The sequence below is a fragment of the Uloborus diversus genome, chromosome 2, assembly GCF_026930045.1.
Source record: "Uloborus diversus isolate 005 chromosome 2, Udiv.v.3.1, whole genome shotgun sequence".
Lineage (NCBI taxonomy): Eukaryota > Metazoa > Arthropoda > Arachnida > Araneae > Uloboridae > Uloborus > Uloborus diversus.
The window spans coordinates 97,655,200-97,774,814 of NC_072732.1; the positions used below are offsets into that span (position 1 = coordinate 97,655,200).

Genomic DNA, 119,615 nt, shown 5'->3' on the forward strand with positions numbered 1-119,615 from the left:
TTTTATACAGTTAAAAGTTACCACAAGATTCAACTGATGTCGCTGGAGTCTGACCGGGTTTTTTGTTTGAATGATTGATTTCACACTACAACTTTTATTGAAATGACAGAGCCTGATATAAACACGTATCAAGTGAAGTCTTACTTTTACACTCAAATTAGTATTATTTTCTTTTTTGAAGTAGACAAAATTTCCTTTTTTCTTAATACGTGCACTATCTGGATTAAACAGTGTATATCATTAGGAGGTTTGTCCTGGGGATTGTTGATATTTATAAGGCACTTTTGATACTAGAATTAAGATGAAATTTACGGGCTCGTTTTATGCTTCACGTGTAAAAGCGAAAAATTTCAAAATAAGCGAAAAGAGTCAAAAAGTTCTGTTTTTTGAAATTTGAAAATAAAAATTAAACAAAACGGATTTCACTCTGTAAGTATATTTTTTTCAAAAGAAATAATTATTTTTCATGAAATTACGAACTGCAATGATCGGAAAACTTGAAAAGTTCGTCAGATTCGTCTTTCGTCTTAAATTCAGGACTCATCATGGAATTCTGCTTCATTTTTACCTTCATAATTAGCATTTTTCTGGTTCATGAATTGACAATAATCCTCTGTAGTTAATTTCTACTGGGCTGAAAACAGTAAATATATCACCTAGAACTATATAAAAAAGAAACGGATATTGTAGTTGATTGGTGAACAGCACACTACACACCAGAATTAACAAAATTCCCAGCATTGGAAATATGGTAGTAAAAGCAAATCCTCCTCGGCGTGACAGGCGGGGATACTGACCACTATTCTACCGAGGACCTGTTAGACATTCTGAATAGTACAATGAAATAATTGATAAAGCTTTCATACGCTTAAAATTGCAGTTGTACCCATATTTGTGACTACTGACAGTAAAAAGGGTTTGTAAAAAATTAATTAATATGAAGTGCAGCATAATCACAAAAAAAAAAAAAAAAAAGTTGAAATTCAAATGATATTTAAAAGAAGCGATCAAATTAAACTTTTCGTGATTTTTTACCAGGAGCTAAGTCAAGCTAAGTCTACCTGCAATCGGCCTGCCCTTTCAAAAGCCATTTTAGAAAATCAAGGCTTCTTAACAGCTGAAATCTCAAAAAATTTAAAATACACTTGTTTTTGCTGAAGGTAGGGGAGTCAAAAAATTGCACTGCACTAAATAAAAGGACAACTTTTTTTCAAATTGATCACCGATTAAAAATTTAATATTAGCACCCACAAGAGATTTTTTCCCCTTCATTTATTCAAAATTAACACAAACCCCCATTTTTTTTTAATTACCAAAAATCAAGATAATCAGATTTCAAACATAAGTTTTCCGTTTTTGGGAGATTAGTATTATTATAAATAGGAACAGATTTCTCATCGGTAGACAACTTTGCCGAAGTGATTGATTGATGGGGTCAGGATCAGTATATTTGAAGGGATTTATTTTTCCCCGAAAAAAAAAATATATTAATTTGAATTTTTGGCATCTTGAATTCAAATTATGTTTTTCGCAATCACGAGCGTGTGTGTGTATGAATGCGCGTGTGTGTTTGTGTAGGCGCATGTGTGTGGGTGCGTGTGTGTGTATGTATGTGTGTGCGTGTTGTGTATGCAGTGCTGTGTGTGTACGCGTTCGTGTGTGTGTGTATGTAGGCCGCGGAGTAGGAAGAAGGAGATAAATGTCCTACGGGTTTTGCTAGTGTAAAAGTGGCAACGATTGTTCACTTTTCCCAGAGCGTGCTCTCGGCGAACTGCTCCCGTCAATCGCAGCAGATCAATGTAAATGATGCTAAGTTTCTCATTTTTTTAGAGGCAGCTATTAAAGCAAAAACAGAAACAAACTACTGGAAGTTGGTTGTAATAAGGGACAATATAGTGGACGATGTACGGCTTTCGTACACAGGAAGTTACGCAATATTTTGATGGAAAAATTTATTTTATTTTTCATCACCAACTTGCCGAATTCGTCTGCTATTAATATTGCGCTGTGCGATGTTTTATTTATTACGAGTTGGAATTTTTCTATTCCTGTAAATTATTGACAAAATGAGAATGTAGTACAATTATTTACGTAAATACATTTTTTTTAATTAGTTGTAAATTTCGTGACATGTTTCGAGAACTAATTAAAGCGAAATAATTTTTTGCTTTCACGGCCTTTAACAGATAAAAATAAATGTTAATGTTCTATTTATTTAACTTCAAACTGATATTGATTATAAAAATTTTATTCATGTATTTACTCACTGCTTAGACATAATTATTATCATTGCTTTTTATTATTATTGAATTTTTTTCTACAACCAAATCGAAAAAAAAATCAGAAAAACTTTTTCATTTAAAAAATGCCTGTACAATAAGAGTAAATTTTAATTTTTGAAAACTTGATTATTTTCAACAGAAAATTCCACAAATATCTCAAAAAAGCGTTCCAAGGTATAATTTTTTTAATGAATAAGGTTTCTCGATTTTTTTTCCATTTGGTTGTCGAAATAAATGCAATAATAATAAAAAGCAATGATAATAATTATGTCTAAGCAGTGAGTAAATGCATGAATAAAATTTTTATAATCAATATCAACTTGAAGTTAAGTAAATAGAACATTAACATTTATTTTTATCTGAAAGCAAAAAATTATTTCGCTTTAATTAGTTCTCGAAACATGACACGAAATTTACAACTAATTCAAAAAAATGTATTTACGTAAATAATTGTACTACATTCTCATTTTGTCAATTATTTACAGGAATAGAAAAATTCCAACTCGTAATAAATAAAACATCGCACAGCGCAATATTAATAGCAGACGAATTCGGCAAGTTGGTGATGAAAAATAAAATAAATTTTCCATCAAAATACTGCGCTAACTTCCTGTGAACGAAAGCCGTACATCGTCCACTATATTAGCCCCTTATTACAACCAATTTCCAGTAGTATTTTTCTTTTTTTGCTTTAATAGCTGCCTCTAAAGAAATGAGAAACTTAGCATCATTTACATTGATCTGCTGCGATTGACGGGAGCGGTTCGCCGACAGCGCCCTCTAAAAAAGTGAACAATCCTTGCCACTTCTAAATAGGAAAGATTTATTTATTTTGTGTCTGTGTGCAGGCATGAGTGTGTGTGTATGTGTGTGTAGGAGTGTGTGTTTGTGTCTGTGCGCAGGCATGAGTGTCTGTATGTGTGTAGGATATGGACGCAAACTGGAGACGGTTTTCGCAAGAGGAGCAGCATCGTGAGGCCGGTCGACGTGACGGTGGTGCTGGCAGAGGGCGCTGGTGGGAAAATAAAATCATAGGAATTCAAAACAGTCAAATGAGAACAATAAGCAATCGTGATTGCTCAAAAAAAAAAAAAAAAAAAAAAAAAACACACACACATTCTCTTTCAACATGAAAGATTTTCGTTTTTTACCTTTTTCAATGTGAAGTGGAACCACAAAAAGAGAAATATTTAAAAAGAAAAACTGCCTTTGTAGAGTACCCCATAAATTTTGGTACTATGATAAAAACCCAATAAAAAGGGTTTTCAGGGACGCCCGGATATGAGATCACTGTGACATTCAAAAAATTCCCTTTTCGACAAATTTTGTCTGACAATTTGCCAAATTTGGAGACATCATTTCAAAATATTTAAATGACCGAATCCGAATGGTCCTTTTCATTAGCAGTAGGGGAAGCTGCTGTACCAACGGACGGTTGTACCTACGGACGTTGGTCGGGAAATTCTGGGTATCGTCGAGAGAGAACCTAATTGGAGTTCAACGTGTGTGTCACAACCCTCTCCAATACCTCAGGAAGTTTCGACGCCACCAAACGAACATTTAAGATTCTATCATATTTTTTCGGTTTTAGTAGGATCTAAGTAAAAAAAAAAAACATGAGCAATTTCTTTTTTTTATATCCGTCGTGGATTGTATTATTCATTTTTGTTGTAGGTATCATGATTCCCTATATTTTGAAGGTTTTGTTTCTGATTTTTAATGTTGTAAAACTGTGATCCTGTCGATGTGACTGGCTTGAAAAACCAAAATGGCGTACCTTTGCACCCAAGGACACATAACCATGTGTTATCCACGGACGGCAATTTTTAGTCTCCTTGGGTCACGCCTCAGTCTTCTTACGAGTACCTCAAAATGGTGCCTTGTCATCAACGTCCGAAATTTGCTTTGAAAAATGATGAATTTTTGTTGGCTTAATCTAAACTGAGTTTTTCGCAATGGGTTAACTTCGTCAAAGGTTTCAATTTGCTTATAAATTGAAGTTAAGAGTCATACTATCACGAATCTAATTATTTTTGTTTAAAAACATATTAAATTTTCATGACATCATTAACTCTTTTAAGAACTTTTTTAAAGAGTTCACTAATGTTAAAAATTAAGGAAAATTTTTAAAAAAAGGGAAAAAACTTTCGATTAATTTTCAAAGTTTAATTTCTGTTGGATATTTTATTTAATGTTGTTTTCAATGGGTGTTTGTAGTATTTCAATAGAAAAAAACTTATGAAAATGTATTGAGTATAATTGAGTTCCTCAGACCTATTTTTATATATTTTTTTATATGTCCATGGGTTCAAAGGCACTTGTCCGCGAGGTGAACGGGGTGTTGTACCCACGGATAAAAAAGATGGTTTTTAAGAAATTGTTTTTGAAGTTGAAATCTTTGAGATTTTCACCTGACAAAAATAGCCAAATTAGTTGATAAGTTGTAGATTCTGCCAGAAAATTTTTCCGATCGATTATCCATTCCCAGAGAACAGCAAAAATTAATAAGTAAATTTTGTCCGTGGGTACAGCAGCTTCCTCTACTCATGCGTGCATATGCCATCAGAGCCCGATTCACCTCTGAAATTGGGAAGCTCGGTCTCATATTGAGGCCCACGGCTTTTTGTTTGAGGAAATTTTTCTAAACATTCTATGCACGATGCACATTTAATACAACACTAATGCTAAATGGCCCAGCAGAATTCAGATTTAAGTTTGTTCCACTTTACCGACTGACAAAAATTTTGTATATTACATATTTGCACTTGAATTCTCAGCAAATATAAGCACATTTGATACGTTACAAAGGAAATTAAATGTCATAAAAGTACATTGTAACAGAGTTGAATCAAATCCCACACTTGAAAATATAGCTTGTGGCCACATTTTTTAGTTACATTTTTGTTTTTATTGCAATTCAGTACTTCAATCTGTTTTTCTAACATTTAAACACATAAACAGAGGGAGAAAATGAAATAAAAATAGTTCTACTCATAAGTTTATAGATAGTACTTTTTATTAAATTACTTAAATTTATTTAAGGAGAATGCCTAACTAAGTTTGAGTTAGTTTGAGCCAGCTTTGAGAGGATGAAATTTGAAATGAATTATGAACTTAACATAGTTTTTACTTAAAAGGAACGAATTTATTGTGGGATCTTTTTTTGAAGTTTTAAAAGGATAGATCGCAAATTATTTTATTATAAGACAAGACAAAACGCTAAAACAGTCAAGTCCTGAACAAGACCAAGGTCTTGGTCCTGAACTTCTTGTTAATAGTGCTGCCATCTGACGTTTTTATCTTAAAAATCCGTATAACGGAGCAGCCACTTCGCAGCCTTATCTCAGAGCTTCCAAAGATTTTTTTTTCCCTAGCAAATCCCTTCAAAAACTGGTAGAAATTGGCGAATCATCTTTGCAGCAGTTTCGGAGAAGAAAACAAAATTTGAGAGAAATTTTTTTGTCTTTTGCTTCACAATAGTTTATTACAATTCTAAAACATATTCGCAGAACATTCGCATTAATAGAAACTAAAATGATAGCTACAAGAAAATGAATCAAAAACTAGTTCAGCAAACCAAATGATTCTTATAGATAGGCATAACCATAAGTTAGCTTTAAAAGTACCCTACAATTCAGTGGTACCCAACCAGGCCTGGTTCTATAAAATGTGTACCCGCTTACAAAAAAGCTGCAGGGCCCCGTACCGCCTACTGGATTGCTCCCCCCCCCACACCGAATAATAATTTCTTTAACGAGTGACTGTTGCTTTTTTTTACTGCTTTAGTATTTCTACCTACATTTTGAATTCATAGTTTAAAAATTCTTATTTATCAATTGCACTAGTAAACAAAAAAAAACTTTTTGTCTGGATCCTGGTTTTATATAGTAAATTCCTACTAATTTTGGGTCGAGAAAAGCGAATATGGGAGTGGATTGTTTTTATTAGCTCTTGTTTTCAAGATACATAAGAGCCAACTGGAGAAAGATTCAGAGCAACCACAGATTGATTTAAAGGTAATGTTAAAAAGGAAAAAAAAATCCTATGCAATAAATATTATTAAATAGGTCCTGTTTTAATAAACAATGTTTACTGTTCGGAAAGCGGTGGGTTCGTTTGGCTTATTGCTGTAAACGCTTCATTTTTGATTGCTTTTTGTACGTCAAAGAAGGATCATCTCTTGCAATAATTCAGCAGCATTTGGTGAGAATTAACTCAGTTCAATGACCCTGATACCTGCGTCCTATTGTAAAAATATCTTGGGCAAACCTTTCCCTCAGGCTCACGGCTCATAGCTTTAGTTTTTAAACAAAGTATCCTGGAAGAAGTAAACAAAATAGAGTTTCAGGGACACATCATTCATCAATTGTCACAGAACTTCCGTAGGTAACAATAAATAATAGCCAATCGAGTAACCCGCGAGTTTCAACAATGAAACTCGCGCCGCGACATGATAATTTGATAATGTGTTTTAGTTTTGTTTGACATGTTTTATTTTTTTGAGGACTGAACTGGATCCAGTAACTTAACTGTTTTATTGGTAAGACTGTGTCATTTCAGGGGAAGGAAGAAACGAAAAAGGGGTCAACAATGAACGCTATCTACTGGAGTTTAGGATTAATTCACTGGAGTTTGGGTTACAATTTCAACTATCAAACTATCACCAAACAGGCAACTGCTTCGTTCATATGTAGAAGCAGTTTTCACCCGTCATATCTTGACTGGCGATTTTCTAGTATAAAAAGAATATTCATTCCCCTTGGTATAAAAATGCTCAAGAAAATGTGCGAAGCATTAAAAGAAGAAGATTAAAATTAAATTATGAAAATCGCTGTCAAATTCGTCGCAAAATTAACGTAATCAAAAGTGGATGCAAGGTGGCACCAGGTAAGGGAAACGGCCTACTAATAAATGTCGAAAAATAAGCAGAAGCAGCTGTGTTTCAAATGTCTCGAACTTGACAAGCTTCGAAATATTAGTAGTTTAAGCATGTGAAGAATATTAGTTCTCTAACAACATGCTTTAAACTTGAATATTTTGCAATGGAAACCTTTTTCGCCCGACACTTTCAGCATCTGCAACAAGAGGGCAATGGTTAAATAATGTAGAGCAGAATCCGTTTATACGGCTCCCATTCAACCGGATCTGCAGGTAATTCGGATAAAATTTGAAGTCATTATGAAAATCTTAAGTTTTTATGCATAATTTTTTGTTTTGAAGACAAGAAAGCAAGTTCAATAATCTTTCACTTTCCAGTTAGATATTAAGCGATACCGTAAAGTGGGACTGCTTGAACCTCCAGGGGTTGCTTGAACCCATGAGAAAAAAGTGTTTAAAATCCGTCCTAGTCCTATGTAACTCAATGTATAGACTTAAAAAACTTTCTCCCTGACAGGTAGCAGTACTAGGTAGAGGTTGGAGCCTGAAACAAAGTTTCTGCTATTCCCGCCTTTTTCTGATTGATGTTATGATTGCAAGTTGCCTAAACAGTTGTTTTTAGTGTACAAACTTTCACATGTAAGCTCATGGAAACATCTGATATCATCAAGGTCAAAATAGTTCTATGTTTGCATTCTATTTCTTAATAAATAACAGTGTTTTAAGGTTATAGCCATATAATTAACACAGTAACTAATACTAGTTATAAAAAGTGCGCTGGTTGCCTTAAAATGGGGCTACTTGTACCCAGCGTTCAAACAGCACCAAACCACATTTCATCACTAAATTATGTTAAGTAAGGTTTGTGATCTTTTAAAATAAAGGAGTTAGTTACTATTTATACCTGTTTTTTTGGCAGATCTGGGGATAAAAAGGGTCCAAAAGTAAAAGAGAACCCCTTGAAGTAGGAAATAATGCGGATTATTAAGAGGAAAAATTACAAGGGTGTACAGATTCAACTAGTTCCGGAGAAATGTCTTAGAGAGTGGCATCAACTCATTTTAACTTAAGTATATCAACTCTAAAAAGGAAATTAGATGATCGTTCACAAAACAAGCCTGGGCATCCTGTAGTATTTAGTTGCTAAGAAGAGCAGATATTAAATAATATCAGAAAAAAACGAATCCACCCAAGACATTAAATTGAGGGGTTTCATTCTTTTCTAATATTTAAATAATGAGCATTTCAAGTTAGATTATGTTTCTATTTGAGAAATTATGTTTGCCTAAAAATATGTTTTTATGTATACGTTGATTTTATAATAATTTATATAAATAATTTACAATTTATATAAATAGTTTGCTCACTAGAATGTAGGTTTTGAGTTTATTTTTCAAAATCATTGGTCCTTCTTGATGCCACCACCTGTTTTACAGCTTTCTTCTAATGGAATTGCTGAGTTGGACCAAGTAGTCAAAGCGCGGGGATATATGGACGCAATTTTTAACTAGTATGTTGTGGCCATTACGAAACTTTCTTCTATATTTTTCTTTTTTTATCTCATCCCTCCCCATGCTTGATGAGGGAGCAATATTCCAAAAAAAAAAAAAAATTACATATGCAAAAACTTGACGATCATCCCAATTCGGAACTCCAGCGCTCGAATACGCTACCCTGCGGTGATTTACAAAACTGCCGATGGAACTAAAACATTGCCACGTTTTAGTTCCATGTGTGTCTGTTGACATAAACACAGGCAGTTTGTTCTGAGTATTTATTAACGCAATCGATGTGTCTTAGTTTGCTTTCAGCTACAGAAATTAATTCGCCTCCTAAGAGTATTCTCGAGCTTCTCAAAATAATGTTAGTTTTCCTTATTTCTTTCAAAAAAGTATTAAATAGTGGACGCGTAAACAAGAAAACTCTGGATTAACAAAATTGGATAACGTTATACCAGGTAAAATTTTTTATTGTTTTGTATGAATTTGTAAGAATATGAGTTTTTTTTAAATCTTAAATTAATTTAACTAATCATATTTTACAGCAGCATTTAGTTGGAATGGACAGTATGCAAAATATTTTCTTGGATTTATTATCGTAGAACAAAATGAAAAATGTTTAACCTAGAAAGAATTTACTTTATTCCTTTTATTCTCAGCTGAAAGGTTTCGCCAAATTTGTTTAGGGTTATAATTTTGGTATTGTGCGAGCAAAGTAGCCTTGGCGAGATTTCGCGTTTTTAGTTAAACCATTTTTAATTTTTATCATGAGTGGAATAAAATGGTAGTAAGATTACGGAATTCGATAAGTGAAAAGAAATAATGGTCAATCAACTGAAAAGAAAACTACCACCATATATCCGTGAGAATTTTGTTGATGATTTGCATAACATGACACAATTAAATCGTAACTCAGAAATTAGAAAAATCGAAACAGAAAATTTTTAAATGAACCGATTCGGGAATTCGAGAGAAATAACTCAGCTACAAATGGAAAAAAAATAAGCGCTAGCCAAGCAAGGCAAAGAAGTATCATCTTCTTTCGATAATAATTTGTAATGTCATATTGAATTTTCTAGCATTAATTGTTGTTCTTGTCAGGCCACAATTATTATTTAGTTTTATCAAGAACTGATAAATATCGAATTCAACATCATGGAAATAGCTGCTTAGAACTACGAACTACGTAGTTTCCATTAATCTTTGACGTTTAGTAATGCTTCTTGAATTCTCATTTCTTTCTACGTGGGCCAGAATATCCACAAGACTTTGAAAATTAGTTTAAAAAGAATAAAGCGAAAAAATCATACGGAAAAAAAATCACAACACTTTTAGCATTTTCTTCGTTACCATGTGCGTTTGTTTTAGTTTTCAATTCCGCCATTAGACAGTGACTTCAGTGCCCCCTACAGTTCGTTGGAGTTGCGAATATCTGAATTATTGCAAAAGCAAAGCAAAGAGCGAAAATTGAAAGTTATTTTAAAAGCCTTGCTTGAATTAATTACAAATATTTCATTTGTTAACAAACATAAGATGGCAACAGTTAAAAATTTTAAATCATTGAGAAAATATTTCCGATCATTTCCATACAATTAAAATCACGAGAAATACGCAGACGACAATCTATTACGATTTATCTTTCTTATTGTTGCATTAATAAAGCTATTTTTATTCGCAAAAAAAAAAATTTAACATCTCTTGGAGCGATTGGCGTCAAAATTGAACCAAAGCCTGTTTACATATGGATTCACATATATTCCAAATTTCAACCAGAACGTAGCATTACTTTTTGAGATAGGGAACTCACAATGGGAAAAAAAGAACGGGTTATTGCGCTTCCCCCTTTTTAGCTGTTGACACCAAAATAAAATCAGCTCTTATACCCACTAAGGGCTACTTGCCGATAAATTTTTCTTTCATTCCGTTCATTATTTCTTGAGATACAGCAGTCACAATTGACGACAAAAAACGTTCTATAGCTCAACCCCCGTTTGAGTTATTGACACCAAAATTGAATCAGCACCTGTTCCTGTTAATGGCAACATATGGACCAAATTTTGTTTGATTCCGCCAGTTACTTCCTGAGGAATAGCAAGCACTCGTAACTCAAAAAACGTCCCATTGCTCCACCCCCCTTGGAGGAATTCGCGCCAAAAACCAATGGGCACAAGTTCACATAGCGGCACTTGCTACATATATATGTAGCAAATTTCGCTCGATTTCATGCGGTAGTTTTTGCTGTAGAGCGGCCACAAAAAACTGGTCACACACAGACGTGACACACACACAGACAGACAGACATTTTCCAAAAATAGTCGAAATGGACTCAGCACACCTCAAAACGTTCGAATCCGTCAAAATTCGAAATTCGAAAATTTGCACGAATCCAATACTTTCTTCTATATATTAGATATAGAAGAAAGTAAAAATAGAAAATATATATAAAGAGTTAAAATTGTTGTTTAAAAAAGGCTTTAGGTGGTAGCAGAACGTCTGAAAAGTGGTAAAAACAAGGTTATCAGTTCACATTACGGGTTTAACAAAGCATTCAGTGTAAAACTCGCAAAAAGTATGAAATTTCGGGTCCACGTAGCCTCACTTTTACGGTACTGTGACATTGCTTTACTTAAACGCCACGCGTGTTTGAAACAAAATGCAGTGAATCAATTTTTTGTTAACAAATGATGTGAAAATTTTAATTATTTTTTCTACTCTGGTAAACAATTCTATGTAATTTCGTTTACAAAACATGGTTTTTTTTTTGTTGTTGTTGTTGTTTTCTTTTACATACGGGGTTATATTAAGCACTGAAATCAATAATATATGCAATAATGTATAATGTGTTAAACGCTACAGTTTAATCTTCACTGCAGCATTATATTAGTGGGTTGGAGAGGTACGCTTGGAGTATAACGTCAAACGTTCGCGGCGCTTTTAGAGAGGCAAATAGACTGACTCTGGTAAAAAGATGCTTGGCTTTGGGTGGAATCATCTATATTTAGGCTGAAAGAGAAAAAATTCATAGATTGGAACAACACCAGTAATCGTTATCTAAAATTTTTAAAGTCGAAATTGAAGAAAGAAAAGCATCTTTCCTAACCCTTATTTTGACAAATGCAATTGTTAAAGCTTCAGCCAATAGGAAGTCAACTTATTGGAGCCAGACTATGTACACGTTAATCTATTAAAAAAAAACAGCATCAACATGAGGGATCACTGCTAAAAGATGTTTGAAAGTTAAGAGAAAAAATGAGAGATCTGTAGCAGTAATAATGTATTTTTATTTGTTGGTTGTATCGAACCCTTTATTGCTTGACATTTATAGTTGTTAAAATGTCTTTTGCAGATAAAAACTTTTATTTTCGGTGGCTAATTTTGCTGCGAGTGTTTACACGTTAAAAGTTACAGAGTTATTGCGCATAAAAACTTGCTTCATTCATTTTTTCTGGATTAAAGGAATATTTCCTATAGAATAGAAGACTCCCTAAAGAGAAGGATGACCCTTTATATTTCCTATCGTTTGTCGAAAATGCTTGTTAAGCGTCTACTATTCATGCGAAAACGAAGAACTTTCCTAAAATCTAAGTGATAAACATATTTCATGCACGAATTGCCGTGAACATTGATAAAAACATTTTGACTGATTTTTGAAATGGTATCGCAAACACCTGGCCAAATTCTCGTGAGAATCATCCAGCAGCAATTTAATTTGTTATAGGTGCTGAGTTCCTAATTCTTTTCTTCACTGAGAGTCAAGCATGAAGGTCGCAGCACTGATTTTTGCTTTTTGCGTCGCCCTACAATGTGAGTGGGAAATTTCACTATAATCTACTAAAAACTAATTTCCCCTATTTAACCTATTTTTAATTTATATGCATAAAATGAACTATTTTTAATACTTTATTTATTTGCAATATTGCGTAAAACAACAAGCTGAAAATACTTTCGGTTATAATTAACGTACATTCTTTCATAAAATTAATATTTAATGTTGTCTAAACGTGAGAGAAACTAGGAGAGTGGTGAAATCGTGCATTGAAACTCTTCGAATGACAGTTTTTTCCCGTTTCATTTATTTACTAGAAAATCGTCCGTCATGGTGTGAGGAGTGAAAATTGTTTCTACATTTGAACGAAGCGATTGCCTGTGATTGAAATTTTAACTCTTAACACCAGTGGATTAACCCTAAACTCCAGTAGATAGAGTTAATTGTTTTGGTTTCTTCGTTTTCTTAAAATGAAAGTCTTACCAGTAAAACAGTTAAGTTACCGGATCGAGTTCAGCCTTGTATTAATAAAGCCTTTCCCCGTATGTTAAACCTTACCAAAACATATGAAATTATCTTGCCGTGGCGCGAGTTTCATAGTTGAAACACTTGGGTTACTCGATCATCGGCTATTATTTATGTGAGGACTAGAAAGTCGCCCGTGAAGGGTATGACGGTGAAAATTGCTTTTACATTTGAATGAAGCCATTGCCTATTTGGTGATATTTTGATAGTTGAAATCTTAACTCTAACTCCAGTGGATTAACCCTAAACTCCAGAAGGTAGCGTTCATTGTTGACCATTTTTTCATTTCTTCATTCCACTGAAATGTCACAGTCTTACCAATAAAGCTGTTAAGTTGCCGAATTGAGTTCAGCAGCCTTGTCACAATAAAGCTTTTCGCTGCATGTTAAACATTACCAAAAAAAACTAGTATGTTGTGGCCATCACGAAACTTTCTTCTATATTTTTCTTTTTTTTTTCTGATCCCTCCCCATGCTTGACGAGGAAGCAATATTCCCAACAAAAACAAAATGACACATGCAAAAACTTGACGACTATCCCAATGTCTGAATTATTGCAAAAGCAAAGCAAAGAGCGAAAATTGAAAGTTATTTTAAAAGCCTTGCTTGAATGAATTACAAATATTTTATTTGTTAACAAACATAAGATGGCAACAGTTAAAAATTTTAAATCATTGGGATAATATTTCCTATCATTTCCATACAATTAAAATCACGAGAAATACGCAGACGACAATTCGCAACTCCAACGAACTATAGGGGGCACTGAAGTCACTGTCTAATGGCGGAATTGAAAACTACAACAAACGCACATGGTAACGAAGAAAATGCTAAAAGTGTTGTGATTTTTGTTCGTACGTATGATTTTTTCGCTTTATTCTTTTAAAATTAATTTTCAAAGTCTTGTGGATATTCTGGCCCACGTAGAAAGAAATGAGAATTCAAGAAGCATTACTAAACGTCAAAGATTCATGCAAACTACGTAGTTCGTAGTTCTAAGCAGCTATTTCCATGATGTTGAATTCGATATTTATCAATTCTTGATAAAACTAAATAATAATTGTGGCCTGACAAGAACAACAATTAATGCTAGAAAATTCAATGTGACATTACAAATTGTTATCGAAAGAAGATGATACTTTTTTGCCTTGCTTGGCTAGCGCTTATTTTTTTTTTCCATTTGTAGTTGAGTTATTTCTCTCGAATTCCCGAATCGGTTCATTTAAAAATTTTCTGTTTCGATTTCTCTAATTTCTGAGTTACAATTTAATTGTGTCATGTTATGCAAATCATCAACAAAATTCTCACGGATATATGGTGGTAGTTTTCTTTTCAGTTGATTGACCATTATTTCTTTTCACTTATCGAATTCTGTAATCTTACTACCATTTTATTCCACTCATGATAAAAATTAAAAATGGTTTAACTAAAAACGCGAAATCTCGCCAAGGCTACTTTGCTCGCACAATACTAAAAATTAATAACCCTAAACAAATTTGGCGAAACCTTTCAGCTGAGAATAAAAGGAATAAAGTAAATTCTTTCTCGGTTATTCATTTTGTTCTACGATAATATATTCAAGAAAATATTTTGCATACTGTCCATTCCAACTAAATGCTGCTGTAAAATATGGTAAGTTTAATTAATTTAAGATTAAAAAAACCCCCATATTCTTACAAATTCATACAAAACAATAAAAATTTTTACCTGGTATAACGTTATCCAATTTTGTTAATCCAGAGTTTTCTTGTTTACGCTTCCACCATTTAATACTTTTTTGAAAGAAATAAGGAAAACTAACATTATTTTGAGAAGCTCGAGAATACTACTAAGAGACGAATTAATTTCTGTTGTTGAAGGCGTTCTTAGACATGTTGAATGCGTTACTCAGAACAAACTGACCGCGTTTACGTCAACAGACACACGTGATGCGCAACGTGGCAATGTTTTAGGTGCAGACGCAGTTTTATAAATCACCGCAAGGTAGCGTATTCGAGCGCTGGAGTTCCGAATCTATTACGATTTATCTTTCTTATTGTTGCATTAATAAAAATATTTTTATTCGCAAAAAAAAAAAAAAAAAAAAAAAAAAAAATCGACACCTCTTGGAGCGATCGGCGTCAAAATAGAACCAAAGCCTGTTTACATATGGATTCACATATATTCCAAATTTCAACCAGAACGTAGCATTACTTCTTGAGATAGGGCACTCAAAATGGAAAAAAAGAACGGGTGATTGCGCTACCCCCCTTTTTAGCTGTTGACACAAAAATAAAATCAGTTCTTATACCCACTAAGGGCTACTTGCCGATAAATTTTTCTTTCATTCCGTTCATTATTTCTTGAGATACAGCAGTCACAATTGACGACAAAAAACGTTCTATAGCTCAACCCCCGTTTGAGTTATTGACACCAAAATTGAATCAGCACCTGTTCCTGTTAATACCAACATATGGACCAAATTTTGTTTGATTCCGCCAGTTACTTCCTGAGGAATAGCAAGCACGCGTAACTCGAAAAACGTCCCATTGCTCCACCCCCCTTGGAGGAATTCGCGCCAAAAACTAATGGGCACAAGTTCACATAGGGGCACATATGTGTACTAAATTTCGTTCGATTTCATGCGGTAGTTTTTGTTGTAGAGCGGCCACAAAAAACTGGTCACACACAGACGTGACACACATACATACACACACACATACATACATACACACACACACACACAGACAGACAGACATTTTCCAAAAATGGTCGAAATGGACTCAGCACACCTCAAAACGTTCGAATCCGTCAAAATTCGAAATTCGAAAATTTGCACGAATCCAATACTTTCTTCTATATATTAGATATAGAAGAAAGTAAAAACTATCAAATTATCATGCCGTGGCGCGAGTTTCATTGTTGAGGCACCTAGGTTACTCGATCATCGGCTATTATTTATATGAGGATTTACTTTCATTTTCATTTATTCATTATTATTATTATTTAATTAATCAATCAATTTATTTTTTGTGCTCATTTTTTGCGTTTGATGGAAAAAAATATACAACTTCGCCTAAAAAAGAGGAATTTAAAAAAATGAGGGAAAAATTTCAGATTTTCTTCGTATAGATTCATGAAAGCGCTATCGAGAAATATATATTAACTGATGTAAACCAATGTAATAAAATATTAGTAAAAGAAAGAAAATAACATTAGTTATGTAGCTGTTTCCAAGTTTCCTAGAATCGTTCCTGAACAAAATTGAAGCGTCTATTTTAGAAACCACTCAACCTCCAAATTCTACAATTTCGAAAGCATTTTAACCGTCAGATTATTTTTTTTTAGATAAGAATTACAATATTTTAAATGAGAGGGATACACATTTAGGTATATTTCTTTTAGCAAAAAGTGTCTAGCATCATCCCTGGAACGATTTATTATGATAATACAGCTTTTACCCTGAAATTAGAAGTTTTGGCGTTTGATTGGTTTTTAAAGTCAACGGTTTAATTCATATAAATAGTAGGGTTTTTTTTTATGGAAAGATAGGGAAGGGGGGATAATGCATCTTTTCCATTTCATGAACATTTGAATGTTTATCAGAAAGTCTTCTTGTGTGAATTTTGTGGATTAAAAGTTGTTTCAAAGTTTCAGACATAGAACATTGTTGGAGCAGCTGCACTTGTAGTTATTTGTTTATTATGTTTTGACTTGACCACTAGACAGTTTAAATGAGAATCAGTTGAGTACCTTTTAATTTATTTCTCTTATTGTGACATTTTAAATTAGAGATTAGTTTCGAGCTCATCACTGCTTGATATAGTTTTTTCTAAAAGCTTCACAAAAAAAAAAAAAAAAAAGAATACTAGGAACTGAATTGTTTTGTGGCTTAGAACTTTTCCAAAACTCAAACCATAGGTCAAACTACATGAAATACACCGCCAGCTCAGTCAATTCCAGCCGAGGACTGCAGTTTCGTGCTTATTAGCACTCATCAGCCCGGCATAGGGCTAACTGAGCTGGAGGTGGAAAACCTCTTAAGGAAGCCAAGAGTGCCAAACAAAGTGGTAGCTAACATAGAATTAGCACTGACCAGACGAGTGACCGAAACAATGGTTCGGTTCAACTCGAATATTGCAGGCAAGGCAGGAATATTCAGTAAGTTACTCGGTCAGTGCTAATTCTATGTTAGCTACCACTTTGTTTGGCACTCTTGGCTTCTTTAAGAGGTTTTCCACCTCCAGCTCAGTTAGTCCTATGCCGGGCTGATGAGTGCTTATAAGCACGAAACTGCAGTCTTCGGCTGGAATTGACTGAGCTGGCGGTGTATTTCATGTATTTCTGCCTTAGCCCTGGCTATAGGGCGGTAACTTACTGAACATAGGTCAAACTATTACTTTTTTAAGTAGTGACACTACATACATTCCTCATTTTTACATTACCTTTTCAGATACTTCTGCGGAAGAATGCAACTGCACGATGGAAGAAATGTGCAACAAAGTTGCAGGTGCCACTTTTAATGTGGTAAGAATTGTTTTTTCCTTACTTCCCTGAAACGTAAATAAGCAAGTATCATCATGTTTGGAGCTTCATTACGAGAAAATCTTCCCAATGATATGAATACTGTCCAATCACTGATTTTATGAAATTGGCAAACGTCCAGTTAAGACGAGTCTATCTGAAAGAAGAAAAGTAAAAAAATTGATGCACCCTTTTCGCTCATTTGAATGAGACTCTGCTTAATTTAGAAGCTAACATACATCTGCAAAAACTGACAGCCCTAAAAACTAATAGATGCACCCATTTCCGCCTGTAAACCGGCCTTTCCATACAATCTTCGGTCAAACAGTAGTATATATCCGAACAAAAAGTGGTTTAAGTCTATTTCTAGTATAATTTGTATTTCAGAAATTAGATTTAACCTCATTATGCTTCATGTCAAGTTGAGGAAAGTCTAGGTTCAACCATTTGCCGATTAACAAACAATTGTATAACAAGATAGCAGTAGTGTGCTGTGTAAAAGTAGCTCGTAAACCATTCAGTGACCCAAAATTATGCTTTGTTCATCTGCATCATTGTTGCGGACTCTCGCTGATGTGCTAAGTTTACTTTAGCTACCAGTTTGTTATCACTCTCAACTTTAATGAGATGGCATCTCCTTCCGATTCGGTTATTGTCCAATGTGCTAAGTTGAAAAATGGAAGTTATTTTAACTATTTCATTTTACCACATACTTCCCCGTATTTTGTTACTAGCGGTACCCGCACATTTTTGCCCGTAGTAGAAAAAATAAAAGGTCATTTAGTTCGCCTGTATATTTACAAATAATTGATGATGAATTTCTCACCAATTTGCTATGTTCATTTGCTCGCCCATGTTGCTGTTCCACGTTATGATAATTTGGTAATTTATTCTTCCAACTTACGAAAATTTGCTGGGTAAAATGTTCTTAAAATTGGAATACAAAAAGAACAAAATCGAATTTTCGAAAAATCGCTTCGAAGTGCACACCCCCATGCTACAAACTAATTTTGTGTCCAATTTCCTGAAAATCGGACGAACGGTTTAGGCTCTGTGCGCGTCACAGAGATCCAAACAGAGAGACTTTGAGCTTTATTATTAGTAATGATTGCATTACTGTCGAGTCTTGATCTAGTTTTTTATGAAAAAAGTCTATATTAATATTTTATGGACATAACGCATTTCCTTTTAAAATTGATTTTTTTCATCAGTATGAATTGTTTTCCAGGCATTTTTGAGGAAGTAAATCGTATCACAAAAACATAAGAGAGGAAAGAAACTTGAACTGAATTTCACGATTTTTTTTTCAGCGCGGTTGCTGGTATACGTGTAGGATTAAGGCTGAATTCGAAGTCTTCAGTGGAACAATGCTTAACGGATCCAGTTGCTCTTCCATTGTGGGTGGCGTTGCTGGGGTAAGTTTTTTTTTTTTTTTTTGAGTAGGGGAAGCTGCTGTACCCACGGACGGTTGTACCTACGGACGTTGGTTGGGAAATTCCGGGTATCGTCGAGAGGGATCCTAAATGGGGTTCAACGTGTGTGTCACAGCCCCCTTCAATACCCCAGAATGTTTCAACCCCATCAAACGAACATTTGAAATTCTATCACATTTTTTCGGTTTCAGTAGGATCTAAGTAAAAAATAACATGAGCAATTTCTTTCTTTTTTTTTTCGTCCGTCGTGTATTGTATTATTCATTTTTGTCGTAGGTATCATGATTCCCTTTTTTGAAGGTTTTATTTCTGATTTTTAATGTTGTAAAACTGTGGTCCTGTCGATGGGACTTTTTTAGTCTCCTTGGGTCACACTTGAGTCTTCGTACGATGTGAAGTACCTCAAAATGGTGCCTTGTCATCAACGTTCGAAATTTGCTTTTAATAATAATGATGAATTTGAAGTATGGCTTGAAGATCTAGTGTTGAAGTAACTCCCCATCTGTTGTAGGATCTTCAAACCGTCAATCCCACCTGTTTTCATATGAAGTCTACTTTTCTAAATTTTTGTTGATTTATCTAAACTGAGTTTTGTTGTGATGGGTTAATTTTAGTTAAAGGTTTCAATTTGCATATAAATTGAAGTTATTATGTAGTACATAGAGAGCCATACTATCATGAATTTAGTTATTTTTTTTCTTTAATTAAAAAAATAATTATTCATAACGTCGTTAACTCTCTCTTTATAACCTTTTGAAAGAGTTCACTGATGTTAATGATTAAGGAAAATAAAAAAAAAGAGAAAAAACTTTCGATTAATTTTCAAAGTTTAATTTCTGTTGCATATTTTATTTAAGGTTATTTTCAACGGATGTTTGAAGTATTTCAACATAAAATGGCTTATGAAAATGTATTGAGTATAATTGAGTTCCTCAGACCTAGTTATATATTATTTTTTTATATGTCCATGGGTACAAAGGCACCTGTCCGCGGGGTGAACGGGTTGTTGTACCCACGGACAAAAAAAAAAGATGGTTTTTAAGAAAAAAAATTTTGAGGTTGAAAGCTTTGAAATTTTCACCTGACAAAAGTTGCCAAATTAGATGATAAGCTGTAGATTCTGCCAGAAAATTTTCCGATCGATTATCCATTCCCAGAGACTAGCAAAAATTGAAAAGTAAATTTTGTCCGTGGGTACAGCAGCTTCCCCTAATCACGAATTGCTCATTACTCTCACTTAACATAGTTGACGTTCGTTTGGTTTTAATGTTCTCTGCTAATAATGCAAACGCTTCTGATCCACGAATTCCCGAGAGCATGTCTTGGGCGGTGGCGTCCATGTGCCACTTGGAATCAATACTGTTTGTACCCGAAATTCGACTCTACACAATCCTTTTGTAGCATCCAGTACAGTATCTAGCATCCAGGTCCCGGCTGAATTTTAACATCTTGAACTCAGACTATGGTTTGGCGAATAATGAATGTGATAGAAACGATTTGTAGAAACAAGAAACCCAACGAATAGGGTCCTATTGCAATTCGTGATTGCGAAAAACATAATTTGAATTCAAAACGTCAAAATTCAAATAAATGGCCAGAGGCTGGATGTTTTTTTTTTTTTTTTCATTTGTTTCACCGCAGAAACTGCAGTGAACAGACGGTGTTACCAGTTTTTTTCAAGGCGTGAAATACTCCTTACCATTTTTTAGAGGAGTCAAAATTTTTTTGAAGGAGTGAAACGTATGAAAACGGTAAAGATCCATAATAGCGATCAATTCCATCAAATAGGTCACTAACTTTTGAAGGGTGAGGTGAAGGATGGAAAGGAAAAAAGAGATTAGTACTATTTTGATTTTTTAACCTTAAAAAATTTGGATTTTTGAATTTGAAAAAAATAAAAAACATTCAAATGTTATGTTTCAAAATTTCTGATTACTTTTTTTTTCCGCATTTTCTACGATGCGATGCTACGATTTTTATTTATTTACGAGGAGAGAAAGTACACTCGACGCAACTAAATTTTTGAGGCACGTTTCCGATTTTCGATGCTTGGAATGCTTTTGCAGAGGCGTTGGAAATCTTTCTGGCCACGAAAGACCAGTAAATTTGGTCAACTCTAAAACGTAAAACTTGTTCAACTGATTTCTGATGCAAGGTAAGTCAAAATAATGTTCCCGATTTTGGGCATTACTGTGCAGCGCTGCGTCATCTTCTCAAGATTTTCATCTTTTTTTTTTTGAAATAGAAAACGTTTAACCAATAAAATTTTTCCTAACTTGCTCAACGAGTAAACCACGATTCGTATCAAGTCTATGGGAACGTTCCTACTAGTATGCCGTGCCGTAGGGTAACGGCAACAGTAAAAGACAAGGCTCCAGTCCCAGACAGTCGTAAGTTTGGATTTAAATAATAAGAATTTTAGGTGGGTAAAGCTGATGTTACTGCGATCCATTAATAAGGTGCAACCATCTAGTGTTTATTTAGAGTGAATTTTATGAGCCTGTTGGTATTTACAAGGCAGTGGTTGCATGGCCCAATTTCCCACTAGCCAGAGTAGGCTGCTGCCTTTGGCGGCAAAATTTTCAGGGGCGGCAATTTTTGCATCAACTACATGTTTTTTAAATTATTTTTTTATTCTTGAAAGTTGATAATGATTATTTTCGCACATCCTATGAAAATCAAACGATTTTCAATCATGGTAATAGATCAGCGTACAACAGTGAGTGAAGACGATAAGTAAGTACCAATTTCAGAAAGTGTCGTTGCGTTTGGCCAGAAGTCACAACAAGATTGGAGTTTTGACAAAGATTTATGTTGCTATACTACAGTTTATTCTGTACTAGTTTCATTGACGTTTATTTTCTTGTTTACATTATTAACATTTCAAAATTGTTTTCTGTTAATCTTAAGTCTCGGAGGCAAATGAAAATCAGTGACGAGGGAAAAGGGCTGAATGATTTTAAATAAAAGAAGCATGCTAAATTAAAAACCGAAGAACGAAAAAGAGTCTTGAAAAATTTTTTTAACGTGATATATTTTTTTCTTTTCAAATGGGCAGTTTTTAAAAGAGGAAACTGGATTATTTGCAATGTAATCGTTGATTTGTACATGAAAAAGAAAAAAAACAAACAAAACAGGATAACTATATTGTTGTAAATAAAGATAACAACTCATAAAATTGTTAACGCACAAGACATTAAAGTTCAGTGCTCATCAAAGATTCGGCCATATAGATATTAAATAACTAAGCTTAAGTTTCGATTTCAAAACATGGTTGTGATCAAAAGAGCAGTAACACTTTTTTAAGAAAAGTAACATAATTAATTCGAAATGGAATCTTCTTTTTTTCTAAAATCAATCTTTTTGAGCAAATCATGACAAATCATGAAACAACAAAGAAGTTAATTTATTCTGAAAATAAAGATGCTGTCATATGTGAAACTTACTAACATGCTTAGCATTCGAGATAAATCTCGGTTACTGTTTATCTCCCCATTTTCTATCATTATAGGTGTACCTTATAGGTCTAACTTATGTCTATATCATTTTTCAGTAATTCATCTGCTTTCCCGTTGTATCTAAAACTTCAAAGAATGAAAGATAACATGTTTTAAGAAACTATAGGGCCACGAAAAAATAATAACGATTCTCTATTAATTGATAAAATTGCAAATAAATATACATATTGTAAATATTATCTAAATTATATTTGGTCTTATGTGAATTGTTTAATTACCTGCCCAAGAGCAGAACTTGAGCCATGAACGATGTACAAAATTAAATAATGCGCATCGAACTAAAAGTTTTGGGAGGAGGAAAATCCTTTTTTCCGAATGTGATAAAACACGAGATTACACGCATATCATACATACGTACATAACGTCTAATGAGAAGGAACGTTATGATTCACTAAATAACAATTTTTTAAATTAAAAAAAAAGAATCTATATGTTGAAATTATTTCTCCTAACTCCAAATTTTCCTAATCGTCAGCAAAATTTGTCGAATAAGGAATTTTTCGGGAGATCACTGTGACCTTCCATCGGGGCGCCCCTGAATGTGAAACGTCATCATTTCTTCATGAGCTTGACAGTTTAAATTTCGGGAGCACTTTTTTGCGTGTTTTTGAGTCGAGGAAATTTTGCTTCTTTTAGGGGGAGGGGGCGGCAGATTTCAAATCTTCCTAGGAGCGACACGGAGCTAAATTTGGCCCTCAGTGGTGGAAGGTTATGAACAGCCTCTATGAGGTCTGCCGGTGTTTCATATTCATTTGAAATTAATAAGGTTTTAGATCTAAAAATAAAGAACTTCTGCATTTTTTGAAGAGAAAAGGATAATTCTGTCCATTACTCATCATTTCGTCTTCCTATCTGTTAATGGGTATCATCAGAATTGTCGTAGTCTGTTATTGGGGGTCGGACCTTTCTCCAAAATTGAGCAAATAAAAATAGAATTAACGAATTCAGAGGATCTAGAAGCAGCCAAACGTTAGATGAGATGAGAGAAAAAGTTTCAAAAGACTAAATACATTAAAAGGTTCAGAAGTTCAGTTAACCCGAGAGCAATGTTTTAAGCATGTCTGTTACTGGTGCCGTTATCCTACTGAGTATTCCGCCACCGCTTCCAACGATGGAATTTGAATCGTGTGTACAGTCTGGCTCTGATCAGATGACTTCTAACGGGCGAAGGAAAAGTTAAATTAAGGGTGAGGAAAGCCGATATATTTCACCAATAACGGTTATTGTAACTGCGCCATCGCCAGTGTAAGTACAGTAAAATTCCATTTATACGGCCCTCGATCATCCGGATATTCGGAATAAATTTGTGGCCTTAAAATAATTTTTGATTACATAGATAATTTAAAACTATGTTAGCAAGAACGTAACTTTGTATAAGTACTACTGCCGTGCTAAGCGCAAAAGTGGTATCTGCAGCTGAGTTCAAAATGAGAAATCCCCGTTTAAAATTGTGTGCCTCCCTGTATTTGATGCAGAAGAAACTTTTTCAGAATATTAAAAAATATATTTCCCATTCACAAATGACCATGAAACATTGAATTTAAGTAAAATATGTGACAAAGAACTCCCTGGTGACAATAACTCAATTTTGACTTAAAGTGCAGATACGACTTTTGTGCTTAGCACGACAATAAAAACTAAACATTGGCTTTTTGTTTTGGTCCACCAATGATGAAGCATTTGAGCAATCCAGCTTCATTCAACCATTACACGTGTTCAAAACAAAAGACAATAGATCCATTCTTTGCCATGAAATTACGTGAAAATTTAATTTTATATCTTTATACGTCTTGCAAACAATTTTATGTTTACAAAATTTATTCGGAACAAGATTTTTTTTTTAAATTGTAATGAACGCTAAATGATATTTTAGGGTTTGTTTTACTTATTACTCACACTCCACGGATTAACCGGATTTTCGATTGTCCGTATTCTGTTTGGTCCCAGTTAGTCCAGATATACGAGGTTGTACTGCTTTTCTTCTCCTTCAACCCAAACTTAAATGAACTCTACCAAGTCCAAGCTTCTTGCTATCAGAGCTGCCAGCAAAGGACGTGCCATGTTAGAATGAATTTGGCAGGAGTTTTCCTACTGTTTGCTGTGTGTAGTATTTCACGTATTTCACTCGTGTTTCGTTCGTTGAGCATTTGTAACATGCAGGGATTTTTTTGCCTAACTTTTATAATTTCAGAAAACAATCACTTAAAATCAGTAAATGTCATCTTTGTTGCACCAAATTTTATTACATCGCCCCGTTTCTATCATAAGAGGCCAAGGGGGCTGGCAAGCAGTGTATCCTGCCCCTAGTCGATGTATTAAAAATTGAATATCTTTAAATTATAATGAATAATAACATTTAAAAAGTTTTAATGAGCAACATAATGGCATAATTTAAATCTTTTACAAATAAATTCAGAGACTGAGTGAAATGTTAAGGGAAAAAAAGGCAGTGTTTTTTCGTTTAAAAAACGTGATTTTTTATTTGAAACGAGAACTTATTTATATGAAAAACTGTTTTATTTATCTATTTTCTTTTTTACAGGTTTGTAAACATGGACTTTGTTTTCCAAACCAATGAGGTGTGGTGACCCGAAAGACCTAAAATGTACGAAATAAAATTGCTTTTTGTTTCATTACTTATGTGTTCTTACATTGCTTACATATGCAGTAGTAGTTCAACATAAAGTTAACATGAGCTTAGCTCTATATGAGTTCTATAAACAAATCTCTGTACGCCAGCAATTCTCAACCTTTTACACTGCGGTACTCTTGACCCTGTTTTCAATTATAATTTTCATCACACAACCAGCTTTATCCTTCTCTTAAAACAACAACATAAATATAACAACTTATTTTGAGCGTTTGATGTTAAAGTTACACTGCGACCTTAACTACTAAGCTGCTCTTAAACTATAAAAAGTTGTTTTTTATTTTAAATAATAGATTCTCTCCCACCGCTTTCATTAAATGATCATGTAATGAAAATCAGAACACACAAATAGAGAGAATAGATTTTTTTTTTTTTTCAGTTTTAGACGGTTTTACAATCCTGAACCATGCTAATACCTTTCTCCCCCCCCCCCCGCCAAAAAAAAGAAAATATGTCTACTGAGATATAAAACATTGTTTTACGGAAAATTTAGCTTTAAGCCGCTATCATGACCAACTTTCATCAAACCGTTTTCTAATCATCCCCCTGCCAGACTATCTTCTGACCTCTCTCTCTCTCTCTCTCGCTTGACGATTGAATTCGAGATCCTCACGTGACCACCTCCTCCTCAACATTCGAAAGTTTCATCCCGACCGCCGAGGACACACTCCCGCCGTGATATCCGAACACATCAGGCAGCACCATGGGCTACCAGTGGATAGAAAAATGCCGAATCCGAAAGCCTGAAGTCCGGGAATTTTTGTCGGAATTTTTCGGGACTCTCATTCTTATTGTAAGTCGAAACGAGATTCTTTTTTCCTTTTTCAACTTATATTTCTAAAATAAATAAATAAATAAAAGTGAAAAAATAAAGGGGTTAACGGTTGGCATCGACCATAGGACGACTAAAAAAAATGCCGGTAAAAAATCAGGCGTCACTCAGTCGTTACCTCAAAAAACAAATTAATGACCTTAAAGTGTACAAAAGACATTGATATTAAAATCTTTTACATCAAAACAATAAGTCAGCTTTTTATGAATCAATTTATTCAAAATTTATTACTTTCCTTAGCTAATTCATTGAAGATTATTAACTTCATGCATTAAGAAAAATACTATATCATTTAGCAACTTGACTTTAAAAAAGTAGCTTTTAACAGTGGCGGATTCACAAAAATTGGGAGCCCCTATGTTTGTCACAGAACTATGTAAAACCATTTATCGTATGCATTTTTATATCCTCTTCGAGGGGGGCCCTCGTAATTGTGACATTAGTGACATGATAATTTCAGCACTGGCGACTAATGAAATTGTTACTACCGGCCACTAGCGACTAAGAATTTCCCCAGTTCTGATTTTTATTAAAAAAAGTGGGGGGGGGGGGGATAAAGGGTTATCCACTGCAGTTTAAGGCAAAAGTGTGCAGTAAAATTTGTGCAATTTAGTTTCTGAATTGCAACGAACTTCTTAGTTTTTAGGAACTCTCTTTTAATTAAACACTGCAAAATCACGCAATTTCGTGAGCTCGTCGCAATTGATAAAATTTAAGCCTCACAAAATGTTAGTTTTCTTCAACTTTCAGTTCTGTTAATATAAAATTCACGAAATTTTCAGCTTGCAAAATCAGTGATATTTTCATTTTCGCGAAAATAAGTGCTTTTACAGTAGAACAAGAAATTCATCCTGAGCAATTGAGATTTGAGGAATTTATATTGAAAATTTTAGTTATGAAACATTACACTGAAACAAAATCAATGGTAGGGCTCGACCGATGGCATTTTTGGCCGATGGGCCGATGGCCGATTGTTTTCCTCCAAATGGCCGTTTGCCGATGGCCTATGGCCGATGCCGTTGGCCGATGGCAAAAAAAAAAAAAAAAAAAGATCAAACAGAAATAAATTGATAAGATTGTCAGGGATTTAAAGGATCATTGATTCATTTCACTTTACTTCCTTTCTACGAATAAAGAATTGTAATCACAAAAAAAAAAATCAGATTTCGACCTAAATTTCTATTTTACTATCACCAAATTTATACTTCACAAGTTTTTTCGGCACATCTGCACATACATATGTACCTAAGAACATATAGATAACCAAATATCCATTTTGAACGCCTCCTCAATTAATTATCGCAAATTCTCTTGTGATGTCTTCATGCGCGTAAACTTGCGTCACTCAAAAACGTTATGAAATAGTAAATTGAAAACTCATACGTACGTATCTAAAAGTTCGAGGTCAAGTTGTATAAAACCTTGCCCTGAATTGTTCACATTACCGAAACATATATCTATCTACAAAATAGTCACCTTGAACGATTATGCACTTCTGCCAACGTTCGTATAGCTTTTAGAAGCACTCCTGGAAGACATTTTTCGCAAATTCCTGTAAAGCCTCTTGCGCTGCTGCTTAACTTCATCGTGGGGAAGAAGGCGACTTTCATGTTGAGGATGCACGGTTCGATTGGTCAATACTCTGATATGACAAACAAATAACATAACGTTTCGTTGGACTTAGCTCCGCGTGACTTTTACCTGTTCCCAGCAAAAAAACATTTGCATAGACGCCACTTTCTTCCGTCAGGAGAAGATGAAGCTGCATCATAGAAGGTAGCGATAAATGGCTTCCAGGAGTGTTTCCAAAAGTTATATTATGAACACTGGCAGAAGTACATAGTCCCTCAAGGCGACCTTTTGAAGGTGGATGTGCTTCGGTAATGTGAACTATTCTGGGTAAGATTTTATACAGCTTGTCCCCGAACTTTTGCATCGTACTACGTACAATCTGTATAGGGTGTAGTTATGCTTCTCCTTTTTTGACTGCTGTATGATGAAAGAGAAAGAACAATAGTCAAAAAAGGAAGGAAGAAAAACAAAGAGATTGTTTAATAACCAATTGATTTGTTTGTTTTTTTTTTAAATTGAGCATATAACTAAGATTTCAGTAATGTTGTAATAATGTATCGATTTAGGTACACTAAACATAGTTTAAAAAAATTAAATTACGTTGTTTAATCATTCAAAAAAAAAAAAAAAGAATAAAACTATGAAACCGTCAACAAATTACGCAATTAAAGTGGAAAGATTGCACGTAGACATTTTTTAGTCATCAAATTAAACAAAAAAGGTAACAGATAAATTACAATATTAAATCAAAATAGGAATATTTTTTATACTTATTTAAAACTTATGAATAGAAAAGTTTGCATTTTTCATAAAAGTTATAACAGTGACATACATTTTGCTGAAAAAAAAATAGCCATGAAAATAGCAAGGTTCTTAAAGCGCAGCCAAAATAAACAAACTCAATATTTACACCAAGTTAATAACTGAATACATATACTACTTGATCTGATGTTTGCACACATAGTATTGAACAATTTGATTGTTTAATCTTGTATGAAGCTTTACAAACAAGTTTAAATTAAATTTTTTAATTTAACAATAATTTTCTGAAATTTGAAAAATTGCATAAATGAAAATCCTTGAAACTTTTCTATAAAAAACGAAAATAACTTATTCATTGATTTTATATAAATACATAAAAATAGTTACTTACAACAGAAAAAAAAATCAATCGCTATTAATGATGCAAAAAAGATGGCAATTTACGAAATATAGGTGAAACAAGTATGAGAAATACGAAAAATGACATTTCTTGACCAAAATAAATAATCGCTAAATATTTAAGAAATGCTTGAAACGACGAGGTAGGGTTAGGGGGGGTCACCCTCTGATTTTGGAGTAAATCACACTTCGGCCCTAACCTCTGCCTCATTTTTTTAGTACAGAACAGCTACCACCAACGCCTCGGAAGAGTTTCTGAATCTACTTCAGCACTTCCGAAAAAAAAAAAAAAATCAAAAGTCCCTTTTATTTTCGAATTATGTCACCATTCAAAACGTCTTTAATCAATTTCTTACATTAATGCCCTAAATTCTTTCTCAACAATAGATAAAGTTTGAAAGAAAAAAAAAAACTCCAATTTTATGAATGGTGTTAGTTTTGAACAACTCAGAAGTACAACTAGAGTTTAATTTCAGAAATTGAGGGAGTGGGAGGAGGGGCACGCAAGTGTTCTCGGAAATTCAAAAAATAATCGTAAAAATAGAGTTCAAAATAATCATAAACATTGAGCAGAAAAACCTTTCAAAACTTGCACCCGTTTTTGTTTTGACGTGCAATGGCGGATTTAAAATATAGCAAATGTTGCAATTGCGCGAGAAGCCCCATAACCATAGGCAGGGCTGTGGAGTCGGAGTCGAAGACTCGGAGTCGGACTGATTTTTGGGGTAAAGGAGTCGGAGTCGGAGTCGTTAGAAAGCATGCCAACTCCGACTCTGGGCTTTTTTTTTTTCTTTCCTTTTCACTGACTCTCCTAGCATTTTTTAAAAACTGACTACCAATTGGTTCGATTACATGTATAAAAAGACACTAATGAGAAAATAAGTGCCATTATGGCAATCGGCTAGTTTGAGTGCTTACCGAACTTTCTGTAGCAGTCCCTCAGTTTGCTAGCTTTTTTTAATTAACTAATAGCAACTGTCAGCAAACGGTTTTGTTGTCTAACATTTTCAAGTAATCACTTTCAAATAAAAATAGAAATATAGTGTTTTGTTCGATCTCAGTTATAAAATAATAAAAGAAACGTAACAAATTAGTAAGTCGATTCCCGTAGCCAAGGTTGAAACGTTTAAGGGTGATCGGCAAATTCAAAGAAGTTCTGGCGCGAAAGCACGAATCCAAAAGAATCGATGAAATAATCTAATGTTTTTTTCTTTATTAAGACTATTTCTATAAGCTTGGTTCTCACTAAAAAGTATGGAACAAAATAAGTGTAAAAGATTTCTTGATATCAACACTCAATAATTGCAGTTAATCTTAAAATCTTCATATTAAGGTTAATTCTAAAGGAGCCAATAAAATTCAAATTAAAAATTAAGCGAAGAAGAATTATAGGTATAGTAAAAGCTATTCGTACAAATTTGTATACCGCCGCATTTTGTGTAAAATTAGCTTGTGACGTATATGTGCTCTATTTTCGTTGAAATTTTATTGATGATATATAATTTAAAATATATTCACGAAAATTTTCAGAATTTAAATATTTATATTTTTTAAAAACTCTGAAATTAACTTTGGGTGTCATCTACCAGCTGGGTGTCACCCGGGGCAAACCATCCCCTCTCAAGAACTTGGATTTAGAAAAAAAGCTTTTTTCTTCTCAAGTTACAGCTTTCAAAAATTGAAAGCACACAATTTGATCAATATATATTTGTTAAACATTAAAGGGGGACAAATTACAGATTACAATTACAGATAATCCTTTTCAAATTTTTTACAGGGGATTTTTAAGTCATCTCATTTTTTAACTCGTAACTATTGGAAAATTTGATTTTTAAATTAAATTTCCAACGCTGTATGCGTCTTGTGTTTACAATAAAAAACAAAATGCGAAATTTTCATAAAAAGGAATTAATATTTCAATCTCTGTTTAAGGTTTACCCCCTCCCTAAAGGAAGAGAGGGAATTAAAAAAATACAATTTAAAAAAAAAAAAAAAAAATCCGGAGTCGGAGTCGGAGTTGGAGTCAGAGTCAGGCATTTCAAAATCCAGGAGTTGGAGTCGGACATTTTCCTTCCGACTCCGCAGCCCTGACCATAGGGCCACCGAAGGAGTTACAAAAATGCGAATGATAAATGTTTTACAACTTCTGTGATCCCCAAAATGTATTTCAACGGGCCCCAAACTTGTAACTCCGCCGAAGCGATACAGAAAAGACTGCATTACTGTGATTCATATTACAAATATCGAAAAATTAAAAATTACCGTTGGTTCAACGGGAATCTAATAAAATGACACAAAAATCGGTTTCGCCATCTCATATTTGTTTCCATAGTCTCCAATTCGGCAATATATCACCAAATGATCGTCAGTCTAAGACGCTATATTAGTTTTGCATTGAAATAAGTAATTAATAGCCACAAAAAATGAGTAAACAGGCTTTTCAGAACACCCGATCGAAAAAAAGGGAAGTGCACAACTGGAACGTTCGCAGACCCCACATACGAAACTTTAACCTTCTACAGATTATCATTTTTGAGTTATGACTTATGACAGATATATACGTACATCCTGCTGCAAGAAACAACGCAATAATTAACTTGTTTGGTACCTGAATATAGTATTAAAAACTCTTCTAGGGATGACTAAAAATAGAAATTCATACTGAAATTTAAGTAAATAATTTTATATGAAAACAACAACTCCATTTACTTTGTATTAAAAAGTAAAACAGCAAAGATCCTTTTTTTTTTTCAAAAACATCGGCCAATTCCATCGGCTTTTCGATGTTTTTTAAGGCCGATGGGCCGATGTTTCAAGCAAGTTAGCATCGGCCGCCGATGCCGATGCCGATGGCTAAATTGTTGAACCATCGGCGCCGATGCATCGGTCGAGTCCTAATCAATGGCCAACTTAGAAATACTCTTATACCTTTCTGAAAGAAAACGAGCTGATGTGACTTCATTTTTCACCAATTTAATGTTATTTCCCTCCATGGCAAGTTTAATGTGATTCAATTGTCAACTCTCTAAATATCATCAACAATAGCCAAATTACAACCAGATTTTAAAAAAAATCGCCAAATTTGTCGCCAAGTTGGCGACAAAACTTGGTGACCAAAAGACTGGTGATTTATCGCCAAGTGTCCGCCAAATTATAACACCACTTGAGTTTGTATCGAAATTAACAATGATTTCCGTCACAAAAAGGTGCAAAAGACCCTTTTAGAAACACCCAAATGCAACCTAAAAAAGAGGTGCACAACTAGACTTCACTAGAAGTCTACGTAACAAATTTCAACTTTCTAGGACATATCGTTCTTGAGTTATGCGACATACATACGCACATACGTACATATGCACATACATACGTACATACAAACGTCACGAGAAAACTCGTTGTAATTAACTCGAGAATCATCAAATTGGATATTTCGGGCCTCTATACGTTCTTATGTTTTTATGTACGTGTGGTTGGGTCGAAAAAAAACTCATCATTCATTCGGGGGTGAGCAAAATGGAAATTAAGGTCGAGTTTTGAGTGAAAAATTTTTCTCGAATACAATACTTCCTTTTTTGTAAATGGAAATAAAAAAATGAAATGAGATATAATTATTTAAAAATTACGTTTTCCATTATTGCGAGGAATAACGTATGTAGTTACGACGTGACCTTAGAAACGAATGTTTCTATAAAGTACAAATTAGAAATATTCGTGCACTTAGTTCTTTTAGTACTTCTTGAGAATAAATAACAATGCACATGCACGTAATTCAAACAGTATTTTTCTGTGATTAAAATAAATAAACAATAAATGAATAATAATGAATAGTAATGATATTAGCGGTGGACATGATAATGATAATAAGTAGCAGTTAATGATGATGAAATATAGTGAAAAAAAATGATTAATAAATGAATAATAATAATAATAACGACAAAATGACAATAGTTACAATTTCTATATTTCAAACTTTCACCATAATATTTTAGCCTTTTTATTGTATTTTTGGATATAAAATGGAAGACAAACTCCTAAAGTGTTGTATATTTACCCAAAATTCAGAAATAATTATTTTTAAATCGATCTTAAATGAGTGATTAGCCTGGTTCAAAGTTATTCTACAATTTAGGATAACTTTGAGCAGGGCAACGGAGAGCCAAGGAGAGTTCCTTGTCAATTTGGTCCCTAGGCCCCCTTCTCCACACAAAACTTTCAACAATTATACTGCTCCAATTACGAGCCGGGTCCCGAAAAGGTTCGGGCCCCCAGTTTCCAACTTTGTTGACATGGCCTCTCGTCGGCATATATATACACACACACACACACACACACACACACACACACACATATATATATATATATATATATATATATATATATATATATATATATATATATATATATATATATTAACAATTTTAGATTGTCAGAAAAAAGATTCTCTATCTTGGCCATACATACTAATTAGATAATTTTGAACTGTGCAAAAAATTGCCTCAAACAAAAGGTTTTTCAATGGACAAATTCTACATAAAATTTGTCCGAAGTAAATCAGTCTGTTAAATCAGAAAATTTTCAAATAGGGTAACCAGACTTCCGGATTGCATCCGGACAGTCCGGGTTTCAAGCTTCCATCCAGACTGATATCCGGATTTGAAAAATGCTGAAGATGAAAATCCAAAAATATGATTCTTTTTTATCGAGCTAAGGAATTTTGCTCTGTGCGCTCCTTCTCCCTGCTCGCATCAGAGTTGCCAGATAAAACGCTTCGAAAGTGGCCCAAAATAGCCAACCTGTGTGATAAACGCGCTACTTTCTGGATATTTTTAATACCTCAAATTGTAACCAAGCTACGAATATTTATAGCACTTTCCTTGCATTTGCATCAGCAAAGATTTAATATTTGACTAACTGTTACTACTCGAATCTGGTTTTAATTTTCATCTCTAACACTCATAGGTGGCTAGAGCACCAAGAAAAGGAAAAGGCGGTGGAGGAGGTGGAGGGGGAGGAGTGTAAAAGAGGTGTTGGGTATAGGGGCGCTGCCCTTTTATTTTTGTAAAATTGGACTATATTATTGGGTTTTAACATTACTAATTACATGACCCTTAAAAAATGTGAAATATGGATAGAAAAAGAAAATTCCTCCAGAGAATTATCACTGTCTTAAAAACTTAAAATAAAATAATATTGACACTTAATAAATTTTAAAATTTTTAATCATAAACATCAGTGGCGCTCACAGGACTTTGTCAAAAAAAGGGAGAGGGGGGGGGGGAGAGTCCAGTATCGAAGGTCCCACTGTTTTCATATCATATTCCAACCAGCATCCAAACATATTCTTTTGATTTTTTGGCGGGGACATTAAACATGTTAAAAAAAATATTGAATAACATTACTTGATAAAATAAATTTATGAAAAACAAATGTTAATTAAAATACCAGAAAGCACAAGATTGAATTTATTTACTTTTCTCATAGGTTAAAATAAAAACAGTGAAGAATAATCATCAGTATAGAATAACTTGTGTTTCCATACAGTTGCAGGGGAAGAAAGGGAGCAAATAAAGTTTATTTATTTATTAATTTTTTTTGTTTATTAAATCTAAAATTGTTGTTACCTTTCCTTGAAGTTATTTTACGTACTACATACATAGCATTGCAATATTCAATCAAAATAACTCAAGGGCAATCAATGGGAGGTGTTCGGACCCTCTGGACTCTCCCCTTGTGAGTGTGCCACTGATTAACATTTTTTAATTTTGTTTCAGACCGAAGGATTATCAATGGGGACATGAATGTAAACCTATGTGAAAATTAAATGAGCTAGTAGTTTAAAATTTAATTTCGGATTTGAAGAGTTTAGTTAATTAGTCAAGATAATAAGTTCAGAAAGATCTCAATTTACAAGAGCGCTGAATAGTGTCTACACATGTTCATACAGTTGTAGTACATATATCTACACCTTTTAAAGCCTTCTAAACTGACCAGGGAATTTTTCTTCGAAGTTTTTAAATTAGTAATTATTATTAATTACTTTATTAATTATTATCAATTGCTAATTATTAATTAATATTAATTATTAACTATTAACTAATATTAATTACTAAATATTAATTACTAAAAATTATTGATTACTAAATATTACTGATTATTAATTATTAATTACTAACTATTGCTAATTATTAATTAATTTTTAATATTTTTTTATTCATTATTAATTATTATTTCTCAATACAGACGGCCACCGTAGATTCCCCTTCCAGTTCAGAATCCAATTCTTATGAAACAATCCGAGAAAAGCTCTCTCATTTGGAATTATTATTTCTTATTTTCGTGAAATAAATCAATCCACGCTGTCAAAAATAATTTTTCAATTGATCCTTAATTTTTAACTCTGAAAAGTGAGATGACAAGGTCCCTTTACTTTTGGAACTGAGGGGGGTAGTTGCCATTGCATCCGTAAGCTCCACCTGTGTTTGTTCTTTTAGTAAATTTGTTTTACATTACTTGGTATTAATATCATGCTTATGGTTTCTGTTTATTTCCATTTATCATGTAACAACTAAGTACAGGAGAATTCCAATTATCTGGTGCTCCGACTATCCGATTCACTGATTATCCGAATAGCTTTAGGCGTTTCAGAAAATAAAATTAAGACGCAAACGTTTAAGGATTCTCATGATGATGACATGCGTTGATGAAATAATGATTGTGTCAACGCCTGCTATTGTCGAATGCATCCCCCCGCGAAGTTAGTGTAGCCGCAGTGCGAACATAATCGCGGTGGCGAGTCTCTCACTGTCTCTTGGATTCTAATGTGCAGCACTTATAAGTAAGTACGCGTAACATGTAAAAGTATTGCTTTCCATTCAATTAATTAGAAGTTTTTTTTTTTCTTTAAAATCGTTTTTCCTTCCAATTTAAACACATATACTATAATTAAAATAGACCCCTTTTTTCGGAGAAAATTCAATTATCCGAATTTTGGATTATCCAAGTGGGATCTGGTCCCACTAAGGGTGTTCTTTTCAGTCAAAAAGTACTACTTTGAGTCACTGAAATTGATGTAATAAGCAAAAAGAAAAAAACATGGAACCAGAAAAATTGTTTATTTTCCCAACATTTCTTTTTATGTCCGATTTTGGAAATAAACCGTGGGATTTATGACGTCACAAGTCATGTATTTTGGCCCGCAACTCCATTGGCGGATTGAATGTTTACGCATTGTTAAAAAAAAGGTTGCCATCAAATAGTATTAACAACAGCAATCAAAATTAGAATTTTGCAAAACATGGAATTTATTACTGTCCCCCATTGTGCTATACTATTTTTATCTTTATCTAATGCCAAAATATTGCGCTCTGAGCTATTGGCGTCAGTGAAAGGCATTTTATCCCTTGTGATGTCAAGTGCAGAAGATTAAAAAATAAAACTGAATCTGCACACCGATCAAAATATTTTTTAAAAAATAATAATAACTGAGTCAATCAAAAAATAGTTAAATCCTATGTTTTTAAGCATGCTCTTTCAGAAAAAAAAAATGCTTTTGAAACTTCGGAAACAACCCAACTGATTTGAATAATAAGAGTTCTACTGCAGTCATAAATTAAGAGAAAACAATATTGTAAAGCTAATACGTTTCGAAATTATAAAGAACCCCTTTTCAATATGAAAAACATGTTGTCCTCATAAATTGTTTCTGCGTAAAGAAATAATCTGTTTCTTAAATGCTCACACTATAGCACAAAGAGTTGTTGATAAATTTGCATTAAAATATTCAATAGCTTTAAAATTTTTATTGGATTTCTGACATATTTTAAGTAAACCATAAGTGCGTTCTTTAAAAATTACATACAGCTCTATGAAAATTAAAAATTAGCCACACATTTGCTAGACAAGGTTCGATCGGTGAGAGATTTTCTGCACCAAGCCCCCCCCCCCCTCTTTCATCATGAAATGTGTCATGGCATGTGAATTTGGCCTATTTAAATTACGGTATCCCTTATTTATAAAGGGAAAAAATCTTCCCGGAATCTAACTAATTAGAACCACCATCAGGAAAAGTTTTATGTGTTCACAATTTATTGAATGTTCAAATTCAATATATTACGTTTTTACTAAAAGTTTTTAATTCATAAATATTACTTTAATAGATTTCCCCCCCCCCTTTTTTTTTTTTTGATATTTGCTCACAAAATACAATTTTACAAAAATATGGTTTCGTAAACTTTCGGACATTTTTTTTCGGACACAAGAGTTTTGGACCAAACGGTAATAAAATTTTAAAATAATTTTTACTTATTAATTTTAAAAATAAACTTTTTTTTCAGTGTAAGTTTAACTGTTCGAATTTCGTTTCAGTGAAGTAAATTCATTCAAATTAGAGCCATTCATAATCCTGTCATTTACTTCCAAACAACACCATTGAAGATAAACTTTGGACTTCCCGTCTAAATATTGTGACCAGATATCAAACTCTATCGTGAGAATTCAATTTTCCGTGATGAAAACTTCTTATTTGAGCGGTTACTTAACTTTCGATAAGAGTTAATCGATGAAACAGATTAGTTGATACTTCCTATAAGTCTAATCAGGAGGAAAAATCAGAGCAGTATTCCGCTGGTTTTTTGCAAGCGGGTCATTTTCAGGGTCCGACAAATTCTAGGTGCCAATCACCCAGGCAGATAAAAAAAAAAAAAAAAAAAGCCTTGAAGACTAGTTCTTAAAAAAAAAAGAAAATAAAAGAAATTCCAACGTGAATACAATTTTTGATCTATCGAAATTTTCTGTCTGTAGTCTACAAACTTTCAAATCAAGTGATTATTCACAAATAAAGTAATATTGACACTTAATAAATTTAGAATTTTTAGTTATTAACATTTCCATTTTTTTCTTCGGATCAACGTGTATATGCATTTTGATGTAAAAAAATTAAATAAGTTAGTAGTTTCAAATTTAATTCAGAATTGATGAGTTTTAGTTATTTAATCACCACATTAAGTTCAGAAAGTTCTCGAGTTACTAGTACGCAGAATAATGTGCCACTGTCATTAATTAAACTTGAGTTTCGGGGAGGGTTTTATCAAACGCATTTCTTGAAACCCTTATATCATCAATAAAATATGATTTCATTCGTAAATAATATATTGATTTTTCTTATAAGTAATAGATTATTTGAATAGGGGTTGAGGATACTGCTTTAAGGGCATTAAGAAGAGCAAAAGTTGACATTTGTATTTAATGGAAAAAAAATTTGATGTATACACTACATAGCTTCCATGTAAATCCTTAAAAATTCACATTTTAAAGAATTTTTCGACAAATAAAAGATCAATTACTCTAACTTTTGTCACATAAGATGCGTGATTCAGGTGTTATTTTCCAATAAAAATGAAATAACCCATGCATTTAAAGCACCAGCAAAAAATTGAGGAAAACAAAATTGTTTCTTGATCAACGTTCATCGTTATTAGCTGAGAATAAGCTGGCAAATTTCAGAAAAAAAAAATATTTTCTACAAAGATATAAGCATTTCTTCACAAATATAAATTTTGTTCGCATGTTTTTGATTCATAGCACGCAGAGTTTTCCGTGTTATTAGACAAAACTAAATATAACACTAAAATTTGAAATAAAAACACTAAAATTTTGAGGAAAAATGAACATTTAAATCAACTAATTTTTCACTGCGCTTGTGCGAAGGATCGCACAATTCATGCACCCATGCACCACCTTCATAACCCAAGTAGAAGTAGCAACTCAAAAAAAATTCCTGTTGAGAGTCTTAAAAATTTAGAAAAATATCAGCGATCTAATGAGCTGTATTTTAATGATCCTAGGAAGCGCAATGAATCATAATGCTGAATAAATGTAGAAAGTTGTTTAAGAATTTCTAAAAAAAAAAAAAAAACCAGAGAATTAATTAAAATAATGCATGTATTTAAGAAGCACTAATGTCCGACGCCCCCGTACATGGGCATAGTAGAACTTTCTGAATCCGAATTAATTGAGTCCGAAGACGGAGGCAGGGGGGGGGGGGGAGAGAGAGAGTTTGGGCTATCAAATCGTTTGTATTACGGTACATATTATGCTTTTCACATATCCTATACAAACCAACAACTTGGACGTGAAAAGAAAAAATGTTAAGTGCAACAGAAAAAAGAAAAAAGCTTTGAAATGTAAACTGTCGTTCACGAAATATAATAATAAAAATAGAATATAGACAGTATTCCAGTCGTAACAAATTATACCAATAAACATACAATGCAGTACAGTACTGAACGACTGTACATACTGTGATAATTAGCCAAAGTTTCAAAAATTACTGAAGGGTCTCATTTTTCTTCTGAATTCTCGAACGGGTTGCTTCCGCTCTCGCTGAGTAGTTAAATTAACTTTATTTACAGTACAGTAGACCCTCGTTACTGAACACACATAATTCAGAGCTCACTGGAGGAAGCGTTTTTAGAAATGACAAAGAAGGATGAAACCAATGAGAATACCGAGATCGATGACACACAAGTATCATCTCTTACATTGGAAATATTGAGCCAGTCTTTGACAATGGCAAAAGATCTTTCTGACTTTTTAGTGAAGGAATATCCCGTTATGGAAGAGACGCCAGTGATCATGGATGCGTTAATGCCACACTAAGAACTGCGGAGAAAGATAATTAATAACTGCCAAAAGACTATCATAATTAGCTTTTTTATGCAGGATGTTCCGTTTTAACCAGCAAGACCTTTATTTTCGCAACTGTTAGTCCAGATGTATACCAATTGCAAAAATGTTCAAAATCAGCTGCAGAGTTAAGATACTGAAAGTTTAAGGTGAAAATAAAAATAAGTCAAAAAATACAAAATTTAACTTTTTTGTACGGGCCCCAGGTCCCCTAACTTATATTTAGGGAAATAATTTTGATTGAAAAATAACTCCAACACAAAAAGTTAAAATTAGTACGACCGATATTCACTGAGATATGGAACGCAGCGTTTTGTGACTTAGACCACTTTTCACTCGTCGCCAATAACACCTTTTGGGGGAAAATATAGCGGTTAACAGATGTTTAAAATTATATAAAATTATATGTGTGTATAGAGTGTGGTGTTTCAAATTGTTCGAGGTTTTGTAGTGTGTTTTTGCGTATCACGGCATAACATTTGCATTTATTTTTAAATAGCAATGAAAAACATAAATACCTTGTTTTTCTCACTTTGACGACCTGTCATTCTTCTGAAAGGGCGATAAGTTCCAATCACATCTTCCGTATGGTCCCTTAAAACTTAAGAATGGAATATCTCCTTCAGTTTTAGTCGCACAAATGTCAAGTTTTATGTGTTGGTGATAGTTTTCAATTAGTTAGGGGACCTAGGGCCCGTATAAAAAGTTGAATTTCGTATTTTTTGACTCCTTTTTACTTTTGCCTCAAACGTTCAATTTCTTAACTGTGCATCTGATTTTGAACATTTTTGCAATTGGAAGTATACATCTAGGACTACCGGTTGCGAAAATAGAGGTCTTGCAGGTTAAAACGGATCACCCTGCATTAACACTAATTAATTCTTGTTTTCTTTATATTGTGCATGTATCGAATGTTTTATACAAATGTTTTCGTTGTGCATATGTATCGAAATAAGTATACATTAAACTTATATATTGGTCTATCACTAAAATAAAGTATTTTCTTTATCTATGGTACATTACCGCCATTTTAACGCTACTATTAAATCTAACTTACACGCCACTTTCGCAGAACGTAACCCCTGCGTAAAACGAGGATCTACTTTACAAGTGTATTCCATCTTGGCGATGTTCGGATTACTGGACGGATTGCTGGATATTCGGTTTACGAGGGTTGAGATTTAAAGAAGTTTCACTGGACGCGCACTCATTTTTTTAACTATTAAAAACATTGATCATTTAAAGGGGTATAAGGAAGTCATGTGGTGCCCACATAAGATTTTTTTAAAATTTTCATTTACTTTGTAGCTGTTTGTTAGTATTGAAGTTATTTATTTGATTTTTCGGGTTCTTTTACAGCTCTACGGAGATTTGGCTTTCGCTGGAACCATTTTAGAGGGTAAAGGAGTCCCAGATGTGTTTGGTGTCACGTGGGCTTGGGGTGTCGGTGTTATATTAGGTATCACAGCGTCTGGAAACATATCAGGTAAGAAAGAAAATATCGAGTATGTGTACCTGGCATACTGCACAGAAAGTTTAGGGCTGCTCTTTTAGCTACCAACATGAAACTGGTTTTTATCACTTGACGAACTCTCATCGAATTCAAATTCTGTGTTACGTGTTTTTCTTCTAAAGAGAGACGCTTTGATGTTTACATATTGTTGAACATTCTGGTGTTCAGAAAAATCAGACGAAAGAGGTCTGATGACGGTTCAATATTGACAAAAGATTTGCCCAGTGGATACTTCTTTAATCCAGTTGTTTCATTGTAGCTTAATTAGTGATTAGCAGGGGCGTGCACAGAAATTTTGGGGCCCGTCACAAATGACTTTTACGGGCCCCATTCATATTGCTAAACCTTACGCCCCTACATCCCTACATACATATCACCTTTCACCAGTCATTTTAAAAATCTCGGCAACCTTCAGGCTCGGGACCGCACCAGCAAAACCCTTCTCCTCCTCCCCCAACCCCCCTCCCTGTGCAAGCCCCTGACGATTAGTAATGAATTAGCTAAATTACTTAATTCAACTAGTGAATGGGGGTGGGGTGGAATAGGATGAGCCATTTATCTCAGAGCTCTTAGAAAAGGGTTTGTAAGTAATTTTAAACATTATTGAATTACTTTTACTGCAAAACTTTTTCGAAAAAAATCGAACATTGAAACTGTTACATAATTAGTTGGACTGGAATTAAATAATTATTTTGTGCAATGTTGTTTCAATTTTTATACTATGCAGAAAGTTTTACAATGTAGTAGATCAAATGCATGACGCCTAGTGAATAATGTTCAAAAAATATTAAACAACTTTTTAACCTTGTTTATCCAAATCTCCGGATAATCTGGATCGAACTTGAGGAATTTTTTTTCCTTTTAATTTTACTTTCACATAAATTTTTAGTAAAAGCAAGAACGCAATTATAAGTACGCCAAACATTCACTTTTTGTTAACTTTACGATGAAACAAAACCCACTTTAACGAATTAAATTTAATACACATCTGATTTGTTACGTAAAAGCGGCTGTCTTTTGCTAAAAATTACTTTATTGAAATTAATTTTAACATTTAATCATGACATGTGATAGATCACACATTGTTAATTTCTGATAAAAGGCCTTAACCTATATTGGAACATCAAAAAGCAATAACAAATTCTTTAGCGTATATTAACTATCAGTATGTGTAACTTCTGTGCCAATATTTTATTTACAACTAGTGGCACCCGCACGGCTTCGCCCGTAATAGAAAAATTAAAGGTCTTTTGGTTCGCTTGTATATTTACAAATAATGTATGGTGAATTTTCTCGCCAATTGGCTTGTACCGACGTTACAGTTCCACGTTATGATAATTTCGTATCTCGCCAATTGGCTTGTGCCCATGTTACGGTTCCACGTTATGATAATTTCGTAATTTATGATAGTTTTTTTCTTAAAATTGGAATAAAAAAAGAACCACATCGAATTTTCGAAAAATCGCTTCGAGGTGCACACCCCCATGCTACATACTAACTTCGTGCCAAATTTCATGAAAATCGGCCGAACGGTTTACGCGCTATGCGCGTCACAGACATCCTACAGACATCCTACAGATATCCTACAGACATCCAGACATCCTCCGGACAGAGAGACATTCAGCTTTATTATTAGTAAAGATACTGCTGCAGGCAGGTAAACGACAGTATCTGTAGAAATGAGTTTTCGAGACATTTTAAGAAACGTGTTTTGGATTCAATACTAACAATAGGGAAATGTTTGAATTAGATTTTTTTGTGCTTTTTTTCAGAGAAACCAAATATGCAAGCTTGTACAGTAACGCTAACGAACAACAGATAAAAAAGTGCAAAAAGAAAAAGAAAGAAAATCCACGGCAGAATATACTTGCATACATTACATAGAAAATACTTGCATACATTACATATGTATCCGTATCAAAAATGTGTGTTAATAATTTTAAAAAAATCAATGCCATCACAAATTTTCAAATATAAATCTTAAATCAACAAAATCTCATAACGTAATCAATATTCAGCTGGCAAATTCTTCCGTTATAAGAAAAACAAACAAATTTGGCTAAAATCTTCGAAAATGTGAATGCGATTTGTTATTATTCATACAGACGAAAGTTGGTTAACCAAAGTCCCAAGTTAAATATCTTAAGACTAAAATCATACAAATGATGAAAAAATAAAAGTTTTGCGAAAAACCAATTTTCAAGAGTAAGTCAAACTTGCAAGTCAGAAAGTAATACATACATTACTAAGCTTACCTGTGAAAAATAATTCCAGTGTTTTCATCGTCCATTGATTTATACACCCATAGGCAACGCTGATTGTCTTTTTTTACACCAAAAGTTAATGAAATAGGATTATTTTAAGTTTAAAATCTCAAAACAGAGCTGGGGAAGTTGACGAGTACAGGATACCGACCGCAAAATGTTTTCCTATTCCTATTCAGAGTCACAACTGACTAGAACTGTATTTATGTCGAGGACTGCATACTAAGTGCCTTGCCTCCATTATTTTATATACCGATGGATGGCAGCACCATCACCGGATCAAACTGTTAATGAGAATTTAGAACTAGTTCAGGATCCAATAGCTACCTGGTGCTAGAACCCCCAGAGGTATCGTTTCACTTGGAGGACATTGAGACCACGAGTATATTTAACGTCGCCCAGTCCCCTTTAATGACGACGGTGGGTCTTCGACCATCGAGGTTCGAACCCAGGACCCTCCGGCCCCGAATCCGACACTCTACCGATCGGACTACCACGGCCCGCACAATGTTTTGCAAACTTTAATATGGAGGATCGGTTACAGTTTACAGCTCTACGTTTGTCTCCTTAAGTTTATTCTTACCTTATGATACAGTCTTGAGGGGTGGGGGAAGAACTCTTAAAGATCCTCTCATTAGAATCTTAGGCCATTGATCAAAGATTAGAATTTGCATAGGTGTGTAGTGCACCAAAAACGTTTGGGGTCAGAAGAGATGCGGGAGGATTCGTGGTGGCGAGTTTCAGTGGCGGTGCCCTTAAAGTTGAATTTTTGGGAGGTGGAGTGGGCTAAATTATTGGATTTTAAAGTAATTATTGATGAAATTATATCTCCCAGACGACTAGAGTAAAACTATGTTCGAAAAATTTATATGAAAATAAAACCTGAGAAAAATATAAACACAATAATCAAGTCAATTCTTCTTTGTTTAAGCACGTGAGTTCATCAAAACTAGCAATTTTTGATTGATCGATAATTTTGAACTTAGAAAAGCGGAGGGGCAAGGATCTTTTGCTTTTGAAAGTGAGGAAGCAGTCGCCCCCCCCCCATTTAGTGCTAACTACAAAATTTGAACATACTTGAAAAAGTTTCAAATAACGGCTAAATTATAATGATAATCTTAAAGAGTTGAAAAAGGATCAAAGGAGCCTTGAAATAGCTATTATGCTGTATTTCCTTGAGAATTAGTGCTTATTTACTTTGGTTTTCCCTTTACTTATTTAATGATAATGCAATCTTAAAAAACAAGTAAAGATATTTATATACAATAGAAATCCATAAATAAATACTTTTTGTTACAGGTGGGCATATTAACCCTGCGGTGACCGTGGCTTTTGCTGCTGTGGGGAAAATGCCTTGGAGTAAGGTACCTTGGTATCTGGCGGGTCAACATTTGGCAGGATTTGTGGCTTCTGTCGCCGTTTTTATAACATACTACGGTACGACTTTTTAACCTTTTTTGTGTACGTGAAAGATTGTTTGGCATTATAATAGCAGAAAATGGATGTACTCATATAAATTACTAACGCTAACAGTTCCGCAACAAAATGTATGCAATGGATTTGCATGTGCCAAAATGTTGTTAATCGATTGTTCTTCTGATATCCTATTACTAATCACATGTTTTCAAGTACATGTTTGTAAGTTGCTTGCGGTGTAGTTCTTTAGTTGGGGGTTCAAAGAATCCCAAAGGACTCCGTGAACTGGCAAGCAACGTTTGCCCGCTTAATTTAAAATTCGTCAATTGTCCCGCGTTCATAAATGGCCAGAATCTCACAGTACGGAGTCGTGCGTTTAGTTTTACTACATCTCTGAATTTACGAATTGAAATTCTGCTTAAACTGCTCCCCCCCCCCCCTTTTTGAGCAACCACTTCGAGTAGAATGGATAGAATGCATTCTGATTCATCCGCCATCGTTTAATTTCACCGCACTTTCCGGATCCGTTGAGCGATCTAAAGTAACCTACTATGCATCTTTAATGCCTTATCAAAATCGTGTCAGATAAGCTGAACGGAGGGACAAGGCTCTGTCTTCCTGGAACTACGAGATAACCACAATGTTTATGGCTGAGACTGAGTACGAGAGCAAAACACGTCCATCAGCGAGGTGATCTAAGATTTGGCACTTGTGTCGTCAATCATTTAGTAATCCTCTACATTATATCTGTCGGGAGAATCTTTACTTTCTTATGTTTATGACGCCATTTAACTAATAATAATAATAGAAAACGAGTACATAAAGTTTTATGGAGCTTGAAATCGTCAATAACATGTGAACTAATATTTTATCTTTTTTTTTTTTAGTTCATGAGAATACGTAGCGGTGTGATTTAAGTGAAAACCCAACATAAAAAAGCACAAAATCTCAAGAAAATACAGCATGGGCATGCAGATATTTCAAAACGACTATGGAGCCTTTTCATTAGTGCAAAAAACTCAGCACATAAACTCGACCAAGAATAGGTTAATAAATATAACTTTGATATGACACTATAACATAGACATCATACTGGTATTTATTTATAAAAATCAATGCGATCTATCATACAAGATGAATTTCACCAGGAAAGCTCGAAAAATTCGATACGTTTTTTCGAAAGTGATTTTTTCCTATTTAGAAAAAGTAAGTTTTCATTTCATTCCAAGGTTGAAATGGGGAATTTTTTTACATCCCCTTCCCCGTATCAGAATCCTTGGCCTCAAACCATGCTCAGCAGTCCTAAAATTTATGTATATACATCAGACGGACAGATTGTTGTGACCGCCCCCCCTCCCCCCTCACACACACAAAAAAAACATATTTTGGTTGCTCCCTTGTACATTATTAAAATTTTTGTGGAATTTTATTTAATTTTTTTGCGAGTCCATTTTTTTAGTCTACGAGTTTTTAGTTAAACTAGTCACTACCGAATTTTCAGACTCGGATCTGCTCGCTGTAGGAACCAGCGCTTAATTTGCATATTCAGGGGTGCCTCCCCCTAAGAGCAAGGGCGCACCCCCCCCCCCCCCCCCCCCGCTAAATATCGCGAAGATCCCCCAAAAAAGCAAGAGAGCCCACCCTAAAAGTGAAAAATTCCCCTCAACCCCCCCCTCCTTAAAAATTTCATTGACGCAGTTTGCACCATAACCCCTTCTAGGTAGGCACCGCTGGCATATTAGCTCACAGGAGCTGAGCTCCTGTATTTCTTTTCGAATTTTTTGACATCATAGGCAAAACTCAGCCTATTTACGTGCAAAAATAAGATCTGAGGACTATACTGCTGTAAAGAGGTAAAAGGCAGTATCTGCAGAAATAAGTTTTAGAAACATTTGAAGAAATGCGTTTTGGATTCAATGCTAACAATAGGGAAATGTGGTAATTAGACGATTTTTTTTTTCGCGCTTTCTTTCAGTGGAAACCAAATAAGCAAGCTTGTACAGTAAAGCTATCGTACATTAGATGATAAAAATGCAAAATAAAAATAAAAAAAAGAGAAAAATTTGCAATTACTGCCCTTTACCTGCCTACGACAGTACAGGGCTACTGTACTTCTTTTGCGAGAAATTAAACCCAGTAATAACTATTTTCTTCTTATACATATTAAAAGAAGCTAATCAACAGAAAATCGCAAATCAAACCAGCTTGAATTATGAAAAACTATTCAAGTTGTAATGCAGAAAGTTGTGCTTTTCATTATTGATACACTTGCTTTTTTATCTCTAGATGCTTTCAATGCTTTCGATCCGGAACGAACAGTCGTCGGGGATACTCACACAGCTTGGGTATTCGCAACGTATCCAAGAGATACTATCTCGATTTGGAACTGCTTCATTGCGGAGGTAGGTTCTTCGTTCGAAAATTAATTACTTATCAAGAAATTGTTTCTTTCATTTTTGCAGAAGTGAGGTTTAAGGAATGCTTTCTACTAGAATTTGCTAAGATGTTTTCAAAATTTGGATCGGTAAAAAAAATACAAATCTGCAGTTATGCTTTAGTGGTAGTGTAAAATACACATTCACCATGAATAACCTTTGTCAGGTAGTTTAGTAAAGCTTGCGCACTAAACTACCAAAAAAGTGCTCAAAAGTAGGACAATTGTAAACTCTTCTTCTGTTGTTCCCATCAGGTTTGCGGAGTCAGAGTAAAAATGATAAACTACGACTAAAGAAATTTTTGAGCCTTTGACTCCGGCTCTGAATCCTTTGCCCCAAAATCAGTCCGACTCGGTCTTCGCAAGCTCTAGTTTTCATCACATTCACAAATAAATCTGTACAGAAAGAAGAATGACTGTTTAAAATTTATTTTCAAGATTTACAATATGACTTTATTGAGCAGAAAATAATATTTATGGAGACAGCTATCAGGTTATAGATTATTTCGGATTAATTTTAATGGTACATTAAAAGGTATTTTAACAATGAATACCATTTATGGAACATCAAAAAATTGTATAAGCAATGAATTTTGGAAATAAAATCGTATATCTTTCTAGTAAATAAAGCTGAAGTGAGGACCTATTCATAAGACATTTTACTCAAGGTACCTTTATCAAATATTATTATGAATTATATACCATATTAATATCAACCGTCTATAGTCTTCCTAGGTCTAATAGTGATCAAACAGAAATTGTCTTGATACTGCTCCATTTATACCGTTTATCACTCACGATGAATCCAAGACGATTTTTATTTTGTCTGAAGAGAATGAATTATGGGAAGCTATTGCGAACACTAATTTTTCATTACTTTTTTCTCATTTCATTGAAACAGATACAATTTTGACATTTATATGTCAGTTACCATCCAACGAAATTGATCACTGCAATTCGGATTGAAAAAAAAAAAAAATCTTTAAAATGAATGAACTTAATGTTACATTTTTCTCGATTTTTATTGCTTTAGTACAGGACCAAACCATAACCAGGACCATAATTCCCCATAACCAGAAAATTTCGAGGAGGGTATAAAAATAATAAGTGTCAAATAATAAATAATCTAAGTTTCAAATTAATGAATGTATTTTTCTATTATTAAATTATTTTCTGAAAAATCTTTTTCCGAAGGTTATAGCCGGAATTCTGGTCATGTTCACCGTGATGGCCATCGTGGATAAGAGAAATCTCAACATTCCCAAGTTCCTATACCCCATATTCATTGGCGTCATGATACAAGTCACTGCACAGACATTCGGCCTCAACTGCATGGCACCCATCAACCCAGCACGGGACTTCCCCACTCGAATCTTCACAGCTATAGCAGGATGGGGGAAAGAAACCTTCAGGTGAATGTTAAATACTATTATAATTATACAGATAAAAGCAATTTAACCCTCTCAGTGGTAAGTCCTATTGTACTCGGGACCGGGGTATGCTATGGAGTTTAGTGTTTGAGTGGGGGTGTTCCCGCTGCCAAGTGGTTTCTGTAAATGGCCATCCTTGTTCACCAGTCGATTTGAACTTCCGTCAGACACCCGAAGCGTCAAATGAATTCTGATTAATTAAAAAAGGCTTCTTTCGGCGGCTCATCAAGGTTCAACTCAGCTGGTGAATGTAGCCTTTACGATCATATTCAAGCCTCTTTCAAACACCCAAACCGCCCAATGAAACCTTCTAATTGACTGAAAAATGCTTCGACACATGGGCGGATTTATGGGGGGGGCAGAGGGGGGCAATGCCCCCCCAATTTTGGAAAGACTTAATGTAGTAACAACACATCTTCCAAAAAAAAAAAAAAAAATTACTATTATTTTTTCTTTTTGAATAGTTCAGAAGGGCACCATAGGGCACCATAGGTGCTCCCAAAACTGGGGGGCAATTCCCCCCAGTTTTGGGAGGACTTTATATAGTAACAACATATCTTCCAAAATCTTAATACAAAAAAAATCATGACTTTTTCTTTTTTGAATAGTTCAATGAAAATGAAGAGAAAAGCGAATGTCCTTTTCTGAAGGGAAAAAAGAAAAGGGGGAAAAACGAACATTGAATACAAATAGTACAGCTGTCACTGGGGTGCTGAAAATGTGTCTAAATTCACTATTTTGGACTGAAAACCATTTGGGCAAGTATATGAATGAAAATATAGGCTAAACGAGCTATACATTAAGCTGCAACACTTATAATAACTGACGATTATTTTAACAAATTAGAACCTAAAGCAAATGGGACCCCCCCCCCCCCATTCACGCTAACCGAACGATCTACTCGTTATGATGTGTCCACATTTCAAGTATATTTGCATAATATTTATGTTTTTAGTAAATTAATTGGTCGTTTGAGAAATTCTAAAAAATAGACTAAAAAAAATACATAGTCCCCCCCCCTTCTCTCTCTCTCTCTTTTTTTAAAGAGAGAGAGAGAGAGAAAATAAATACTACCGCAAACTGAATAAATTTTAGTTATCTGAGCTTTCTGATTAAATGATTCTTTTTACTTACTTTATGAATACTGTTTTAAAAATAAGATAAGTCATAATCATCTAAGTCTAAGTGAGTCAGTGCTTGTCATTATTGAAATCTAAATAATTGAGTCATCAAAATTTGTGCAAAAAATTGCTGAAATTTTATAGAAATCTATAAAAATCTAACAAAGATTGGTAAAATCGTAAAAATCCTTTAACCGTAAAAACTGACGAATTTTCGTAAAAATTACAAAAAATCAAGCAAAAATTTGCAGGTAAGAGTGAATTACAAACAGGGTCAAATTTGCCTATAAGATAAATAAGCTATTGCTTAGGGTCCTTGCTTTGAAGTGGGTCCCTAACTCCCAAAAAAAATTCATGATTCGTTTCTTAAAAAATGGAAATTGCTTGAAAAACTAATTTCATTTTTAAGTGCTTGAAAACCTCTAATATTTGGAAACGCGTGGCTACAAACCTTAAATTTTAAAATTTCTAACAAATGGTAGAGGAGGAGGAATGCCAAAATATGTCAAATTCAGCTCTTTGCCACATCCTGTATTAAAAATGTAAAAATCATAGTTCTCTCGTTTGTAACATATTATTTGAAATAAATTTTTGTGACTCACATGTTTCATATCTTGTTATTTATTCAATCCCGAATGCAGTATTTTGGAAATACTTTTGTATTTATTGCTTTTATCTTACTTCTTCTGCATATTGTCTTTCTGTTTAGCACGGAAAAAAATATACACTACTTCTATTTCTTTTCGTTTTCTGCCCCACTTGCAACTGAAGAAAAGTTGTTGTCATGAGAAACCTATGGTTTCTTTTTTCTTTTAAATTTAAAATAGCTATTTCTCACAAAGTTAGAACAGGACTGTAAAAGTTTACAATCAAGTACTAAAATGTCAGAGACTGGAAAGTACAAATGAAGTGCGTTAAATAATTTTATTTATTCTAGAGTTCTCGAAAATAATTAGATAAGTCTTTGAAAATCCTAAGCAAAGTGGGCTCCAATTACTTCTACTGCATATTGTTAATCTGTTTAGTCAGAGAAAAAAATGATACCCTACCTCTATTCCTTTTCGTTTTCTGCACTACTTATAATTTAAAAAAGTTTGTTGTAATGAGAAATCTATAGTTTATTTTTTCTTTCAAACTTAAAATAGCTGTTTCGTACAAAGTTAGAACAATACTGCACAACTGTATAATCTAGTTATCAATTTCTATCTCTATCCAATTAACCTTTATAAGGCTTCAAAGTACAGAATTTTATATCCATTTTACAAAATTTCCTCCGGGGGAGAAACCCCCAGCTCCCTAAAATTGGAGATATTCTATTTCCCACTTAAAAGGGAGCCCTGCGTCGCTCTCTTGATACCAGCTCCCTCTCTTAAAGTCAATTCAAAAAGGACAGCATGAAAACACACATTAATGAAAACGACACACAAAAAAGTAAACATGGATTTATGCATCACAGGAAACACACAAAAACATGGGAGTGGGGGGCAATAAAAATGTTGCTAAAAAAAAATCCTGCCCCCCCTCCCCCCCCAGGAACTCAGTCCTAAATCCGCCTATGCTTCGACAGGTTCGGAGGTAGGTTCAGCTCGGCCTCGAGGTCGGCCAATATGGCCTTTACGGCCTTATTCACTAGCAGATTCAAGCGTCTGTCAAACACCCTAACCACTAAATGAAGTCTTCTAATTGATCGAAGAAGGATTTGATCGACGGTTCGGGTGTCTCACTAAGGTATTATTCACACTTTAAGGTCATATTTTCCTTGCAGATTCAGGTCCCTGTCAAACACTATAAGGACAAAATAAAGCCTTCTAACTGATTGAAGAAAGCTCGACGGTTCGAGTGTTTGAGAGAGGTTCAAGTCGGCTGGTGAATATGGCCATTATGATCTTATTCACTAGTCGATTGATATTTCCATTAACTACTAGAACCGTAGCGTCGATTGAAGCCTTTTGATTGATTGAAAAAAGCTACTGACGGCTTTTAGGATGTTTGACTCAGGTTCGAATCAGTAGATGAATACCTTTGACATAAGCGAAGTTAAAAGGGGGCTAACCCCCCTTGAAAACTTATAAGCCCCGTCAAAGAAAGAAATACAAACGAAGTTTAAAGCCTTCTTTCTACATGCGTATCTCTAAAATCGTTATTTTCGTTTCTCCAAAAGTAATACGCACATCAATCAAGAAATATTTTTATACTAGCTGCGTGCCCGGCGTTGCACGGGCTACCTAAAAAATGTAAGAGCAGTCCAGTTGATGCTTTTGTAGTACACTGACACTAGTTTCTAACGCGTTAAGGAATAAATAAATGCGCGTAAAGCAAGGTTTGCAAAACACCAGTAAAACATATTTTTTCCAAAACACCTCATCAACGTTAATAATCGCTATCAATGATACAAGTTATGAGTACATTTTCAGTCAGCACAAAAGGGGAAAATATATGCATTATCAACTATAATCTTTACTCACGTTAAACTGAATTACATCTGATAAACTATATCGGAAATATTTATGCACAATAACAATCCGCTTTTTACATAAAATAGTCTACTACCCGGCGTTGCCCGGGTGTTTATTAATGCAACATACCACTCAGATAAATATTTGGATGGATTCTATCCACATGGTCGTACAAGAATTACATCAATCCGTTTTCCAGGTACAAACCCTCAAAGAACTCAAATAACTTGTAAATCACTCATTTACTTTACGACGTGCACGGTCCTCCTCGAAAATGAAAGTTATGTCATGTGACGCGTATTTAACAATCAGGCTTGAACAAAAAAAAAAAAAAAACAGCAAAATTTTGCTGCAGATTACGGCAAAATAATCGAAAAGTAAACAACTTAAACACCCTGATTACAGGAAAAGCCTTAAAACAAAAGCCTAATTTTATTTCTTTATATTCGAGAAAAAAAATTGCAACAGATGTTTCTTTTCAATGATTTTCTTCACGCTGTAAATTTTAATAAAAGCGTTCATCCGTAAAGTTGAGTTGAAGCACTGAATAATAATTTGAATGGAGGAAAGCCTTCGAAAAAATATGGATTTTATTTTGAAATCTAAGAGTCATAATTAATTATTTTTAATTGATATCTCCGCTAATTATTATCGGAGGATTATGTTAAATAGCCAAACATGAAGACGGGAGGATTACGAATCCATCGATACCTGGTTCGATGGTCAGTTCACTGTCGTTCGGGAGAAGAAGCTTGGACATAGATAGATAGATAGATACTCAGATTTTATATGTATAAGATGTTTTTCTCCGTCTCAGTTTCAGGCATGAACTTATCTTAATTCTCAGTTTCGTATACACCTTAAACTGTAAATGAACTAAGATTTGTTTCTCATAAATTTTGCGAAATTTCCTCTAATTTCAAAACTGATATTTAGCATCGATAAAAAATTAAATAAATGGACTTGTAAAAATCATTTTGCTTTTTGAAATTAACTGAAATTATCTATTTTTTTTATAGTATCCGAGGTTATGGTTACTGGTGGATTGGTATATTAGGACCTCACATCGGATGTATCCTCGGTGGATGGTTGTACTACATAGGTATCGAAATACATTGGCCTCCAGAAGACAAACAAGAAGATCAAGAGCTAGCTCTAAGTATGTTCTTTTCCGCCATTTTTAAGCCACTTTGTTTTCGAAAAAACAAACAATAGAATGTTTTATCGAAATAGTCAATACTCACAGTCACAAATCATATAACATTTAAATTTCGCATCACGAAATTACTGTACTATTACATCAGGGGTTTCCAACCTGTGGCCCTCGCCCTCGGACTGTATGCCCCCGCTCATCTAGTTTCTGTGCTCCCACGAAGATTTTTGGGAAGATTATTTCCAACATTAAATTTTATTATTCGCATGCAAGAAAAATACTTTTTGAGAAATGCCATATTTGTTCCAGTTGCTGCTCATTAACAAATGCCGTATTTTACGGACTATAAGAAGTACTTCCGAAATTCAGGTGTATTTCGTAAGCGAAATCGTTGAGGCAATTCCATGACAGAGCTAGAACTATGGACGTCGTGTTTAGTGGTTACAAGTCGACAATCTCAGTTTCTCCATAAAACATTTCATATACTTTCGGTAAAAGTTTCTTTTTGTTTTCAATTTGCGATATTCGTTACGTTGACAAAGTTTCCCTCCCACCCCCCCCCCCCCCCTTCCGTTCTAAAGTATACTTTGGTCACTGCTATAACTATGTTGCGGCTCGCCACCGAACCTTTGATTGCAGCTGCGGCCCTCTAACACTTAGAAGTTGGAAACCCGCGTAATACATCATAAATGATGGTCACTGCCATGGCATGTTTTCAAACATGTACAAACTATTTGCATAAAAAGAGGGAAAAACATAAAGTTGTCATTTTTTATGAATTTCATTTAAAGAACTACACCCAAACCTCTTTTTCTGCAGTGGATAGGGACCGCATAAAAAAAAAATCACATAAAAAAAAGATCGTTCGTTTTATAAATACTATCGTCAATTGAGTTCCAATCTGATTGAAATTTTCATACACAGCACAAAAAAAGTTCTCACAAAAAAAGTCATAAAAAAAATAAATAAATAACTAAATAAATAAATAAAATAAATAAAGAAATAGATAAATTTTAAAAAATCGCACAAAAAGAGGTTTGGGTGTACTTTTATACATATGCTTTAGTTGGAATTTTATTTTTACTATAACATTATTGGCGTGGTTTTCCATATGAGGATCTCCGGGATATCTGCTGCTTTAAGTGCATTCCGAACCACTAAAACGTGATCAGAGAAGTACTATGTCAATTAATAACATCAACACTCTAGCCAAAGCTCGAACCAGATCCAAGTGGGAACCTTGTACAACTGTACCTAAGCCACTATGTGGTTTTTAAATACTAAAATGGAATATAGGTAGTTCGTTTTTTTTTTAAATTACCTCTTTCTGTCTTCCTATTATAAATGATAATATCGTTTTAAAATCAAAGCATCAGACCTTGAAAAATATAACTGTATTTAATAATCGAAAGCAATATTTATTATGTTGTCTAGTAAAAGATTTGCTATTTAAATTCATAGATACCATTTTCACATATTCATCCGCTTTTCATGCAAATAATGATCTAATTTTTACTAGCAAGATAAAAGATTTCGAACGAGACATTAGAAATAAGGACTAAGATTTTTGTATCAACCGAAAATAAAATAAAAGCAACGTTTTTCGAACTTAGGCTTCAGCTGTGATTTTGGCACGTTTTTAAGTTCTCTAAAAGAAGCCAGGGCTACTATTATAATTTCTTGGCTTAAAATAGAAGAGTTTCTTCTACCATTTGTACTAGTTATCATCAAATTTTTAATTTTGTCTCTTACACTCTGTTGGTTCTTAGTGTTTCATGTGTTTTTACCTAGTAAAAGACATAAAAACGCATTTTATCATACTGCAGTAGCCTCTATAGACCAGTGGTAGCACTAATACATCAACCTTTTGGATTGAAACATAGTGAAAACATTTACTTGGTATCTTGGTACTGACAAGGGCTACTGAACGCAATTTTACAGGGTTTATATATCTTATTACACATCACACGTAGTCTTCTTTTTTTTAAATCATTTTAAAAGACACTGCTGTCAGGCTATGTTTTATCTGTAACGGTTTCATGTAAGGTTTTAAAGCAAAATATTTTCAACTACCTACTGCATTTGCCAAGTAATATTGTCAAGCGACCAATAAAGACGATTCTGAATGAGTCGAGCAGGAGAAAATGAAAATTAGCTACGGGATTACCATACGAGTGTTTCGGTCATTTCGACGTGCCGCACAGTGTTTCGATTAATACAAGATAGCTGGACAAAAGTCAAATTCAGAATTCATCACTTCATCACAAGAAATTAAGGTTTTCCTAAATTCACATGATTTAATTGTTCAAGAATAATATTATTTATACTGGTAAGTTTTTCCCTAATTTAATTGCTCCATCAGATAATTAAACAATATTAATTTTTTTTTGAAGATAAGCGAAGGAGTTTTTGCTAATGGGTAATGATTTTACCCATTTGTACCCGGGCCAAATTTTCGGTGTATAATAGCTGCACTTTTCCCATCATTAATAAGGCTTATTATAGTCAGCACGCTCTAGTACAACATACTTTTTTCCTATAGAATACTTTCTTTCGAGTAGGGATTTCTTTGAAGAATTATTGAAGCATCCAAATTTTTGGGTAAAAAAAATGTTGTACTCAAGTGTTCTGACTATAATACGTCTTATTATTAATGGGAAAGCTGCAGCTACTATATGCAGAAATTTAGCACGGGTACAAATGGTAGAAGTCATTGCCATCACTAAAAAGTTTTGAAACAGACAAAAATTCCGTCGTTCATCTGAAATTTTTTTAAAAATATTGTTTAACAATCAGATAGATTTATTAAATTAGGGGAAAAAAGCACTTACTAGAATAAAAAATATCCATCTCGAACAATAAAATCGTATGAAATTAGGAACACTTTAATTTTGTGTGATGAAATGATGTCTGGAACTCAACTCATTTATTCAATGACAAACGGATACGTACCTTTGAACCTTATTACTCACGTGACGGAATGGTGCCGCTGCGTATGTGGCAAACTGGTATCCCTTGTGAACATTATTGGCATTGGTGGATTGGTGCCACTGTGTTGAACCATACTGAACAAATTAACTAGTATTCACTCATTGTTTTAAAATGCACACGTTTCATAGATTTTTTAAAAATCTTATTTTAAAGCATGTACTAAAACCTTCTTTATTGAGTAAGAGAACTATAAGTATTTTATTTGAGTCAATGCTTTTCAACTTGTTTTCATTCTAATAATTTTAAATTCATTTTCTTTCCAGGGACAAAAGCGTGATTAATTCATTCATCGGTGTGTGTCTGTGCTTAGTGTTATGCATGTTTTCTATCAAGTCACCGTTTCCCATCAGATCTACGAGATTCCTCCCTTCATGTTCAATTTTATATACAAATAAAAATATGCTTTATCAATTAATTTAGAACGTTTTTTTTTACTTCTTCTCTTGTAAAAACACATGTAGATTTTTTTTTTTTTTTTTGAAAATGATAATAATTACAATCATAATAAATTCGACCGATCCAGCAGTTTAAAAGACTAACATTCAATGTTCGGCAGTCAAAAGCACATTTAGAAATGCAACTAACCTTTAAAATTTAAGAATTTGACTTCTCCAGTTATGAGTTAATTTGGAAAGTTAATTTGTAGTTGTAGGAGTCAAGTTTTTTGAACGAAATTTATTGACAAGCTTGCCAAATTCGAAATCCTATTTCAAAGGAAGTAGCAAATCGTTCCCTAAGTGAATCGAAAAACATTGGATATTTCTACACCTACAATTAAAGAAACTGTTATGGACAGGGTTGGCCGGATTGGACCCAATTGGGTTGGACCCAATGGTTTTTTTTTGAAAAAACCCATTTAAAAAAAACCCATTATTTAGCCCACTTTTGGGGTTTTTTTTAAATTTTCCAAGAAGTTTTTTAAAAAATTAATTAATTTAAATACTTTCACAATTTAAACTTCTTTTTTATTTGTTTTTCACCACAGCCGATGGACATAAAAAATGAATTTTGAACTTTAATAGTATTTCTTCACTCTTAACAGCATTAAAAAAAATACTTCAAAGATTTTAAATAAATGTATTTAACTTTTTTCTTTAATAGGTCAATAAATAACTCAAATTATCTTGACTAAGTCCTGTCACATCTGATTTTCTCAATATTTGTAGATTGTACGGAGGAAACTACTCTAGCCGAAAGGCTTTCGTGTGAAATATTTTCTGGAAACCAACACGTCACAAATCTCGAATATAAACAAGGTATATTTTTTAGAAATTAACAGGTTTTACGAACGGTCGAACAGAAAACAGAATAAGATGTACATTATCTTACAAAAAAGTTTAATATTTCTTACTCTGTACACAGAAATAGAAAAACAGGCAACATAAAATTCAAAGAAATGTCTTGATTAACCTGGAATTCAGTAAAAAGGGATTTAAACTACTTGAGGTTCTACAGTAGTTTTGCATAACAAAATGAAATACAATAAAGTAAAATGCAAAAAAAAAAAAATGTCGTAATTACAAAAAAACAATAGATTTTATCACTTGAGAAGTAACTTTGCCTTAACTGTTGGTAGTCATGGAAACTAAAAAATCTGAAACTTCACCATTCCTGGGTTTCGTCGTCTTTTTTACTTTTCTTCAAAAAACGCTGAATTTTCCAGCTTTTTTTACCTTAAGACAAATTTTTTGCTTTGTCCATATACTTAAGCTACAATATGCTACAAGCACCCCACATTTTCCCTAAGAAAAGACAAAAAAAACCCACATTTCTTTTAAAAAAACCAGCTTTAGTTGGGTTTTTTTTTGGGTTTTATTTAAAAAAACCCAAAAAACCCTGGGTCCATGGGCTTTTTTAAAAAAACCTGGGTTTTGGCCAACCCTGGTTATGGAACTTGGTATCCGTTAGATTCCTGTGAACACTTTTGTTTGCAAGCAATACCCAAGCATGGTATGTGTACTGAACTTAGTACGTTTTCCACTTATGTTTGTTGGAATTAAAAGTGCTGTTTGATTAATTTTGGTTTAAGTGAGTGAAAAGAAAAAATCATTTAGGATTAGGTTAGTAGAAAAATTCTTGACTTTTAAAATTCATCTCTTTAGAGGTGAGAAGAGTTATGCGGTTAAAAAGCGATGAATGACACTTTAAGTCCCCAAAGAAAAGTGTCAGCTTCTCGGAGGAGACAGTAAAATTTACAATGAATAATTTAAGTTTATTTAATTTAGTTGGCAGTTGTTCCAAACTGCTATATATAAAGAGTTAAACTGTGACAAATCCACTATTCAAATTAACAATAGAAGCGCAGCAGTCTCCGGATAATGGCTGCATAAAGAGGTAAAACAAACGAATCTAGAAACTAATAACCTGCTTTCCAAAACATAAAATTACATTATTTACTTTAGAACTTGTCTAACAAAAGAAACAAGTATGTAGTACACAATGTGCGCACTAAAGTTAATTGCTACTCTCTTAACTAACTATAACGGCTGCTGCTATATTCAAAAAAGCAGTATCTAAATAGCCATGCGCTACTGAGTGAAATCACCTTAAGGCGCTACCTGCTGGAAAATTGGGGAGTTCAAATTCCTATTGCAAAAACGGAGCGAGATAGGGGAGAAAAAGTGATGTTCAAAATTGTTGATCTTCATCGATGTAGTACGAAATGGCACTTAGAGGACAATAACGCAAAGAATAGAGCGATTAAAACTGGCCTTTGTTTCTTCGTGATTTCTTACACTGCGACGTGAGAAAACGATCTAAGAAAGTAGCGTAGTATCTAAGACAGGAACAAGAAGTTCCGTTCAGAACTAAACGAGCCAACTTCCCCGAACACTACTATCGACTTTCTACTGATCAATGTTCTCTAAATTAGCTAAACTTGAAAATTACGTCAAGTATACCTTTTCAACAATTAAAATTAGTTTCTAAAAACAAATAATGCCTATCACTATCAAAAAAAAAAAAAAAAAAACCCTAATGAAATAGATGCGTGAAAAATTAATAAACAGACAAGCAACGTAGGAGTACATATAAACAATCAAAAGCAGCCAATGTCTTTCCATACAAAAAAAATAATAACAATCACTTAAAAAGGACGAAACAGTATTAAAAATAAAACGCACATCAAAATAAATACATGTTATCAAAGAAAAAAAAATCGTTTGCAGCTCTTTCTTTTTGGTAAAAATCCTCGAATTTTACTTTTTCTCCGTGGACAAAAAAACTAAAATTAATAAATAAACTTTTAAGGAAGAAAAAAGTAAGTAATAGGTCTTATTAAATAAATGATTTTCATTTAAAATAAAATTGTTTGCAGCTCTTTCTTTCCGTTAAACAATAAAGCAGTTCAAATTTCCTTCTATTTTCAATTGTCAAAAATAAAATGTATAAATTAAAACTTTAGAATGAAAGTACAATGAATCGTCTCAACAATTATTATTTCTCGATAAAAACATTTCCGTCGTCAATCACAATGAAAACGATTTTTTAACACGCTTTTATTAGCTTCACCTGTATGTATGTATGTATCTTGTAACGAAATCTTGCAGCTCAAATTTCGCCCACTTCCTGCGATCGGATTCTTTTGAAATTTGGCACGCGACCTCAGACCCGATGACAATGCAATATTCTATAATCAAATTAATTAATTAACTCTTTTAATTGTTAGTTTCCTCCAATTTTAATCAATATTTTGGCATAAATCCAACAATGTGAGAAAGGAAAAATTTTTTAAAAATACATTAAAAAATGCTCGCAAAATTTATTTAAAAATATCTACAAAAACCTATAATTTTTCTGCATCAGACAAAATTTGTTCCAATGTTCCAAGGTAATTAGAACATGAAAAAGAATTGTTTTTAACTAATTTCATGCCAAAATTTAGGTGAGCCTTCAATTGGAAATTCATTGCTGATCAAATCATTGTTGAACAAAACTTTTATTCAAATGCATCTCAAATTTTCAAAGTAATGTAGATATGATTTCCGCACACAGACATCGATAACTTAGAAGGATTAGCTGGATTAGACAAAAACTCCACAGGCAATTTATTAGCGAAGTTGAATGTTTTTAGAGTTCGGCTATTACACTTTAAGGGGTACAGTTGCTCTTTTTGGAGTTCGAGAGACCATGTTTCAAATGCCACCCGAGACCTTTAGTCGCTTTTTTGTGGGCAAATTTCATGAATATAAAATATTTTGAACAATGTTGAAATGAAATATTTTTTCGTAAAACAAGTAAAACTAAAGAGAAGAAAATAAAATAATAGTTTAAAAAACTTAAAAAACACGCTTTCTTAGCATAATGAGCTAAAAAGTGAAAAATAATCTTTGGATGATAGTAGTTGACCAATCACTTAATTTTAATGTAATACAAAAAAGCGTGGGGTGCTGTCTATTTACATTTTTGCTTGGACAACAAATCGAAGAAATTCAAGACAACTGATAAGAAGCCCCCCCCCCCCACGCTTTTTTGTATTACATTAAAATTAAGTGATTGGTCAACTACTATCATCCAAAGATTATTTTTTCACTTTTTAGCTCATTTTGCTAAGAAAGCGTGTTTTTTTAGTTTTTTAAACTATTATTTTATTATACTTAGAAAGGCGACATTTTGTGAAGTTTAATGCTTTGTTGTGATCAGGGTTCGGTGATATACATCATGATATATATCACGATATATATCCGATATTTATTTTAAAAATATCATGATATTTTGATATTTTCGATATTTATTTTTTCGAACTAGGAGATTTGCGATATAAATATTAAATGTATAAATAGGATTAATATTATTCTTTTATTATTAAAAATAATCAAAAACAATATAGTATATTTACATAACATTAATTTTTCTTTAATATAATAAAAATAATACGATATTCCTTCTCTATTTTCTTTTTTCATAAAATTTTAGGTAATGTAACAATTTTATTTGGTCAGAAAAAAAAAATGTCTTACGGATGTGTACTGACTGATGCATATTTTTTATTTCTAAAATATATGAAATTCGTAAAAAGAAGTTAACCGAAGAAAATGAGTAAAGCATCTAATGCTTAAATAATTCCATTAAAATTAATAGAAATGTATCAGTTATGCTATATTTTATTTCCAATAGATTAAATTATCAAATTTTACAAATGATTGAAAAATATCATTTATACTTAAATGCCATTCAAAGTATGTAATTTTTTTAAAATGTATATATATGAATGTAAATAATGAAAGAAACATTAATTTTAGAATTGATGCATTATTAACAGCACAAGAAAATAAACAGTGATTTGAGGAAGCAGTTACTATTTAATGACTTAAGTTTGCACTGAATGAAAATACCGGATATATATCAAAATATCCGATATATATCAAAATATCCGATGGTTGTGATTGAATTTTTCAGATTTATCATGAACAGACGTTTCAAAAATATCCCTCCCCCTCCCCTTTTTTTTTCACTTCTAGAAGCGTGTCCCATATTTACTGATCTTAAATCTGACAACCCTATTGAAGACAATCTACAATTACGTTTTTGGAGTTCCGATTTCAAAAAATTGCCTCGGAGGGCGACGGAACTTCTCTGCTTAACATCACCAAAGATGGTTTAAAACTGCGTTTTTAGACCTACAATTTCAAAAAAGTTTCAGGAGGAGCCCTTAAACTCCCTTCGCCCTATCGTTACCAAAGATCGTCTAAAACTGCTTTTGGAGTTATGATTTCGAAAGTGAGTGCCACCGAACCTCCTCCCCCCCCCCCCCAACATTACTGAAGACCGCCCAAAACTGCGTTCCAGAATGACAATTTCAATATAAGTGCGTGGGAGAACTTCCAAACCCCTTCCCTCTCCTAACATCATCGAAGGTCGGCTATAATTGCGTTTGGTTAGCTTCAATTTTGAAAAACTGATGGCTATCTAACGGTGCCAAAGATGACTTTCAATCACGTTTTTAACACTTTAATTTCAAAAATTTTCCAGGAAGATTTCCCGAACCTCCTTCACCTAACATTACCGAAGACAATCCAAAAATGCGTTTTTGGAGGTCTTCAATTTCGAAGAATTGCCGTGGGAGAGTCGTCAAGCCTCTCCTCTGCCAAACATTACCAAATATCGTCTAAAACAGCTTCTTAGAACTATAATTTAAAAAAATTCCGGGGGAGGGCCCCCAAACCCCCCCCCCCCCTGACACTACCAAACCTTTGTCTAAAACTGCGTTGTTGGAGTTTGAATTTCGGAAAGTTGCCGCGGAGGAGAGAAACGGAAATCTTTCCTCTCTTTAACATTACTAAAGGTTGTCTAAAACTGCATTTTTAGAACTACAATTTCGAAAAAGTTCAGAAGCAGAATCACTGAGCCACCCTTTTCCTGACATAATCGAAGCAATCTGCAATTGTGTTTTTAGAGTTTCAGTTTCAAAAAATTTCCACGGCAGGGTCACCAAGCTTCTCCTATCCCTAAAATTACCAAAGATCGACAAAAACTGCAAATTCGTAAATTTTCCGGAGGAGAAAACTCAGGAACTATCATTTTTGAGTCAATATTATACTTGCGATGGCGGTCGTATTGCTTACATCGAGTAATGATTTCCACGCTAATCAAAAGCTGAGAATCCACTCTCTCTTTCTATATTTTAAAATTTATTAAAGGAAAAAAAGGTGGGATGAGAGTTTGCTGAAACTCATTACCCTTCCCCCTTAGATTTTTTTTAAATCTCGCGACGGCCCTGAAAATTGAATGTTATCATTTTAACTGGGGCTTACACTTAAATTACAGTTTTTTGCCGACACATGCAATATATAGAACAAATCTGGTAGCCATAACACTCTATTTAAAGTTCTGAGCAAGCAGCTTAACTTAGCAGCGATTATTCGCATGATCCTAAATTTATTAGAAAAAACTACTGCTTGTACTTTTAATTGCTGTCGTAAATGTAAGCAGTTCGTTTTCGCATCTATTGTAACTTTTTTTTTTTTTTTTATCTCAAGCAACTTTATTTTGTTGAATAGTTTTGATTGATTCATTAAATGATTGCAAGTGATGCAAGTTTAACTCGCAATGTGTGACTCTAAAAAGTGTTATGTTTAAACCCAATTTAAAATCAAGAGAGCTGTAAAATTTTTTAGGGCGGATTTCGCGCCATTGAGCTTGGGGGGGGGGAGGATGGGCACCCCTGGCAGCAAAAGGGTTGCCATAGCTCGGTCTACTCTTATTATTAGTCTATGGTCTGTTTAGTTGCTTGTAAAGGTAACGTTAAGCCCTTGGAAAACAGAGACATTTTCAATGTACATAACCACGAAAGGAAATAAATTCTTCAACAAAACTTTAAGATTAGATATTTTGTTTATTCAACTTACTGTGAAGGACGTCAAGGAGTACGGAACTTTAATGAGGACGTAGGTTTGAAAAACGTTACAAATGGAAAGATTCAATATTCCCGTCCAAAAGATGACATTGTAAGATATGTCCCTTATTGAGGGACGGATTATCATAACGTGGAACTGTTGACGAGTTTTAAAAATTTCCTTGCAACTAGTCACAACTAAGCGCTTGTATCTGCTTATCAGGGGAATTATCATGACGCGATACATGCCAAATCGGCGAGAAAATTTCCCATTACTGAAATTACTGTTAATTTTAACTTTTAATCGAACATTTATTACTTTTTACTGAGTTATTACATTTTTTGGTTGGTGGGGTTATTTTACTTTTTAATGGCTTAATTCAACTGCTGTTATTTTTCATTTAATGAACTGTCGTGTTTTGATTTATTTCATTTTAAAATTAAACAAAGAGTTTTTAGTTTCAGCAACATTCTTTTGGGCAACATTTGATAAGAAAATAAGCACTTTGTTTTGATTTGTTTGGCGAAAACTTCGAAAACGTGCCAAGTGTTTCACATTTTGATAATTCCTCCTATATCGAACGTTACCAACAACAATGTTGCTTGAATTGAGAATATTTCGATAATTGGGGATCTGGCGCGGTCGTCTCATTCTTGGCGTAAATAATTTTATTTTGGTAACCCTGCTGATTTATAGTAACCCTATGTGAATAGATGTTTCCGATCTCTTTGTTTTCATTTGCAAAGAAAAATACCTCTCGAGCAGGCGCTTGTGCCAAAAATTGACGCCAATGAAGAAAGATCGCCAGATTCCCCAATTATCGAAATATCCCCCTTGAATTTAAAATTAAATGTTAATTTTTAAGCCATTGAATAAGAATAAAAGTTTTAATAAATTTTGAAAAATAGTCCTTTAAATAAATAAATTAAAAACAATCCACCAAATAAATGTATCGAGTTACTAGCAGTACCCGCACAGCGATGCCCGTGCTAAAAATTTACTGGAAGTCCGTTGAGTAAAAAAAAAAATTAAAAAAATAAAAAAAGAAAATTAACTTGAATTCTGTAATTTTGAATTCAAATTATATTTTTTACGATCACGGATTGCGACAGGGTCCTACTTAGTACACTAAAAATAGGGGTCGGACCCAAACATCCAAAAAAAAAAAGCTAAACCTGCTGCAAATTGTTTATTACCCTCCCAATAAGAACAGGTAAAAAGTCCCACCCCCATTGTGCGTCGTGTTTTGGGAATGGGGGGCATCTAAAAATTGCTGTTTTGGGTATTTTTCCAGAATTTTTAGAGTAAATTTAAAGTGAGAACATTATGTTTTACTAAATTTAAAAGCATGAAATTAAAGGTGTTTGACCCCCAAGAGGGATGACATAACCCACCAATGCTACAGACCTCCCCTATCCCCGTAAAACGAAGCAGTACCCCCGTACCCCCTCCATACATTTCATATGGAAACATTTTATGCTAAGTTAAAGTTAGAAATCGAGTGTGTCCATCTTCCAAGATTGATGGTGCATCTCCTCTCAAAGCTACAGCACCCCCCCCCCTCCGCCAAATAAAATAAATCCTCACTCCACCCCCCCCCCCCTTTATTTCAAGTAGAAGTATTATTTCATGCAAATCAAAAATGCATTAAATCAGGACTGTCCACCCCATAAGAACAGTAGCTCACCTCCCCAAAACGAAATTATATACTAAAATATTATCCTTCCCCCCCCACCCCCTCTAATGGGGCACATTTGATTAAATGGCCAAAAAAATTATGTTGAACTGTTTTTTACTTTTCAATGATTTCTCCTAAGCTTGTAACAAAAAGTCTTCGTTATCAAGATGTTTTTTGGAATCTAGAACCTCATCAAAATCGTTATTGTTGCAGCTATGTCTAACACAGTTTGTGCATATAATTGAGCACTTCAGTTCACTTTCAGACTTTTCAAACATTCAATATATACAATGAACTCCTCAGAGCAAGCACAAGATTTGAGACGCAGAAAGTCTTCTAGAGCAGAAGGCTTGGCTGTTTGTAATAGGACGCAGATTATATTTGTGTGGTGCTTTCTTTGCACCGATCAAAAATGACACTAGCTTTCCCATACTTACAAATTACCTATACACTGTATTGCTAGTATATTTTCTTGAAGCTTATAGATCATTACCAAAAATATGATCAAGCAGGTATCTTCCATCTATTACATATGAGGCAGTGAGAAGCAAAGGGATGCAAGTGGGCAAAATTAAACATTTGGAGATAACCAGCACAAATGGTTGGTGAACCTCTCCTCTATCTTGAGGCAAGAGATGGTACTAGTAGACCTGGTAGTTGCTTCTATACAGCAAGATTTAGAAAAAAAAATCAATGAAAGCCTACCTAGGATCTTATCTTTAAACGCGTTTTATTCAAAACTTGAAAATGTCCGCTTATATCCCTTTGCTTCTCACTGCCTCATATATGACACCAGCTGTTCGTTCTGTGATGGTGGATGAACCTTTTGCTTCAGATAATAGCACTTTAACGATACAAGATTTCTTTTCTTCTGAAACCAGATTCATCGAATACTGATGGAGGATCAGAGCATAACTCGTACCAGAAGTTTTTAACAGTTTGTTATTCCATCTTTACTGTTCATCGCCATTCGGTGTAAAAGATGGTTTGGACTTACACATCTTTACCAGATAGTAACTACTCTGTAACAGAAGCTAAAGTCATAACTGTTTACCTCCTTTACAAAGAAATGCCACAAAATTGTTTTTCTTCAATATCCTTTGATGTTACTACCCGAACGTTAAAGGTCTCATCGCAACTCACCTTATCATCAGCGAGCAATACCACTACCAACTTAAGAGGGAAGAAACTTCTGGGGGCTTTAGGAACGGATTGTGATTTCCAAACTGGGAGACAAAAAGGTTTAAATATTTAGCATTCTAATGTTGTATTGCTCATTGCTCTCATCAAGACTTGTTCTATCTTTGAATCACAACAGGGTCTAGACCACCTGAATTTGTCACTGCGTTAGATCGTTGGATAGCTGATGTTATAGCTGATGTTTGATGTGATCAATTTTTTTTATTGCATAATGTACTCAAAAGTTTGAGATAGTGTTGAAAGTATATGTCTGCATATGTAGCATAATTCACATAACCAGCTACGTAAAAGAGAGGTAGCTCGGTGTTTGGCAAATGAGAACCCCCACCGACTTAGAGGGTGCAGAATTGCAGCATTGCCCGTCTCACTATTGGCAATTTCGGTTTGTCCCCCCTTACGGTAACGGCAAAAGAGGTGTAGAATAGTTGAAGTTTGTTTATCAAGAAGAAGTAGGGAAACTTTGGTCAATTTGGACTTTTTTTTATGCTGCACAGGAATTTTGTTTTCCAGCGCTCTAAACAGTTTAATAACTCAAGTCACAAATAATTTGGTTACTGAGCTCGCTTAGATCTTTTAGAATTATCATTCTGATACTACCATATCATTGTGTGGCATTTTGTACTTTGGAGAAGTTTAAATCAGGCAAATTTTTTTCGTGAACTTCACTGCAATAGTTGATTTTAGAATGTAAATTCAGGGTCCCCTCTCCCCCCCCCCCCAAAAAAAAACGATGGCGCATCCCTTAAGTGTGACGGAGTGTCCATCCAGAATAAAAGCATTCAAAAAAGAAAGAAATACCCCTTGAAAAAACTGCCTTAAAAATTCCAATGACGCAAAGCTGCTCTATGAACCCCCCCCCCCCCATTCCCCCCCCCGCCTGTGCACCCCTGTTAATTAGAATTTTTTTCTGTATGAGTTTATTATTTTACAATTATAAAGTGGTTTCTGCGAGATTTGAGAATTTTTTTTTAAGTAATAGAAATTATTTTTATTTAAATAGAGGATTATTTCGTCCCCCCCCCCTTCCCCCCAAAACCCGACGCGTCAAGTGCTGGGACTTTTTACCCCTTCTTGCTGGAAGGGTAAGAAGTAATTTGCAACAGGTTTCACCTTTTTTTTTTGGATGTTTGGGTTTGGCCATTTTTTGGCCTAATTTTACTGTACTACTCATTGGGGGCTATTGTTTCTAGAAACAGCTCCTGTCCCCCCAAGTTTACCCCTCCTCCTGGGCGGTTACGCGTGTATAGTTGTATGTGTGTGTGCAGGCGTGTGTGTGTGAGTAGACCTGTGTGTATGCACGTTTGCGTGTGTGTATATGTGTAAAGGCTTGCATGTATGAGCTTGTGTGTGTGTGTGTGTGTGTGTAGGACATGGAGGCTATCGACCAGGAGAAACGGATTCAAGGAGGCAGTGCTCGGAACCACGCCTGCAGAGGTCGGTGGGAGGTGGTGCTGGTGTCCCTAGTCCAAGCTGAAAAAGGAACCACAACATCAAGGCTGGTCAAATGAAAGCAATAAGCAATCGTGATTGCTCAAAAAAAAAAAAAAAAAATCAAAATTAACTTGAATTCTGAAATTTTGAATTCAAATTATGTTTTTTTTCGCAATCACGAGTTGCGACAGGGCCCTACTCATTCGGGGCTATATCATAGCGGGGCTATTGTTTCTAGAAACAGCTCCTGTCCCCCAAGCCTACCACTCCTCCTGGGCGGTTACGTGTGTATAGTTGTGTGTGTGTGCAGGCGTGTGTGTATGTGTAGGCACGCGTGCGTGCATGTGTAGACTTGTATGTGTGCGTAGACCTGTGTGTATGCACGTAGGTGTGTGTGTGTATGAGCGCGCGTGTGTGTAGGACATGGACGCCATCGACCAGGAGAAACGGATTGCAGGAGACAGTGCTCGGAGCCGCGCCTGCAGAGGCCGGTGGGCGGTGGTGCTGGTGTCCCTGGTCCAAGCTGAAAAAGGAACCACAACATCAAGGACGGTCAAATGAAAGCAATAAGCAATCGTGATTGCTCAAAAAAAATGACGCCCTCTTCCCCTCTGGTGTGAAATGATCATTTTTCTTTGTATAAAATGTGTACACACCTTTTCAAAAAAAAAAAAAAAAAACTGTAAAGTTTCTTTGGAATTTAAAACTTTTCGTCAAATTATTAAATTAGATTTACAGTTGCTTTAAAACTCTATTTAGCGAGTGAAGCGGTTTTTACAGCAATTTAAAATATTTTGCCTAATAAACAAAAAAAGACATCAAATAATATCTTTCAAATGTAAAAATAATTCCGTACCTCTATTGTTTATCGCCAAACTCGCCCAGCAACCACGCTATCATAATCAATCCGTCTAACGAAAAAAAAAAAAAAACATTCCGTGGAACATTCAAAAATCATCGTCAGAAAAAAAGAAGAAAATGTCGTATATTTCACTCGGATAAAAACAAATCAAAATCATCTTTTCCTTCAAAACAAAGCGCCAAACCAATGAATTACAGTTACGATTGCTTTGAAACAGTAATCCTAGACTGAACTGCTCAGCGCCGAACGCGCCAAGTGACCACGCTACCGGAACCCAGCCCTTTTGCGAGTGAAGCGGAAGTTTTTTCTTTGGCAATAATAAATGTTTCGCCAAACAAACAAATAAAAGTATAAAATCACATTAACAGTAGCTTTCAAATCTTTATACATTAAGAGCTGCGTTGCCCGTCTTTGCCCGGTCTACCTTGAGAATAAAAATTGTGTCAAGTGACATATATTTAACAATCGGGCTTAAATAAAAAAAAAAAAAAACACCATGCAAAATTACCCTTCCAAACAATGACAACAGATATTCGCAACTCCAGAGCTTGAATACGCTACCTTGCGGTGATTAACACTACTGCCGAAAAAGGTAAAACATTCCATTCCATGTGTTTTCTTTGGGGTAAATTCCAGGCTTCAGACAGTTTATGGTGTAATGTAATTTCAGAAGAATAGAAAAGAAAGCTTCCCACAAACACGATGAAAAATTACTGTCATTCACTAAATCAAAGCAAGTTATAAGTTACGGCATTTGTTTGTTTTACCTTTTTCATCCGCCATTAGACAGTAGCTTCAGCGTCCCTTATAGTTTATTGAAGTTGCGAATTAAAATACTTTTGAGAAATTAAACTGCGAAAGATGGATTTTAAAAGCGTAACCATTGAAACACGAAATAAAGTAAGTTTAAGAAATTAAATGTAAAAAAGGAAAGAAACAATGGATTCAAAAAGCGTTACCGTGGAAACGCGAAAATAAAATGGTTGACAAAAATGACATTTTTAGAATTTGATTTGAAAACGCTTGTAACTTTTTTTCCTTTGAAGATAGAAGCTAAGTTTTTCGACCCTAAGTCGAGAGAGATCTGAAGTAAAAAATGTCGCTTTTTCCAATGATGTCAAAAACAAAACTGTGGGACAATTCCTTTACTTTTTATTGGTAGATTTAATGAAGAAAGTTGTGCTTAAATTTCAGCTAAGCCTAAAAATGTTCGAGATAAAAACGCAAATTACTCCCGCCGTAATTAATTTAGAGCATTGAAACAAATTGTTTAGAACGCAGAAAACTCTACCCTTTTCAACGATATGATATGTGCAAGTAATTTTTTACTTCCATATTCGGGAATTTATGTGAAATTCGGGTCTAAATTGGAATAAAAAAGAACTATTTGTCGGATTTTTTCGAATTATAGCCTATGTCACTCAATAAGAAAGCACCTTTCATATAGTGAAGGAATTTTTCAAATATTTACAGGGGTTCCGGAGATTACCTCGAACATATAAGCACACAAAAACCCGGCTTCTCTCTTTAAAATAATAGTATAGATTAAAAAATAATAATAGTTCTATTAAATTGAGAAATAATCCGTCAAAGGAGTACATTCAGCCGTAAGCTATTCGCAACTCCAATAAACTGTAGGGGGCGCTGCAGCCACTGTCTAATGGCGGATGAAAAAGGTAAAACAAACAAATGCCGTAAACTTATAACTTGCTTTGAGGCTTTGTAAATGACAGTAATTTTTCATCGTGCTTGTGAGAAACTTTCTTTAATGTTCCTCTGAAATTACATTACACCACAAACTGTGGCCTCCACTACTTTACCACTACTTTACTCCAAATAAAACACGTGGTATGGATTGTTTTACCTTTTTCGGTAGTATTGCTAATCACCGCAAGGTAGCGTATTCGAGCTCTGGAGTTGCAAATTAAAATTTAAAAGAATCCACCAAATAAATTTATCACGTCCTTAAGAAGCAAGAAAAGTTCCATAAGAAGGTAACATCGAAACACGAGGAGTGAAAATGAGGAACAGCGATTTCAGCAAAAAAAAAAGTTTTTGCGCCAATTTGGCGTGTTCTGCGTTATGTTATTTCCTCAAATTAGTGCAAAATCCCTTATCAAGCCAATGTGATATCGCCGGGACCATCAAAATATGTTCAGAATATCGCGGTGCTCACGTTTGGGAGTGTCTAGAAAGAGTTCACTGTACTACAGAATTGCACCTGTTTAACAGAAATACATAATATATGATTTTCCCTTCTTTTCTGTACCAGAGCTGAGGGTGCTGAAACGAAAACCATTTTTTTTTTCTGGAAAATTACAAACTATACATCAAGATTACTCTGACTTTTGATTAGTTCATCAAAAACTAGTGGTAACCGCACGGCTTTGCCCGTAGTAGAACATTAAAAGATCTTTTGGTTCGCCTGTATATTTACAAATAATGTAGTATGTTGACTTTTTTGTTAATTGGCTTGCCCATGTTACGGTTACACGTTATGATAACTTGGTAATTTACTCGTCCATCTTATGATAATTTTGCTCGGGAAAATGTTCTTAAAATTAGAATAGAAAAAGAAAAAAATCGAATTTTCGAAAAATCTCTTCCAGGTGCACGCACCCGTGCTACAAACTAACTTTGTGCCAAATTTCAAGAAAATCGGCCGAACGGTCTAGACGCTATGCGCGTCACAGACAAGCAGACAAATTTTCAGCTTTATTATTAGTAAAGATAGAATTATTCGTGAGTTCTGTTTCTTAACTGTAGGTTACAGAAGTTTCGCATCAAGAATGAAGAAATAAGGCAATGTACAGCTGAATTTTTTGGAACATTTATTCTTGTGGTATGTATCAAATCTCTCTCTTTCTTTCTCTGCGTGTGTGTGTGACCACATGACAATGACAATGACCCAAAAGCAGATATGCTTTTGGGTCATTGTCATTTTCACGAAAATTGTTCAGAGAACAGTTTTTAGACCTTTTCCAAATAGGAATATATGAACGTCAAAAATACATACACTGGAATCTGGAACAGGACGAGGACACATCTCATCTCTCTGCCTGCCTTGCACTTGTTTCGTTACAGTGTGCGGACGTTACTGGCAAAGAGTCCGGAGAAAAGCATTAAGTTTAAAGAAAGATGACAACATTTCGGATTTTACTATGTCGTCCAGTCTGTTTAGAACTTGGTATTGTAGTTCCCGGTATTGTAGTGGCTTTGGTAGTTCTTCAATGTTACATTCACTAATCATGGGGTCAAATATGTGTGTGGCACTTTGACTATACCGACTTGCAGTGTCTACGTGCTTAAAAGTAAGTGGGCTCATCCAAATTATACACTGCTAATCTCTGACACTTTTTGAACATATTTTGAATACTGATACTTATCCTTTTTTACTTCCTTTTACAAAAAAGGAAGTATTGCATTCGCGAAAATATTTTCACTCAAAATTCGGCCTTAATTTCCATTTTGCTCACCCCGAATTAATGTTGAGTTTTTTTTTTCAACCCGACCACACTCGGATGAGAGCTTAAGAACGTATAAACACTCGAAATATGCATTTTGACATTCCCCGAGTTAATTACAACGACTTTTCTCGTGACGTCCGTATGTGCGTATGTATGTGCGTATGTTCGGATGTGAGTATGTGCGGATGTGCGGATGTATGTCGCATAACTCAAGAACGGTATGTCCTAGAAATTTGAAATTTGGTACGTAGACTCCTAGTGGGGTCTAGTTGTGCACCTCCCCTTTTAGTTGCATTCGGGTGTTTCTAAAGGGGTCTTTTGCCTCTTTTTTGGGGGGGGGGATCATTGTTAATTTGGCTGTATACTCAAACGGTGTTTTAATTTGGTGGACACTTGGCGATATATCGCCAGTCTTTTGGTCGCCAAGTTTTGTTGCCAACTTGGCGACTTTTTTTTTTTTTAAATCTGGTTTCAATTTGGCCACTAGAGGTGATATTTAGAGAGTAAACTATTGAATCACATTAAAATTGCCAATAATGGGAAAATGACATTAAAATTGGAGCAAAAAGAAGTCGTGATGCACACATCCGCTCGTTTTTAGAACACTTTGAAGCACAATTTTTGGAACAGTTTCCAAAACACTTTTCAGGACACCTTTTTTGGTGTCGCACACTTTTCTAACCTTTCTGGGAACGCATGGGGAATATTTTTTTGAGCACTGACATGCGCCCCCTTTTTTAGAACGCTTTGTAACACACATTTCGGAACATTTTCAAAAATCTCGCATAGCTGAAGTCAGCCGCCAAACATAACATTGCCATTGCCCAGTCTTATTAGCAGAGATATCTCTCCGTAACAACCGACATTGATTCGTTGCGACAAAATTTCTAGTGGTATCTTATTAAAAGATTCCATTTACTGGTAGTTAAAGAAATCTGAGCTGTAGGAATTATATTTGTTAGAATGAAAGCAATGATTTCACGAGTGTGCCCAAACGTGTTCCTAATCTGTCCTCAATTGCGTCACCAATTCCCAAGTTTAAGTAACGCAAATTTAACAAACATACTGAGCGGAACCGATTCCAAGAACATTTCGATGCACTTTCCTTTTGACGGAGCACATTCAGAAAACATTTTAATGCACATTTAAGTAACTAAAACACTTTTGCTGAAAAGTGTTCCAGGCGTGTTTCCAATGTGCACCAGGAATTTGCAGGGTACCAATATACGATTAAAAAAGAAAAAAAAATGGTTTAACAGCAACAGATTTCAGAAGAAAAAAAAAACCTATCTTTTCTATCGCAGATGTACGGTGACCTGACTTTAGCAATGTCCATTTTGGGTGGTCAAGGTGTACCGGACGCTCTAGCTGCAACCTGGGCATGGGGCGTAGGAATCATTCTCGGAATAACTGTCTCTGGTTCCGTATCAGGTGAGGATTTCTCTATTTCTATTCGTAGGAAGTTTAGAAAAAACTGCCATTTTTCTGGCAAATCAAAGGTGCTTTTTCAAAAGATCGCGTATTTAAAAGTAAGAGATAAGATAAACTCTGCCCCAGCAACACAGTTTTAACCAGAGGCCCACCTCTGGTTCTGAGGTCTATAAGGGTAGGGTTATTCATGGGGGGTCATGATCCGTCCTAAACTGTCGACAATATTATCCGTCCACATTGTGTTCAAACACTTAATGAATAAAATGTAAACAATTTCATTAATATTTTTAACTAGCAAAAATACCCGGCGTTGCCTGGGTCAGTAATAATTATTAGAAAAAATCGTTACTTGCTTTTGTTTTCTGTTTTAAGTGAAAGAACTTAAAACACATGTTTTTGACGTGATTAAAAATCGAGTCTCTTCCTTACCCATAAAACTAAAATAGCAATAAGTATAAAGAACAAAGTAGTATTGATTTAGAAACGAAAGCACTATATTTAAGCATATACAAATTTAAAAAACATGAAATTAATCTTCTCATGTTTAAAAAGATTAATCTGTTGATACTTTTTTTTAACATGGAGTCTAAAACCTTCTCTGTATGGCTAATGAAGTACGAAGTGATTAAAAAAAAGGTGCTGCGCTCGTAATCCCCTTATACTTGCTTTAGTTATTTCGGGAAATTTCAATCATTGTGGCTCTTGGTGCGATTTTACCGAATTTGCGAAAGTCGTTTCGGGGTACCTTCGATGATGCTCCCCCATTCTTTCCTTACTTTGTAAAACGATATGATATTAATTTTCGTTACAGAGATATCGTCGCCAGATGCTGAGATATTTTTGGTCACCATAAAATGGCGCTAAACAGTTTCATCCGAAATGTTACCAAAATAAGTAATAAAATTTGGTGATTGTTTGAAATTGTTCAAAAAGGAAAATTAATGGAAGTTTTTGTGCTGTTTATGGATTTGCCTAATTTAGTTGCTGGATTATTTAACACAGTAAAAAAAGTCTTTTGAAAATCCTTTGATTGGCGATATTTTGCTTACATGGTGAAAGCTGAGAAACATTATGACGTGGTCTTCGGCTTCAAAAACAGCAACGTTGAAAAAAACTGCCATATGCATCAGCTACGGAAATCTTTCTGCAAAAATTTTGGCGATCTGCTGGTTGGTTGGATAATGAGTAAGTGTTCAATCAGCATAAATAATACTAAAAACAATTAATTACATTAAAGTTCCGTTTAAATGGAAAATCATCAGCCAAATCATGTATTATTTGCCAATCTTGTGCAAAAATCTTACTTCAAGATTTGACTTGAGAAAAGCCTTGAACAATCACGAAAAGCAAAGAAAGTCAACAATACAACAATTGTCGCTATCGACAGGGAGTTGAGATGATACACTAAATACTGTATTGAGTGGAGGAAAGCCTTCGAACATGGATCTAAAAAGCTCATAACTCGTTTTTTATTCTACTTAGAAATTTCGAACAGGTGCCATCTTCAGCAGAAAAATCAGAGCTTTCGATGGACATATAATGTAAATATGTGCAAGTATTCATTCATCCCAATATTAGAGAATTTATACAAAAATTGTGTTTTATTGCCCCCCTAAGGGGTTTTGCCTCCCATAACGGGACGAAAACTACCCTATGTGTTATTCTGATGCATAAGCTATATTATTGTAAAGTTTCATCAAAATCCGTTCTGTAGTTTTTGCGTGAAAGAGTAACAAACATCCATACATCCATACATCCATACATCCATACAGACAAACTTTCGCATATATAATATTAGTAAGATTTATTATTTACTAGCAAAAATACCCGGCGTTGCCTGGGTCAGTAATAATTATGAGAAAAAATCGTTACTTGCTTTTTTTTTCTGGTTTAAGTGAAAGAATAAAACACATCTTTTTGACATGATTAAAAGTAGAGTTTCTTCTTTACCCATAAAAGCAATAAATAGCAATAAGTATAAAGAACAAAATAGTATTGATTTAGAAACGAAAGCACTATATTTAAGCATATACAAATTTCCAAAACATGAAATTATTCTTCTCATGTTTAAAAAGATTAATCTTTTGATACTTTTTTTTTTTTAACATGGAGTCTAAAACCTTCTCTGTATTGCTATTGAAGTTGCGCGTAACCCCCTTATACTTGCTTTAGATATTTTGGGAAATTTCAATCATTGTGGGCTCTTGGTGCGATTTTACCGAATTTGCGGGATTCGTTTTGGGATACCTTCGATGATGCTCCCTCCTTCGTTCCTTACTTTGTAAAACGATATGATATTAATTTTTGTTACAAAGATATTATCGCCAGGTGCTGAGATACTTTTGGTCACCATAAAATGGCGCTAAAGAGTTTCATCCGAAATGTTTCCAAAATAAGTAGTAAAATTTGGCGATTGTTTGAAACTGTGCAAAAAGGAAAAATTAATGGAAGTTTTTGTGCTGTTTATGGATTTGCCTAATTTAGTTGCTGGATTATTTAACACAGTAAAAAAAGTTTCTTAAAGATTCTTTGATTGGCGATATTTTGTTTACATGGTGAAAACTGAGAAACATTATGACGTAGTCTTCAGCTTCAAAAACAGCGACGTTGAAAAAAACTGCCAAATGCATCAGCCACGGAAATATTTCTGCAAAAATTTTGGCGATCTGCTGGTTGATTGGATAATGAGTAAGTGTTCAATCAGCATAAATAATAATAAAAACCATTAATTACATTAAAGTTCCGTTTAAATGGAAAATGATCAGCCAAATCATGTATTATTTGCCGATCTTGTGCAAAAATCTTACTTCAAGATTTGACTTGAGAAAAGCCTTGAACAGTCACGAAAAGCAAAGATAGTCAACAATACAACAATAGTCGCTATCGACAGGGAGTCGAGATGATACACTAAATACTGTATTGAGTTTAGGAAAGCCTTCGAACATGGAACTAAAACGCTCATAACTCGTTTTTTATTCTACTTAGAAATTTCGAATAAAGTGCCATCTTCAGCAGAAAAATCAGAGCTTTCGATGAACATATAATGTAAATATGTGCAAGTATTTTTTCATCCCAATATTAGAGAATTTATACGAAAATTGTATTTTATTGCTCCTCTAAGGGGGGTTTTGCCCCCCATAACGGGACGAAAACTACCCTATGTGTTATTCTGATGCATAAGCTATATTATTGTAAAGTTTCATCAAACTCCGTTCAGTAGTTTTTGCGTGAAAGAGTAACAAACATCCATACATCCAAACATCCATACATCCATACATCCATACAGACAAACTTTCGCATATATAATAGTAGTAAGATTTTTACTAGACGTTAAATCCCGGTTATCACAAATTTGCCATTTCAACTGCGCTTGCGCGCGGACTTAGCTTTTTGGGCTTTCTGTTTTAAGATTTCGTGTTGCTCGTTTATATTTAGGCTGAGCTAGAGTCCGAACAAATTAATGAATGCGATTAGAATACTTTCACAGCGATTTCGTGATATATTATATGAAACTACGGATATTAACTGATAGTCTTTATAATGTAAAGAGAAAAATGACACTTCAATATTTATTGGTTTGGAAATATTTATTTAACATAAACGTAAAACACGTTGTGTACTTCAAAAATGATTGGAAAATGAGTATCGATTTCTGTCTTTTGCGGATATTTTACGTTAGGCTTAAACAGCTTAGTATTATACATTTTTATTTAGGTTGAGGGTTCGGCTTTGTATTTAAAAATTTGGCCCTGAAAATGGCCTTTGTTTGATAGAAAATCAGACTTCGAATCCATTAATAATTAAGACGCAAAACTCAATCTTTACCGAGGCCTAAAAACTAAATCAGAGAAAGCTTTGTGATTTCTAATTTTTATCTGTTGCTATCTCATATTTATTGACAAATTTAAAATGCTTGTAATTAATTTTAGCAAGATTTTTGAAATCAGCAAAGTCCGCGCGCAAGCGCAGTTGAAATGGCAAATTTGTGATAACCGGGATTTAACGTCGAGTTTTATTTTTCGGCAATTCCACGGATAACTGACTGACATTTTTGATGCAAAACAATACGTATTTTGTAATGTTCAATGCAAAATATGCATTATAAAAGCAATATTTTCCCATAAAAATATAGCATTTTTTAGGCTGAATTAAATGGTATTGTTAAATTCTCAAAATATATTTTGGGCGATTAAAAAAAATGTTAAAAGCATGGTAACTAACTGACATAGTACCTAAATCTTTTTAAAATGTCAGTCAGTTGCCACGTTTTTAATAAATATTTAAAATCACCCAAAAAGTATTTCGGGAGTTCAACTACAGAGGTCACCGCTTATATGAATCAAATTTCTTCTAAACAGTTTTGATTCCATAAAGCGGCTGATTCAATAAAGCGGCTAGTTCAAGAAAGCTGGATTTTGCTCTATTTTTGGAAATTTGATTCATTGAAGCGGTTGATTTAAAAAACCACTGATTCAATTAACCGGCGACCACTGTATATGATTAAATTCAGCTAAAAAATTCAATTTTCCAGGGCAAAAGATCGTTTGAACAACATGTATTTTGCGCTGAATGTTACAAAACACGTATATTATTTTGTTTCAAAAATGGTCAGTCAGTTACCCGTAAAATCGCCCTTTTAAAAGTAAATATTTGAAATACTACTTCTTTTCATTGCTTTATGAAATTAATTAGTAACGTTTATACCCTTTATGTGCTGTATCTGCCCAATGGCTATCGAGTGGAACAGTGAGTAGGCAATGGGCACCACCGGAGTCAGGTCCGTACCTGGGTCCACGGTGTCTAGAGTCGTAAGTGGTTTAGTTCTCGTTCCCTTACGGGTAAGGGGGCCCCGGCCGAAAGGTCCGTTCTCTGGAAGCCCTAGATGGCATAGCAGAGCGGGGTTCCCTGTTTCGTACCCTATTATGTGCCTTATTCCTGGCCGATTTGGTGCTTTTTATTGACACCCAACCAGTTTCAGAAACTTTATGTACCCAAAACCTTGGTTTCGTTCATAGGGAGAGTGTCATTTTTCAGCATACGCAACCCCCCTATAATGGTATTCTATGTCCGCCTCTAAATATATCAGGTGATTCTGTAGTCTTTCCGGGGATCTTCTCTGTGTTCCAGGGATATCAAGTAATAAATGTTTAAGTCGCGTGAATGACTTGTACATTAAACCACTGGCGGATTTACCATGTCGCAATTGCAAAAGGTCGCCTTGACGTAAGGACTCCGAACGGGATCCGAAACTGCACATTTAAAACGTTTGGGCTCCCGAAAATGCGTTACGATGGGCTTCCAATTTTGCAAATCCGCTACTGCGACAAAGCGTAGAGTTGATATTACCACTAGAGTGCGTGATCATTTATCCCCAAGTTAGTAACTGGCTACCAAGATGTGGAAAAAGTAGTGATTAAATAAGAAAGTAACAAGGGGGAGGTTCATTTTTGGTGCCTTTCTCATCTCATCATGATGAAATTGAATTACGCGTTTAACTAAATTCGCGAAATTGGTTGAAAGTTAGACCGGTCCTTTCGCCAAATGTTAGTGGTTCAAATCAATGTCATGAGTTCAACCAAAACAGCGCACGCCCTATACTCGACTGCAAGCTTACTTGACAATGCAGACATGAGCTGAGGCCAAGCGAAGGAAATACTTCCTAGCGCCTTGTCCGATATTCGGGTGAAATTACGCTCTTCGCTTCAGAAATCGGATTAATTAGTCAAACCCACTTATATGTAACTTTTTTTTGCCATAATTTCTGTCAATCGTTAAATATTTTCAATTTTACCAACGAAGCAGCGTGGAGCGTTTAATCCATTTGAATCAAACGCGCCTGCAAATAGCAGCTGACAGACAGGTGGCGACCTCCTCTTATTCGTTAGTAAGTGTGACGTTTAATCTGTTAAGCATTGGTTTCCTAGAAGCGAACACGCTTAGCGTCGGCGTCGTTCCTCGCCGAGGCGAAAACTTGATTCTTCTGCTCATGCGCGCCCGAGCCAATTCGGCGTTTTGAGTGGTCACGTCGGAATCCACTTGACTTTGATTTCAGCGTTACGTCGATGAGCGACGTCGAAGATCGGCGATTCGCTTCTAGGAAACCAAGGCTTTAACTCGTTTTCTCTTCCGCGTGTCGCGACGTCATAGTCAACTTAAGTTGCAAGCAAGTATAGCTCTACTGTTTACTGTTACTCTATGAAATATAAACCCTTGCAAAAGTCGAAAAAAAAAAAGAGGAACCGTAAATTGAAGAAACAAAGACGTTTTAACATTACACCACAAATGATATTTATTATTAAACTAGAGGACCCGACAGACGTTGTTGTGTTCAAACTTTGTACATAGAAAAGTTAAAAAGTTTCAATCAACTGTCAAGTGTTCGAATCGTTTTGTTGAAAAAAATAAGTAAAAAGAAAATGTTTTAAGCTGCTTGGTGTCAGAATGCGGAAATTTATTACAACTTAATTTATGCTGAGCAGTTGTTTTATTAACTATTTTTTCTCCCGCACTTGATGGTTTGTTCCTTCAGTCATACTCAAAGGATAAAAAGCGTTCTCAGATATTACGTGTAAAAAACTAACTTTCCATCTAGAACAAACGGGAAATCCCGCTGCAACATTCCCCATATGAAAAAGGATAAAACAATCGAAAAGATATGGTTTTAAAAAATGACAAAGGTAAAAAGAGTTCTCTGAATAAGCGAAGCCCCTCCCCCTCCCCCTCCCGATGCAAAATAAACACATTCTTCAACTAAAATGACTTAAACACTTTTTAAATACGAAAAACAATTCATTGCAATTTGGAATATTTCGCCAAACAAACAAAAAATACAATAAATTACATTAACAGTAGCTTTAAAATGTAAACAAATGTTCTCGCAACTCTATTGTTTATAATCATAATCACCAAGTTACCACGTTCCTGTAATTCAGCCGATCACTGCGTGAAGCGAACTCCGATCGATTAGCTGCTCGATCTTTTTAACGAAAACTTTTAAAACTTCATATATTGCCTAGTTTGTTCTTTCCACCAAAGATAAAGATCTTCCACTGCACTGATTGGGTACAGAACTACTCTCTTGTAATTTATCTCGACGAAAATAAAATTAATTTCGTCTTTACATTCCATCATCTTTTCCTTTAATAATGTACTGATTTGTTTGATAATCCTTAAAGTATTCTTGACATTGGTGCCAAAACTCAGATGGATTTCAACCGAGAAACAAATGTTGCTAGGTTCTGTACTTTCTTATCATTTGGTTCGGAAAACCTAAAGCACCGATCCGGTCACATGGTTCAACTACGACGACAGAACACACGTTTTGCGTAAACCTTCCACACACAGTACTTTACTTTAAAATTTATCACTGGACCTAAAATCGTTGCTTTCAAGAAATGAAAAGGATTCACTCTCTCTCTCTACGTTTTATCTGTTCTCATTGACATATCACAGTATTAAATTTCATTACAAAAAGTAGAGCAGGCTTTCGTATTGTCCTTTGGCAACGGGTTAAATATGTATTTCAATTCTCGCTCAACAATTGGTTAAAATAAATATTAATCATTTGGGAGATATAACCATCCAATGTTTAAATTAATTAATTAATTAACAAAAACGTTTCCGATTCGATCCATCGGGCTTCGAAACCATGCTTGCCACAACTTAATTACACACAAAAAATTTGATCAAAATCGGTCCAACCGCTTAAAAGCCTTATGGTGACAAACGTCCGCACAGAAGATTTTTATATATTAAGATATTTTTTATTTTTAAATGCAAAGGGAATAGAGAAAAAGGAATTTTGTGTCTCAAGCTGACACTTCGGAAATTTTAAATGCATTGCGAACACTTCTCAGGACAAATTTTCGTTGTTCAATTTGAGCCTCTTCAGACGCGTCCGCACTGAAGTCACTGTCAAATCACAGAAGAGGAAAATAATGCTTAAAGAGTGAAACCGTAAATCATATACCCTTCAAGTAATGCTCGAGTCGCAGGAAGTGAGCGATTTCAGCTCATTTCTCGTAATTGAGCTATTACACACAACGAAGAGAAATTTGTCCTTACACGAGACGCTGGACTAAAAAAAAAAAAAAAAAAAAAACTCTAGTTGCAGACGTCTTGGAGAAAGAATGTAACTGCCCAATTTCTGGCTTATTTCCTTTCATTTTGGATGATTCGAGAAGATAAACTTATTACCGCAAATAACTGCTCGCGGGAAATATTTGCTTTTAATTTCAACAGCTTCCTTTCATGAAATAAAGATTTACAAACTCTTTTTTAAAGCTGTACGTGATCAACAGAAAGTGTCTGATCTTAGAACTTATTTTGGGGACTTTCGTATCGATCGTAAAAGAGAGTTCAGAATCTAGAAATTCTGTAGACATTTCTTTTTTTTAGTGGTTGTATGCAAAATAATTCTGCCGATATTAATGCAGAATATGCAATCGATATTTATATAACATAGAGATTCTGCAGAAATGTTTCGGGAGCTACAGGAAAGAGAATAGAATCCTAGACAATGTCATAATTAAATCACGCACAATTTTACAGAATTCTTTTTTAAATTGTTTTTATGAGTTTTGTCAAAAACGTATGTTCTTCGGCATAAGACACACCTTTATCAAATGTTTAAAAATGTCCTAAGTGCTACTAAAACTTTTGGCTTTTCTTTTCAATTCTCAATTTCTCAAATTGAAAATCCCTAACCACTTCCACCAACAAAACAAAAATGTTATTAGGATTTTAGTCCTCTACGTCTCTCTATGTGACTACAAATAAAAATTACTTACTTTAAAACTAATATCCTAAAGGCGTAAAAAAAAAACTGTTGATTGATATGTTAGGTTGTTTTTACCCTTTTAAAATTACCGCAAGATGAAAAACACATAAAAAATTTATTCAGTTGACTTTACATGTTTTCATTTGAACCAAAATGTGTGTTTTCACACTTCTTGTTACGTCTTTCTTCCTTTTTGTCACAAATACACAATTTTTCGAATCCTTTCTCTCTCGAAGTCTGACTTTGGAGACGGTCTTTTCTATACGCTTTTCTCTTTTTTCGATTAATATACTCAGTACAAAATATTATCCCCATTTTGCCTCAAACCAAAAAATCTAACTTTGCATTGTTTACTTAATACTTGTATCTAACCAGACTACTTATGCACTAAAATCATATTTTCTTGGTAGTAAGGTGGATGAAAAATACTCACACACAAAAAATGCTTTGACCTATTTTTGCCGATTAATCGTCGGAAAAATATTTTTTGATAAAAATTACTTTAAGAATGCCAAGAATCCAAAACTAGTTGAATGAGTTTGCAACAAAAAGAAAATGCACTTAAAAAAAAATTGTCTGGGTCCCCTTTGGGGCATTTATAACATGTGAACCCTTCGCAATTGCGACATGGTAAATCCGCTACTGAAGATCACTAACTAAATATATTTGTTTCATCAGGAGGTCACATCAATCCAGCAGTGACACTTGCTTTTGCCTCCGTAAAAAAACTTCCATTGAGGAAAGTCTTCTGGTACTTTCTTGGCCAATATTTGGGCGGATTCATAGCATCTGTCTTCGTATTTTTAACTTATTATGGTAAGTATTTGTATTTCCTGCAGCTACAACCAGGCCCGTCATTTCGAAGTTTTCAAGGGAAAGGGGGGGAACCAATTTTTTATGAACAATGCAAATTATATCAAAAAACGAATGGGTTGTTTTCCTTTTTCCAAAAACACTTTTTTCTGAAAAAGCATGGTCGAAAGCATGGGATGAGTATTAATTTTTACTAGTTTTCAGGTCTAAAAAATAACTTTAAAAGACGTTCAGTAGCTGTTTTCATTTTCTCTGCTGCCGTCACAAGTGAACAAGTCAGGAGGTTACCAGAACAAAGTTTCAGAACATTGCCAAACTTCGCCACATGAATATTTTATTTAACTAACAATACTCGTTCCGCTGACAATTTCGCAGTGAAAAATCATCGAAGGACGATATTTTGGCAGAAAATACAAATACGCAGCTAGTCTTTTATGAGAAAAAGGCTGCATACATGTGATTGAATTAGTTCAATTCGATAAATAGCAGAATTTGAAAAGTAATTATTAACAGAGTCTATGTTTCTCCCCTTTTATTCATGAATTAGCAACGTTATCCATTACTTTCAATTGAAAGCTTAAAGTTAAAGAATTAAGACGCTTTCATTCATTTCACGGTGAGGTTTTCTACGAAAAATCGCTAAAATATATTAATACGCGAGCCAAATTTACTGTCTGCCTGGTTTTCAGGTAAACCTTCTTTGCCTACAGAAATGAAAATTGGGGTATTTTTTAGATAAAGAAGTTTCATCAAGTAACGTGTGACTAGCTAGGAGTCTCTAGCTTTATAGTTTCAGTACAGCTTTGCGCAGTTTGATCTTATAATATTATGATCTGAATAAATTTCTTGGTGCTGCATCTTTCAAATAACGCGAAAAATGTTGTGATTTTGTAAAGAGAAATAATCGAACATGTTTATAAAGTAAAAAATGTCTACTTTCCTGAGAAGTTTTTCGACTTATCATCATCATAATCTTTCATCAAGGAGACTAGGCTAAAAGCCTGTTTCGACTTCTTGGTCCAACCACCGTTTTCAGAGTATGCCATGATCTCGTTTGCCACCTGACCAGGGCCGCCAAGAGCCAATGCGGGCTCCTTGGCACTATGGTTGCCGGCCTCCTTGCCCCTTCCCCCCTTAAAACTTGTAAAATTTACACTACTTGGACTCCAAGCCGGGCGCCTAGTTTTCGACTAGGCTGAAATAGCCTCGCGTCGGCCCTGCTCATGGCTGGACAGTAAAAGGCAGTAACGCTATGTCATGCGTTGGATACGATCTATCCTATGAATGCGATATTCATGATTTCTCTTCACAAGAGGTAACACTTTCAATTATCTTCTAATGTCTTCATTTCTGGGGTGTAACGTAGTAGGCCTCCTCGTGGTGCACCCGCTCTCCTTGTAGTTTCGTAATTAAGGGTTCTCGTATACATAGCTGCGGAAATACTCCTGAGGAGTATTAGGAAAACTGTAGCTTTTCAGTGGGCATATCATCCCACTGTGGTCTGCCCGGAAATGAGAAGGCTGACTTCTTGGCCAAGAAAGAAACTAGTATTCTCCAAAGGTCTTGCGGAGCTTTGCCACTCCACTTTGCTAAATTTGAGATTAAAAGAATTTACAGAAATGCGTTTCGTCAAGTTGCTTCCCAGGCTGCTGAGGGTACACCCTGGAGAAAACTGTGAGGGGCGTAACACTGTATCCCAAATTCTCCTCGAGCTGCTGTTGTGCCTGTAATCATACTTTTAACAGGACACGATTGTCTTTGTACAGTTTTCACCTGATGAATTCGCCGAATTGTACTTTATGTAACTGTGGACAAGTCATGGACGCTGCTTATCTGGATGATTGCTCCGCACTAAGTTTAATTAAGTTGCCGAGAGATATTGGAAAGCCCGTGGTTTAATGACCTAATGGCCAATTGACTCAGCATTTGAGAAATACATAAAATGTCTTCATTTCTTGTCCATAAGTCTGCAGCTTATTATAGATGGGTTTCCCAGATGCCCCGGTTTGACCGGGACAGTCCCGGATTTCAGACAAAATCCCGGTGTCCCGGGCCGGTTTACTTCACGTCCCGGAAAAAAATAAATTTGAATAGAGATGACCAGAAAAGTCTAAAAATAATTAACTGTGGCGGATTATTTACGGTTAATTACTGCATTGTTATTTGTAACATTGATTTGTAAAACTAATATCGGATTGTGAGGATTTTTACGACAAGATTAAAACCAAAAAGGATTTTCTAAAATAGTCATTTCCAATGAAATATATACACAATGTTAAAATTTTTATTCCTCATTTAAAGTGTTTCTTCTTACTAAAGTAACTTTTAATATTAAGATGTAGAAATAAAATGTTTTTTACCTGCTTGTATCATGCGTTACTACCCTCGTTTTAGGTTCATATGTAGTAACCATTTATTCAAAGCGTTGAGAATGAACTACCCTTTTAAAACACTCTAAAAACCAGCCGGGGTTGTGTGCCCCTTTGAATACTCGCATACTCGCGACGCTGAACGGTGTGTCCTGGTTGAACATTTCAGAAATCTGGGCAGGCCTAATTATAGATACCGCATTCATGGGCTTAAAGTTGTTTCCCACTCTCAGTTCAATGAGCTGCTTGATATTTAATAAACTTACATTCCTTCGTGGTTTTGACAACTGATACTTGAAACTTCTTTTGCAGATGCTTTCAACAATTACGATCCAGATAGAACCGTTGTTGGGCTTTTCCGCACAGCCCATATCTTTGCTACCTATCCCAAAGATGGAATCAGCATCTGGAACTGTTTTCTTGGAGAAGTAAGCAATAGTGATCATAACAGGAAATATCCAACGTTGTTTAGCACAAATAAACAGATTTCAGAATACACGTGTTTCGAGGTTTCAAAGAACCCCTTTTTCAATTCAGCCTCGAAACACGTGTATTCTGAAATCTGTTTATTTGTGCTAAACAACGTTGGATATTTCCTGTTATTCCTCGGCACAAAGGTATTTATTTATTGCTTAATAGTGATCATGTTTTACTTGTTTCAACAACTTCTTTTCGGACAGTATGAAGCAGTGGCGTGCAGATCAATATTTTTTAGGGGACTAGTTGGTTACGGTAAATTACGATACACAAAAGTAACAGGATTTATAGATATATTATCTTCCCTATTATTATCAACTTCAGTGTTATGCTTCAAAGTTGATGAGCAACATTGCTCACTAAGATGAAAATCTATTCGAGTTTTACCAAAAGTTTTCAACTGAGTAATGGCTTGGTAGTGTCCTTGGGTTTTCTCGTGACGAATCGTTGCCTCGTGGAAATTGCTCATATCTGAAAATCCATTGGCATTCCAGACGCCTTTTTCCTTTTCAAAAAGGAATCAGAGCCAGCAAAATATTTTTTTTCTTGACTTACAAGCAGTCAGCCACTTAACAGTCTCAAAGTAATCTTTCTAAAAATGCTGATTGTAATTTTTTAGCTTCGCAGATATTGCTAGGTCAGGAGTAGGCCTGCTCTGTGAAATTATTTGAGCTTTCTCTTGGTCAAGTCAAAGCTCCGAACGAACGGTTTGCGAGAACGTCCAGCAGGCAGCAATTCTCTTCCTAGCTCCGGGGTAGTCTGTGCTGTTGCGCATGCTCCTCAACTACGTCCAGTTGGGGACTTGTTTTTTCGACCGAGTCCCCTTCCATTACAAAAGAAAAACACAATGAACGCAGGAAAATAACTTTGACTAGTGAATTTGTTGTTTCCTGAAGCTCACATAGAAACCTGTACACTAGGTAAGGGAACAAAAATTTATCCGTTGGTTTAAAAAATGCATGAAATAATCAAATAAGCTTTCGAGCGAACGCCAAGGATCTAACAAAGCTATTACTATATGAGATCTGGGAAACAGGTTCTTAAGAGCTAGTCCCTCTGACAAGTCCATTTAAGACGTCGCACACAGGGGAGAAAGGGAGGGAGGGGCAGTAAAAGAAGTAGCGCTTTCTAATACACTTGTTTTTCTGCTCACGTTTTTTCTTAATAAATTATTCTGCGAGGTAATTTTTTTGAAGGGGCAAATATTTAAGGGACCAGCCTAGTCTCTCTGGTACATGGGCGGCACGCCACTGGTATGAAGTACATACACTCCTCAAAAGTAAAATTGTAACACAAAACATGTACGTAGCGTCATTAAAATTGCATTTTTCCTTTTAATTCGAAATTTGAAAAAAAAAAAAAAGGTACTCGAAGCAGTTTTGTACCAAATTTTAAGACTGTAGGTGCTATGGGGCTTCCTGGACGCAGTGGCACATCCTTTCACAATTTCATTGATGCTACTTATTTTCTAACTAGCTGTACCCGCACGGCGATGCCCGCGCTTAGAATTTAAAGGACTCTAGAAACCTTTTTAAACCCTTGAATAAATGAACCCCCACCCCTGCACACACCATTTATAAAAACAGTATAAGTTCCTTTGAAATTTAAGTATTTCTCCAAAGGTATAAAAAGCATTATATTACATTAACAGTTGCTTTAAAATATCCACCATTGCCATTGCTATTGCCAATGCCATTGCCTATCTTGCCAAGTGACCAAGCTACCGAAACCCAGCCGATGATCTAGCGCACGAACTCCAATCAATTAGCGATCCGATCTTCTTAACGAAAAGTTTCAAACATAACCCCTACTCTCTCCTTTTTCCTTTGAGGAAAAAGAACGTAATTAATTATGACACATTACCTAGAACAAAAGGAAAATCCCGTCCAACGTAGAAAAAAGAATTCAACTCAAATATGCAGCGCAATTTACATAAAATGATCATTCCGCTCCATCTAGTAAGACAAGTTTTAAATTAAAATCCGCACTACAAATACAAAAGGAATGGCTTGCTCCCCGAAGAAAAAATAATTTACCTCAAATACGCAACGCAATTTATGTAAAATGATCATTTCGCACCTCCTAAAATAGTGTTTCTTAAACTGTGTTCCGCGGAACCCAACGATTCCACGAAGTTTAATCAAGGGTTCCATGAAATTTGCATATTTTCTTTATATGAATTCAAAGTTAGTCACTTACAAATCGATTAAAGCTCTTTTTCAAAAAAAAAAAAAAAAAAAAAAGAAAGAAAGAAAGAAAGGAAAAAACATACAGCATCCAGCCTTCATTGGAATTGTTACATCTTGAATTCAAATCACGAATTGCGATAGGACCCTACTCTTTGGGTTTCTTGTTTTTTGCAAATGAAATAGAATGGAAATGGCCAAGAAATTTGCAACCGTCATTATGACTGATGATTTTCTAGAATAGGTAATATGAGGCATATCCATAAAAAAAGAAACTGTGATTAGGTTGCAGTAATAAATATAAAGATTTTATGGCTGATAAACGCCAGCACACTTATCATAAAAATTATTTACAAACGTTATGTATTTTTATTTCTTATCAATCTTAAATGATGGGAATCATCAGTAGTTTGGAAGTGTTGTATTTGAATGCAGTTTTGCTATTAAGTTCATCCATATAGATGTTTTTTCCTGAAAAAAACGCAGTTTTACACAAAAATCCCTTTTTTAAATGTGAAGTGTGCCTGAGTTAAGACATCAAAAAAAAAAAAAAAAAAAAAAAAGTTTAAAATCTACCTGCATACGATTTGTAACTATGACGATGAAAATTTTGCTAACTAAAAACAACCTTTGTCATGGTAATCTGAAAAATCAGATCTACATCAACTTTGGTCAAGTGAAGATAATAAAAAATTTGTCACTGCTCAAAAAAAAAAAAAAAAAAAAAAAAAGCAAGAAGTTCTGTCTAGAACTAGACGAGCCAACTTTCCCGTATACCCATACTACTTTCTAGTACCTGAACAATATTCTCAAAAATAGCTAAAGTCGCAAATTTTTTGAAACATATTTTTAAAATACTTTAAGCTGATTTCTAGGAATAAAATATTCCTCACTCATCTAAAAAAATTAGATGCGTAAAAAAAAAAGCAAATAAAATAGCAGCCACTTTTAAACAAAGCAGCTAATACACTTTTTTCCATTAAAAAAAATCTTTAACAGCTTTCAAAACGAAAAAATAATAATTAAAATTAATAAGCTCATTAAAATAAATACATCATATTAAAAAAAAATCGTCTTTTTCCCCTGTTGCCAAAAACATTTTTTTAAATGAATTAATGCACTTACCAAAACGAAACAAAAAAAAATTAATAATAAATTAATTTGAATTCTAAAATTTTGAATTCAAATTATGTTTTTCTCAATCACGAACTGAGACAGGACCCAACTCATTGGAATTATTGTTTCTAGAAACAGGTCCTGCCCCCCCCCCCTCCCAAGCCTGCCTCTCCTCCTGGGTGGTTACGTGTGCATAGTTGTGTGTGTAAGTGTATAGGCTTGTGTGTGTGCGTAAACCTGTATGTATGCACGTAGGCTTGTGTGTGTGTGTGTATGTGTGTGAGCGTGCGTGTGTGTAGGAGATGGACGCCTCCGACCAAGAGAAGCGGATAGCTCAGGACCGGAGCAGCCGCGCCGCGCCGCCTGCAGAGGACGGTGGGCGGTGGTGCTGCAGAGGCTTCTCGTTCAAGCTGAAAAAGGCACGGAACATCAAAAACGATCAAATGAGAACAATAAGCAATCGTGATTGCTCAACAAAACAAAAACAATAAAATGTCAACTTAAAGAAATAATTTTCATTGTCAAAAAAAAAAAAAAAAAAAATCGTCTGCGCATATCTTTATGTAGAAACATAAATGACTTCGAGTTTATTCGCCAAAAACTGAGTACCTAAATTGAAACTTTAGCGTAAAAATAAAAGCAAGTCATATCAACAATAATTATTTCACAGTTAAAACCATAGCTGCGGAGTCGGAGTCGAAGTCAATCTCATTTTGAGATAAAGGAGTCGGAGTCGAATATTTAAGAATCGGAGTCAGTCATTTGTCCTCCGTGTATAAATTTTTGCCAAAGCTACGAAGTCAGAGTCGAAGTCGGGGAGTCGGAGTCCGATTAATCGTCGGGCACAGGAGTCGGAGTTGGAGTCAAGTGCCCCTAAATTCTCGGAGTCGAACTCTGGAGTTTGGCGTCAAGAGTTATTTCCAACAAAATTTGTTTGAAGTAAATCCGCCTTCAAGTACAGAATCTACATTGACGTTCAGTTTCCCCGTAGGCGCTATTGTTAAGGGATTTGAACTGTTCAAAATTGAACGGAAAATTGTTCAAACCAAAAAGATATTTTACATATAAGTTTTTCATCAAAAGCTTTTTCCTACAAAGTTTGTTTGAAGCAAATTCGCCTTACAGTTCGGAATTGCCTTGAATTTCCCCGTAGACACTAATGTTAAGTTTTTTTGAACTGTTCAAAATTGAACAAAAATAGTTCAAATCAAAAAATAAAATATGGGAATGAGCTGTCCTCGCCGAGATCTTTCGAACAAAAAAAAGTTTTTTCGAATCGGACTATTCATTCAAAAGTTATTAGGGGGGGACAGACAGACAGACCGACAGACCGACGGACCGACAGACAGACCGAGAGACATTTTTCCCCATCTCAATACCCTACTTTCCAATTTTTAATTTTTCGATATTTATTTAATTATTTTAATTATTTTTGACATTTTTTTGTTTTTCGCAATATTTTTAAGATGCATTCAGCCTTCTTTCATGCTTTTTTCTTCTTTTTCTGACTTTTACTGGGAAAGTAGGCTAAAAAAATTCATTTGAATTTAGAATTCAAGTGAATGATTTTCGCAATCAAGAATCGCAATAGGACCCTACTCGTTGGGTTTATTGTCTCTACGCATGGAATAAAATGGAAATGGCCAAGAAATTTGCACCCGTCATATATGATTTTCTAGAATAGGTAAGGCGTATTCATAAAAAAGGAAATGGTGATTTGGATGCGATAAAGATAAAGATTTATGACTGATATCCAGCAGTACACTTATCTTAAATATTATTTGCAGAGTACACTGTTTAAAAAAAACCTGAAAGTTCAGGTAGTTTTCTGACTGATTTTAACAGAATATTTCTGTAATGCTTCAAAGCGTATTTTTTCCTTACAACAACAGAAATATCACGAAAGGAAGTAACGAAAACAGAATTTTTCCATTTCTAGGGTTGCCGCTGTGCTGTACTTTGTTAGTAGTATTCTGGTTAGCCTTCAAGTTATGATAAACATCGCTTTTTGATAGTGCTTATTAAATCGCACTGTTACATTTTGTTAATTAAAAGCTTATTTAGAATAACAACTCAGATGTCGTAGACAAAATAGATAGCTTGCTATTTCATGTCTGGAAAGTAATATACTCGTATGTCGAAATTGTTTTTACGCCTTTGGGCTTTGCAAGTTTGGAAAAATGTTTGCGCCATTTTCAGACAGGCAGATGTGTTTTGATTGCCCTGGTGATTTGATGTGTGTTTTACTGAGTCAGTATTAGAATATTATTGCGGTGTATTATTTTGCTCAATACTTCGAACAATTCTATTCGTTAGTCATATTGTGTGTTCTAGCGGTGAGAATAGTTTTAGGATCTCGTGTTATCCATTTAAAATAAAGGCTATTGGATTACTTGTGTACAGATGCAATGGAGACACTTAAATTTAGCACTGCTGGTCACATTTAAGTATTATTGAATATCTTTGTACATGTTAATATACAAATGTATTTTTCTTGTTAATATGCATTTGATAAAATTCCGATGGTAGCTGATTTAGAATTTATAGAACTATTATAAAGTTACTGTTTTTGCTCTAATGCGTTGTGTTCTTAAAAGTCATTAAAACGTTAAATGGCCAACATTTCGTATCAACCGGAGATTATCGTGGTGTGCGAGCAAGACAGAAAAAATCACTCAGGTTTTTTTTTTTTTTACAATTTTTGACAAGAATAAGTTTTTTTTTTTGACTACTTAGAAATCTGGAAACATGCTTTACTCCTTTCGGGATTGCATTTATAATAAAAAATATAAATTATTTAATTTATTTCCTTAGGATCTCATCTAACAACTTATTTGAGATTATTGCAAGTTTCTTGTAAAAACATTTCGGGTAAAACGAACTGATTGATATGTTTAGCCTAAGTATAATGCTCATGCACTAAAAATCTATGTTGCTATTCCAATGAGGGAAAAATGCGGAAATCACCGGGTGGAGGGGATATACATCATCTGAGCAAAAAATTCTTCACGCTTATGTTAATGATTCTGTTTTTAAACACAGTAAATTCGTATGCGGTACTCTCCATTAGGTATATTATTCCATGATAAAGTCAACCGGTTTTTAATGATATTTTATTTGACTCATTCTGCAAAAAAAAAAAAAAAAAAAAACTATTTTTCATGTATGCTTTTCCATGCCACGCCAGAATATGTACGAGGGGATGTGGAAGGAAATATCGAACAGTATCAGCATCAAAAATTGGTGTTATATTCAAATCCACTAATTTCCTTGTTGGTACTTTTCGATTATTTTTATTCATCTGAAGGTGCAAATTTCGAGATAGATGCTTGAAAGGTAAGTTATCAAGCAAAAATTTCACTTAAAATATAGTTAAAAAATAAATACAAATTGAAAAATAATAGTTTTTGAATAGTTAACTATTTTTCTATTATATTGTTACAAATCCTGTAAATAGTATTTATTGTAGTAACGTAACCTGTAAATAGTTTCCCGTAATGAATATACAACCCCTTTTCATTCGGCTAAAGTATACGACCCCTATTTTCTTTTCTTTTCATTGATAACGGTCTACGCATTTCGGGAAGCCGAAAGAATGTTGTGGAATATTTGAGAGATTTCTTTCGATGTTTATAAAGGCGTCCCACGTGATAAACAGGAGAGTTTCGATTGAGATTTCGAACTGAGAGCATTTTTGCTCTGTTGCGAGGCATTTCGCTGTGTTGTTTCCGTATTTGGATGTAAATACGTGTGTAAACGTTGAGTTTACGGTGTTGTGTGATAATTGCTTAATTGCTGATGAATAATTTAGCAGTTGTTGGCGATCTTTCCTGTACATAGTGTAAATAAATTTCCTGTGCTTTATCAAGAACTGTGTCTTCATTTCAAGAAAATGGAAGTCGCACCGAATCCGTTACAATTTGGCGCCCAACGTGGGGCTACTTCAGGACTTTCTTGCAGTAAGTGTGACTTTGGACATTTTTTCATAAAGACTTTTTAAATTTGGACTTTATTTTTATGGTGATTACTCGCGCAATGGATGAACAATTAAAACAACTGCTTGATGCAATCAACTCGGTGAAGAGTGATATGGCGGCTAATCAAGAACAATTAAAAAATGATATGGCGGCTAATCAAGAACAATTAAAAAATGATATGGCGGCTAATCAAGAACAATGGAAAAGTGATTTAATGGTGCTGAAAAAGGATTTAGCTTCTAACCAAGAGGAAATTAAAAACGACCTTACTTCGGTAAAGACTGTGATGGAAAATAAATTTAATGAGATAGAGCATCGAGTTGATGCTTTTGATGAAAAATTTGAAACAGTAGAAAACCGTATCGCAACAGTTGAGAATCATGTGGATGAGAAAATTAAAGACATGGAAAGGAGATTGGCGACCGCGGAAAGCAGCTCTGTACAGTTTTGCGCTCCCACATCTGTTGCTCGACCGTCCATTAAACTGGCCACATTTGATGGGAAAAGTTCGTGGCAGGTGTACAAGACCCAATTCATGATAGTGGCGGAAGCGAACGGATGGGACTCTGCCACCAAGGCCTGCCATCTTGCAGCATCCCTGAGAGGTGACGCAGCGGACATTCTTCAGACCCTTCCGGACAGCCAGCGCCTGGATTTCGCCGCCCTCACATCTGCGTTGGAGCTTCGCTTCGGTGAGAAGTGCCAGAAAGATTTCAGCCGACTCCAGTTGAAGTCCCGTTTCCAGAAAACCGGGGAAACCCTGCAAGAGCTAGCGGCGGACGTCGAGAGACTGTCTCATCTTGCTTTTTGCGACTGTCCTGCGGATGTTCGAGACAACCTGGCACTCAACTACTACATCGACGGGGTTCGAGATCCGGAAATCCAGAAAGCTCTACGGATGGCGGATGTCAAAGACCTGAGTTCTGCCGCTGTGTATGCGATGAAGTTGGAGGCCGCCCAGCAAGCAACCCGCAAGGATCGCCATTCAATCCGCGGCGTGAAAACTGATGAGCCTGATCCGGTTTCGTCACGCTTTGCTGAACTGGAAAAGCAAATAAAAGAAATTGCAGGAATCCTCAAAAGGACTTCGGCTCCCAAGTACCAAAATGGACAATCACTTAAGTGCTGGAAATGTGGCGGCGAGGGACCCAAAGACTATGTTAAAAATAGGTAATTTCTCAATGTCTTAAGCAGAGTATAATGTAATTTCTGTACTTTTCTTGTAATCTGTGTCGGTGTTTGCTCATATTCAATTTCTTTGAACTGGAAGAAAAGAAAAAAAAAAAAAGAGGGGGAATAAAATGTACTACAAAGCTAAACGTTTAGAGAATTTATTAGTACTACTTCACTTTGTAAAGTGTAGCATGCATGCATTTTTTAATATAGTTATTTTTCAATGCATAATCCTTTAAAAACATTTTATAAAAAAACATACTGTTACAAATTCTGTAAATAATAATTATTGTAGTAACGTAACCTGTAAATAGTTTCCCGTAATGAATATACAGCCCCTATACATTCGGCTGAAGTATACGATCCCCTATTTTTCATTGATGAAATTTGCGAAGGAAGAGAAATAAAATAACGGTCTACGATTTTCGAGAAGCATTTGGAATCTTGTGGAATGTTTGAGAGCTCTCTTTTCGGTGTGTATAAAAGCCGTTATGCTGGATAAAAAGTTTAGTTGCGATGGAGAATTTGTGCTGAGAGTGTATTAGCTTTGTTTATTGCGAGGCATTTCGCTGTGTTGTTTTTCGTATTTGGAAGTAAATACGTGTGTAACCGTTGAGTTTGCGGTGCTGTGTGATATTTGCTTAATTGCTGGTGATTAATTTAGCAGTTGTTGACGATCTTCCCTGTACATAGTGTAAATAAATTTCCTGTATTCTTAATCAAGAACTGTGTCGTCCTTTCAAGAAAGTTGGAAGTCGCACCGGATCCGTTACAATTGGCGCCCAACGTGGGGCTTCTTCTGGACTTTCTTGGAGTAAGTGTGACTTTGGACATTTTTTCATAAAGACTTTTTGAATGTGGACTTTATTTTTATGGTGATTACTCGCGCAATGGATGAACAATTAAAACAACTTCTTGACGCAATCAACTCTGTGAAGAGTGATATGGCGGCTAATCAAGAACAATTAAAAAATGATATGGCGGCTTATCAAGAACAATTAAAAAATAATATGGCGGCTAATCAAGAACAATTGAAAAATGAATTGGCGGCTAATCAAGAACAATGGAAAAGTGATTTAATGGTGCTGAAAAATGATTTAGTTTCTAACCAAGAGGAAATTAAAAACGACCTTACTTCGGTGAAGCCTGTGATGGAAAATAAATTTAATGAGATAGAGCATCGAGTTGATGCTTTTGATGAAAAATTTGAAACAGTAGAAAACCGTATCGCAACAGTTGAAAATCATGTGGATGAGAAAATTAAAAACATGGAAAGAGATTGGCGACCGCGGAAAGCAGCTCTGTACAGTTTGGCGCTCCCATATCGGTTGCTCGACCGTCCATTAAACTTGCCACATTTGATGGGAAAACTTCGTGGCAGGTTTACAAAACTCAAATCATGATAGTGGCGGAAGCGAACGGATGGAACTCTGCTACCAAGGCCTACCATCTTGCAGCATCCCTGAGATGTTACGCAGCGGACATTCTTCAGACCCTTCCGGACAGCCAGCGCCTGGATTTCGCCGCCCTCACATCTGCGTTGGAGCTTCGCTTCGGTGAGAAGTGCCAGAAAGATTTCAGCCGACTCCAGTTGAAGTCCCGTTTCCAGAAAACCGGGGAAACCCTGCAAGAGCTAGCGGCGGACGTCGAGAGACTGTCTCATCTTGCTTTTTGCGACTGTCCTGCGGATGTTCGAGACAACCTGGCACTCAACTACTTCATCGACGGAGTTCGGAATCCTGAGATCCAGAAGGCCCTCCGGATGGCGAATGTAAACGACTTGAAATCCGCTTTGGTATATGCGGTGAGATACGAGGCCGCAAAAGAAGCAACCCGTGTGGATCGCCATCTAATCCGGACTCAGGAAACTGATGAGTCTGATTCCAGGTCGTCCCACCTCGCTGAACTTGAGAGACAACTCGGTGACTTGGCAAGACATCTGAACAGCATAACAGCTCAAAAGAAACAAGAGCAGAAGTGCTGGAAATGCGGTAGTGAAGGGCATCTGCGAAGGAGTGTTCCGGCTAGCCAAGCTACGCGAGAGAAGGAAATCACCACCACCAGAGCTCTGCAGATTTCCTCTTCTAGTAGCGGCAGTAATGGACTTTTCATTTACGCACATGTAAATGGGAATCCCTGCAGATTGATTGTCGACACTGGAGCCAATGTGACAATCATTAGGACAGATGTGGCTCGTGAATTTGGATTGAAACTGTTGTGGACCTCGCCACGCGTAAGTCTCCAGACTGTGACAGGTGACAAAATCGAGATTGAAGGTAAAGTGGACTTGGAAATAGTGTTTGGGAATGCCATCTACCATCATACGGCATTCGTCGCTGATATCACGGTCCCCTTCATTCTCGGAATCGGACTTTTTAAAGAAACATGACTTCACCCTGGACTTCAAGACTAATGAACTGCACTCGATGAGAGAAGACATAGCCATCTTCAACGCTGAAAATGATGCAAAATCCGCTCATCAAATAATAGTCCAAACAGATTTATCGATTCCCTCAAGGTCAGAATCATTAATACCTGGCTCCATTGAAGAAAGCAATAGTTTTCGATTTGGACTCATTGAATACCCTAACCTAAGCAATAGCCTAAAAGCAGTGCTGGTAGCATCTACGCTTGGGGACCTTTCTAAGGATGTACTTCCAGTGAGAGTCACCAACGTGAGTGAAAGGCCAAGGAATATCCGGAAAGGTGAAGTGTTAGCAACTTGTACTCCAGTAAACTGCATCATTAGAAGAATCAATTCCCACGAGACTGTGTCTTCTGAGTCCTTGACATCGAAGTTAATTGGGAGTGCGCCATTATCGAAAGATCAAAGAACTGCTACGGAACAATTGGTGGACGACTTCAAGCATCTGTTTTCATCTACATCAGAGGATGTTGGCCGTACGAATTTAACGCAGCATAGGATTTACACTGGAGAACAGCCCCCTATTAAACAGCATCCAAATCCAAGACGACTACCGTTCGCCAAGAAGGAAGAGGTTGAGACCCTCCTGAAAGAGATGCAGGAGAATGATGTCATCGAACCCTCGTCCAGTCCTTGAGCCTCTCCCATCGTCCTAGTCCGAAAGAAAGATGGCTCCACCAGATTTTGTGTCGATTACCGACGGCTGAATGAAATCACCAAGAAAGACAGTAACCCTCTTCCATGGATAGATGACACCTTGGACACTCTTTCCGGACACAAGTGGTTTTCGACCCTGAACTTGAAGAGCGGCTACTGGCAGGTTGAGATACACCCTGATGACCGAGAGAAGACAGCGTTTACAACTGGACAAGGCTTATGGCAGTTTAAAGTGATGCCCTTCGGCCTCTGCAATGCACCAGCTACGTTCGAGCGTCTTACGGAGACAGTGTTAAGAGGACTCTCTAACGAATCCTGTCTGGTCTACTTAGACGATATCATCATCGTGGGACGCAACTTCGAAGAACATCTGGCTAATCTTAGGAAAGTGCTGCAAAAACTTAAGGAAGCCAATCTGAAGTTAAGCCCGTCCAAATGTAATTTGTTCCTCCGGGAAGTGAACTACCTTGGTCACATCATCTCTTCTGAGGGTGTACAAACCGATCCAGAAAAGGTATCTGCGGTCAAGAGTTGGAGTCGTCCCGAAAACATCCGTCAGCTGCGAAGTTTCCTGTGGCTCTGCACGTACTACAGGAAGTTTGTAAAGGGTTTTTCCAACATTGCACGACCTTTGCATAAGCTGACGGAGAGCAAGCAAAAGTTTGAATGGTCCAAAGAATGCGAAGATACATTTCTACGACTGAAGGAGGCTTTAACATCAACGCCTATTCTCTCATATCCTCAGACTGGAAAATCCTTCATCCTAGACACTGATGCGAGCCACGAGGGCATCGGAGCTGTTTTATCCCAAGAAATTGACGGCAATGAACATGTCATCGCTTACTGGAGCAAATGCTTATCAAAGTCGGAGCGAAATTACTGCGTCACCAGAAAGGAGTTAGTGGCCATAGTGAAAGCTATAGAACACTTCCATCATTACCTCTACGGCCGAAAATTTCTGCTTCGGACAGATCATGCCTCATTAACTTGGCTTTTGAACTTCAAAAATCCGGAAGGCCAGATAGCCAGATGGATACAGCGGCTCCAGGAATATGACATGGAGATCAAGCATCGAAAAGGGTTATCTCACGGTAATGCTGACGCTTTATCAAGGAGACACTGTCCTGAGAACTGCCACTATTGTTCCCGAATCGAGAAACAGTATGGAACGACTAGCCCTGCTGCTTATCAGGTGACAGTGACTCCAACATCTTCAGAACCTGATCCATGGAGTGACGACCAAGTTCGAAAAGATCAACTTGAAGACCCCGACATAAAACCAATTTTGGAGTTCATGGAGAGTGACAGTCGGCGACCTAGCTGGCAGGACGTTTCCATCTTTAGTCGTGCAACAAAAAGATACTGGGCTTTATGGAACTCACTCCATTTACGGAACGGCGTGCTACACCGAAAATGGGAATCTGACGACGGCAAAACATCTAGGTGGCAGTTACTACTTCCCCGATCAAGGATTTCAGATGTTCTGAAAGAAATACATAGTAGTGCGACTGGACGACATTTTGGTGTCTTGAAAACCCTCAATAAGGTTCGGGAGCGCTTCTTCTGGAGCAAGGCGAAGGATGACGTGGAGAAGTGGTGCCATTCTTGTGACGCCTGTGCTGCCCGTAAAGGACCGAAGAAGAGAAGCAGAGGGAAGCTACATCTGTACAACGTTGGAGCTCCTTTCGAACGAATTGGGATCGACATCCTGAGTCCTCTACCAAGAACTGCTGATGGGAACAAATACATTCTTGTTTCCATCGACTACTTCACCAAATGGCCGGAAGCATATCCCATTCCAGATCAAGAGGCTACCACCGTAGCAGAGACTCTAGTTCAACATTGGATCTCGAGATATGGAACACCTTTGCAGATTCATTCCGATCAAGGGAGGAATTTCATCTCTGCTGTGTTTAAGGACCTATGTCAAATTTTCGGAATTGAGAAAACTAGGACAACACCACTACACCCACAATCGGACGGCATGGTGGAGAGATTTAACCGCACAATCCTGAACAATCTCTCGCTTATGGTCTCCAGAAATCAACAGGATTGGGACAAGAAGCTACCTTTGTTCCTGCTGGCCTACCGCAGTGCTGTCCACGAGACTACCGGATATGCCCCATCTCAGATGCTCTTCGGACGAGAGCTTCAGCTACCTTGTGATCTCGTCTTCGGTCGTCCTCCGGATGCATCGCCTGAGGAGTACATCCAGGATCTCCAGGCCCGGTTGGAAGACGTTCATAACTTCGCACGAGAGCGAATCAACGTCGCGGCGGAGAAGATGAAGACCCGATACGACACAAGGTCTACTGGACATGAATTCAACGAAGGCGACAGGGTTTAGTTATGGGATCCCATCCGACGGAAAGGTCTTTCACCCAAATTGCAGTCGCATTGGGATGGACCCTACAAAGTCCTTAACCGACTAAATGACGTCGTAGTGAGGATCCAAAAATCACCTAATGCAAAACCTAGGGTTGTACATTATGATCGGTTAGCCCCATACTATGGCCATAGTTCATGAGTATTACGTAAGCAACCATGGTTGATCACATAAAAGTTGTAGATAATTTTTGCTTTTAATGTTTAGTAATATTTCTTGTTATTATTGCGTTTTCTGTATCTGTTAGTTATTAATTAATGTGTATATTTGTAAACTTGTGATAGAAGTTTGGCACCCTTTCTGGGGATTGTACTGCCCGGGACGTGCAGTCCTTAGGAAGGGGGCAATGTTACAAATCCTGTAAATAGTAATTATTGTAGTAACGTAACCTGTAAATAGTTTCCCGTAATGAATATACAACCCCTTTTCATTCGGCTAAAGTATACGAACCCTATTTTCTTTTCTTTTCATTGATAACGGTCTACGCATTTCGGGAAGCCGAAAGAATGTTGTGGAATATTTGAGAGATTTCTTTCGATGTTTATAAAGGCGTCCCACGTGATAAACAGGAGAGTTTCGATTGAGATTTCGAACTGAGAGCATTTTTGCTCTGTTGCGAGGCATTTCGCTGTGTTGTTTCCGTATTTGGATGTAAATACGTGTGTAAACGTTGAGTTTACGGTGTTGTGTGATAATTGCTTAATTGCTGATGAATAATTTAGCAGTTGTTGACGATCTTTCCTGTACATAGTGTAAATAAATTTCCTGTGCTTTTATCAAGAACTGTGTCTTCATTTCAAGAAAGTGGAAGTCGCACCGAATCCGTTACAATATCTATTAAACATAGGATAGAAAAACGAGAATGAAATTTCAGTAAAATATGTGAAAATGAGAAACGAAAAAATAGCGCAACGAAAAATCAAGAACCGAAAGTTCTGTAAAGACACAGAAAATTTAAAAACGGAAAAATAGATGAACGGAAAAGTTAAAAACGGAAAAATAGATCAACGGAAAGAAGAGAAATGGAATTTTCGTTAAATCACGGAAAATTTATAAATGGAAGAACAGAAGTAAACGGAGAAATGAGAAATGGAACTTCTGTTAAGTCACGGAAAATAATTTAACGGAAACGTAATATTTACGGCAACTTTGCTGCCGGTACTTTATCCGTTATTTTCAGGAAATTTTTTTAACAGTGTATAAAGTAAATATTTTTATTTCCTTTCAATCTTATCAGTAATCTGGGAAATTTGTACTTGGATGAAGTTTACTGTTTAAGTTCATTTTTATCGGTATTATTTTCCAGAAAAAACGTAATTTTACACAAAAATTCCCTTTTTTAATGTTAAGCCCTGAACAAAATATTAATAAAATCTACATGCAGACGATTTTTAACTATGATGACGAAAATTTCGCTCTTTAAACAACCGTTGTCAGTTAAATGAAAATCAGAGCAACATGAATTTCGGTTAATTGGGGGTGTTAAGAATCTTTATGGGCCCCATATAGGCGTAATCGGGCCCTTAATAATTCTTGATGGGGTAATATTTTTGAATTTCCTGCTGAGTTGGAAGAAATATTTAAGTGCTTACCGTATCTCCTCAGGTCATCGCAGGTTTCCTGGTTATGTTCATTATCATGGCCGTAGTTGATAAGAAGAACATGCATCTCCCTTTGTATCTGGAGGCTATATTCATCGGCTTGATGGTACAGACAACGTTGCTGGCGTTTGGCCTCAACTGCATGGCTCCTCTCAATCCGGCTCGCGATCTTCCACCTAGAATATTCACTGTCATAGCAGGATGGGGTACACTCACCTTCAGGTACGTAAATGCTCATCTTGCCTTGGAAAATACAAAAGTTACCGGAGAATACTTTTTGTGGATTAGGTCAAATTCCTGCATCAGTTCCAGAACGAAAATAAATGGATGTGCGTGAATTTTGTCGATCTTCAATTTAATTTTGTATTTCTGTCCCAAATTTTTGAAGGCCTATTATGTGAAATGCTGTTGCAAAAATCACATACTGTCTGACCACGGATTGTATGGAAAGGCAAACATCTGGTTTACTAGCGGAAATCGACGCGTCTATTCAGAGCCCAATTTCCCAATAGGCAGAGTAGGCAGCTTCCTAGGGCGGCAAATTTTTTAGGCGAGGCAAATTTTGCTTCAATCTCATTTTTTAAATCATTATTCTTGAAAATAAAACATCAGTTCTTTTTAAATTTTCTCCCATAACAGTGGCATAACTGATCCTAACTTGTCAGCGGCTATACCGTAATGGTCAAAACCACAAAAAACGCGGTGTGACAGACTTCCGGTAATGAGTAGTCTGTTTCATTTTTAGCTTGCGGCAGGGACGGAGTACATCCCCTATAGAAAACATACACTTTGATCTATTCCTTCCAAGAATTTATTTCCCTTAACTCAAAGAAGGTCCAGCCGCACTGGAAGGCCTGAGTAACCATTATCTCCTTCTGCGCTTAAAAAAAAAGCATTTTATTTCTCTTATACCCTTAGGAGTGTTCATCACGAAACACTACTTGAATGTTTGAAGAATTGAAACTCATTGAAACAGACTCTTCCAGACGATTTGGGCTTGATTCCGGGGGGTCACCGGAAAAACTTAATACCTCTATGCTTGTACAAAAAAGGAAATCTAAAAGGCTTCCTGCTAGTAAATAGAATGTTGTGGACAAGAGGTGAAGTCGCTGAACTACATCCATAACCTCTAAAATTGATAAAGACGACTTAAAACCACTTTGAAAATTCAATTTTGAAAAAATCTGAGGAGAGTTTCCAATTCCTCTCCTTAACAACATCGATGATTGTTTAATATTGCATTTTAATATTGCAAAACTGCCAGGGGGAGTGTCTCTCAACCACATCCAAATGTTACCAAAGAAGACCTATAATCGCCTTTTTTGAGAATTCAGCTTCGAAAAAATTTCTGGGCATCACCTGAGTCGTCTAAAATTCCGTTTCTTGGATTTGACTTTCAAAACATTTTCAGTCACTGTCGCGTTTTTTATACTCAAATTTCGAAATATTTCCAACAGCGCCCTTCCCCCAAATATCATTTAAGATCGTCTAAACTCCAGTTTTATGTCCAAAATTTTGAAAAATTACCGGAGGAAACTTTGAAAACTGATTAAAATTACGTTATTGGAACTTCAATTTCGAAAAGTTACTCGAGGAGTGCTTTTGAAACCCATCCCTATTTTTAGTTACTTTTAAGTTATTCCCAAGGATGACCAACAGTCGCGTGTTTGCGACTTCAATTTTGAAAAATTTCTAGGGAAGTTCCCTCGAATGTTCCCTATCCTAACACCACCACAACAACAATTACGAAAAATTAAAAGTAATAGCTCCTAGATTCTTCAACTAGGTTTTAATAACTGTTTTTCTTTTTCCGCAAAAAATAAGGCAGTTCTCCTTATTTGCTTACTCATGTCCTAGTATTGCCCCCCCCCCCCCAATCTCCATCTTCTTCATCAGAAGCTGGATCTGTACTAATGCATGCGTTTGAAAAAAAAGGAGCGGTGGTGTGTCAATTTTATACCCCCCCCCCTCCTCTTCAGTTTCATGACCTCGCGAAGTACCTGCCTTTATTGCAAAAGCCCATTTTCGCATTGATAATTTCATTCATTATTTCATATTTTCGTTTTGTGTATCTCTACTATTGTTTACAACTTAATTAGGTACATTTTTATCATTCAATCTAGTTTCAATAAATATATTTCACTTTTAAGGAAAATAGGCTACAAATGCCAAATTTTTATTCGTTTTGTTAGAGATAAGAATGATTATTTTAAATGTATCATAAAAACTAAAAGATGTGGGGGGGGGAGTTTAGAAATTTTAAAAATATATCTATGATCCCCTGTCGGGCAAGCTTGTCCCCCCGTCGGGCATTTCCAAGCGCCACAACTGTTTCGTACAGAGGCGAACTTGACTAACGTTAGAAGTCATTGTAGGTATAGTTCTGTACAGGCCTCTACATTTTCTAATCAATCTTGAGAATATGGACCCCACCTTGACAGAGATGTGCCTTTAATGCTGCCTGTTATTGATTGTTACTTTATTGTTTTGGCAGCATTCGAAATTACGGATACTTTTGGATTGGAATTATTGGACCTCACTTAGGCTGCATCTTAGGAGCTTGGGCTTATTATCTTGCAATAGAAATTCATTTTCCTGAAAAAGAGCTGGGGAAGGATTGCGAAGAGCCAGGTAAGAAATATTAAACAGATGACTAGTTTTAATCTAGAAAAAAAAATGAAATGTATTTTTAAAAATTTCTATATTTCAATGAATAAAACAACTAACAGGTAATGACATTTCAAAACTTACTATACCCATATTTTACTAAGTTGAACTTAAGTAATGTTTTTTCAACTTTTTCACATGTTCTTTTGAAATATTGCACCCATTTACTTTAAGACTGTATGTAAGTATTAGGAAATATATATTAAAAACTGATTGCTGGTACAAAACTATCAACATAACATTCAAACGCCAAAACAAAACTAGTCTTACCCAAATTTGTTAAAATGAGTATAGCAAGTTTTGAAACGTCATTACACATATATTTAAACAAAGTAGTATATAATTAAAATTTCTTAAAATTTAGCTTTTCATATGCTTAAAATGCTTATAATATTCAAATGAGTATTTTGTTATCATTATTTGAATGAATCCTGAAAATAATTTTTCTTTTTTCATTTACAGCTATGTCAGAGGCAAAGCTGACGTCAAAATAAGTATTTAACTACACCAAAGTAGTTGAAACAAAGTTTCATTTGTAATTATATTTCAACTTTCTGTGTAATAATATTCCTTTCGCTCTTTACGGTAACCTATCATTACATGAAATTTCTTTTTTACGAAACAAAAATAAGTACTTGTAGCCACACTGATTTTTAACATTTAAAAACTGATTTTAAATCTATGTGCTTTTAATGTTATAAAACACATAACGTTACACGCAAGTGTCATTTAGTATAACTGTTAGTAAGACTAAGAAGACGTTCATAAATAACTAGCAGTACTCGCAGGGCGATGCCCGTGCTAAGAACTTAAAGGAAGTTCATTGAATAAATAAAATACACCCCCCCCCCCCTCTCATGTGAAATGATCATTTTTTTTCAAATAAAATGCTTTTAGAAAAACCTATTCAAGACTTTTTGCATTTAAAACTACAGTCGAAACTCCATATATCAAACTTCCACATATCAAAATTTTCCATATATCGAAATCCCAGCAAATTTCTATGTTCATTACATAGAAAAATTGTTTCTACGTATCGAAAAAATCTCTATACATCGAAAAAATTTTCGAGACATTCGGACATTTTTTTCCACTTTAGCATGTTTGTCTCATGAAAATCGCGGAGCTGCCACTCAGTTATGGTCCTAAAGATAGTCGTTTTAGTAGCGTATTAAGTGAAAAAATAGTCTGCAAAATAGTCGCCAAACGAGAAAATTAGTATCTAAAATAGTCTCAATTATTTTTACTTCCTTTTACAAAAAAGGAAGTATTGTATTCGCGAAAAAAATTTTCACTCAAAATTCGCCCTTAATTTCCATTTTGCTCACCCCCGAATTAATGTTGAATTTTTTTTTTCCACCCGACCACACGCGGATAAGTGCCTAAGAACGTATAAAAACCCGAAGTATCCATTTTGACATTCCCCTAGTTAATTACAACGACTTTTCTCTTGACGTCAGTATATACGTATGCATGTCGCATAACTCAAGAACGGTATGTCCTAGAAAGTTGAAATTTGGTACGTAGACTCCTAGTGGGGTCTAGTTGTACACCTTCTCTTTTGGTTGCATTCGGCTGTTTCTAAAGGTGTCTTTTGCCCCTTTTGGGGGGGGGGGAAATCATTGTTAATTTCGATGTATACTCAAGTGGTTATAATTTGGCGGACACTTGGCTATGTATCGCCAGTCTTTTGGTCGCCAAGTTGGCGACAAATGTGACGATTTTTCAACACTTTTTTTTTAAATATGGTTTTAATTTGGCCACTGGTAATGATATTTAGAGTGTAAACTATTAAATCACATTAAAATTGCCAATAATGGGAAAATGACATTAAAATTGGAGCAAAAGGAAGTCATGTGATGCACACATCAGCTCGTTTAAATAGTATTAATATTAAATCATGCTACATATACTTTGTTGAATAGACATACCTCAGCTGCAAGTTATATAAGCGGGATCATCTGGAGACAAGCGGAATTCTCTCCATTTACACACAAATGGTGTTCTCGACATGGTTTCATACTAACGTTATTTCAATGATAAGAATGTGAAAGTTGTGCATATATTAGAGATATTTATAAAGCAATGAAAACATTACAGTCAGTAATTGCTTTTTTGAAATGCCTCAAAACATACAAGTTTAAAAAATTAGTGCTTGAAATTTTTCTTTCAAGCACTAATCAGTCACTTTTCTGTCTTAAACGCAGTAACTATCATCCCCACTACTTTGTATACCCATTAAACAAAGCAAAAATATGATGGATAACCCAATAGTCTGTTAAGAAATCATGTCATGTCCACCATATTTCAGTTGCAGTTAAGCACTTTTCAGTTTCAAAGCATTGCTAATACACAATAGTTATTTTGTAGAACAGACTTATAAATTTAAAAAAAAAACTTAACATGGTTATGCATATAAAGGAATCAATAGCTTTTATCTACATTTAAATTGAAGTTTTATTTATTTTTACAATACAACGCAAAAAAAAAAAAAATAAATAAATAAATAAATAAATAAAAAATAAAAAAGACTGAATGGTGTATGTTCATTAAATAACACAAGCCAAACATTAATCGGCGGTACCTATTAATCAGCCAAATTTTGCAAATTAATCGGCTGAAAAAAACTTTTAAAATATTTTTTTTAAACATACCTTCAACAAGAAACTATGACGAATACATTTATAGACAATGCATAAACGTAATTTGCTGCTAACATAATTTTAGAACTGCAGTATGAAAGTGTGCAGAGTAAAAACAAATAAGTTTAGAAAATGTGTAAAACTGAATGAAATATTAAAGAATAATTCTTACAGCTGAAATTCACATGACATTGTTAAAGAATAATTAAATTACAGGACTTTTGAATTAGAATGCGAAAAATATTCATCCTCACCCTTCAACTTCCCTACACTTTTCATATTACCCGCCTCTTGCAGCTGATTTTTATTTTTATGATAATTAATGTTATTTCAATTTATCTTTTGAAGGACATAAATGTAACGGAAACAAACTAATGTGTTTATGATCCCACCATAACCTCCTCTTAACTCTCTCCAACGAAACAGAAAACTTCCAAAGGCTTTTGTTTTATTTTTTAAAGAAAATCAGGAAAATTTCCTAAAGTTTGAGATGATACCCTAATCTCAGCTTTTGGTGACACAACTTGATTATTTTTTCAGTTATTTTGTTCCTCGAAACTATGCATATGATTACATCATACAACAAATAATTCAAATTGAATTTTTGATTGAACAAAAGAAAAAAACAGTTTTTAAAATATTACAGTAGAATACCTTTATAACGCCGACCTATATAACGCAATTCTCTATAAACCGCACAACTTTTCAGAAGTAAAAAAGCCTTGCTAACATAAATATTGTTAGGAAAATTAAATTTTGAAACAGTTTTTCATCTTTCCAGCTTAATTCAAAGCTTTTAAATGAAAATCAATATTCACAGTAAAGAGAAAATATCAGATGGCTCTTGAAAATGCAGCTGTTATGCAAACTATGAAGCTGGCAGAAGTGCAGGATGATTCACTTACTTTCAATTGTAAAGCATTTTTATTTGTGAATGATTAGTTGTATAATTAGTGTTTTAATACTAATTGCAGATAGAACTAATTCTGAAGTGATAATATATATATATATTCTGAACATTAGTTTCAAAATTTGAAATGACCTTTATAACGCCAAAACCTATATAATGCAAAAGCTCTGGTCCCAAGGTGTGCATTATAACGGTATTCTACTGTATTTGATGTAAAAAAATATTTATATATTTTACTATTATTATTTTTTTACAAACTGACGGTTGAAGTAATATGATTTTTATTTTTTTATTTTGAACAAATATGCACATTTATCTAATGTTGCGTTATGTTTCATGAGTCTATACTTTTCCCCTTTAAAATTGTGCTTTTAGATAACCTTATATTTTTTATAATAAATAGAAATCTTGGATTAAATGACTACTAATAATTTAAAATGAATTTTAATTAAAAAATGCTTCTAAGTTTGACAGGCTCAGGGGTCGGAGTGGTGATTTCAAAAATTTTAGGACACAATTTCGATAAAATTTTAGGACATTTTTATGACAACAAGGATCAAGTTTTTTTTTAAACTTAGATGTAATTTATAAGCTTGCTTTTCGTAGTGGATGATAAAACGTTTCAAATCTTGAAAAATTCAATAAAATGCATTCAAACTTGTATCCTTCAACACAGTGACACTTTATGAGGTAGAAGTTTTTCCCACATACCAGGAGGATAAATGTATGTCCAATTGCTTCTTTACCTGCCTTGCTGTTGTTTTATCAAAGTGAATTACAAAGAATGATGAAAAAAATATCCTTAATAAGGAGGAAATTAAAGTAAGGTGCAAGTCCAAAATTTATTATGTTAACTTTAATCAGATAATTTGATACTTTTTGCTATCTCAGAATCATCAAAAATACAGCTGTAAATTATAGATAAATGATTTAAAAATGCAAATGAATATTTTTTAGGACAACTAAAACTAAGAAAGCCTCTGCTTTTCAAATTTTACCTTGGAGCGAATTTGGAACAAAAGTTTTGGATTGCTTCATCATAATAAATTCGATTTCGAATTAAAAATGTACTTTGATTTTTCAAGCTACTTGTCAACCTCTTATGTCTCGCCACATCAGCATGAGACAATACTTGTGAAAATCCTTGATTAACATTATTGGAAAGATAATGTACAAACACAACAAAATGCTTTAAATTCATCCTTTTCGGCACAGCACAATGTGCTAATCTTCTATCCATTTCTGTCTGCTTTTAAAAACAACAAGGAAGAGAATTGCGTTTTTCATGGCATTTTAATAAAACAAATTATTATTTGCTTCCACCCCGCCCCCTCCCATCTCTCTGCCACGGAACTGCAATTTGAAAGAAAGAGAAAATATCCCCCCCCCCCCCCGTTCACGTATTTTTAATTTATTTCCAAAGGAGGAGGAAAAAAAATAACATCAGATCATATTCCTTTTCCCTAAAACTCTTTCTACAAAATTTGCTGCACAGCTGTTTTTATTATTTTATAAATATTTTTTGCAGAAGGGGAATGATTGCAAGAGTTACAGAGAAAAGATAAAACAAACAGCTTTATATTGAGCATGTGTGTTTTGGTTAACTGCATCTCCCCTCCACTTCTCCAGAAAAAAAACAGCAGCAGCAAAAGTTTTTTTTTTCTTTTTGTTAATAGAGGAAATTTCTTACAAGGTCTACGAAGTCTATGCATCCTAAAATATAGGTCTACCATCATGAAAAGTTTCATTTTTAGGTTGTATTTTTTTTTCTGCATAAGTAATGAAAATAAATACTAAAAATTTTAGGACAAAATTTGAAATTTTAGGAATTTTTAGGACAACTCCTACCCTTGCAGGCTGCCTCTAATATTTTAAAATTTTCATGTATAGTTAACATTATCTGATTTTACTAACATTAATAATATGAAAATTAGCCGAAAGAAGTTGCATTATATTTTAAAATTATTTTTGGAAAATTAAGAAAGCGGAGACAAATCCAGGGTTCGTACTTCCTTAAAAAACCCTTAATTTCATCAAGCAAAATTAAGGTTCCTAAAAAACCCTTAAAAAGTCCTGAATTTTCTGAAAACTTCCTTTTTTTTTTTGAAAACCATACTAAGTTCAGTCCCTGTTTTCTTATTTTTCTATCCCCCCCCCCCTCAAATCTTCATTTTCAGCGATATTTGCCGAAATCGTATGTTTGGGAAACATGCCAACAATATCAAACACGTGTTTTGCCGAAAATTGCATGCCTTGTGTGAGATTTCAATCTTTCTGCATCCTGCAAATATTTCAATCACTTTTGATGATGGAAGGTTTTTCACCACATGCTACATTATATCTGCTTATTCTATTCATTGTTTCAATAATATTTTTACTTCTTAAATGTATTTTTTAAAAAATGCATAAGTCAAAAAAAAAAAAAAAAAAAATGTGGTCCAACTCCCACAGTCTCAGATTGTATTGAAACTTGGCATAATTATTTTATTTCTGCATTTAAGAAAGCGTTCAAAATATTTATGGTGAATCTCTAATGGTTTAAGCTTTATAGCCTGTAAAATTTTTTCATGATTAAATGAAGCAACTTCGTTGTTGTTTTGATCCTGAAATAGTATGATGAAGTTTTTTAAACCAAATTTTGAGAAACATATGTTCTGCCACATAACGAAAACAGATTTTTCACTCTGTTGTAAGTTTTTACTTTACAAACAAACCTAATTTTTAAATTTGCGTTCTCATTTGCTCTCTGACCACTCTCAGCCCTGTAATGTATGAAATTTTAAAATATAATTCACTGCAAATGAGGCCTCACAGTCAATTCCTCCCATCCCTGCATTTAAAGAACAATATTATGAATTAGTGTGTGTATATATAACATGTAACAAGTACTTTACCCTTCTGGAAAACTTTGAAATGGTGTATGTAAAGTTATTTAAATATTTCCAATGAGTTCTGAAATTTTTTTGGGAGTCCTTAAAAAGTCTTTAATTTCCACTTTTAAAAATGAGCATGAACCCTGAAATTGTCTCTCAGAAATAAACTAATAACTATTTCTAAAGTAAAAAGAAAGAAAAAAAAAGTGACGGAGGAATTGTTAGTATTAAACATGATGATTATTTGAAGTTGAAGTTTTCCTTAATTTTTTTTTTTTTCACATCTGTTGTATTTTTTACATTTTAGTCGCTTTTAAGCGGAAATAGTAGCAGTTTTTTTTTACAAAATAGTCATTTTTGTCTTATTTTAGTCTAAAATAGCCGTCATAGTCTGAAACTCTTCAAAATAGTTGCTTTTTTTAGTCTGCAATGGCAGCCCTGAAAATGAAGATTAGGGGAGAAAATTACATTCACCAAAGGTGGCTACAAAACTCATAAGGAATCTGGGGTTGAGGGAGTGCAGATAGGGCATTGTTCCATCCTGGAGTTCTTAAATTTCCTCACTTTTATTTCAAAATCTTAGTTGTAACCAGTAACACTGTAAAATCAGTTTCAAGTTATCCCTTTTGACTGTTGATTATCATTCCTTGTCTTTTTAGCTTCAGTAAAAATCATTCAAGTTAAGTAGACTGATTTTTTACTTTTCTCTCGATTACATTGTCAAAACGAAAATCCCCTAATGTTGCGGATCAAGTTGAATTGCCGAAAAATGATGATGTATGAAGGAGCAAAAATGTAATTTCTGTTAATATTTTAATTATTAACTTTTATTTAATCTGATGTTCATATAATATAGATATGAGGTTTTATAAACGGAAATTAGCTTTAATTTCAATGTTTTAGGAGATTTTATGATAAAATAAAATTGTTTCTATGCATCGATTTTTTTCCCCCGGCAATTTGCTACTTCGATATATGAAGGTCCAACTGTACTTGCCAAAACACATAAAAAGATTAGCAGAAGCCCTAAAATTCAAAATAATCCTTCAACTGTATTAGTTCATTGCTTAAGGTGCCAAGCAACCACGCTACCATGACCCTGCCCATTAGCGAGTGAAGCGTTTTTTTTTCTGCAATTAAAAATGTTTCCCCAAATAAACAATACCTTTAATAAAAAACATTATAAAGAACAATCACAATTGAATAATACGACAAATCATTTATTTAGACAACTACATTCAACTGTAAGGACAAAAACGAACGTTGAAGAAATAAGAAGAACAAAACCCAATAGAAAAATCCTACAAAATCAAAACATGTACCTGAATATCGGGGCGAAATAAACGCGTACAAGAATTAGTTCGCTGACCATAATAGCGTAGCCGATATTTTGTCTGGAGCCGTGCATCATGATTCCTCGTAGCTGTCGGCCAGTGCCCTCTCAATGAGTAAACTTACCCGGCCACCACAGGAATTCATAGAACTTAACTCACCCCGCCATCTATTAGGAATTCATAGAACTAAACGATTGATTAAACATTTAACTTGCAATGATAAACATTTCGATAAATCTGATAAAAAAAAAGCCTTTCTCAATAAATGGACTATTCAATTAAAATGAAAATTTTTATTGAAAAAAAATTTTTCGATTCCAACCAGCAGTTAAAGAAAATGTTCAGGCAACTACAGACCCCGAAGTGGTTTTTTGGAGGGAAAAAGTAGGAAATAAGGAATTAAAAATTAAAAATGTAGGAAAATTAGGAAAAAAATCACTTAAAAAAGTAGGAAAAAATAGGAAGAGATAAGAATAAACAGATTTTGTGTAAACTTTATTTCTAATGTAAAATAAACTAACAGTATTTTTGATTTAAAACTGTCCCAAAAATAAACTAACAGTACTTTTGAATTATTAAAGGGATTTAATGAAAGACCGAGTCAAATAACAAAACGAAAGAAACAAACTGACAATTTTCAATATGAAAAATAAACTAGTGGAAACAAAGGTATTAAATACAAAAATATGAAAATAAAATCCAAACAAAAAAACACCTTTCAACAATACAGTAATAAAAATTTCAAGAAGAAAAGAATAAAATGCAATATAGCGATCGCAATAATAATAATAATGAAAAATAAAAATAATAATAATAAAACTCATATTTTGGTGCAATAAAACCATTTTTGTTAAAGATTTGTTTTGTCAAAAACGAAAACATTCCTTCGAGAGCATCCATTTATCATTTGAAAATACTAACACTTTCATTTCCTGTTGTCATAAACTATGATACAAAAAGCAAAGCAAATATTAAATTAGTTTTAGTTGAAAATAATCAGCAACTGACATGCGGTTTTGCATAAGCAGGGGCAGATGTTTGAGTTTGAAAAAAAAGGAAATAGACTATAAGTGCAGAACTAAAATAAATTTGTTCTTAAATATGGGACATAAAATTCATAATAAAATAATTAAACTAAATAAATAACGAAATAAGTAAACTAAAGGGTTTATGTTATGTTATATATTTTTAGCATACAAGAAAATTTTTCTTTCAGGAACGTCATTTAGGGGGGTCAGTGAGAAAAATTTCTCCCTTCCCTGGCTTTAGAAAATTAATGCTTAACTATAAGTTTGTGTGGTTTTCATTGTTTTCAGACAAAATTTGCATTCAGAACACGTACTTCGCTAGCCATCCCCGGTGGAAAAATCAAAATGACGGGCCAGTTTTAATTTTAATCAAGCAATAAAAACGAATATTGTTTTATTGGTTTGATGATTTTTTACCTCCTTCTTCCAAAATTTTTGTCACGGAAAAAAAAGGGATAATCATGCATGGTAAACAATTCATTCCTCACCATACAACAAAAACATTCATCCGGAAATTGTTCACGAAATTGCGAGGGATGGGGGGAGGGGGGAGCAACTCCTCGATATTGATGATATATCAGATTAAAAAATATCTATTAAAAAGAAAAAGAAATACAGTACATATTTGCTTGTGGCTCTATCCCCCCCCCCCAACTTTTAAAAATGTGAAGAAATAAAAACGGTATCTTGCATTTAAATTGATTTCCGATTTTTCTCCAAAAATCGGGAACGTTTTGCCCATCTAGGTTTTGCCGAGTTTTTTTTTTTTTTTTTTTTTTGCAAATACACTCTTTCCAAAGAAAGAAACTGAAATTTTATAAATTTTATAATCATGTTTCCTATTTAAAATGAACAATAATCATATTTATGTATGAAAAAAGTTAGTTTCTGCGATTATTTTTGAAGTGTTCCGTTTTTGCGAATTTCTGTTAATATGTCGCTTTTATTCTGTACTAATATCAAGAAAATATGTACTGTGTACAGGTTTTTCAATTTTTGCTTCCTTACGTTCCTTTTAAGGTTTTACATTGCCTTTCTGTTTAAATAGAGCTCCATTTCCCTTGTAATCATCTATACGAAAAATTGGTGAATAGGAAATTCGGCTTTTCCCGCACTTCTTTTACACTCGGCCGTTTACTTTAATTAAAGCTTCTAATTAACGGGTAAGTAATATATAATTGCATTAGAATGTGTCGGTATCCACTTCTTTATTGTTTCGTTAAAACAGTAGAACTGAAGTCGGAGCGATAAAAAGAAAAGTCGATCATAAACGGAGCAATGGTAAAAAAGTCACTTTCGAACATTTAACTTTTAAACACGCAGACGCCGCGCCGCGGCAATCCTTAAAGAAATTACTGTAGTCAGTCAATGTCAGTTTAGGAATGTCAATGTAGTCAGTTCAGGAACCGCTTGTTTCGTTTGTTTTTCAAATTTGAAACATGAAGAAAATTATGGGGGCGGCATGGTAAAAATAATAATCAATGCACAATTAGAAGTGCTATACTAAAGAAAGAAAAAGTAGGAAAAAAAAGGAAAAAGTAGGAAAATAAGGACAGTGCTCTAAAAAATAGGAAAAAGTAGAAAAAATAGGAACTCTTCGGGGTCTGCAACTATCTAAAAACTAAATTAACTTTATTTGGATTCTACATACGAAAGGGCTTCGAAATTGCCCTTGCTATTCGAACTGCCACGAGACGACCAACATCAACAAAAATCAAGCTATCGAATGCCACGATCCATGAACAGAAAGACATCTAACTAAATGGAACCAACAGGTGGGAAAGTTGCATATAGAAAAGCGCCCTCTTGCGCACAGGTATACTCGAGGATTTTTATGGAGATTTTCCACAGCTCCCCACCATGAACTCTAAGAGTTCATCAATAGAACCTATAAAAAGAACTATAACAAAGTCAAATACATAAGGAAATTCTTCTCCTCGGTAAACAATAACGAATGCAATAACTATAGGTTGCTAAATTATAAAGATTAATATACCATAAACCATATGGTTACAAACTTATATAAAATGTAATTTCTATTTTTGAATTTTTTGTTCAGACATATTTACAATTTTAAACTTAAGTTAACAAAATTAATTTTACTATAAACAAGAGGTTTTTTTTTTTTTTTAAATTAATGAAATATTTAAGCAAATTATTTTAAGAAGTTAATCAAAGTCCAACATTACAAATACTTCAAAATTTTGAAGGAAAAAAAAAAGAGTTTAAAACAAATTATTTTCAATAAACTTTTCGACTGATTAATCATAAAAAGGATACGTGAAGCCAGTTCATTCACAAAGTTCAAGGGGATATATCAGCTGCACAGGTTTTCTGAAAAGTCCCTTTTTGGTTTTGACGACACAAGCTCTGATATGTCCATCTCTACCTTGAAAAGTTTCTTGAACGATTCCCAAGTTCCATAGTAGTTTAGATTTTGAAGTTCCTTCGACGAGCACTACATCATTCATCTTTACTTCTTTGTGAACGTTAGGCGATTTGAAATGGTGAACTGTTTTCAAATTAAGTAGATATAGTTCTTTCCATTTAACCCAAAAATGTTTCAAAAGTGTCGTTTGATACTGCTTTCTTTTTAATAAGGACTCTCTTGTTGACACTCGATTAACTAACTCAGCAAAATTAAATGGATAGTCGTGATTTTTCCTTCCATATTGCAAAAAGTCAAGAGGAGTTAATGGCTTGGGCTCAGAAAAATTATCAGTAACGTATGTTAAAGGTCTCGAATTAACGACGTATTCGATTTCAGTCAAAACAGTTTAAAGTTCTTCAAACGTGAGAAGAGCTTTTCCGAGAACTTTTCCGAGTGGATCTTTCACTGATTTTACGAGACGTTCGTAAAATCCTTCCCACCAGGGCGCCCTTTCTACGATAAACTTCCAATTATTGCCACGTGAAGATATAAAATCTTTAAATTCCGAATCTTGTAGAATGTCATAGAAGTACATTAGATCTTTATTTGCGGCTTTGAATGATTTTGCGTTATCCGAATAAACAACGCTGCAACTACCTCGCCTGGAAATGAATCTTCTAAAGGCTAGTAAGAAATGCTTTGTAGACATGGAGGACACTAATTCTAAGTGAATTCCTCTAGTTACAGCACAGGTGAAAATTGCAAAATAAGCCTTTTTAACTTCCGTATCACATTTGTAAAGAATAGCGCCTGCAAAATCAAGGCCACAAATTTCGAAAGGTGGATTCTCTACAATTCTGTCTTTCGGAAGTTGCGCTGTTATTTCGTTTGCTGGTTTGGATTTGTATTTTCTACAAATAAAGCATTTTCTAATTACTTTCTTCACGAGTTGTCTCCCCTTCGTTATCCAAAACTTTCTTCTAAGCATTACTAGAGTAGCTGTTACTCCGATATGAAAGTTCTTAGTATGCTCATGTAAGATTAATAATTCCGAAAATTTAGAGTTTTTTGGTAGAAGGATGGGTTGTTTCTCGTTTAGAGAAAATTCTGATTCATCTAATCTCCCTTTTATTCGCAAAATATTCCTGGGATCTAAGAAAGGTACTAGAGAACGAATTTTTGAACTATTGCTAACTTGTTGAGATTTTTCTATAACGACTATTTCTAACCAATAAGCTTCTTTCTGGGTTTCTTTAATCCAGTATTCTTCAGACAATTTAAGCTCATTTGTTTCGAGAGCACCTTTATTTTTCGACGTATTTCTTGCGTTGTGTATAAATCGAAATACGAAGGCAGTTACTCGCAATAGTTTGAGATAACTGCTAAATTTATCAATGTTTATGAGCTTTTCGCGATTTTCGAGGATTACTTCATTTTGAGAAACTTCTCTAAATTTACTCTTTAGTTCTAGGTCATGATTGCTGACGATTTGGACCTCTATTTTTGGCCAAAACTGCTCTGTTTGGCTAAGCCAGGGTGGTCCGTGCCACCAAAGTTGACTATCTTTCAATTCCCGAACAGATATTCCTCTGCTTACAATATCGCTTGGATTGTCCCTCCCAGGACAAAAATTCCATTTCGGTGGTTCAGTCAGTCTTTGAATCTCCTCTATCCTATTTTTGACGAAAGGTTTGTAACAGGACGGTTCTCCTCTAATCCAATGGTAAACTATAGAGGAATCCGTATGAAAAAAGCAGGACTTCTCAAATTTTAAAGCTTTAGAGACTTTAGCACACAACCTGGCAGAAAGCAGTGCTCCCATCAATTCCAACCTCGGCAAAGAAAGTCTTTAACGGGGCAACCCTGCTCTTGGAAGTGATAAAACTAGTCGTTATAGTCCCGTCAGTCTTAATGACTCGAAAATATATTACAGTTCCGTAGGCCCTTTTAGATGCATCCGAAAAGGAGTGCAGTTGCACATCAACTGTGTAAGAGTCCGTGAAATGATAAAAGCGAGGGATTTCAACTAAACTTAAGTCCTTCAGTTCAAGACACCATTGTCTGAAAGGTTTTTTGATAACTTGGGGCATTTCCTGGTCCCAAAGAAGACCCATTTTCCAGACGCGTTGAATGAGAATCTTCAGACGAATTACGTAAGGAGCTACAAATCCTATAGGATCAAAAATTCGACCAGCAACTTGCAACAGGACTCTTTTTGTATCAATTCCTTTCGATACAAGGGATATCAGATTTTCTACGTTAAAATAAAATAAATCCCTGTCAGCGTCCCAGGAAATGCCTAATACTTTATAGTTTATCATGTTTTGACCAATTGGATTTGATGACGTTTCAGTAGAAAACCCGTTCTTCTCCCAAAGTTTTCGCAATTCAGCAGAATTAGTAGCCCACTTGTGCAAGGGCATATTTGCTTCTCTAAAGATCTGGACGCATTCTAAACTAGTTGCGTATGCCGATGCAACAGTATTTTGACCTCCTATGATGTCATCGACGTAACAAAATTTGTTTAACAGTTCGTGAGTTTGCGGAAAAATAGAAGAATACTTCTTCAAATGGTGTTTAATAGTAGCACATAAGAGAAAGGGGGAACTATTTATTCCGAAGAGAACACGATTGAACTTTAGAACTTCTAAAGAGTCTGAAAAGGAATATGGATTTTCAGTCCAAAAGAACTTTGTTACATTTTTATCCGACTCGTCAATTGCTACATTCAAAAATGCTTGTTTAATATCAACTGTGAACGCAATTGGATGCTTTCGAAATGATAACAAAAGTTCAAACAAATCAGGATACAAATTAGGTCCAATATGCAAACTATCATTTAATGAAAACTTGCCCTTTTTATGCGAAGATGCATCGAAAACAACTCTGAGCTTACTAGACACCCTATCATCTCGAATTACTGCCCTATGGGGCAAATAGAATTCTGAACTATCTGCTACACTTGATTCAGGAACACGCTCTACAATGTTTTGCTCTATGTAATTATTTACAACCCTCCTATACTCGGAATACAAAGAATGATCATTTTGAAACCTGTAGCACAATTTTGAAAATCTTTCATATGCCACTTCGTAATTGTTTTCAAGCGATTCTTTAAAATTATCCTTCCAAGGGAGTTTAACTACATATCTACCATCTTGGAAGCGAATACTATCTTCGAATTCTCGTAAAATTTTGTTGTCATTACAACTTACATCATCGTTAGCTGGTTCGATTCCAAGATTTTCTAGTTGCCAAAATGTCTCTAATTGTTTTGAAATGTTTTCCTCAACCATTACTTTCATGGCGAAAGAATCACCTGAATTTCTATTTGAAGAGCCTGATATTCCAATTAAACACCACCCATAGAGCGACTCAGCAGCTACAAGTTTTAGATTAATACGTTTAATTCTACCTGTCATGACGTCATAATAGTTATCAGCACCGATTAAAACTGAAACACTAGCGTCCTTATTCGAAGTATCAGCTAATTTCAAACCTTTCAAATACTTGCTATAAATGGAAATATCTACTGCAGGCGGCGGAATATGTGCCGCGGATATTTTTTCTATTTCTAACGCCTCGATTTCCAAATACAAATTCGGATCTTCTTTATTTTCCAATCTTATTTTAACTACATTAAACGTTTTTTCAATAGGAGACTTATCTCCGAAGGAATAAACTGTTAGATTTTCTTTTCGAATAATGGGAAGTTTCAACAATCTTGAAAATTTCCTATCTACAAAACTTCTTTGAGCCGCTGTGTCGGCTAACAAACGACAATTTCTATATTGATTATTATAACGAGCAACGACCGATGCGGTTTGCAATAAAACCCTTTGCGATTTGTTTTCAGTTTGACAAGAAGAAACGTTAGTAACATTATCATCAGATTCTTCTTGGGGCGGGGTGAAAGTTGTTTTATCCGAATTCTGATAAAACCGATAACAAAGTGTTTTGGGGTGCGATTTTAAACCACAAAACGAACAACCTTTTTCTTTCTTAAGCTTTGGACAAGAAGAAATTGAGTGTCTATTCAAAAAGCAAAAAAAGCTAAGTCTATTTCTTTTCAAATAATCCCGTTTCATTTCTATGCTTACCGAGTCACACGAAACTGAATCATGCAAGTTCGAGCCACAAAACACACATTTTGAACTAGCAACTGTATGATTGATTAAGAGTTCAGCTGCTGAAGAATTGTAACTTTTCTGTTTTCGAAAAGTATCTCTGGTAAAAGATTTTGACCCGGAAGCGTCTCGATTGCGTTCTTGGAGCGGATGGGTCGAATTTTGTTTTTCTTTTATGGGAGAATGAAAAGACTGAGCTCTTTCGCGACTTTGTATTTCTTC

The 119,615-nt window shown here is 34.8% G+C and overlaps 2 protein-coding genes across 2 annotated transcripts; both read left to right on the top strand.

Moving 5' to 3' along the window:
* Positions 1–25,694: 25,694 nt before the first annotated feature.
* On the top strand, positions 25,695–56,494 carry LOC129235292 (aquaporin-9-like). The gene is made up of 7 exons (XM_054869018.1): positions 25,695–25,846; positions 40,661–40,787; positions 44,378–44,515; positions 46,781–46,896; positions 48,123–48,340; positions 52,955–53,094; positions 56,343–56,494. The coding sequence occupies exons 1-7, from the start codon at positions 25,757–25,759 to the stop codon at positions 56,354–56,356; spliced, it is 843 nt and encodes a 280-aa protein (XP_054724993.1). The 5' UTR covers positions 25,695–25,756; the 3' UTR covers positions 56,357–56,494.
* A 1,429-nt stretch (positions 56,495–57,923) lies between these two features.
* LOC129216441 (aquaporin-7-like) lies at positions 57,924–104,690 on the top strand. The gene is made up of 8 exons (XM_054850656.1): positions 57,924–57,976; positions 71,351–71,426; positions 73,356–73,482; positions 82,940–83,077; positions 85,756–85,871; positions 101,446–101,663; positions 103,936–104,072; positions 104,571–104,690. The coding sequence occupies exons 1-8, from the start codon at positions 57,924–57,926 to the stop codon at positions 104,600–104,602; spliced, it is 897 nt and encodes a 298-aa protein (XP_054706631.1). The 3' UTR covers positions 104,603–104,690.
* Positions 104,691–119,615: the final 14,925 nt, after the last annotated feature.

Coding starts and splice junctions, on each gene's coding strand:
- LOC129216441 (XM_054850656.1), top strand. CDS start 57,924: ATGGGCTTTTTTAAAAAAACCTGGGTTTTGGCCAACCCTGGTTATGGA. Junction 71,427..73,355: donor TTGGAACATTTATTCTTGTG/GTATGTATCAAA, acceptor TTTCTATCGCAG/ATGTACGGTGACCTGACTTT. Junction 101,664..103,935: donor TGGGGTACACTCACCTTCAG/GTACGTAAATGC, acceptor TTGTTTTGGCAG/CATTCGAAATTACGGATACT.
- LOC129235292 (XM_054869018.1), top strand. CDS start 25,757: ATGGGCTACCAGTGGATAGAAAAATGCCGAATCCGAAAGCCTGAAGTC. Junction 25,847..40,660: donor TCGGGACTCTCATTCTTATT/GTAAGTCGAAAC, acceptor GTTCTTTTACAG/CTCTACGGAGATTTGGCTTT. Junction 44,516..46,780: donor CGTTTTTATAACATACTACG/GTACGACTTTTT, acceptor TTTTATCTCTAG/ATGCTTTCAATGCTTTCGAT.